Consider the following 144,179-nt stretch of genomic DNA (forward strand, 5'->3'; position numbering starts at 1 on the left):
CAGGCCCATTCCACCAGGGCCAAGGCTACTACAATGGTTTTTGCTCCTAGGCTACCTGTTCTAGACATCTGCCAGCCTGCAACGTCGACGTTGGTTCACACATTTACAAAGCCCTACTGCCTTGACAGCCAGGTCTGGCAGGGTTGCTTCGCCAACTCCCTTCTGTAGAGCTTTTTGAGTCCACTCCCCAGATGTCCACCTTTGGGAGGTATTGCTATCATACCTATTCTGAAGGTAAGGATTCTGTAGTTTATAAGTATCCGTCAGAAGAACAAGTTATATACCTTTGGTAACTCCCATTCTGGTGAATACTTTAACCACAGATTATACTGCCCTCCTTCCTCCCCTTCCTGTGCAGTGACTGTTTTACCATCTAAAAAGGTTTTAATATGACACTCTGCTACTTCACATCTGGGGTGGTAAGGAATCACCACAAATCTATACAGTGCCTCCGACCGGAGAGTGGGAGCATTACTGGAAGAATGCTCCAGATCCGCCTTGACCCGGGGATATTCTAAAGATGAGGAATCTGCGATTAGATGGAGTATTCATCAGAATGAGTGTTAGAAAAGGTAAGTAACTGGTTCTTCTAATCCTGGTATTGTGTCTCCTTTCTAGAGTGCCCATGAACCTATCTGGGACAAAAAGGTAGATAGAGAAATCCTCAACCCCAAGATGTGCTCCCCCTCATGGCGTTCTTAAAGTCTGAAACTAAGGCTACACTGCAACTCCACATTCAAAACCACTGCTTGCACTGCTCCACGTCAGCAGCCAAATCTGTGCCCGAAGTGTGTGATCTATTCCAGCTAATTTGTGTGCTTTGGGGGGGATCAACAAACTATTGTTTATACAGTCTTACATCCTTTGTACACTTGCTGCATTTAGTCTTGTGGTCACTGATGGTGCCGGACCCCGCTTACCAGCGGCACCAGAGACCTTCCTCTCAACAACACAGGACCTCCTCAGTTCCTCTGCATCAGCACTGTACCATTCTGGATCCGCTTCGGCAGCGAAGTATCTTCATAAAATGGTGGTACCAGTACTTGCTGGTCTACTGTGTGGTTTCTGCAGGCAGTGTGGTCTTTAGGATTATCTCTGTCAGAGACTCTCATACTTTGCTGGTCTCTTGAACATTTTACTTTCCTTCACCTTCAAAATAAGATTCTAACCAAGGCACTTCTCTAGTCGTCTCACTTTCGGTTCGCCTCGCCGTCCTTTGAGTGCGTGCAGCTGTTGGCACCTGATACTTGCTTTGCACCGTTTTTGGTCCTTTGGTTCTCTGTGGCGCAAACAACAACAGCCTTCCAACAACTCATAGTTTCTCAGTAAACATTTGGCATCTGCTGAAAATTCCTGAAATAATTCTGGGGCTTTCACTAAGCCTACTCAATCGGGAGAGCATCATTCTTTTTTTTTTGTGCGTTTTAAAAAAAAATTATTTTTATTAAACCAATTCGACAGTCAGACAGCATATATTCATTGGCAGGCGTCGTCAGTTACAATCGGCCACAAGTAATACATCTCAATACATGTTTCCAACGGAGTTTCATGTTGACTAGGGGGTTACATGAGCCTCATCCGCAGTCAGTCTGCTCGGTGGGGGACACACATCTCCTCTATAGTGGTTCCAAGCTCCCCACACTTTACTCCACTTTCCGGGACAACCCCTGGAGAGCATCATTCTTGACTCCTGTGACCTCCAATTGATTGGCGCACTAAATGGGTAACACCCGACAGGATGCCTCTCAACTATAAATCTCATTCAGTGCATCCAGGAATGGAATAAAAATAAAGTAGCAAAGGGTTTTGGGGAAGGCTTCAACTCTTCTTGCACGCCCCTTTTCTCATGGTGATGATACCAAGTAAATATTGAAAGGGGCATAGATCCCTCCTTTAGTGAGACAGGCCTTCACGCTCTTGGAGATTTTGTAGGATATGTTTGCGTACAATGGCAATATCCCTGGCATGGGCCACTAATATTAACATTTAACTAACAAAAATAAGTGACTATACTTTGCTGTGTATATACTGCAGTGAGATAGTAAGATAATTTGATTTTATATATTAAGAAAAAACTTTAACCTAGACCTGCCGTGCACTAACAAAACAAAGAGGCTAACTTTATCAAATACAAATATCTTCTATCCTCATTGCAGGGCGATTTTTTAAACTCTTGCTTGGGGGTGAAGAATATATCTCTAACCTAGGGGCAGGTGATCCTTTCTGTTACTCGAGAAATGTATGAAAATAGAAAGGGCATCATCTAGGAGTTTCACAAAGGAGTATTCCATGCCTCGCTTCGATGGTCATCACACACCCTCAAGCCGGCAAATGGCTCTTAAGGGAGTGTCCACCTTCTGCAATAAACTACTGAGACCTGGAATAAAAATCATGAGTACTACAGTACTAGCAATCCAACATTTAGTAAAGGAAAGGCAGAAAGCTGCACTTCCACTTAAAAAGGACTGCTCCTCTCCTCACACAGAGTCCATATCCAGATCCCTTCAAATTCTGAAGACAAACTGCAACCTGCCTCATACATTCCATGGCAACCGACCAGCATCCCTTACAGGTAACGTTTCTAAAAGCCTCCCTCCTAAAAAGTGCTGGATTGAGCATCCACTCATAAGTGGCCCAATGGAGGAAGAACCACAACCAGAGACAGTATGATATATTTAAATATTTAATAACGATGGTCATAAAGGATCAACAATACCAAACAGTTTCCACTTTTCCACTCCGCTTATATGAAGAACCTATTACGTAATAGGTTCTTCATTAAAGCTTTTCTCACCAGGGTCAGCAGTCGGATTTCCTCAGGAGGCGCAAATCATTTTCTTGCCAAGCTTTGAAACCATGTATGTGAAGGTCAATAAAGAATTCAATAAGCCCACGCGAAGATTCCTCATCCTTCTCAGGACTCTGCAGTGGAAAACATCCAGTTAGGAAAACATAAATTTTTTCCTTATCCCTCCATTAAATCATGCAACCTAATTTTATATTATTGCTGTGCTTTTCCTTTGCTCAATTTTTCATGCTTTTACCTCTGTTTGCACCAATTAAATTATTTCCCGCCCTTTTTGATGGGCCCTTCTTATCCACATATGTTTTGAGACAAGAGCTCCACCACAGAGTGTAACCACTATTTGTGATCCTCTAGGCAACGGCGGCTGAGTTTATCGGCCTTGGTGTTTAAAGATTCTTCCAGGTTCTGGGTAATCCCTGAGCCTGCAGCTACTTCCAGAGACATAGAGCCTCCTGGCACAGGACCCACAACCCCACTCCACCCTGTTTGTTGCAGTACCACATGGGACCCGGTTTGTCTGTGAGAACCGGTACCCGCTCCATCTCTGATGGTCATGATGAATGCGTTCAGTACCAATAGAATCACCAACAGCTCCAGCAGGTGGATTTGGTGGGGCGCTTCTTCTAGAGACCAGAGTGCTCTGATCTCCACCTCTCCCAGGTGGCCTTCCCAACCCAGCAAACATGCAATTGTCACAACTGTTACTTTGGGTGGGGTGGGAAGAGAGGTCTGCCACTGGTCAATTGTGGTTGGACAGCCACCACTGCAGGCCTTTTGCAGTCTCCTCTGATGGACTCCGATAGTTCCTGTGGAGTTGAGCCCACTGAGACCTCATATCCATCAAGCATGTTCCACAAGCAGGATGTAGGAAGCCAAGAGGCCCAGAAGCTTCAGAGCCACTCTCACTAAAGCCTAGGTCAAGGGTTGAAACATCGGGATCACTTCCTGAATGTCCTCGACTCGGTGAGGTGGAGGAAAAGCTCTGAAACACACCATGTCCTGGATGGCTCCAATGAAGGGAAGCCACTGTGAAGGAGTCAGGTGTGACTTCTGCATGTTGATGGAAAAACCCAGTGATGTCAACAGGTCTGCCGTCATCTGGAGGTAACTTACGACTGCTTGACGCAAGCCCATCTTCAGCTACCAGTCGTCGAGGTTAAGGAAGACTGGTATTCCCAATCACCGCAGATGGACTGAAACCACCACATACCCATTGTGAACACCTGAACGTGTACTGGTAAGACCAAAGAGGAGTACAGTGTTCTTGGTCTACTTGAAACGATGGGTAACTTCGGTGGAACTGCAGGACAGGGATGTGGAAATGAGCATCCTGCAGGTCCAACTCCATCATTCAGACTCCTGGATACAGGGCAGACAGAACTTGGGACATGGTGAGTATTTTGAACTTGTCCTTCAGAATAAAGGAAGAAATTCAGAGGGAGAAGATCTAAGATGGGGAGCAGGCCTCAGGCCTTCATCTTTCTAAGTCAACAGGAAATAATAGGAGAAAAAGCCAGTCCCGATCTCTGATGCATACACCCTCTCTATCGCTCTCTTCGCAAAGAGCCTGAACTTCCTCATGGAGTATGGACAAGTGGTCATCCAGCAGGCTTTGTGGTGTGGGAGGCAAATCCAGGGGTTGAGAGAGAAAAAAGAGGGGATAGACACGATCTGGACAGCCATTGGCCAGAAACAGATTCTATGTCAGCACTCGGAGGCTCAGATTATGCTTTTTCTTCCATTTATGTTTGCTGAACAGCCTTAGGAAAAACAAACACATGTTGTCTAAAGACAACAAATTTCAAGAGTCTATGCAATAGTTCAACAATGCAACCATAGTGTCAGTCCTATATATCTAACATCAAGGAAAAGCACTTCCTCTTTCTTCGCTGCTCAGCATCCAGATAAGTGCATTTCCTTCATATTGGATGGGATTGGCTAATTACCGCATGGGGTTTAATTACCACTGCTGTTTTTTAAGCCAGGTGTGTAAGCGTGGGGTTTTCCCAGTGGAACGCTCCCGCCGATGCAGTGTGTGCGTTAGACCCTAAGGGGTGGGTAACGGGAAACTTCAAGGTGTGGTGGGCCCTGGGCACCTTCACCGCAGGGCACGATGTGTCAGCAAGGTCCAGGGCCGTCCGTGTAAGTCTGTCTCACTGCAACGAGACGCACAGCTCATGAAAGGACAAGTGCAGCGTCACACGACCTCCAGAAGCCGCAGCTCTGATCGGGCATTTCTGTGACACGCAGTGACCGCCCAACCCCAGTAGGGGGAGAGGAGGGCACCCGTCTCAGCAAGGAGGCGCCCCTCCCTCCTAGCACTCTGCACATTCCTTTGTCAGCATCTTCTGGATAGTAATGCAATTCCTCCCCTTCATGCGCGCCCACAAGTACATACAGTCTTAAGTACTCTTCGCTCACAACATATTTTAGGCTCCTGTCAAGCGGTTTCTCCCACAGAGCTTTCCCCTCAGGGTACGTAGTAACTAGAGAGCCTTGTTAATCCTTTCCTACACACAGCTCATCAAGCATTGGTAAATTCAAGTCTGCCTGGGCCGGTTAGTTAGTATTGGGATTCTTTTTTGCAGTATATTCCTCCCGAGTACCTCTAATTCTCTTCTGATCACCATGGCAGCTGGGTCTGACAAATTCTGGGAGTCCGTTGAGGAGGAGCAAGAGCTTCTACCTATCCACGAGGAGCTAGTGGACACCATAGACATCACTGGAGAGAGCGGTCTACTCAGCCTTGGAATCACTGACTCAAGGAATTATTGAGTTGACGGTGAGACACTTGCTTACCCCAGACAGGGGAAGACCTGAGGCGTGAGCTTCCTACGGATAACAGGGGGTCCCTAAGGGTGAAAACAATGCTAGGCCTAATGTCAGTGTTACACAGACTGCTACCTCATTGGATCCCTTTAAAAGACTTAGTCAAGCCTTCCTAAGAAAAGGCGCATGGACAATCAGGACCCTCAGGAAGAATCCCAGCCTGGTTATACCACCAAAGACTATTTCTGCTCCCACCAAGGTACAGATGATAATACCGGGGAAGAGTCAGATAACCCTGATGGGGACTCGGACGACGAGCCAGCTCCTAGCAGACCCTGGCGACCGGAAGGTGGCGCCAAAAAACTCAGGTTGGAGAAGGGTGAAAAGGCCTCTGCGAGGATGTTGGGTTTCCTGAACCCGGAGGATATTTATCACCCCGCTCAGCGGACTGGGTTCCTGCATCCAAGGTGGCGAGCTAAGTGGCCAGCCATATTCAGATACCTATGGACCAGGAGGTCAGAGGACGTCTGAGGGCAAAGTGCCCCAGACCTTCCTTAGCAAATAATGTAGCTCATACCCCAGACATCAATGCCAGGATGGCAACATTTATTATGAAGTTCGTTAAAGACCCTAAGAAGGTCCTGCACTGTTCCTGGTGATCCTCCCAGGACAAGGTCTTGGATGTTCTGGGACCTCTGACCAAGATGGATATGGCTGAAGATGCCAAGGAGTCGGATCAGATGATCGACTTCACTATTTTGTCAGGTTGGGTTCAACGGACCGTATGGTTTTCTGACCCTGCTAACTATGCCTTATCAACAGAGCGCAGATGCTCCTTTGTTAATTAAGATTGATCCCAGATTGGGTTAGTTAACCACCATAGAAGCCGGCCTGGTAGCAAATGGAGGTCTCTTGAGAGAACCTTTCAACATGGAACTCGCGCTTCGTTAACACCTTTCCATCACTAGACAAAGCCCAGCAATCCATCAAAAAGGTGTTTGACCAACACATTTTTGGAGGAGCAGGAAGAGGTAGGGAAGCTACTCCGGCGCCGGGCCTCCTCCTCCTACCCCCAGAACTTTCAGACGCGATGCTCCATCCAGTGCAAAACAACAAGAAATTGAGGGTTTTACCCCTCGAGAGGTCGTGGCAGAGGACATGGTGGTAAAGGATCCTTCGGAGGGGCCAGCAACGCACCAGGTATCACTAACGGTAAGCGATATCCCTTCTTCCCTACAAGGGGTGGGGGCAAGGTTACAGTAGTTCAGTCGGAATTTGGCATCGATAGCAGGGCACACATGGGTACTTCAGACTGTGAAGGGCTTTCACAGAGTTTTTCTGCACCCCCAACAACACTCTCGTCATCACCCATTGGTCTTTTCACAAGAAGGAATAAGAGTAGTAAACCAAGAGATGTCAGAGCTCCTCGCAAAAGGGGCGATTACCCAAACGAACCTTCATCCCAGAAGTTTCTTGAGCAATATTTTCCTGGTAGAAAAGAAAGACTAGGGATTCAGACCAGTCATAAATCTTAAAGATTTCAATCGATGGGTGGTGTATCACCACTTCAAGATGGAGGGTATTCAACTTCTATGGGATATTCAGTTGCCCAACGACTGGTCGGTAAGGCTCGACTTCAAGGACACCTACCTCACCATTCCCATTTTTCCTCCGCAGACATTTCCTGTAGTTCAAGTGGAACACCACATTTTTTAGCTCACATACCTGCTGTTCTGTCTGTCATCTGCCCTTGGTGCTTCACCAAAGTACGACGACCGGCCATTGAATGACTTTGTGCACAGGGAGTTCGACTAAAAGTGTACCTGGACGACATACTCCTAAAGCACCAGAAAAAATCCACTTTAGTCTCACAACTTCAGATGACTCCAAATCTTTTGCGGGGACTAGGGTTCATAGTGAATGCTCAGAAGTCTGAATTTATTCCAGCTCGACAAATTATTTTCTTGGGATTTGAAGCTGACAGTGCAACAGTTCCCCCGCCTGCCCCATTGAAAGATAATTCTGATACGTTAGGAGCTGCGCAGATCACTGGATAAGGAGAAGGAGAACGTTTACCTTTGTCATCTGGCCAGGGTTGTAGGCCTCCTGTCCTCGTCAATCCAAGCAATCTTCCTGGGGCCATTGCATTATCGGGCCCTGGGACGCCTGAAGGCGCAGCATCTCCAGAGAGGTCTGTTCTATGCACAGGTCGTCTCTCTGTCGCCGAAGCATGGACAGAACTTCATTGGTGGATCGATCTGATGCAGGCCTGGAATGGCATAGCCATCTCTGGGTAAGCCCTGGACATGGTCCGATGCCAGTCAACAGGGTTGGGGCACACACTATGGTGAGGAGTCTAGCGGCAAATAAAGTTTCTTGTGCCATTCTTCTGAAGATGGACAACATCTTCACAGTGAGATATATAAAGCGCAGGGGCACCAAGTCCAAGGTACTGGCAAATTTAGCCAGGGACTTCTGGAACTATTGTCTAGAGCACAAGTTGTCAGTAACGACAGAGTATCTACCTGGGAGACTCAACCAGTCAACAGATTGGCAAGCCAGACATCTGAGGGATTACAGTGCTTGGAAAATGGATCCCTCTCTGTTTGGTGAATTATGTATCAGTGGGGTCCTTGCCACATGGATCTTTTTGCCTCGAGACTAAACCATCAACTACCCCGCTTTTTCAGTTGGCGTCCATATCCTCTGGCGTAGGTAACAGATGCTTTTCTCAAAGATTGGAGTCAGTTTCGCGGGTATGTCTTTCCTCCATTCTCAATAATCGACCTTATGTAGGTTTACTCCGGAAGGAGTGTCATTTACTATTTCGGGTCGTAAGAAGTCCAATACTAGGGTAGTTCGTTACCCTGCTTTTCCTGGTCATCCAAAGATGTGTGTGGTCTGCTGCCTGAGGGCCTATGAAGCCATGCCGGAGGAGTAAGGCTGCCAGGGGTGGTGCAACTATGCATTTCTCTCAAGAAGCCTTTCAAACCAGTCTATATACAACGACAATCGCCCTGTGTGTGAGATGGGTCTTGCAGGAAGCAGGTATTGATACGACCTCCTTAGGGGCCCACTTCACTAGGGGTGCTATGGCTTCTAAAGCATTCGCCTTAGATGGCCGCCTGGAGGACATTCTCAGAGCGGTTGATTGGTTGTCAGATTCTACTTTCAAACCAAACATTGGCATAGATTCACTGGTTGTTAACCAGCTTTAAACTAGCATAATCTGAGCCTCCAGGTCCTGACATTTCCTAGCTAACGTGAAGCAAAGTTTCAATTCTATTAAGGATACAGAGGTGAGGATTATGCCACCCAATTGGATGCAATCTACTACCCTCCCGGTATTCGGAGAAGTCTTCGGGTGGATGAATATGATTGGTTATGGTCATTATAAGAATCATCACAATGACCTCATATATTACTTTGATTTAAAATGTATTTGGTGCTTTATCTGCTATATGTTTTACTGGTTATAAAGATCTATGTTTGAGGTGGTACTGTGTCTTTTTACCGAATTGTTGTTTAGAACCTTACCAGGGATATTTTGTGTTTTTCCATAGGATCGAACCAGAAACAAGAATTCTGAGGGGAAAACGGAGTTCATGATGCCTCGCTGGAAGAAAGGGGAAGTGCTTTTCCTTGATGTTGGATATATAGGACTGACTCTATGGTTATGTTAAACTATCGCAAAGACTCTTAGGATTTGTAGTCTTTGAATGAAATATGTTTGTTTTTCATAAGGTAGCTGAGCAAAAATAAATTGAAGCGAAAGCATAATCCTCACCTCCATCTCCTCAATGGAATTGAAACTTTCCTTCAAGTTAGCTAGGAAATGTTATATTCTCCTCCATTCGTGGAGGTGAAAGGTGATGTAACCTTCGTGTGCCGCCAAGGGCACATTAAGGTAGTTTTGTGGTGGCTGCAGGAGGCGGGTTTGGGTAGCATTTGCCCCGAGGGCCAGACGCAGTCTATCTGTTCCCCGGTCTCTGCCCCAATAGAACAGAGAGGCCTATTGCTGCTGAGGTAGTATTGCTTCTGCCTCTGCTTCAATTCCCTGCTGAAGCCTCTAGGGCGGAGTTGCTGAAAGAACTTCCAAAAAGGCTGGGCTAGGCCTGGATTGCGAGCTGTGGCCTTACTCTTTTTAAAGCTTTCTGGGGGGGTTGCTCCAAACGGCCTAGAGCAGTCAAAGGGCTTGCCCATAAAGGACAGTTGAATGTCTGAGGAAAAGTCTGTGGAAAAATCTAGGCATGCCACCAAAGGACCAAGCTGTTTGCAACTGCCCTACCCAGTCAGTGATACCCAGGCCTGAGCCAATATAGTACTTTGCTGCACCCTGACCATCCAAAATCAAATGTTTGAAAGTTGGTCGGATTTCCTCTAGGACACCTGGCAAGATGTCCACCACTCTGCCCGACAACACATGCAAGTACCTGCCAGGGAGGCAGAAGGTATGTACAAAACGGAGGGTGAGGCTGGCCGGGGAGAACATTTGCTTGGTAAACATCTCTTGGGCAACTGGCAGACACTTATACCACTAGGCTTTATGGAGTAGGATAATGAAAGAAAATCTGGCTCTCCCGGAGTGGGCTGGTGCCACCTCACTACTTGCCTATTTACTGGAGGGCAAGATCCTGGTTTTACCCAGGTGCCCAACAGAATATCCATCAAGGCCTCATTAAATGGTAATAGGGGGTTTTGGTTGGTTTGCTCAGGGTTGAGGACCTCAGAAGAACGCTTGTTTTCACCTCAGTGTCAGATAGAGTGAGGTCCTAAGCCTTTTCCGCCATTCTGAGCACTGTGCGAAGCAGGCCGATTCTTCAGTTGCTATGCCTTGGGTCAGAGAGGAGAGGTCAATACCGGGATTCTGAAGGTCGCCTTTGTCATATTGGTCTCGGCCATCATTGTCTCCATCATCATAGTGGGGAACATACGTGTAAGATATTGATTGGGCATATTGTCAAGGTCTGGGCAGAAGGGGATGGGTCCCTGAATCTGATAAAACAATCTGTGCTGTTTCCGAAAGTTGGTACAGGTGCTGATACCTAAACCTGTGGCATTGGTTGTGGTACTGAGAGCGGCGTTGGTCGTTGTTCCTTGGTTGGCATCAGCCGTAGTTCCAGGGCCGTAGTCAGTAGAACTGAGCTCAAGGAAGGGGCTGTCCTCGAATTGAGGATGAGGGCCACAGTCAGTGTAGGGGATGGATCCGCTGGTGGTAATCCAATTGGAAGCCCCCTCAGATCCTTAGGGCCTGCAAAAACACCAAAGGGACCCTGAAAATGGTGTCTAAGGCCTATTTTGGTTCTTGGGCATGGCACCACCAATGACCTGAGGAATTTGGGGTGCATCAGGTCCAGCAGTGGAATTGGTTCAAACACAGAAGACAGAATCCAAAGCCTAGAGGTGCCTGGGGCATCACGCTATTCCAAGTAGTGTCAGGGGTGGGATGGAGGAGACCCCTTGCTAGATTCCTTATGGTTCTTAGCCTTCCTATACTTACCTGATCTCCGAGACCTTGATGATAATAGGCCATGAGAGCAGCCTCTAGAGCGCAAGGGTGTCCGTGTCCTCGACCCTGACTGCTACTTTGACTCGCGATGGCAAGTTCAACTTCACAGATAGCCTTGAGGTTCATTTTGGTGCAGCAATCGCAGGAGGCCAAGTCGTGTTTGGAGTTGATGCACCAATGAGACACTTCATGGATGTCAGTCACTGGCATCTAGCATCATGGCCTAAACCCTATTGTTTTAGGGGGAGACAATGTACACTGACGAGTTTTAGATGGGAACAAGTCTGTCCGAATGACAGAACTCAAAAGCTCGGTATACGCATCGGAAGGAGTAGAAAGAAAGGAACTGACAGCAGCTAGCAGAGGTGGTGCACATTTGGGGTTCCAGACGTTGCATCCGGAGCAGGACAGGTCTGAAGTAGAGCCGAGATAGGCACCTCCTTGAACAATACAGTGGAAGTTGCTTTCACTCTGGTAGAGTGACCCCATATACTTCTGGAGGTGCCTTTTTAGCAAGAGAAGATCACTCTTTATATAAAAAAACGTAATTCACGAGGACAGTCTCCTCCTCTGAACTCATTAGCCTTTCTTGCTGCTTACGTATTCAACAAAAAACTAATCATCAAATCGAAATTACTGCCCCATTAGTATCCATCCTATGCAGCATCGCCGTTTCCTCATTTTGCAAAGGGCGTGCCCACAGAAATGGGGTAACTACCTTCAGAAGGAAGGCATCTTAGTTCTGAAAACCCACTTGTCGGAGAAGAAGCATATGAATGAAGGACGGACACACAGCACCTACAATTCATCGACATGCCGAGCTGATATGATAGCCACCACGAACACAGTTTCAAATGCATTCAGAAGGAGAGTGGGCCCATTGTTCCACAGTGACGTAAATACTTTTTTGATTACAAATCCTAAACACCCTATATCATATGTCTCGAAATTAATTTGTTCATTAAGCAGTCATTCATAAGTATTCAATGAAACAAAGTAATCATTTATTAGGTACAGAATCATCTAAAAACTCAGCACAGCTCACATATCAGATCACCATTGTGTTGTCTGCTAAGACCTGGAAAGAACAATCAACGAAGGAAGGGTAAGAAGGCCTTCCGGGCCAGGCAAATCACCCACAGTTTGAGTAAACTGATATGTAATGCTTGCTCCTCCAGAGACCTCTTATCACCAACTCCTCTAGGTGGGCACCCCACCCTAAGGTGGAGACATCTGGCACCACTGCAGTCACTGCTGGTGGTGGACAAAAGGATTTTCCACAGGTCAGGTTCTCCTCTATGGACCCCCATTGGAGATCCACTGCGGTATTCCAGGAGGAGCCTGCCCGTCAGATCGCCCCCATGTTGTAAACGCTGCAGAAGAAGGTTGGTGCATAAGTGATCAACATTATGCAGGAAGTCAGCAGCTGGAGAACTTCCACAGCTGGTTTCTGATGATGATCATAATCATAGGCTGAAAGTCCCAGATCATCTGGGGAAGAGAGAAGACTGAGAGATGTAATGTCCAGATGTCCGCTCCACCAGTGACGGATGAGAAGATAAGAAGTCTGAATCCCCAGTTGCCGGCATTTAAATTGGTATGGACACATGGTTTTCTATAGATCTCTGCATATGTCACTTACATGTGTAGCCCCAAAAGGTGGACACAATTTAGGGGCAGTTTGTGTTCACAGAGAAAACTTGGGTGCACACTGTGTACCACCTTTTCACCCCCCACCAAACCTACTCCACTAAGCTTTTTAGGGTTATAGTCTACTCTATCTTTTTTGGATTATCTCTTTTTATGTAATTGTATTTTGTATGCTGTTCTCCTAGGTAGTTACACTACAATAAAGGCTGAAGTTGAAGTGTTCTAAATAAAGGTTTGAAATAAAAACGCTAGGAATCCCTGAAAATCAAAATGCAAACTAGAATTACTTACAGATTTCCATGGGCTGTGCAGTGTTCTTGCAATAGATACACAACAAAAAACAATGTCTCAACTGGAGAATATTTTGGAGGGGGAACCAATTTTGACCAAGTGAGATAAATCACATAAGAACCAAGGGACAAGAAGGGAGACCACAGTATAGATAGAGTAAAAAAGGTATTTATACAATTGTGCAAGTAGTTAGGGAAGCACTACAATACATTCACTTGTAAAAATGACCTAAGCACACAACGTAACCAACTGAACGTGCTGGTGAATAGTGAGCGACGCAGTGATACAGAAGTGTGAAAAACAGCATGAACGGCGCAAATGAAAAAAGGGGTACAAGGGTCAACAAACAAGATAAATATATACAGTAAAGTACAAGAAATTAATTGGGATGTTTTAGTTGACCACAGGAAGGCCTTAGTTCTAGGCTGTGTCGTCGACGGAGTTTCGACCTGGATGATTTCAGGTCATCATCAGGACTGAGGTCATAGATTTAAAGAGTAATGCTTCTAAAACCAAAGGAAAAGAGAAAGAGTCAAGAGAGGTCCAAAAGACAGCAGAAAATGCGAAAGAGGTGAGTTACGTGATGGGTCATACCTGATGCAAATCATGCAGGACTCGAGTAATAAAGTAGTTGAAGGGACACTGTGTGACTCAAGATTCTGTGAATAAAAAAGGGGGGGGTGGAGTTAGGGGTGTGTCAGGGGTGGGTGAGGTGAAGTACACCAGGATCCGAGGGGATAACAAGGTAATTACCAGGATCCAAGAGGGACAGTGCGAAGGGTGATCGTCCGACCTGAGCGCGGGGAGGATCGGTGGGGCACAAGGGCGGTTGCTGCAAAGGGAAAATCCATATTCAGGATTTGTGGCATGGGTAAAATTAGAAATTAAGAATATGAGGGCAGCCACAATTAAGGAAGAGACGCAAACCTTGTGAGGGTAGTCGTGTTCTCAATAGAAGGATGGTAGGACCAGGGTCGAGCAGAGTGGCCAATTCTAAAGGGAAGCAAAAAGCGTAAAATTAATTACTACTGCCGTAAGACTTGACCAAGTAACCACTAAAAAAGGGGGGGGGGGGGGGGGGGAGGGCCTGTATGGCAAACTTACTTGTTTCAAAATTCAGAACGACAGGTCCACGACGAGGGAGTGAAACTGGTTAGGGTAGTCCTATTTTCAATTGAAGGATGGTAGGGCCCATGTCGATCAGAATGGCCAATACTAAGGAAAGCAAAAAGGGGCGTAAAACTTAATTAATACAGCCGTCAGGCTTAACCAAATAACCGCTAACCAGGGGCCTATATGGGAAACTTACTTCTTACGAGGTCCAAACCGACTGGTACACGACGAGGGAGTAAATCCAGGGCCAGGGAACAAACCGCAAAGCCGTCGGAGAAAAACTTCCGATCAGTACTCCCAAACATCACTGACGAATAAGGAGACGAACCCGGAAATGGATAACGTGCCCACGTGACCACCGGAACGTAAAGGGAGAACTGGAAAGGTGAAGTGGAAGCGCGATGAGGTGCCCCGGGGGTGCCGGTGAGTGAAGGTGGGGAAAGAAGGGGAGAACAGGGAAATAGGTAAGGTACAGAGAGAACGGCGGATATTATATCAAATAGTTAATCCACCGGGGATTGGACAAATTATCTGAGGAGAACAATGCAGGTTCAATGAAAATTCAAAAAAAGATTCAAATAAACGGGATGTTCAATAGGCAAAATTAGAATCTTGTAGAACACATAGTAACAATCTCGATCTACGTAATGCTGGTATTACATGAATTGCATAAATGACATTAAACAATTCAACATCAGAGCAATTACAGAACAAATTGACAAAAAAATTGGTAAGGACGGAATAGAGGATAACAAAAAAAGTGTGGGAGTAGGAGGGGAAGGGGCGGGGGGGGGAAGGGGAAATGGGAAGGAACAAAGTCAATTAGTACAGAGACAAAAATTACAAACAGATGCAATCGAATATTTATGTGGCTGTAAGAACTGTATTCCATTCATCAAAAGTATTGAGCCCCTTTTCCACTGTGTTACAACGGGCAATCCATCTGCATTCGCATTTATTGAGGAGCAATTGTAAATTACCTCCTCTGAGAGGAAGTTTCGGGCAATCAATCACCTGCCAGATCAGATCGGTTTCAGCATGATTTTTTTCTTTGTAATGGCAGACCAACGGTGCTGTCTCAACACTACACCTGATGCGACTTTGATGTTGGAAAATGCGGGATTTTACCATCTGTGTGGTCTGGCCAATATATAGCAGGTCACATGGACAACGTATGGCATAGATGACATTTGTCGAACGGCAATTGGTTAGGTGACTGAGTTTATATGTGTGGCCATCACTAACAAACTCTTTAGTGTTGACTGTAAATTCACAAGCTACACATGATTGACATTTGTAGTGCCCAACAACTGGAGGGAGTCCCCACAGTGAGGTGACAGTTTGATTTTTCTTATCATTTTGTGGCCATGTGATGGCATGAACAAGTTTGTCAGCAAGATTATAACCCCTTTTGAAGGAGAACAAAGGTGGTTCTGTAAAGGGTGCGTGGAACCGAAGGAGAGGCCAATGTTTTTTAATCACGCTATTTACAAGGTTACTGGATGGACTGTATGTGGAAACAAAAGGGATGCGTGAGTTGGTGCGTCTGGGGGAGGGAGAGAGTAAAACCTCCCTATGGCAATACCAAGCCCTTTTGGAGGCACGCGTTACTATGCGTTTGGGATAGCCCCTATTGACCAGTTTTTTAGATAGAATGGCAGCTTCCTTGAAATAGTCCTTACGCCATTTACAAATTCTCCGAATGCGGAGGAATTGGCCGTAGGGTAATCCATCTCTGAGAGCCCTGGGATGGTAACTAGAGTACATCAGGAGGGTATTACGTTCGGTGGCTTTTCGATATAGGGCAGTGCCAATATTGCCATCTTCTGCATGTAGGGTGAGGTCAAGAAATGGTAAATCATTGGATCGTATATCTGAAGTAAATTTCAGATGTTGTTGGCAGTCGTTAAGCCAGTCTATGAAAAGCATGAGGTCAGCTTGTACGCCATTCCAGAGTAGAAGAATGTCATCAATGTAACGTCGCCAGAGATTAATCTGGTGCAGGAATGGATTAAGTGCAGAGAGAAATAAAGTAGTTTCAAGATGGTGGACTGAGGTCATAGATTTAAAGAGTAATGCTTCTAAAACCAAAGGAAAAGAGAAAGAGTCAAGAGAGGTCCAAAAGACAGCAGAAAATGCGAAAGAGGTGAGTTACGTGATGGGTCATACCTGATGCAAATCATGCAGGACTCGAGTAATAAAGTAGTTGAAGGGACACTGTGTGACTTAAGATTCTGTGAATAAAAAAGGGGGGGGGGTGGAGTTAGGGGTGTGTCAGGGGTGGGTGTCCTTGATGCCACCCGAAATTCTTGCTTTCGAAAGACTGGTACTACACGAGGTTAAAACACTTCGGTCTCGGCCAATATTTATTCCTTACAATCTATCGCTTAATGAAAAACATGCTTTGAATAATCTACAGGAGAACAAACAGATTGTCATAAAACCCGCTGACAAAGGCGGAGGAATAGTCATTATGGATGAACAAAACTATGATGTGGAGATTTTACGTCAAGTGCAGAACCGATCTCATTATTCACCTTTACCTGCTGATCCTCTTTCCGACATTCAAAAACGAATACAGTTGATCACCAAGCGATCACTTGGATTCTGCCATCATCTCTCAAAAAGAATATGCTTTTCTCAACAACCCACATCCACGGACTCCTGTCATTTACATATTACCCAAAGTCCATAAAAGCATCACCAACCCTCCAGGTCGACCAATAGTATCTGGTTGTGGTTCCATTTTGGAACCATTAGGCAAATATATTGATTCCTTCTTAAGAGAATTTGTCCATACCACCGACACCTTTGTAAGAGACAGTACCCACCTCATAAATATCATAGAGGACATTCCTTTTGACACCGATAAGGACCTCATGGTTGGTTTAGATATTGAGTCGTTGTACACCAACATTCCTCACATGGAAGGCCTCGCTGTCATTTCTACACTCCTTGACTCTCGCCCTAGACCAGTCGGTATCCCAACAGAATTCATTACTGGTTTACTGCACATTGCACTTACAGGCAATTATTTTCTGTACAAAGACACTTTTTATTTACAGATCAAGGGCGTAGCAATGGGTGCTTGCTTTGCACCGAATTTTGCCATTCTCTACGTCCACCATCTTGAAACTACTTTATTTCTCTCTGCACTTAATCCATTCCTGCACCAGATTAATCTCTGGCGACGTTACATTGATGACATTCTTCTACTCTGGAATGGCGTACAAGCTGACCTCATGCTTTTCATAGACTGGCTTAACGACTGCCAACAACATCTGAAATTTACTTCAGATATACGATCCAATGATTTACCATTTCTTGACCTCACCCTACATGCAGAAGATGGCAATATTGGCACTGCCCTATATCGAAAAGCCACCGAACGTAATACCCTCCTGATGTACTCTAGTTACCATCCCAGGGCTCTCAGAGATGGATTACCCTACGGCCAATTCCTCCGCATTCGGAGAAATTGTAAATTGCGTAAGGACTATTTCAAGGAAGCTGCCATTCTATCTAAAAAACTGGTCAATAGGGGCTATCCCAAACGCATAGTAACGCGTGCCTCCAAAAGGGCTTGGTATTGCCATAGGGAGGTTTTACTCTCTCCCTCCCCCAGACGCACCAACTCACGCATCCCTTTTGTTTCCACATACAGTCCATCCAGTAACCTTGTAAATAGCGTGATTAAAAAACATTGGCCTCTCCTTCGGTTCCACGCACCCTTTACAGAACCACCTTTGTTCTCCTTCAAAAGGGGTTATAATCTTGCTGACAAACTTGTTCATGCCATCACATGGCCACAAAATGATAAGAAAAATAAAACTGTCACCTCACTGTGGGGACTCCCTCCAGTTGTTGGGCACTACAAATGTCAATGTGTAGCTTGTGAATTTACAGTCAACACTAAAGAGTTTGTTAGTGATGGCCACACATATAAACTCAGTCACCTAACCAATTGCCGTTCGACAAATGTCATCTATGCCATACGTTGTCCATGTGACCTGCTATATATTGGCCAGACCACACAGATGGTAAAATCCCGCATTTTCCAACATCAAAGTCGCATCAGGTGTAGTGTTGAGACAGCACCGTTGGTCTGCCATTACAAAGAAAAAAATCATGCTGAAACCGATCTGATCTGGCAGGTGATTGATTGCCCGAAACTTCCTCTCAGAGGAGGTAATTTACAATTGCTCCTCAATAAATGCGAATGCAGATGGATTGCCCGTTGTAACACAGTGGAAAAGGGGCTCAATACTTTTGATGAATGGAATACAGTTCTTACAGCCACATAAATATTCGATTGCATCTGTTTGTAATTTTTGTCTCTGTACTAATTGACTTTGTTCCTTCCCATTTCCCCTTCCCCCCCCGCCCCTTCCCCTCCTACTCCCACACTTTTTTTGTTATCCTCTATTCCGTCCTTACCAATTTTTTGTCAATTTGTTCTGTAATTGCTCTGATGTTGAATTGTTTAATGTCATTTATGCAATTCATGTAATACCAGCATTACGTAGATCGAGATTGTTACTATGTGTTCTACAAGATTCTAATTTTGCCTATTGAACATCCCGTTTATTTGAATCTTTTTTTGAATTTTCATTGAACCTGCATTGTTCTCCTCAGATAATTTGTCCAATCCCCGGTGGATTAACTATTTGATATAATATCCGCCGTTCTCTCTGTACCTTACCTATTTCCCTGTTCTCCCCTTCTTTCCCCACCTTCACTCACCGGCACCCCCGGGGCACCTCATCGCGCTTCCACTTCACCTTTCCAGTTCTCCCTTTACGTTCCGGTGGTCACGTGGGCACGTTATCCATTTCCGGGTTCGTCTCCTTATTCGTCAGTGATGTTTGGGAGTACTGATCGGAAGTTTTTCTCCGACGGCTTTGCGGTTTGTTCCCTGGCCCTGGATTTACTCCCTCGTCGTGTACCAGTCGGTTTGGACCTCGTAAGAAGTAAGTTTCCCATATAGGCCCCTGGTTAGCGGTTATTTGGTTAAGCCTGACGGCTGTATTAATTAAGTTTTACGCCCCTTTTTGCTTTCCTTAGTATTGGCCATTCTGATCGACATGGGCCCTACCATCCTTCAATTGAAAATAGGACTACCCTAACCAGTTTCACTCCCTCGTCGTGGACCTGTCGTTCTGAATTTTGAAACAAGTAAGTTTGCCATACAGGCCCCCCCCCCCTTTTTAGTGGTTACTTGGTCAAGTCTTACGGCAGTAGTAATTAATTTTACGCTTTTTGCTTCCCTTTAGAATTGGCCACTCTGCTCGACCCTGGTCCTACCATCCTTCTATTGAGAACACGACTACCCTCACAAGGTTTGCGTCTCTTCCTTAATTGTGGCTGCTCTCATATTCTTAATTTCTAATTTTACCCCTGCCACAAATCCTGAATATTGATTTTCCCTTTGCAGCAACCGCCCTTGTGCCCCACCGATCCTCCCCGCGCTCAGGTCGGACGATCATCCTTCGCACTGTCCCTCTTGGATCCTGGTAATTACCTTGTTATCCCCTCGGATCCTGGTGTACTTCACCTCACCCACCCCTGACACACCCCTAACTCCACCCCCCCCCCCTTTTTTATTCACAGAATCTTGAGTCACACAGTGTCCCTTCAACTACTTTATTACTCGAGTCCTGCATGATTTGCATCAGGTATGACCCATCACGTAACTCACCTCTTTCGCATTTTCTGCTGTCTTTTGGACCTCTCTTGACTCTTTCTCTTTTCCTTTGGTTTTAGAAGCATTACTCTTTAAATCTATGACCTCAGTCCTGATGATGACCTGAAATCATCCAGGTCGAAACGCCGTCGACGACACAGCCTAGAACTAAGGCCTTCCTGTGGTCAACTAAAACATCCCAATTAATTTCTTGTACTTTACTGTATATATTTATCTTGTTTGTTGACCCTTGTACCCCTTTTTTCATTTGCGCCGTTCATGCTGTTTTTCACACTTCTGTATCACTGCGTCGCTCACTATTCACCAGCACGTTCAGTTGGTTACGTTGTGTGCTTAGGTCATTTTTACAAGTGAATGTATTGTAGTGCTTCCCTAACTACTTGCACAATTGTATAAATAACTTTTTTACTCTATCTATACTGTGGTCTCCCTTCTTGTCCCTTGGTTCTTATGTGATTTATCTCACTTGGTCAAAATTGGTTCCCCCTCCAAAATATTCTCCAGTTGAGACATTGTTTTTTGTTGTACATTGCGCCCGGTCTCTCCTGGGTTAACGGGTTATACTCCTGTGTATTGTTACTTGCAATAGATACAGCACTTACCAGTACTTCAACTCTGCAAAAACGTCCATTTAAAGTCCTATCCTGGAAGCTGGGGATTTTCAAAAATATAAAGAGTCATATTATACAATGCATGGTCATTAACAGGATATCCACCACCATTTGAGAGCAATTAAGTCCTAGAAAGAGAAATACATGCCTACAAAGGTATTCCACTGCATTACATTTAATTAAGACATTTCCTTGCAAAGAATATTAAAATACTCAGGCCTCGTTATGAGATTTCTGACATTTGGCTCTGTTAACTCCACACCCACTAACAAACTCTGGAGTCAAAAGGCATTTAAGGTGGAACCCTGAGGTTTGGTATTGTAAGTGTATTTGTAAAGTGCACTACTAACCGGGAGGGTATACTGCCGCCGAGCAGGTGTGTGTACCTAGCCCTTTCTATTGTAGATTTGCTGAAGAAATTATACCCTTGAATTACCAAGGGAATCTGTAACTCCAGATCTAATTAGCCTATTAATTATTCATTTTACCCTAGAGCAGTGATACTCAAAGTGCTGTCCTCCTGACCTTTACATGCGCCCCCCCCCCCCCCGATCAACAGCAGAACTGGACTGCTGTTTTCTCAACTCCGCACTAAAATTCAAAGATGTTAAAGAAACAGGGTAGCATGTATTTACAGGTTAACTGAAGTTAAAGAAAATAAGTAACTAAGGTGTCCTGCACCACTTAAATTTAGGAAAACCTTAATTGTTGAAGACATTTTGCAACAAACGTGTAAAAATATTATGAAGTCTTATTGAAATTAAAAAGTATATTTCAATAACATGCAGAAGTGTTTCACTTTAGTAAATAAGATTATATCAGTTCATTGTGAAGTATTTTTCTTAAAAGTGATAGTTTACAAACATGAATTTAGAAACATTCATGCCCCCCCCTACCCTGGCAACAATGCAAATGGTGAAGAGGCAAGCCAATTGTTATGTTACCTGATTAGAGGTCTATTATACATGGATAACATTATAGTTTACTAAATCAAACCCAAGAGAAGGATTTGTACAGTGCACATCCTAAAATCATCTATTTTGAGGTAGTCTGAAATGTTAGGTTACATTGATTTGTAGAGCACGACTAATCACCCGAGGGGTATCCAGGCGCTGGATCAGGTCTGAAGGTCTTCTGCAGGGTCATTAGTCGAAGAGTCAGTTCCTTCAGCTTGTTATGGAATTCCACAAGTGATGAGGCGGCCTGTAGGTGTAGAGGGAGGTCTTCCATTTTTTGGGTGCAAGGTATGAGAAGGCTAGCTCTCCTCTTCTACTTCTGCAGATGCAGGATGTGTGTGTGAGAGAGAGGGAGAGAGTGTGTATGTGTCTAGTGGGCTGGTGGCAGTGGAGGCGGGAGTTGAGGCATGCCAGTCCAATGTTGTGCAGTGCCTTGTATGTATGAGTGAGGAGTGTGAATTGTCAGAGCTTGTGTATGAGCAGCTAGTAGAGATCTGAGAAGGACGTGTGATGTGGGTGCACCAGGGGAGGTCCAGGAAAAGTCTGACAGCAGTGTTCTGGATGGTCTAAAGACAGTGGAGTGGGTGGCTGGGGATTTTGGCATAGTGTGTTGCAGTAGCCAAGTCTATTGGTGATTAGGGCTTGAGTGAAGGGGCGTCTGGTGCTCTTAGGAATCCATCTGAAGATTTTTTAAGGATGCATAGCATGTGGAAAAAGGAGGAGCTAACTGCATTCACCTGCTCGGCCATATTGAGTCTCATCAAGTATGATTGCTACGTTGCATGCATGGTTGGAGGGTGATGGGGTTGACTGAGCTCAGATGGCCACCAAGAGGAGTTCCATGGGGAGTTTTTGTTCACAAAGATCAACACTTCTGTCTTACCTGCTTCACGCAGTTGGTTTTTATCCATTCCACTACGTGGATCATGCATTTGGTGAAGTCAGATCTGGTTGTGGGGAATTTATCTAATATGGAGAGCATGAGCTGGGTGCCATCGGTGTGGTAGATAACTAAGATGCCATGAGATCTGATGACATCCAAGAGAGGTGTCATGTAAATGTTGAAGAGGGTGGGGATGAGGGAATATCCTTGGGGGACTCCACAGATCAGGTCCTTGGGCTCTGATGTTTGGGGCCATAATAATGAAGAACAAGTATTGGCATAGCCAATAGTTCTCGCCTTTGGGACTGAGGAAATACTGTAAGCAAAGATACACAAACCCAGTTAACCTTCTTTATTGTCCTGCATGTGTAAATATTTTAGTAATCGACTGATACGTTTTTATTGTTGTATGTTCCTCATTGTAATGATTTTTATTAATCAAAGTCATATATTTTAGATAAAGTCTCAGCCAGTGGCAATCATTTTTTGTCCACTGTGCTACTTCACACTGGGAGCAATCAAGTGCAAACATCTCTTAGTCAGGGTGTGTTTGTGTTCCCGTCCAGAAGGGATATGACCTGCTAGACTTATGATACCACAGCAAAATCAACAACTTTGGGAACGAGTGTAAGAGCAGGGCCAAGCCTGATTTGAATATGGCTTGCTCCCAGTCTGTAGTTGAACAGGTAGTAAAAATACCATGAGCTGGAACGCGGCATAGAGTAATCACTGGTGGCTAAGATTAATTCAGGAATGCCATCAATCACTTTTTTGTTCTTGTAGTTACATCTTAGTACTATTACACATAACGTATATTTCCTGAACGGCTAACATCCTATAATGGAATTTAATCAAGCACGTTAAATGGGCAGGTGTACGGGAGGAGGGGGCAGGTGTACAGGAGGAGGGGGCAGGTGTACAGGAGGAGGGGGCATCTTCGCCATCTTGTGCTGGGTTTGGAGTTCTGCCTTCCGAGAAGGGGGAGGCGAAACAAATCAATTTACAACTCAAAAGTGAAAGGCGGCAGAAATCTCCAGCTGGAAATCCCCTATCTGAGAGACATTGGGACCGAGGGGAAAAGACACTTGGAGACAGGACGGAAAGAGACGCCCCGGGGGTGTTGTGAATGGTCCACGGGGTGGAAGAGAGACACCTGTTGTTGTGCGAGATGGAGAAACAGACACCCGACGTAAAGGAAATGCAGTTCAAGTGGGCATGAGACCTCAGAACCAGGAAGAGACAGCCATGTTGGGGATGAGATGGGCACCAAAAGACTGAGATTCATTCTAATGTAGAGACACCGGGGTAGGCAGACAGACACCCCTTGAGGCAAGGCGACACGCAGCCCAAGTAGAGACAGCAAAGCTGCTTTGAAAACGACCATGAGGGAGAGATACTCACACCCAGAAATTAAGTTCCCCCCCAGTGCAGAGACTCACCCGCAGCAGCACTCAGCAGCAGAGACAGTTTGTAGACTGTGGAGGGATGCGCCATCTCGAGAGTGCTGAAGAGAGGACGAGAGACCGCCGCAGGGCGCAGGAGACGTGTTATCCCCTGCTTCCAAGTCAGGCTGCATCCGACGCTTGTCGTGTCAACACTGGCGATGTGTCTTGCGCTAGTGTCGGTCTCTTCCGTGTGCCCCGACTGTACGGTCGTCGCTCTCTGAGTCTGCTGCAAACTAAATATCCCACCTAAGGCAAAGATTACCCAGTGCGCTCCTAATGGGATCCAAAGACCCTCTATCCAGCCCTCCCTATCATGTATACGATAGGCTTTTGGGATTGACTCCTGAAACCACTGACATGGAAATGGGGCGACGTAGAGATACCAGGCATACGGCATACCTATTAATAGAGCTCGCAAAGAAAGCCAGCCCACTCGTGAAGGTAGCGGTGCCAGGCAATGGCGTCATGCTGCAGTGCCTGTCCACTCAGAGCACAGAAGCACTGCCACGAGACGCCTCTTGTTGCAAGCGTCACTTGTTGCTGTGCAAGTAATGCCGGAGAACTCAAGGCGGCGCAAGGTGTGCTTCAGGCTCAGAAACTGCAAAATCTAATCTTGATGGCTGCGGTGCCTCGAAAGTGGGAAGGAGGTGTGGAAATACCTTGACAGCAACGATTGACTGTGATTGTATTAAAGAGGGTGTGACACTGACTGCAGCCCTCATTTACTAAAGCTAGTCTTCTGGCCAGCACTATCTGTTTCCAATTAAGGCAAACACGAGACGCGGGCGAGATAATTGGAAACAGATGGCGCTGATGCTCGCGCCCGAGCACCCTAGACCAGGGGACAGAGAAGGCCGGACATGCACCCGCCTTGGACCAATTGCATGCTTTCTTAGAAAGACGCATGCAAAGGCCAATTGCGGGTGATAAAAAAAAAAGCACACGTACAAGCTTGTGTTTAGAGTTTAAAAGCACTTATTAAAAGCCTCGCAGAGCAGCGCATGCGCGCTGGCTCAGGCGAGACCTAAAAAGGAGGCAAAATTAAAAAAAACAACTGCCTAGGATCACACAATTCAATCTGGTCAAGTGGGGGAAGCCAGGTTTGATGACAGGTTTTCTATTTCACAATGTGCAATTCTGAATTTAGATATACATGCTTCCCTTATGACCACTTAACACCCCCCTTCACACCCTGACTGCCATTCAGCTGGCATCAACGTGTCCCTCTTCACATAACAGACCAAACTTTGTGACCCCTGGGAAAATATTTGTGAGTGCCCATGTTCTACAGTTTCACCTGGTGATTTTGGTTTCTTTCAGAAGCCATAATCTCCAGGTGAACCTAAACAAAACTACAATGTTCCCGTAGATTCATAATTCCGATTGCTGTGGTAATTGCCATAAGCAGCCCCATCACAATTAAGAGGCCAATCAAGTTATGGCCTACTTGGTGAACACACTGTGGAGGCCATACAAAAACCAAACACACTGTGGAGGCCATACAAAAAACATATCTATACTGAATTAAGATTCACAGTGGAGTGAGCCTCTACCTGAAAGAAGACTGCCCTTGTGCTAAGAACAATAGAGGAAAGTAATAGTTTGAGACACCAGCACTGTCATCTAATTGTACACTCTTATTGTTGGGGACATGGCTCTAAACACTTGCTTTTAGACAGTGCTTAATACCATTGTTTTTAGCACTTCTTAGTGCTGCAAATAACAGGTATTGCTATTGTCTAATCTAATGCTATAAACGAGAATGTATTAACATTGGACAAGGATGGAGATACCCTGGGCCTGGAGGAGGACAGGCTGTCAGGAGGTGAGGCCACCGCTGCTCCTGCTGACAAGGGATGGTAAGTGTGTGACCCTTGCAGGCACACTACAACCACCTCTGCACCAAGGAGAATCATGTGGTCAGCTAACGTAAGACCATGCTGGGAGACTGCCTTGCACTGAAAAGATAGACTTGCATGTTAAAAGAAGTATATGCTAGCACAAGCCAAATAGGGAGCCCGCACCTCATATCTGTGTAGAAACACCTAGCAGGACACTTGCTCACTCTTACTGGAGCCAAAAGCGTTAAATGCCTGTTGAAGTGATGCAAATAATTTATTTGCTGCAACCTGTTAAATTTACGAATGTGTCCAAAGGAAGATGAAATATTTGAATGACTTAGATAATTATTGCTGCTGGTTCTGTTAAACAATTTGAAAGGTATACGAATGAACCTTGTTTACCTTTTGTGCTTGTAAGGGTTAGTGAAAACTCATTCTTTGAATTTATAAGATGCTCACATATTTTAAAGTGAAGGTATTTACACAATGGTGTTTGCCATCTGAAAACACAAGTGAATGTATTGCACATGGTCACAAGAAATAGTACTGAAGCCCAAGAGAAAAGTGGATAATAGCTCTTCAACTCCAACACCTGATATGATCGCAATGAATCGTGGAACAGGAATCGGGGACTCTTGTTCTCCATGTATAAATGGGTAATCATTTGTGAGGGTTGGGTGAGATCTGACACCGGCATCGTGGGGGCTGGCGGTTAGGGGCACAAAGACCAATTTTCTAACTTGGCAAAACACGCAGCAATGGATTTCTGACGTTTACTGACTTATGTGGTAACTCACTCCAAGAATAGGGTGCATCATAGGATGTCACAAGACAGTTGAGACCATCATCAAAATAAAATCAATTATGCAAAACAGACTGATTATTGAAATAATCTGCTCAGTCAAATAAAGCTACATGGGAATCAATCCTGGAAAAACAGACTTGGAAAGATTGATGTATGGAGAGTACCACTTCCACAGGTTTCCAGACCACATAACTGATGTTAGGATTGTTTTATACCTGCAAAATAAAATTGCAAAACACAACTAAAACCCTTACTTAATACATGCTACTAGATTTCATTTGAAAACATTCTCCAGCAAGCCGAAAAAGAAAAACCCTGGCAATTGAATTGACAATGCAAAATAAACTGACTTTACAAATACATGCATCTAGAAGATGCATTTAAAAAAATGAAATTTTGTATCACTTTGCTCTGCTGAGCATGCACTGCTTTAGAGAGTTTCTTTTAAGTTATTATGGTAGCATACATTTATTACTTACATATAACTTGTGAATGTTTGCTCTCTCAAGGCCCCAAACAGCAAAGTCTGCTTTGCCAGGTTTAAAACTAGACTCAGACAGTAATGTCACTGTTCTATAGGCATTTGTATTATGAAGAAGTTGTATTGATGCATTCTCTAACAACTAATTTTAACAAAACAATGAATGTTCTTGCTCAACCGGGCCCACAACCTGTTCTACTCACAGAAATATATATATATATTCCTATCATGCCTAAGGATGCGATTGATATTTATCATGAAGTTGTCATAGAGGATATAAAAAAACTTCATTATCGCACTAGGCACAAAAAGCGGTACAAAAGTCAGCATGAAGTTGAATATTCTAAACTAATCAAGAAACTGAGTAACATGCATGAAATCATTATCACCAAATCAGATAAAGGCGGCAATGTGGTGATTTGGCCCCAGAAAGACTATATTTTAGAAGCCAAAAGACATTTACAAGATGTGGAGTGCTATGAGAAAACTTCCTTGAACAAATACAACGTGGCCAAACAGACTTTAAAGAAGGAGCTGATGTCTTGGAAAAGAGAAGGGGTCATCTCTATGGATGAATTTAAGTTTCTTAATATAGAACATCCAACAATGGCCAAGCTTTACTTTATTCCAAAAGTGCACAAAAAAATAATGCCAGTTCCTGGGAGACCGATTATATCGGCCATTAACAGCATAGGGGAAACAATAACGCAATATGTGGATTTTTTCTTACAAGATTATGTTAAAGCACTACTCTACTAAGCAAGACTCTTTGAGATTGGTCTGCGGGGGACGGTGCTCAAATGGTTTTCTTCCTTTTTGGCCGGCCGCCGGCAAACGATCTGGACATCATCTGACACCGCCGTAATGCCGCCTCCGGGAGTCGGGGTCCCTCAGGGCTCTATATTGAGCCCGACCCTTTTTAACATCTTTATGACCCCTTTGACGGCGGTGGCGGAGTCATTTGGTGCCCGGATCGTGTCGTATGCCGACGACACCAAGCTCCTCTTCTCTTGCGAGAGAGGGGCCGACTTTGACGGGGAGAGTATCCAGAATTGCCTTGGGGCTGTGTTCGCATGGTTCCTACTGAACAGCCTCAAGTGCAATTCCGACAAATCGGAGGTACTCTTCTTCGGGTGCGATACGGAGCCTAGCTGGCAGGCCTGGTGGCCCATCGACATGTTCCCTCCGTCCGGCTCTTCTCCCATGGCTAAAAACTTGGGGGTTAAGATGGACAAGGGGCTGACGATGAAAGCCCAGATCTTGGGGGTAACCGGTACTTGCTTCGGCCTGTTAAAAATGCTGCGGAGGTTCTTGCCTCTCTTGTCCGAGGAGCACAGGAGGCTGACGGTGCAGGCTCTGATAGGCTCCAGGCTGGATTATGCCAACATTCTTTACCTGGGCCTGCCAGAGTCTCTGCTACAAAGGCTTCAAGTTGCACAGAACGCGGCGGCCAGGGCCATCTTTGGCCTAAGTAGACGGGCCAGCGCCTCTGGGTTGTTGGTGACGTTACACTGGCTACCCATCCGCAAACGGATTGCCTTTAAGGCTCTGACCTTGGCCTACAAAGCGCTCCATGCTGTGGGAGCTAAACATCTCCAAAAGAGACTGACCTTTTACCATCCGACTCGCTCGTTGAGGTCAGAATCTCTACTTTTGGCGGCTGTTCCGCGTGTGAAGAGGGCTCGCCTTGGGGGCCGCTCTTTCAGTCTGTTGGCCCCACAGATGTGGAATGCACTACCGCTCCCTTTGCGGGGGGCGTCTACTCTCCTTGATTTTAGAAGAGGTCTCAAAACCTGGCTGTTTTCCCAATAGGTCTGCCAGTAGTCTTGCTTTCTTTTTGTTTATCTTTTAACCTCTTTTAGCTGTGTTGTGTTATTCTGAAATCTGTTCCCCTTACCTAAAAGCGCCAGGACACTCTTTTTGAGTAACCGTTGCGCTATACAAAAGAATAAATAACATAACATAACATAACACTACAGAGCTACATCAAGGATACAGGGGACTTTCTGTCTAAAATAGAAAATATCATATGGTCAGATGATTTGCTCTTTATCACATTAGACATAGAGTCCCTATACACTAGTATTGAACACTCCACAGGTTTAACTGCGACTAAATTCTTTCTGGACCAAAGACCAATTGAAATGTATCACCACAATAAGATGCTTTTAAATTTGATTTCCTGGTGTTTACATAATAATTACTTTATGTTTGGTAACGATTTGTATCTCCAGAAAAGAGGCGTGGCGATGGGGGCCTGCTTCTCTCCTAGCTATGCATGTTTGCATGTTGGCTGGTGGGAGGAGCAGGTCCTCAAACTTAGCCATGCTAAGGTGTTCAAGGAAAATGTTTTACATTGGATGAGATACATCGATGATATTTTTGTAATCTGGAAGGGTAGTGAAATGGAAGCTTCACATTTTATTGAAGAAATGAATATCAACTCTGCTAATCTTAAATCCACAGCTAATATAAACAGCAAAAGTGTTGACTTTTTGGATGTGAAGCATGGAGCATTAGCAACAACATTACATAGGAAAGAAACAGCAGGCAATCTGACTTTACATGCCAGCAGCTCACATCCTAAACATATGGTGGATAATATCCCATATGGGGAATCTTTGCGTTTAAAAAGGATTTGCAATAACTCTGAAGACTTCGATAGATGTACAAAAGAAGCATACAGGAGATTCATAGATTCATAGAGATTCATAGACAGAGGGTACAGTGATAAGATTTTAAAAACTGCCTTAAACAAAACCAAGGATAGACCTAGGGAATCTCTTTTCAATAAGAAAGCAGACCCGACACCTGATGACAATTCTGCCCCCAGGTTAATCACAGCTTTTAACAAACAAGAGAGGAACATCCGCGCCATTATGAAACGTCATTGGCCCATCATTCTTACGGATGGAGTATTATCCACTAGGTTACCATCTCAACCAACTGTCACATATAGGAAGGGTATTTCCATGCGAACCCAAATAGGGAAAGCCTGCCCAGAACTAACTACAGCCAAAAAATGGCTTTACCAAGTGCACTACCTGTAGGGCCTGCAAGTTCGGCATTAATACGACACATTATCTTTCCCCCTTCAGTCCAGACAAAATAGCCATTAGAGGTAATCTTACCTGTAAAACTGAGTTTGCGGTGTATGTCCTGACATGCACCTGTGGACTTAGGTATGTGGGCAGCACCAAGTTGCAGGTGCATGTCAGGATATTACAGCACCTACGTGCCATTGTTAACAATGACACTACATATCCAGTGGCCCGTCATTTTAAATCAATACACAAAAATGATCTCAGTTGTTTAAACTATTTTGTGGCAGCTGCAATTCCAAAACAACGCCGGGGCGGTGACCGTGAAAAGGCCCTGAGACAGTTGGAATCCAAACTTATCTTGGAATTAGATACTAAGTTTCCATCCGGCCTTAACAACACTGAGGATTTACATAATTTCCTATGAACCAGTATTTTTGAATGAATTTTTTATAGCTCCTTGCATTCGTTTCAGTAGTGTATATATATATTTTTTTTATATTCACTTTTATACTCTGTATATACATATTCCAATTCCGCTTTATTTGAGAAGAGGAAGAGTGGATAAATACTAGTGTTTATATGTAGTTTGTATATTTATAATTATCACACATGGTGGATTATGTATGTTATGACCCCAGGTGTCTATAGCATGGTCCAGTATTATGTGAAAATTCGACTTTTGCTGTTTTTAGATATACAGGCACATTTATGAATTTTTTATATTTTTCTTTATTTGCACAATCACACCATAGCGTAATTTGCACATACTATTTCGGTTTTAGGAGGCTTCTTGAAATCTAGAATTCAGTCCTATAACTATGTCAAAAGAATGGCCCCTTTCCGATCTTCAAAGTCCTATCGTAGAGCATTATTTTCTCTATAAGTTCACACCATTTTGGAGCATATCAGTCGACATTGTCAAGGGGGTTTTACAGATGTTGGAGATAGGCGTGATAACATGATTTGTAACAATAGTTGTATCATTAACATGAAATAGTCCTTTTAATGTTTTTAATATATTTATATATATTTATACATTTGCCTTGTTACAGATAAAAATTTGGATTCATGAAATATATCAATTTGCCATCTACTTCACCGCACAATGTCATGAGATTTAACTCGGGACTTTTATTGATGTGACTACACGCAATAACTGAACATGAAATCACAAGGACAACATACGTGTACAAATATGTCGTTCTGCATTGTCTCTACTACTGATATGTATTCCTATCAGGATTGGTATATTATCAAGGACATTTTCTAGAGACGGATTCAAAAGGGGAGATAAAATAACAAAATAACAAAAAAACAAAACGAAAAAACAACAAAAAAATATTTAGCCAATGTTATGATGGTTGTTGTTAAATTTATATATACACCTAAAACAATCACGTATAGCAACGCTTGAATATATGTTTATATTTCTTCTATGTCTATACTTGGTGTGTGGTCACATGGTTTTTTGCATCACTATTTAAAAATTATTGAGTTACCTTGCCTCGTTGATGTGAACAAGGGCGAGTGGCGCCCGAAACGCGTCTTCTAGAGAACTAACAGCTTCAATAAACATCTTGTTGCTTCCAATCGGTGGTTCGTGGTTCCTTGGTGTGGAGGTGGGTGTAACGGACGTTACTCACTAGCTGAGGACCAGGTGTGTTTGGATATATATATATATATATATATATATATATATATATATATATATATATATATATATAAATAATCTACTGGCTGTCGCCAGTAGATAGTTATAGTTAGGACCGTGTTTCCATAGGAAATCCGCAACATTCTATTTGGAATTACTTTGGCGCCGGTTGACGAATCCTCGCGAAATTTTCAAATTAGGTGGGGCGCTCCGCTCCGCTCCTACCCTGAAAGTCTCGGGGGGATTCGTCAAGCGGGGGCTGAGAAAAAAGGGGGGTCCCAAAACGCGTTTTCCCCATGCAATTTTCCATAGGGACCTTTAGTCCAAGGTACAGCCCGAACGGCTGAACAGAATTACTTGAAATGTGGCAAAGAGGTAGTCCTCAGGTCAGGCATGAGCCTTTTGCATATATGGTGTCAATCTGTTCAGTAGTTCCGGAGAAAATCAAAAGTAAAATCACATACATATCTGGGCGGAGCCTAACCACACATCTCATCGTGAGATCTGATTGGCTGTCAGTACTTCATCCAAGAAGTGTTGGCAGCCATCTTGGGACCAATATACATGATAGCACCTCATTAAAAAGCATTGCCGTTAATAGAAGGTTTTAAGACGTTAGTTACATTATAAATCATTTGTTGATGGTACCATACTCATTTTAGGAATTGTGGTGTGTTCTAAGGTGAAAAAGCCTTCTGCTGTGATATCACGAACCATGTTTGAGAGAAAACTATGTTCTCATACTTTTCCCACAGAGGTTTGGAAGGTGATCTATAAGCTAAACTGAGAGCATATTTTCTGTAAATTCACATTATCTTTCTCAGTCATGTAAGAATGAAGTCTGACATTCTCAGTAAAACATGTACATCCAACAAGGGCAGAGACTGTCAGTTGATTCCTTTGTGTTCTACTGCAGCTTCCCAGAGTGCTCTAAAGAACAACTAGAGCGCTAACAGTCTTACTTATGACGAAAGTATGGCACACCTGAAGCCATCTTGATTGGAATAAAGTGGTAACACTTAAAACATTTAATTTACAAAGGAACAAAATGAGGGGGTTCATTTTGCCATATAAATTATGATTAGTGCTGCAGAAAGAAAAACTAGGGCACATTTTGACTTCTGAAATCCTCTTTTATTTCATAAAAACATTCGGACATGCAGACTGAAACATGCTCTTTGAATACCAGCAGCAGACTTGCCTGGTGAGCAGTAGCTTTACTACAGTGATCTAATGAGCAACTAGAGTGCTAACATTCAGAATTTATGGAAAATGTGTGACACATCTGAATGCCTTCTTGATGGAATCAAAGTAAAAAACTGAAAGTATTTCCTACTGAGGAGACTGCAGTAAATGAGGAAATTAGGAAACTTCATAACAAATAAATCTCCCAAGATGGCCACCAGAGACAAAAGAGCCCAAATGTAGCCCAAATATCACCCAGATGTAGCCCAAGTATAGCCCAATGACAGAATGTCCCAGAGTGTTCTTAAGAACAACTAGAGCGCTAACAGTCTTACTTATGACAAAAGTATGGCACACCTGAAGCCATCTTGATTGGAATAAAGTGGTAACACTTAAAACATTTAATTTACAAAGGAACAAAATGAGGGGGTTCATTTTGCCATATAAATTATGATTAGTGCTGCAGAAAGAAAAACTAGGGCACATTTTGACTTCTGAAATCCTCTTTTATTTCATAAAAACATTCGGACATGCAGACTGAAACATGCTCTTTGAATACCAGCAGCAGACTTGCCTGGTGAGCAGTAGCTTTACTACAGTGATCTAATGAGCAACTAGAGTGCTAACATTCAGAATTTATGGAAAATGTGTGACACATCTGAATGCCTTCTTGATGGAATCAAAGTAAAAAACTGAAAGTATTTCCTACTGAGGAGACTGCAGTAAATGAGGAAATTAGGAAACTTCATAACAAATAAATCTCCCAAGATGGCCACCAGAGACAAAAGAGCCCAAATGTAGCCCAAATATCACCCAGATGTAGCCCAAGTATAGCCCAATGACAGAATGTCCCAGAGTGTTCTTAAGAACAACTAGAGCGCTAACAGTCTTACTTATGACAAAAGTATGGCACACCTGAAGCCATCTTGATTGGAATAAAGTGGTAACACTTAAAACATTTAATTTACAAAGGAACAAAATGAGAGGGTTCATTTTGCCATATAAATTATGATTAGTGCTGCAGAAAGAAAAACTAGGGCACATTTTGACTTCTGAAATCCTCTTTTATTTCATAAAAATATTCTGACATGCAGACTGAAACATGCACTTTTAATACCAGCAGCAGACTTTTGTGGTGAGCAGTAGCTTTACTACACTGATATAATGAGCAACTAGAGTGCTAACATTCAGAATTTATGGCAAATGTGTGACATATCTGAATACCTTCTTGATGGAATCAAAGTAAAAAACTGAAAGCATTTCCTACTGAGGAGACTGCAGTAAATGAGGAAATTAGGAAACTTCATGCGGGACGGGAGTGCAGCACAACAATCCATAGAAAGCAATAGGGAGGGGACAGGACCATGCACATGGACAACAGACAACAGAGGGGAAAGAGGCAATGGTAGCTAGCTGACCATACTGGACAGACAGGAGAGAAAGCTGCAGCATAACAGACCATAAAGGGCAGGAGGGACGGATCAGGGGCATTACAATGGAACCGACAAGCCAGGAGGGAGGGAATAGGGGTCTGCACATGGAAACAAGAGGGCTGGGGGCAAGGGGGCAGGGCAGGAGCAGCAAGATGACCATGGAGATCAGGCAGGATGGGCACTAGAAACAAGACACACCATGGAGAGCAACAGTGAGACTATGATGGCATACACACAGACCATGGAGGGAAGGTGGGAGGGGTCAGGAGCAGCTAGCTGACCACACAGGGAAGGTGGGAGGGGCCATGGCAGCACAGAAGACCATGCATGGCAAGCGGGAGGGTTAGTGGCAGCACAATGGCTATGATGGGCAAGAAGGAGGGTGCAGGGGCATGCACAAAGGACCATGGAGGATAGAAGGGAGGGTCAGGACCTGGGCACAGACAAGAGAGTTCAGGGGAAGGGGCCTCACAACAGACCGCGCGGGGCAGGCAGGAGGAGCAGTTGCAGCACAACAGACCAGGGAGGGCAGAAGGGTGTGGCAGTAAAATGGACCATGGAGGACAGGAGGAAGGGGATAGGGGCATGGCATGTGGACAGGCAGGGTGGAGGTGGCAGGGACAGGTTACAGTCATCTGACAATGCTAGGCAGGTGGTAGGGGAGTGGCAGCTCAATAGAACACTCAGAGTAGATAGGAGTAGCAGGTCCATGGAACATGGTGGTCAAAAAGGATGGAGCAGGGGCATGCACAAAGACATCGGAGGGCAGGGGGAAGGAGAATAGGGGCAGCAAGCAAAGCACAGAGGCTCAGCAGGAGGTCAATGATGGGCCATAGAATTGGGCAATGGAGGGCAGGATGAGTGGACTGGTACATCATGCTAAATGCAGGGCAGTGGCAGCACATCAGACCATGCATGGCAGGAGGGAGGAGGCTAGTCCATGGATTCAGACAACAGAGGATAGGGAGGAGGTGGATGGGGCAGCAACCTAACTGTTCATAGAAGGTGGGTATTAGGAACTTTATTGTTTTTAAAATGTGTGTCTGTGAGAACTACTTAAAATATGAACAAGTATGCAGCATAATCTCACTTTTATTCAGGAAGAAGAGGACGTTTGGGACTGTGACTCCGGGCTCACTTGGCAGAAACATCCCCTGACCCTCCACCCCCCATCGCAAAATGTAATGCCCGTGAAAAGGGTAGGTGGACGCAGTGTTATATAGAACATAGTCCTGAGAGCACGATTGAAAATGAAAACTAGATATAGTATATGGTATAAACTATGCACCAAAAAGTGTGATATAAGATGAACCGGGGCGTGAAATATAGTATGCAATACATTGTGCGCAATGACAGATTCATTGGAGAGCGCGAGATAGCACAGGCACTAGCGCTTGCTATGTGATATGCGCCTTGGAGTGTAATATGCACAGGGCAGTGTTGTGTAACCTAAGTAGTCTCTAAAGTTGAAATATAAAATATGTGCTGGGTAGTGTAACATTGCATATGCACTGTGACAAAGATATGGATCCCAGATTGTAATATGAATGGCATAGCGCTGTGCTTTATAACATAGGCATCGAGGAAGGCACGTTAGATGGGGCAATATAACCCGTGCGAAGGCAAGTGTGGCATGACATATTCACGGGGTGGTGTTACAGTGCACATGGGCTAGAGAGTGTCATAGCATACGCACTAGCTGGTGGAATATAACACAGAGGTGTGTGGCACTCGGCGGGCACTGGTGGGTGTAACACAGCATTGAGCTCAGCCAGGAGCACGCTGTGACTCTCAAGTGAGGTTTGTCTCCTTTCCAGAGAGTAAAATAAAAAGTATTACACATCCGGCGGTGGATGTGTGTTTTATTAACCGTGAGGGGGTTTCTTGCATAGTTTGGTCGAATTTTTGTCGAATCCCCTTTGAATGGCTTGGTGTGCATGTGTATTAAATGTGCCCGTCAATAGCTACCCATGTTTGTATAAATAAACGACAAGGGTGTCTACTTGGAGAGTACCCACCAGCGGGGGCGCCGGGATTAGGCACGGTAGGGTGTCAGACATGTCAGAGCTTCCCTAGCGGTGTGAATACATTCTACGTGGATTCATTGTATGCATAGTCGCCTTTTAATGAATATCACGCAAATCGTCATGGTGATAGGTACATACGGTTTGTCCAGCATGTCCTAGGTGTTTCTATAAATATATATATATTTTTTTAAATAAAAAACAAAGGCCGGCCCCGGGGGATGGGGTCCCCGGGGCTATAAGTGGCCTGAGGAGGGGGGCAACACAGCCCCCCTCCTAAAGAATAAAAAAATTTAAAAAAGGCCATGACCCGGGGGTTGGGGTCCCCGGGGCCGATTAAGGCCCTGGGAGGGCCAAATTAATATTTTTCAACAAAAAAAATTAGGGTGCAGGCCCTGGGGGATGGGGTCCCCAGGGCTAATAAATTAGAAAAAGAAAGGGGGCCACACAGCCCTCCTTCTTATAAATAAATAAATAAAAGACCGGCATCGCGCCGGAGGCCACGCCCCCTCCTTGCAGCACTCTGCAAACGCGTCCCCTGGCCAGTTGTAAGTTGAGGAATTAATTCCCCTTCAATACTGAGGGTCCCTGAGGGCCAACTAGCCCAACAGGTATCTCCAGTATGCGCCAGGGAGCTGCGTTGCAGACAGGTGTTCTGAGGCCACGCCCCTTTTTACACCTCCATGCAACGCAGCTCTGTGGCGCTTACTGGAGGTACCTAGTGGCTAGTTTGACCCTAGGGACCCTTAGGATTCAAGGGGACTTAATCTCTCAACTCAGAACGCCCACAGGCCCTGTGGCGCGTTTTTAAGTTGGGGAAATAATTCCCTTTCAATCCTGAGGGACCCTGGGGTCCAACTAGCCCACCAGGTGCTTCCAGTAAGCACCACTGCTCTGCGTTGCAGAGAGGTGGTGCAGGTCGTGCCACTTCTTACACCTCTCTGCAACGCAGCTCTGTGGCGCTTACTGGAGGTACCTAGTGGTCTAGTTGGACCCTAGGGACCCTCAGGATTCAAGGGGACTTAATCTCCCAACTTAAAACGGCTACAGGGCGTGTTTACACAGTGGGGAAGGGAGGGGACGGGGCATGAGGTGACGTGTTCAAACACGCCCTGTGGTGCGTTTTAAGAGGTAGTTTTAATCCCCTGCCCTATTATATACTAGGGGCTTACAGAGGAGGTCATGCTAATCACAGGGGGACCCCGACACATAGTGTGCCCTAGTGTATGTAGGTGTTTTCACTGTATTCTGAGTGTCTTTTAACATAGCACTGGCTCTAGGACTGGTTAGTCAGACTCAGTTACCACCAGTATCCGTCTGAAAAAGTTGAGGGTACAGGATGATTTTGCAACAAGGCATGTTTCTGCTCTTCTGTTTGTTCTTTCTGCACGTTATACTTCTTCCTGCACTTTTCTTCGTCTTTGAGGACTTCTGTTGCTTCTTTCTGCATTTCTTTTTTTCCTTTCCGTGCGTTTTTACTTCTTTCTTCACATGTCCTATCTCTGTAGGCATAGCTAGAAATTAGCATTTACAAAACCTATGAAATTCACTGAAAAAACATAGGTTTCAGGCACGTTATAGCTAGGAATTAGCATTTAAAAAACCTTAGAAATTCACTGAAAAAACCATAGGTTTCAGGGGCGTTATAGTTAGCTGGACTTTTCACTCGTACAAAACCATAGAAATTCCCCCGTTATAGTTAGTTCAGCTAACTATAACTCGCGCGCCCGCAATGCACTGCTGATGACGTCACATATTACATTACTCATGACATGGTCAGTGACATCACTCATGACATCATCCTTGTGATAGAGTGGCAGACCTCCTCTCCCCCTAATATAACCTTTGATACACACATTCATAAATAGAAATTAAAATTTTCAAAACAATGGACATACCAATACCAGTTACAACAACCTATTCAGTAATTGTAAGATCCACATCCACTCATTCACCAACAGTCCTATACAGTCACTCATACATGTACTCACTCATCATATGTACTCATACACCTATACATCGTGTTACACAACGCCACTCATCCATAAAGTTACTCACACACATAGTCACTCATGCTAATAAAGAATCAAACATCCGTTTAACCTGCATATACAGTTATACACACACACCACCACACTTACTTCTACAGAAACTTACACATACTTAGTCTTTTTAACAATCACTTATAGAAACACATACTTATTCATACAGGAACTCTTTCAATCTCTCACTCTCACATATACTCACTTATATACACCAATAGTCACATATACTAGTTTAAAACATATGTAGTTACTCATAGAGACACTATTGAGACAGTCATTCACTCACTAACACACCCATGCACACACTCATCCACCCATACAGTCCTGCACACATGCTGTCTTCAACACATACAAACAGTGAGTCACTCATTCATGCACCTATGCACTACGTAATACCCCCCACCGAACCATACAGACATCAGACACTTATACTGATACTCAAAAAACCAACTAATAACCTATAGAGACACTCATGTAGCTACTCACCAACCCATGCAGCCACTTATACACAAAGTGAGAGACTGATACAGATATTTACATAGTTAAACATTACTCACTAAGCCATGTATTCACTAAGATACACTTAATCAGTCAGTTATACAATCAATTTTTCAAAAGCAAATCATCCATTTAGACACTTGTATACCCATTTATTCTTCCATCGACCTTGAGATATACATATATAAAACATATGTAATTTTCAGAAAAACACACATTCACTGGATGATGTCATCAGTGATGTCATCAGAGATGTCATGAGTGATGTCACTGACCATGTCATGAGTGATGTAATATGTGACGTCATCAGCAGTGCATTGCGGGCGCGCGAGTTATAGTTAGCTGAACTAACTATAACGGGGGAATTTCTATGGTTTTGTACGAGTGAAAAGTCCAGCTAACTATAACGCCCCTGAAACCTATGGTTTTTTCAGTGAATATATATATATATATTTTTTTTGTTAAGCTGTAAATACACACACACACACATATTTATAGTGTGTCTGTTGGGAATGAAATTGGCATATTTATTGTACTTATATACCTCTAGTACAGTGCACTACATGTGCCCAGGGCCTGTAAATTAATGCTATGAGTGGGCCTGCAGCACTGACTGTGCAACCCACTTAAGTAACCCTTTAAACGTCTCAGGCATGCCATTGCAGAACCTGTTTGTGCAGTTTACATTGCCATTATGACCTGTCAAAATAAACCTTTTGATGAAAAGAGGTATAATGCACACCAAAAACGGTTTAAACAATAGTAGGCAAAGGTGCTCAAACTCAAAATATTTAGTGTGCAGCCTTAGCATATGCTCTGACCTAAAGCACAAATTGTAATTGAAAATCAAATGATGCATGGTCGCGCACTGATCCGAGATGCACAACCAAAAAGCAATGAACATGAACCAAAGTAATCCCTAGTAATCCAAATTTTATTAAACTTTTTCTATGTTTCCAAACTTCATACAGCAGCGTCATGATTTCAATTTTCAAGATGCTAGTGAAACACAGTCTGGGCTTCTTTCAACAGAGCTTAAATTACTGATGGATCTTCCTCTATATTGTACATTGCAGTTACTTCTGAAGAAAGGATAGCCGCTCAAAATGCATTAGGTATACCTGTATGGTCACTTGGGATAAGAATGTGAATTTCAACATGCTGTGGAGAAAATCCCGGACAGGCGTTTCACTAGCACTTTGTAGACTGAAATCATAACACCTCTGGATTCTTGTTTGTCGCTTTATAGGTGTGCATCCCAGATTGGCCTTTCAAAATAAACCTTTTGCCAGCCAGGCCTAAACTTTCATTTTTAATAAATATAAGATACCCCTAGGGTATGCCCCGGACAGCTCAAAGGGCAGGGTGCCATCTATTTCAAAAGCAGGACATGTACTTTCAAATTTTATGTCCTGGAAGTGAAAAACTCTTACATTCAGTTTTCACAACTGCAAGGCCTATATCTCCCATTGGATTACAATGCGATTACCTTATTACAGTTTATAAGTGTAATTTCCTAATGAGAGATATGACTGATTCAAGTTTGGTGTCAATGGAATCCTAATTTAAAATCCTACCTTATAGAAAAATCGGATTTTCAATTATTATTCTGAAAATGCCACTTCTAGAAAGTTTCCATTTTCTTGCCTTGTAGCCATTTGTTGCCTGCTGCCTGTCTCTGGTCACATGACTGGGTGTAGTTGGCCTTAGTGTATTCCTCCTGGACAACAACACAAAATGGGAGTTTCGGTGTGGCTGAGTGTGCGGGATGGGAGGGAGGAGCTGGGCCCTGCCTCACCTACACTTAAATAGGTTGTGTCCTGCCCGCACACAAAGCGCTGCATACTCTCTGTAGACAGGGCAGAGAAGGCAGGGCATCGGTGCACTTCAAAGGCAGGCCTCTAGCAGCACCCCCCACTTCAAAGGCACAACTGGGTATAAGAGAGGGACCTCAGACACCACCACTTCAGTACACTTCTGGACATGTGGATAATCTGCCAGGAAGAGGGACTGCGGTGCTGCTGAAGGATGCACTCTGCCGGACTCCTGCTTTGCTGTACTGACCTGCTGCCCTCTTGCCTAGGTCAGAAGTACTATACCTGCATCTCTTGAAATCAGAACCCAGAGTGACTCCAAGGGCTAGTTGGCTGGCCTACTGATCTGAAGTCTCAGGGCCATAACAGGCTTCCAAAATCCTGTGCTTGGACTCGGCCATCTGCGAGTCTACACTGCAAAGTGGTGCCACCCCAGTCCTGGACCCTTCGAAAGCGGGTCCAAAGTGCTTGCCAGCAGAACTGATGAATTTTCTCTACTGAACAACATCCCCTAGGAAAACAAATGCATCTCCTCGGCTGAGCGGCACATCCCAAGCAGAACTGATGCATCGTCACTTATGTGTAGATTGGACCTGTTGCAAAAGGCCCTCGCCTTAGCCCCACAAGTCCTCAAAAACTACACATCGACCCAATGGTGTGGCGGATCCACAGTCCAAGTCCACTCATCGACAGCTGCATTGACGATAACAATGCAGTACTCCACATCACAGCCTCACCGCTCCTCAGAACCGATGTATCGGCAACTACATGCCGCACCCCTGATTCCGAACTTCATATTGCAAGCCCAGTCGAAGAGACACTCGACGACGATGCAACAGGACCAGATACCACTGCTTCACTGAATCTCGGAACGGACGTATTGCTATGGCTGCACTGCGCATCTTCACCACAGATCCTGGTTGTGGAACGTTGGGTGGATTTTAGGGGGCCTAACTGGGTCTCTGTAGCTGGCCCGCAATCTACTGCGGGCAGCCTGAACTTTTGACTTTTTCTCGCTCTGGCGCGACCAGATCACCCAATAGCACTTTTTGGCACTATTTTTACTATAAACTTTGAAATTCAATATCTTCAGTTCTACTAATTGAATTTTTGTTGATTTGGTCTTGTTTTATTTATTAAACTAACCTCTATTTTTCTAACCTGGATTGGGATCCTTTTTGTGTGGTGTTTTCACAGTTTTACTCTTTGAAGTGTTGCACAAATACTTTACACACTGACTCTAAGTTCAGCCTGACTGCTCTGTGCCAAGCTACCAGCGGACTGAGCAGTTTTTTGAGGGGCTTGCTTGTGCCTTACTCTGACTAGGATTGTGGTTGCTGCTTGACCAGAGCTCACACCCCAGTCAACCAGTAGCCCAATTTCTAATTATATTATATATATATATATATATATATATATATATATATATATATATATATATATATATATATATATATATATATATATATTTATTGCCAGTTATAGTTCAGAGGCAAAGAGTTTTTTGTTTTGCTAATAACTTTGGCGCCATTTGATGAACATTCACGAAATATTAATTAAAAAGTGCCCTACTTGGTCTAGTTCTGCACAGGAAGTTTTAGGGTGATCCGTAAAGCAAGGACCCAGAAAAAGTTGGGGGGAGGTCCGAAAACGCACTATATTCCAAGGTAAGGAACCTATCACTAACGTGTCTCTTTCAGATCCATAAACTCCGCCATGGCCGGTCCCAAGCCAAGCTGTCAAAGGAGGAGGGTTAAACGTGCGGCTAGCTACTCCACCATGTAAAAAAGTCCTAGCTACAGAAACATCAACTAAAAGACATCCTACGCCTTAGGGAGAGAGCAATCCCCTTCACGGAGAGCTATGCCTCTGTGTTGAAAGCAAGAGATCCCTGGAAGACACAAAGCTGATCCACCTGCTATCGACCAAGACCATCACCATCAGGACATGGAACATGAGGACCATTTACTAGACAGGCAAGACAGCCCAAGTGGCAGCAGAGATGAAAAAATGCAACCTTGCCCTCTTTGGCATCAGTGAGACCAGATGAATACAGTCCAAACAGAAAAGACTAGTTCCAGGAGGAATGCTGCTGTACTCTGGACACAAGTAAAAGAGGGTACCACATACTCAGGAAGTAGCACTGATGCTAACATCAGCAGCCAACAGAGCCCTGATTGCATGGAAAGCCCACAGTCCCAGAATCCTCACAGCGACTTTCCACACAAAAGAAAAAGAGTATCATTATGAATGCTATCCAGTGCTATGCGCCATGGCGGCTAAGCACCTGCAAATGAAAGCAAAGAAGAGGAAAACCTATTTTATAACAGACTCCAGTCCATCCTGGAGAAATGCCTAGAGAGAGACCTCACTATACCGATGGGGGCACCTCAATGCCAAGACTGGAAGCAACAACACTGGATCTGAGGAACTCATGGTCAACCATGGCCTTGGTGACATGAACAACAATGGGGAAAGGTTTGCTGATCTCTGTGCCTTGAACAGTCTGGTGATAGCCAATAGAGTATTCCCACACAAAAGAGTACATAAGGCAACGTGGGTGTCACCAGACCATTCAACAGAAAATCAGACTAACCATGTATGCATTGCCAAGAAGTTCCTGAGGACCCTACAGGATGTGAGTGTGATGAGAAAAGCAGACGTGGTGTCAGACTGTTAGACCTGTCAGCCCTTTGGGTGGTCCCTCCTCATCATTATTTATTTTGTCCCACTTTTGCCTCAAACCCTGTTAGTATTTTTCCTTTTTGGGAACCACCAGACTTTTTAGTGTTGATGCAGGGTCAGGGAGCCATTTTCCCTACCCCTGGAACTTCTGTCTGAGGGCCTGAAACACAAAATGGTGGCCACCCATTGTCACCTGAGACATAGCTGGAACCTACTAGCACCTTCCAGAACATTCTAGAACCCTGTGACAGTGTGAGGCAGGTTTAGAATGTTGGGAAGCCAGCTCAGAGTTGGCAGTTGGAGTAGGCAGTTGGCACCTGACTAGTGAAGGGAGAGGACAGAGAAACAGAAGGAGGAAGGAGTGAGGCAGCAGGGGTGGAAACCAGTGCTTGGAGTGGGGTCCAGAAACCCACCCTTGATGCTAGTCCCTACTGACCGAGCCCAGCCTAGTGCCCTGTGTGGGATAAAGACCAGAAAATCATCTTAAGGACCTGAACAGCCGGAACAGGCCTTAAAGGAGAAGAACAGCAAGTTCCTGACCTGTTTGGTGGAATCCTCCTGGAGACCCGACGTCGAGAAGCCTGGAGACCTGGAGCCCGAGGTGGAGAAGCGGCGCTGACAGAAGGCAGACGTCGTACCCGGAGCCGCTAGAGGTCGAGTGAGGGCGCCGACGGAGGTCGTGGAGAGACACCGGAGGTCGAGTAGAAGTCACCTGAGGTCGAGGTGAGGCGTCGACGGGGGAGTGAAGTCCGCCCTCCGGAGTCGCCGGAAGCCAAGGTGAAGCGCGCAGGAGGTCGGGAGTGGAGATCGCACTCCGGAGTCGCCGGAACCCGAGGTGGAGCCGACGGAGGTCGGGAGTGGAGGTCGCACTCCGGAGACACCCGGAAGCGGGGAGACCGTGACCCTGTGACGCCGGAACACGACATCGAGCCAAGGCCGCCCAGCGACATCGATCCGGAGCCGCCTCACGGCACCGACCCGGCGTCAAGTAAAGCAGATCGACGCGACATCGAACCGAGGCCGCCCAGCGACATCGAACCGGAACCGCCAGACGGCATCGACACGGCGTCAAGTGAAACAGATCGACGCGACATCGAACCGGAGCCGTCCAGCGACGTCGACCCGGCGCCGAGCGGAGCCGATCATCGTGAAAAGGGCAGTAAGTGGTAGAAAGGGCATCTGAGTCCCTGTGGAGCCCTAAAAGACCATTCTAGGGGCTAGAGGGGTGTTAGAACCAGCCTGGGAGTGCCATGGGAGAACTGAGACTGGTGTAGTGACTTCTGTGAGGGGTTGTGTATTGTGGGGGAGCCAGATCCATAGGTTACCCTTATTCTACCTCAGTTCAGGCCCAGCCTTGACCAATCTAGGTGGGACACCCCCCATGTCATCTAAATGACCACAAGCTGTACTTGGGCATAGTAAAACCAGACTACCTCATAAATGTGATCTGATTTGCAATTGTGTTTGATTGCTTATATTATTTATTGAAGGCGTTTTATTTATGGTCTGACTGTATTTATTCCTGCATAGTATTTATTGTCTGACAGTATTTAATTGCCCTCTGTATTTATTGCACCTATATTTATTCCGTGTTTATTTATGACCTGATCCTATTTATTGAAACCCCACTGTGGTAATATTTATTTGACCTGCTCTTTTGAGGAAAATCTTATTGTATTGTATTGTATTTATTTTCATAAAACCTGCAACTAAGAGAAAAAGATAAAGACAAGCTACTTTCTTTCATAATTTTTACGGTGTAGTGTCGTTTTTGGAACGGATGAACGCATGGTTATTGTGAGGGTGTGACGTACGCTTAGCACGGTGCCTGACCCCGACCGCTCGAGCCAAGCTACCGTTGTGCTTGGGAACCTGGTGACTGCTAACCCGGTTGCCCGGTTTCCAACACAGACTATCCCCTTGTAGTGGCCTGACTAAAGCTGAAGAAAGTATGGATGGAACCGACAAACAAACGCCCGCGATATAACACCACCCTGCTCAAAGATCCACAGAAATTGAGTAAATACTCAGTCACCCTCAGTAACAAATTTCAATTCCTGCAAGTACTAGAGGACAACAGAGACCCAGTAGAAAGTCAGTGTCAGAAGGTCGAAGAAACAGAGAAATCAACCTGCCAGGTGGTACTAGGGCCCAAGAAACAATAGGATAAAGAATGGATCTCCACAAGGCTCTCTCCAAAATCCAAGCGAGAAGGGAAAAGAAACACCAGTCGAACAATAGCAGAAAAAGTGAGCAAGAAAAGTGAAAGCTCAAGGCAAATACACCAAAACCAACAAGAAAACAAAGCGAAGCTTAAGAGCAGACAAGCAAAGATTCACCAATGGTCTTGCCACAGAAGCCCAGGAAGCAGCAACCCATGGAAGCTTAACAGAACTCTACAACATAACACAGAAACTCTCCGGCAGATACAGCAAGCCAGAAAGACCTGTTAAAGAAAGCTGGGAAGACAATCATGGGTAAACGATGACTGGAGCGCTTTGAAGAACAGCTGTACCAGCCAGTGCTGCAGTCTCCACCAGACATACAACCAGGTGACAATGATTTGCTAATCGACTACTGAAGACCAACCAAGGAAGAAATTCGGCAAGCCATCAAACATCTGAGAAATGGGAAGGCAGTAGGATCTGATAACATTCCTGCTGTGGCACTTAAGGCAGATATAAAAACATCAGCAGACATGTTCTGCCCCATGTTTGGAAGAATCTGTGAAGAAGAAAATGTGCCATCAGAATGGAAGGAGAAATATCACATCGAGATCCCCCAGAAAGGTGACCTGAGTATTTGTACAAACTACATAGGGATAAATCTTCTATCAACCCCAGGCAAAGTGTTCTACAGAGTCATCATAAACTGAATGAAGGAATAAGTCGACATTCAGTTGCGAGACCAACAAGCTGGCTTCCACAAAGGTAGATCTTTTACGGACCAGACTGCAACACCGTGCATCGTCATTGAGCAAGTCGATGGATTAGAACACCTCTTTTTTATCAATTTAATAGACTATGATACAACATTAGATTGCATAAACAGAGATGCTTTGGACACTCCACCACCACTACGGTGTGGTAGATAAACTCGTAAGAATTATTAGGAACTCTTAGGAGGGAATGACAAGATAATCCATGGAGACTCACAGAAGCCTTTGAAGTAAGGACCGAGTCTGCCAGTATTGTTTGCTCTCCCCTTTTCTTTTCCTCCTGGTCACAAACTGGATCATGAAGATATCCACAGCAAGGAGAAGAAAAAGGGTCCAGTGGACACTTTGGACGCTGATGACCTGGGCTTTGTAGATGACTTGGTCCTACTCTCCCATACCCATCTGGCGATGCAAGAGAAGACCGACAATGTGGAAGTCACATCAGCAAAACTTGACCAACATCCACAGGGGATATACCAAAATCCTGAAGGCTAACACGCCCCAAATCAACGGCAGTCACTCTTGCAGGCAATGCACTGGAAGAGATTTAGGCCTTCACCTACTTGGGCAGTGTCATAGACGAGCAGGTCGGTACAGACGCCGACGTCAAGGAAAGAACTGGCAAAGCAATGTTTGCCTTCATTCAGATAAAAAAAAAGACTGATGCTCCAAGGACCGACTGCAGCAAACCAAGATCAGGCTTTTTAACACAAACTTAGAATCTGTCCTTTTGTGTGGAGCAGAAACTTGAAGGACAACAGTGACCACCAACAACAAAGTCCAGACCTTCATCAACACCTGTCTAAGAAAAATTCTCCAAATCTGCTGGCCAAACACCATCAGCAACCATGACCTATGGCAACAGACTTTCCAACTCCCTGCTCAGGAAGAAATCGCTGAGGCCTCGAGCCTGACTGCATGGAGATGGGCTACACACCTGGAGTCAGATTGAAAGAAATGCCCAGAACAGGTCGCTGGAGAGGTCCTGGTTGAGGGCCTGTACCTCAGGAGGGGTAGTAGGCATAAATAAGTACTGAACCATGCTTCATGAGGAGAGTTACCATCAACAGGAAAATTATGTCCTTTCAGTCACAAATTAAGGCCAGTGTTAGGAAGTCCTACGTGATATGTAGCAGGCACAGAAACAAAAACAAAAAAATTGCTATCCAATGACTTGCATGAGAAAAAGCCTGTATATTTCACTTCTATTTCCAATATTCAAGATATATCCATTCCTGATGACATTTAAAAATTCAGCAGTACTTCAAAAAATTTAAATACTACAAAATGTAGACGTCTGCACATTTCGGATGATTACTAAAACACAAAGACATTCTTTAACTTGTCTCAGAAATTACATGTGCGACACCACATTCCATCACATCAAGATGCTCTCCACACATCAGTCCACAATAAGAAAACTTGAGGACATTATACTTTTTCAAAACACTATCATTACAGTTTGTGCAACTAAATGATGTCGTACTGTAGTCTAATCCAGCAGAAGTTAACCGTATTACAGATTACATACCAGGGGCCAGATGTACAACCGTTTTTTGCAGTCGCAAATGGGAAATCAGCCCATTTGTGATCGCAAAAAAGTGTGGTGGTATGTACGAGTTTGCGAGTCACTATTAGGAAGGAGAGTACCAAGGGTGTCCGATCCGAATAGCAAGTCAGAATGGTATGTCCCATTGTTTTATGAGCGCATTTGTGGTTGCAAAACTCAGTTTACCTCCTAATTCAAGTAGGTGCAAAGCCACTCGCAAACTGGAAGGCCACCATCCCTGTGTTTGCAGGCCATTCCAAATGGGTCACAAATTCCGACCTGCCTCATTAATATTAATAAGGAAGGCACCTTGCGACCATTTTGCGAGTTTCAAATTGTGAGTCGCAACTTGTGACTTGTGAAATGAAATGGTCGTACATCTTGCCCTAAATACACTGATGCACTTTCTGAGGCCAATATTGTCCAGAGGCTATCTTCACTCAGAATGAAGCCGAAAATGCTTTCATTGACTTCGCCAATTAAAAAATGGATATTCTGGAATTCAAGAAAAAAAACTGAAATACCTAATCAGATTTGCATTTACTGTTGAAGAACACATTGTAAGAAGCAAGTTAAAATGATTGATCTTGAGAAAACAGAAAATAAAGAAAAATAGCATGGAGGAATTTTAGTCTTTCTATTTATGGCAGAAAGATACAAATTTAGCAAATATCAGATAATCTGCAATTACCGTTTTGGAATACTAGACCATAGCTTCATGCCCCCAAGTGGAATTCAAAACAATTTGGAAATGCAGCCACTACAGCAATTTAATTTAGATGAAGCAATTTATTTAGATGAAAGCATTTTAATTTAAAATGCCTATCCTTTTCAAACCATTTTTAGAATGCAACCACAATCGGAAAAAATCAGCTACATGCATTAGCATGTGCACTCAAAGGAAACGTTGTTTTGTTTCTTTTAGATATTATCAAAAACAAACATTCTTGGGATACAACGCAATATAGAGGAATCTTTAGTGGTCTTAGTCAATGGAGTACCTACAAACGACATTTGGCAACGATTATAAAGCATACAAAAAGTTTAAGAATCAATACATTACCTTCAGAAAAACAACATACTATAAAGATTTAGACATTGCTAACTTAATCTCTTCAACAAACTTATTGTTTGGGAAAGAAAATGAAACTGGACAATTTGAACCCATTGAGGAAGAAGCTGAACAAATATATGAACATTATAGTATACAATATATAACACATCAGAAGTATTGGGAAGTCCCAATGACTAGGGGGGTAAGAGAGGCAGGATTGTGTAGAGTATATCCTCCCATATAAACTATATGCACAAAAAATACTCTAACAGATCTATGGAGATCTAGTAAAATAAGGGAATAGGGGAAGAGAAATGAGAATTCAAGGTTGTGCCTAATACAACCGTGGTCGTGGGGAAACTAAGTCTTTCTTTAAGTTACCCTCACACACCCTAGTGGTGTCATGCTTCATCATCGGGTCACCCAGACCCCTAGAAGTCCGGGTGGGCTCGACCACAGTGTTGGGAGTGCTTTTAATATGTTCTACGACAGAGGGAGTTAACTAGATAAAAATACCTAAGACAGATCCCCAGTATCCCTTTATTCTTGGGTCTGTCCGGGTAATTAAAATACTTAAAAAATGGGTCTTTTAGGAGTGTTATGGTCCTATGACCCTAGTGCCGACATGTTTCAGTCCGAAAAGGGGCCAAAAAATGGTCCAGGACTTTCTTCAGGGCAAAAAAAGTAACTCCCCTATGTGAGTGTAATTAACACGTTATGGGGTGTCCCTATCCTGTCAGTATAGTGAGGGCAGAGTAGCTGCTCCACGTGGTTAAATTAACAGTGGATGTGTGTAAACTGCCAGGCTCCATCTGTAAGGGAAGAAGTAGAGACAGACAACATATAAAAGTACCAGCGGTCAAGTTGCCGCTTATTTCATTTCTCTTAGAGCGGTACAGTGTTTACCGCCCGTGAACATGCGTGGATCCTCGTGTGCATGCTCACGTGAGGAGGAGTGTCCTCCTATCATGCCACTCATAATGACTGCAACATATCGTGACAGACATACTGTGAGTGTGGCGAGATGATTCGCATTCTAGCGATAACAGAGTGATGTCTGTTCTTTTGAAAATAGCGTGCACACAGTGTCTCCAGGTACTAGTGCATATTAAAAACCATGTATGTTCCTGGCGATACCAAGAACTATGCTACGAGTGGGCAGGTAAATAAGTGACTGACAAAAAAACAAAAAAACATACTACACATACATACAACACATTCATACGTGATATATGTACAGTTATACTTTACCCAAATTGGGAAGGTAGATTGAATCTCTCAGGACCAGGGGCCAGATGGGGCTGTCCTGGGGGAACCGTGAATGAAAAGTGTGTCACGCGGTAAATTGGAAAAAATGACAGCAGGTCGTTCCGCATTGGTGGGGTTGATACACAGTGAGTGGGACATCGTGTGGGTAAAAGTACTTACTCCGTTAAGATCAACCGCCCTGCCCGCTACCTGTTTGGTTCTAGTCCTCGGCTTTCGCAAGGTGGTAAAGCCTGGGACGGGTAAATATAACGGGGAAGGCGCGCCGGAATCGGAGGTTGATTGAAAAACACGCCCCTTAGTTACAGGAAGTGACGTCAGACGTCACGGCGTGTGGGGTGGATGGGAGTTGTAGTTAATAATGGAATGGATGGCTGAACTGAAGGTGAGCGATCTACGCTGGGTAAAGGTGAATTTGTGCCCCGGAGAGGGTCAAAAGGGAATCAAAAAAGGGGGGAGGACACGAGTGCAAGTCTGGGCGCTCAAAAGGTGGAAGTTGATCTTAGCTGGGTGTGTAACCCAGAGGGAATTAAAAAAGGGGGGGGGGGGGTTTTGAGTGCCAGTCTGGGCGCTCGTGTGTAGTGAGCAGCGAATGGGACATAGGTTAAATAGAACCAGATATTTAAAAAACGCCGCTGATAAAACGTAAATAGCCAGCAATGCCCAGACGTGAAGACTAAAAAATTGGTAATAGTCATTAGTTCGTTTATCGATAGTAGTCTGCGTATGGTTCGACATTGGTGTATAATTAGAATACAGAGGTTGAGAGGCGGGGGACGAATGGTTGGTTCAAAAATGCCCATTATTAATCTAGTGAAAGACATCTTGCTTGAGTGCTGAAGTGACTCTATGATAGAATATGTTGTCATACTGGTGACAACCAAAACCCATCCAGCATCTAAGTGGTTTAGAAGCGGGGATGTACAATGTCAGTAGTGTGAATAAGTGGTTCAGACGGAGTGTCTGTTGCTCAATGTCAACAGGTGGAGGATCCGAGGGGTTGATTTATTTATTAAGTTGACTCCACGGTATAGAGTCATTTAATCCTGTTTCATGTGTTCCCAGACGATACACCCACCGTTGTTCTCTCTCTAGGAGTCTTTTCTGTAGGTTCCTGGTGTCCTTGATCTTCTCAATGACTGTCCATCGTATATCAGTGTCTTTATGATGTTTCTCGACAAAGTGTGTGGTGAGTCTAGTAGCTGTGACCATGCGTCTGATGGTACTTCTATGCTCGCATATCCGAATTTTTATTTTTCGGCTGGTCATGCCTATGTAGGTCAAGTCACATGGACATTTTATGAGGTAGATGACCCCTTCAGAGTTGCAGTTGGTATGAGATCGTTGCTCCCAGGGGGTGTTGAGGCCGAGTTCAAGTGTTTTGCTAGCTCTAGTGAATTCACAAGCTACACAGGACCCGCAAGGGTAATGTCCAGTCACTGGGGGCGTATCCCATAGTGTTGTTTGAACGTGACCCACACTTCCATAAGAGTCTGTATGGATCAGGGTATCTCTCAGACTACGGTTCTTTTTAAAGGAGAACATGGGTTTGTTCAATGAAAGTTTGTTGGAGGTGAGAATGGACCACCTTTTATTTATGATCTTTTTAACATCGTTAGAGGACGAGTTGAAAGTGGTAACACAGATCATATTTTGAGGTTGTTGTCTTTCTTGAGTCTCGAGCAGGGCCTCTCTGGGAGTATTCCGTGCTCTTTTATTAGCCTGTTCGATTATTTTTGTTGGATAGTTCCTTTGTTTCAGTTTGTTAGTGAGTGTCTTTGCCTCTTTTTTGTAGTCTCGAATTTCAGAACAATTTCTACGTATGCGTAGGAATTGTCCTACCGGGAGATTTTCCCTGAGAGATCGCGGATGGGCACTGTCGAATCTCAACAGGCTGTTCCTGTCAGTCGGTTTCGTATATAGCGAGCTACACAGAGTGCCATCTTTAGCAATAATGTTGATGTCCAAAAACGGGATGGTTTCTCTGTCACGACCACGGTTGTATTAGGCACAACCTTGAATTCTCATTTCTCTTCCCCATTCCCTTATTTTACTAGATCTCCATAGATCTGTTAGAGTATTTTTTGTGCATATAGTTTATATGGGAGGATATACTCTACACAATCCTGCCTCTCTTACCCCCCTAGTCATTGGGACTTCCCAATACTTCTGATGTGTTATAGATTATTGAGCAGCGCACAGCTGTGGGTTTAATATCCATTCTCCTGAGATCACAACCGGCTTTCTCAGTGATTTGTATAGGAAATAGCACAGCACCTCCGTCTCCTTCACTAGTTTTTATACCACCACCTTAATACTCACACTGTGAATCAACATACATACACCACACCCCTGCCATGGCTGAACAACTAGGGATTGGTTATACAGACGAGATGGCGTCTGCCATTTTAGCAGGACCATCATTACTTCCAGATACCAACATTGGACAGAGCCTCTCCCAAGCACAGAATTGGGACGAATTAAAAGAACTAAAACGCTGTCAAATGAGGACCCTCCTGCACGGAGCGATCATGACAGAATATCTCCGTGGGAATATAGCGCCAACAGGCTTGTTGGTCACGAATGCACCCAGAATCTTTCTGGATGACCCTCTTTTTAAAAAAGAGTGGTCACTCATTGCATGGCGCTGTTCGAGGGATTGGCTTATCCTAATAATTAACACTGCCAAGCGCATATCAGATGCAATACTAATTAAGATCAAAACCAGCGAAGATCACCTCATTACAGAAATTAAACTATCACTGTATAAAAAGAAGCTTGAAGAAGTGAACAAAGATCATTGAACACAAGGAATATCTCATGCAAAAAAAGATTTCCAAATTACAAAAAGACCTAAAAAAATTCAGCCATGAGAAGGTATACCCTTACATAAAGGATGATTATAAAGGAGAGGACAATTCAGACTCAGGTTCCTCACGCAATGACCGGTCGGGATCTTCTGATTCCGAACAGGACAGTTGGTCTAGTGATGGCTCATACAAAAACTGGCAGAACAAACCGAGAAGACCGCGACGCGGGAACTTCAATCAAAGATTTGGTCACCCCCAAATGTACCCCTGGTCTGGCCCATTTGGTCCAGTCCCATTTCAAGGACCGCCTCAGTTTCCAATGGGTCCTTACTTCCAGCCCGAATTTAACCAGCATTTTTTAGGACAGGGTGGAAGAAGGGGGAAACGAGGAAGACGTGGCAACAGGAGAGTACAGTGGGAGGAGGACAGGCCAGGACCGAACACAAGGAGCAACTCCAGAGACCAACCACAACCGGGGACAAGCACAATGAGGGATTAGTAGTTAACTTAACAGACATAACCCTCACCGCAGATGAGATGTCAGTCTTGGAGAAAGGCCTCGGATTTGTTCCAACTACCCACCTAGACAAATTCCAGTTACGCTGTGAACTTGGGGAATTTTTTAGGAAGATTAGACTCAAGGTCTTCTTCCAAGACAAGGAAGAAGTCATTAGCGATGGGGAATACACTGATCTAAGACCCAAATCAACCTTTTACCCACCTTCAAACATGATGCCACCAGAAGTACTGGCTTTTGAAGAAGCAGTTGTCAAAGAAATAGAGGAACTACAACCCAGAGCTGATTCTTTCAATAACCTGAGCAACAAAGAACGTCTGGCTTTGACTAAATTGCAAAATCGCACAGAAATAATAATAAAACCCGCAGACAAAGGGGGTGCCACAGTCATCCAAAGTTCGATGGCATACAAGACCGCATGCCTCACCTTGCTGGCTGACACTAAATTCTACAAGAAAATCAACAGAGATCCCACAAACAGACTAAAGACAACTATATCGGCTCTGACATCAGATGCACTTGGGAAGGGGTGGATCACTAAAAAAGAACACGCATTTTTGAACCAAGAGGAACCTAGAATTCCGCTATTTTACACAATTCCTAAGATCCACAAGGGTAAGGTACCTCCCCCAGGGAGACCCATAGTATCAGGAATTGGCTCGATTTTGGAACCTCTATCCCAGTATACCGACTGGTTCCTACGCCCCCTGGTCAAACAGATAACGTCATATATACAGGACACAAAACATCTCCTGAATCTCCTGACCAACATCGAGTATGACCCAACAAATTGCTTCCTAGTGAGTCTAGATGTGGAAGCACTTTATACAAGTATACCCCAGACCGAAAGCATTGGAGTCATTGAACAACTTCTGGAGAATGAGGAATGGCAATGGACTGCACCAAAAGAATGGATCATTACATTAATGAGATTAGCATTAACGGAAAATTTCTTCAGGTTCGAATCTCAGTTGTACTGGCAAATCCATGGAACTTCTATGGGAAGCACCTTTGCTCCTAGTATAGCATGTCTATACATGAGCCATTTTGTAAACCAACATATTTGGAATGCTAACCCATACACTATTAACATCTGTAAGTGGTATCGCTATATCGATGACATTCTTATGGTATGGCGAGGCGATACCCAGAGCCTTTCTAACTTCAGCCTGTGGATCAATGATCTTAACCCTCATTTACGATTCACCGTCAACAAAGACAGAGAAACCATCCCGTTTTTGGACATCAACATTATTGCTAAAGATGGCACTCTGTGTAGCTCGCTATATACGAAACCGACTGACAGGAACAGCCTGTTGAGATTCGACAGTGCCCATCCGCGATCTCTCAGGGAAAATCTCCCGGTAGGACAATTCCTACGCATACGTAGAAATTGTTCTGAAATTCGAGACTACAAAAAAGAGGCAAAGACACTCACTAACAAACTGAAACAAAGGAACTATCCAACAAAAATAATCGAACAGGCTAATAAAAGAGCACGGAATACTCCCAGAGAGGCCCTGCTCGAGACTCAAGAAAGACAACAACCTCAAAATATGATCTGTGTTACCACTTTCAACTCGTCCTCTAACGATGTTAAAAAGATCATAAATAAAAGGTGGTCCATTCTCACCTCCAACAAACTTTCATTGAACAAACCCATGTTCTCCTTTAAAAAGAACCGTAGTCTGAGAGATACCCTGATCCATACAGACTCTTATGGAAGTGTGGGTCACGTTCAAACAACACTATGGGATACGCCCCCAGTGACTGGACATTACCCTTGCGGGTCCTGTGTAGCTTGTGAATTCACTAGAGCTAGCAAAACACTTGAACTCGGCCTCAACACCCCCTGGGAGCAACGATCTCATACCAACTGCAACTCTGAAGGGGTCATCTACCTCATAAAATGTCCATGTGACTTGACCCACATAGGCATGACCAGCCGAAAAATAAAAATTCGGATATGCGAGCATAGAAGTACCATCAGACGCATGGTCACAGCTACTAGACTCACCACACACTTTGTCGAGAAACATCATAAAGACACTGATATACGATGGACAGTCATTGAGAAGATCAAGGACACCAGGAACCTACAGAAAAGACTCCTAGAGAGAGAACAACGGTGGGTGTATCGTCTGGGAACACATGAAACAGGATTAAATGACTCTATACCGTGGAGTCAACTTAATAAATAAATCAACCCCTCGGATCCTCCACCTGTTGACATGGAGCAACAGACACTCCGTCTGAACCACTTATTCACACTACTGACATTGTACATCCCCGCTTCTAAACCACTTAGATGCTGGATGGGTTTTGGTTGTCACCAGTATGACAACATATTCTATCATAGAGTCACTTCAGCACTCAAGCAAGATGTCTTTCACTAGATTAATAATGGGCATTTTTGAACCAACCATTCGTCCCCCGCCTCTCAACCTCTGTATTCTAATTATACACCAATGTCGAACCATACGCAGACTACTATCGATAAACGAACTAATGACTATTACCAATTTTTTAGTCTTCACGTCTGGGCATTGCTGGCTATTTACGTTTTATCAGCGGCGTTTTTTAAATATCTGGTTCTATTTAACCTATGTCCCATTCGCTGCTCACTACACACGAGCGCCCAGACTGGCACTCAAACCCCCCCCCCCCTTTTTTAATTCCCTCTGGGTTACACACCCAGCTAAAAATCCGGAAGCGGATAGTCTTTAAATCTCTCACCCTGGCACACAAAGCCTTGTACAGATCGGGAGCAAAATATCTCCAGGATAGGTTGTCTTTTTACCGTCCGGCCAGATCGCTCAGGTCGGAAGCCTTGTTTTTTGCTGTAGTGCCCCGCGCGAAGAGAGTTCGCATCGGCGGCCGCTCCTTCAAATGTTTAGCGCCTCAGCTGTGGAATAAATTGCCTGTGGCCCTGCGTAGCACTCCAAACTTGTTGGCTTTTAGGAAGGGGCTTAAAACCTGGCTTTTCACTTCTTAGTTTCAGGTTCTTTTAGGTTTCCTCTTCTGTATCTTTCTGTTTATTTTCGTTGTTGTGTTCTATGATTAGTGTGCATTCTAAAGCGTCGGGACACTCTTTGGAGTAGCTGTACGCTATACAAAAACCTGCATAACATAACATAACATAACATAACAAGATCAACTTCCACCTTTTGAGCGCCCAGACTTGCACTCGTGTCCTCCCCCCTTTTTTGATTCCCTTTTGACCCTCTCCGGGGCACAAATTCACCTTTACCCAGCGTAGATCGCTCACCTTCAGTTCAGCCATCCATTCCATTATTAACTACAACTCCCATCCACCCCACACGCCGTGACGTCTGACGTCACTTCCTGTAACTAAGGGGCGTGTTTTTCAATCAACCTCCGATTCCGGCGCGCCTTCCCCGTTATATTTACCCGTCCCAGGCTTTACCACCTTGCGAAAGCCGAGGACCAGAACCAAACAGGTAGCGGGCAGGGCGGTTGATCTTAACGGAGTAAGTACTTTTACCCACACGATGTCCCACTCACTGTGTATCAACCCCACCAATGCGGAACGACCTGCTGTCATTTTTTCCAATTTACCGCGTGACACACTTTTCATTCACGGTTCCCCCAGGACAGCCCCATCTGGCCCCTGGTCCTGAGAGATTCAATCTACCTTCCCAATTTGGGTAAAGTATAACTGTACATATATCACGTATGAATGTGTTGTATGTATGTGTAGTATGTTTTTTTGTTTTTTTGTCAGTCACTTATTTACCTGCCCACTCGTAGCATAGTTCTTGGTATCGCCAGGAACATACATGGTTTTTAATATGCACTAGTACCTGGAGACACTGTGTGCACGCTATTTTCAAAAGAACAGACATCACTCTGTTATCGCTAGAATGCGAATCATCTCGCCACACTCACAGTATGTCTGTCACGATATGTTGCAGTCATTATGAGTGGCATGATAGGAGGACACTCCTCCTCACGTGAGCATGCACACGAGGATCCACGCATGTTCACGGGCGGTAAACACTGTACCGCTCTAAGAGAAATGAAATAAGCGGCAACTTGACCGCTGGTACTTTTATATGTTGTCTGTCTCTACTTCTTCCCTTACAGATGGAGCCTGGCAGTTTACACACATCCACTGTTAATTTAACCACGTGGAGCAGCTACTCTGCCCTCACTATACTGACAGGATAGGGACACCCCATAACGTGTTAATTACACTCACATAGGGGAGTTACTTTTTTTGCCCTGAAGAAAGTCCTGGACCATTTTTTGGCCCCTTTTCGGACTGAAACATGTCGGCACTAGGGTCATAGGACCATAACACTCCTAAAAGACCCATTTTTTAAGTATTTTAATTACCCGGACAGACCCAAGAATAAAGGGATACTGGGGATCTGTCTTAGGTATTTTTATCTAGTTAACTCCCTCTGTCGTAGAACATATTAAAAGCACTCCCAACACTGTGGTCGAGCCCACCCGGACTTCTAGGGGTCTGGGTGACCCGATGATGAAGCATGACACCACTAGGGTGTGTGAGGGTAACTTAAAGAAAGACTTAGTTTCCCCACGACCACGGTTGTATTAGGCACAACCTTGAATTCTCATTTCTCTTCCCCTATTCCCTTATTTTACTAGATCTCCATAGATCTGTTAGAGTATTTTTTGTGCATATACATTATAGTATACACCCACTACACTAAAACAATCTGTGGTGCTTTAGAACCTTATAAGAAGAGGGAAGCTAGAGGAGAGTCAATTAGGATCTGGGAAAAAAACTTTAGAAACCAGGTGTTATCCACATTTATTCTCCACTGGGAAAGGTGGACGATAAGATGATCCTCCTGTCCAAATTTTGGCAGCAGATTACTGAGCAACAAGATGATATTCAGAGGATCCATGCTTTCGTCAAGGTACTCCTTACATTTTCACACTACTGTATGAAAGTGAACTTTCCGTCACTACTTATGCTGTTGCGCATGCTATGTGAACTCGAACTGAGTTTACAAATACAACACAGAATTGTGTCAAAAAGGTGCACGACAAAGATGAAAATCTGAAATTTTAATTGAACGATATTATAGCATGTCAGCAAGCGACAAATTAATATTGGTTTAGAAGACATGGAGAATTAAAATGTATGCTCAGAAATTTAGGACCACCTACTTAGTTTATTACTTTAAGCTGTGCTGAATACGCATGGGATGGACTTGTATCGATTTCTACTAGAAGCACATGCTAATATTGTAGACATTGATACCAAAACACCCTTGGATCCTGCACATGTTTACAGATTTTTCAACCACAAATTCCAAGCAATGCTTCAGTACATAACCAACAAAAAGAAAGATCAGTTGGAGAGGTACTTGATTTCTTTTGGAGAAAAGATTATCAAGCAAGAGATGCAACACCCAGGTTTGGATACGACCGATTGTGTTCCACAGTTTATTGAACATTATTTTACTTGCGACATCCCTAGGAAAGAATAAAATCTGAAACTCTTTGACCAAGTGTCACGCTATCAATCACAAGTGTGGTAAATGTTAAGAAAATATTGGAACAAATCCAAACATTAGTCTAAATGTCGCATTGGATTTCCCACACCATTTCTACATAAAGGAAAAGTAAACAATTTCATGTCATCTGTAAGACATGTAGTTACTGGGAAATAATCAAAGAATACTTACAATCTTAAGAAATCACTATGGTTCACAATGAATCAACAACGTCTTTCCTTTAATTCTACATATGTGGGATGCTAACATGGATATATAATTTGTTGCAGATACTCTACTGCGGTTGCACGTTATGTTACTTTGTATATTACAAAAGCTGAAAAGACAGCTATGAATGAAGCATGGGGAGTAATATCTGCTGAGCAATCTTTAATTAAAGATTGTATCGATTTAGCTTCCAATGCTATCTCACCATGAGATCAGGAGTTATGAGGCATGTGACCGTCTGAGTTCATCAAGCTTATACGGTAAATCAAGGGCAATAATGTGGCTTAGTTTAGGATTGTCATCATCACGCTGTAGAGGTTTGATGAGCCTACCTGAAATTGAATACCTTGCACATTTTGATCCCATTAACAAAGACATTTTTAAAACATAGGTTGGACATATATTACTCAAGTGCTCTATGACGTTGCTCAGTTTTACACATCAAAATAATATGGCACAAAATATCAATGCTGGAAATTTTGAGTTCAAGGAACCAATGGATGTTTTATACCTCATTTTAAACCTATTCTTATTAATCATCGCAAACTCAGTTGTGACACACGAGAAAAGAAAGTATTCTACTATCTAGTACTACAACTATTTAAACCATGGAGAAGAGGAAGAGATTATAGGCCCATTTGATTACTATGAATTTTATAGACATTTTTATATAAACCTAGTGTCTATAAAAATGAGATCGTAGTGCCTCAACTTCAGACAATTTCAATTCACGACATACTTAGAAATGCTAGAAAAAGAAATAGAGGTTAATAAGATTAATCCAGAAATTCAACACAATTCTCCATCACTTAACAGTCCTTCCACTTCCATGACTCGTGACCCACTTGGACAACTAATAATTGATAATGAAACTATAATTGCGATGGAGGTTAAGCATGCAATGGATGCAGTCAAAAAGTATTTTAAACATTTGGATTACTTCGTATCACATTTAAATTCAGAACTACAGATATACCAATAAATCAAGCAGTCAATGACATGGGCTTCTACATGAAAATAGATTATGTCAATGTACTACTTTGAACCTACATTACTATATGTGAGCGGCCAAGCTGAACCTGGTAAAAGGTCTTATGAAAGTAATAACTGCTTATGTGCTTTAAGCTATAACTTCAAATGTATCTTGTGTAGTTACTGCTCCAACTGGATTAGCAGCACATAACAAACAAATTACTTTACATCGTCTTTTGTTACTGCCTGTGGAGCACGATAAATTGTAAACCTTGAACTTGAATACTGATATATCTGAAAATCTTGGAAGAGTTCCAAAAAAGTGTGAAGTTGTAATCATAGATGAAGGCAGCGTGGTTTCAAACTTAATGTTGGTATTGGTTAATCTGCGGATGCAGTAAGTACTCTGAATATGGTATGAAGCCCACTTTGGAGGAAAACATCATTGTTAAAGGAGATTTATTATAACACCCGTAAAAGTGAACACATTTTCAAAAACACCTTTTCAGAAAGAAATACAGAAATCTTTGTTAAGAGTAGGAAATGTCACCTTTTGGTTATATTTTAAATATAGAGAGCTAACACCGAATATCAGGCAAGCTAATAGTGAACAATATGCGAAGATATTCGATTGGCATTGTGATTGATGATTCTAAGGGAATGAAATACAAGTACATTGTTTGCTAATCTTCATTCACCGGCTGAAGTAGTGCAGTATCTTCTTTCACAATCACAACTAGTAGTTAATTGCCAATTCTTGCACAATGTGCACAAATAATAAAATGCTGGAAAAAGAAGATATTTTACATCTCCCTTGTAAAGATAAGGTAGAGTGTCACAGACTGAACATATCTATTAGCCAAAGTTTAGCTATAAAGTACAGAAAAATCTGTGTCACCTACAGCGGAATTGAAGAAAGATTTAAATCAGTGTAAACATTTTTATCTTGTTTTACGCAATTTACATGTATAGGAAGGACTCATAAATGACGTCCGCAAAAAAAGATTTGGAATTTATTCTAGTAAAATTTGACATTTAAAAAAGATATCTTTTATGCAGGAGATTCACTGGACAGCTTGGAGGGGGCGGCCTTTCTGGATTCCGTTACTTTACCTACATTGACTACGGAGCAAGCTGACCACTTAGATGGGGAAATCCGGCAGGAGGAGGTCATAGCAGCTATATCTCGTCTCAAACTGGGGAAGGTGCCCGGTCCAGACGGCTTCTCCGCGACTTTTTATAAGACGTATTGCGTCATGCTTGCCCCGATCCTTACCCGGTTGTTTAACTCCTTTGCCACGCAAGGGGCGATTCACAGGGATCTCTTGGAAGCCTCTATAGCGGTGAATCCCAAACCTGGGAAGGATGGATCCCGTTGTGGATCGTACCGCCCAATCTCCCTCCTTAACATAGACCTCAAATTATACACAGGGATTCTGGCAGCCCGTCTTGGTCCTTATATGGCTGGCCTCATTGATCCGGATGAAGCTGGGTTCATCCCGGAACGACAAACGGCAGACAACACCAAAAGAGTTCTGCACCTCATAGAGAAAGCTACTCGGGTGGCAGGCGAGTACATGCTGTTGGCCATTGACGCCGAAAAGGCATTCGACCGAGTACATTGGCCATATTTGGAACAGGTGTTGGAGAAGGTCGGGATGGGGGAACGGTTTCGCACGTACATATTTAATTGCTATAAATTTCCCACTGCGATGGTTAGCGTGAATGGCCACACTTCCTCCCGATTCCATATTGAAAGAGGCACGAGACAGGGGTGTCCTTTATCCCCCCCCTTCTTTTCGCCCTCTATATGGAGCCCTTAGCTCAAAGAATGCGGCAAAACCCGGAAGTGCGGGGGATTAAATTCGGGGGGTTTACCCACACTATTAGCTTATATGCAGACGACGTGCTGATATCGCTCACCGAGCCGAGATCTGCGTTGCCGCCGTGTATGGCAGAATTGGATGCCTTTGCCCGAGTTGCGGGATTCAAGGTGAACACTGATAAGTCTATTGCCCTCAATCTGTCTTTGTCAGGAACTACACGGGATTATTTACAGTCAGTGGGCAACAGACACGATCCCCTACTTGGGGATTCAGTTGGCTTCCTCTCTTCCAGCGGTAGTGGAGGTCAACTATACTATTGTGCGCAGGAAAATCCGCCGGGAACTGGGCCGATGGAAACACTACCCCCTGTCATGGCTGGGTAGAGTGGCGGCGGTAAAAATGACCATTCTGCAGCAAATTCTCCATCTCTTCCGCACCATACCTTTGCGACCGCCAGCCGACTGGATTCGCCGGACCCAATCCGAGCTAGCCCAATTCATTTGGAACGGCCAGAAACCACGCATGAGACGGGCCTTGGTAGTGCTCACTCCAGAATTCGGGGGACTGGGCGTCCCGGATCTTCAGCTCTACTTCCAGGCGGCACAGTTACGTTATCTGGTGGAGTGAAGTAGGTGGGAATCCGAAAAACACTGGCTGTTCCAAGATCAGGCGGTGGCGGCCCGCCCCTTGCAGGACATACCGTTCCTGCGTAGGCCTCACAGACCTCCTAATCTATATGCCTCATACATCACTCGAGTCCCCTTAGAGGTGTGGGATGCCACTAACGCTAAACAAGACCTCACAACCTTTCCATCCGCGTTAACGCCACTGATAGACAACCCCGACTTTGTCCCGGGGATGGATAAGGCGGCTTTCTCAAACTGGGAAACAGCAGGGTGCCGGTTTTTGTATCACGTCTATGGCCCGGAAGGGGTTCACTCGTTTACTCAAATGAAGCAGGAGTATGGGTTTCAGGAGGCAGAGAGACATCGGTACTTTCAGGTGAGGCACTGGGCGCTCCAACCACAGATCCACACCGGGGCAGACAGGAGATTTTCCTCCTATGAAAGATGGCTTCTCACGCGTACGTCCGATCGGAAACTCATATCGGACCTTTATAAGACACTACAGTTGTTACATGCACACAATTACAACCCCAGCAGAGAAAGGTGGGAACGGGAGTTGGGTAGAGTTCTAACGCACAAAGAATGGGAAGAAATATACTATAGAGCCAGGCATTCAGCATATCACATGGGGCTCACGGAGACACTCACAAAGATAGCGACATACTGGTACTATACCCCGGACCGCTTACACGACATGGACCATACCCGAGAAGCGACGTGCTCGCGCGGATGTGGCCAAGTGGGCAGCCTAGTGTATCTACTCTGGGAGTGCGCACACATTCAACCATACTGGACACAGGTGTTGGATGAGGTGGATAAGCACTTCGAGACGGAGATACCACGCTTTCCGGCATACGTCCTATTGGGTCTTCCTAATCCCTTGACCTACCCATTGAAATCCCGTAGAGGGCGGCAGATCGCCATAGCATTTGGGTCTGCGACACAAAACATTTTAACACATTGGCACACACCCAGCCTTCACAGGCTGGTTATATCGCCTGTGGTATGTTTTGGGGATGGAGAAGCTGGCGCTCACCATGGCAGGGGAGGGAACTAAATACGGGGAGCTATGGCGACCATTTCTGTCGATGTTGGCCACTGAATTCCGTGAAGTCACATGCCCCAGATATTTAAGGCTGCTACGCCTCGCGGAGGTGGATCAGGCTGGGGGTTAGAGGCATGGTCAGGGGGCCCATATATAGCTTAGAGGGGAGACGCGGGCGGTGCGGGGGGGGGGGGAGGATGTTTTATTGTTTATTTTTGTATATTATTGCACTGCGGGCTATGTACAGTTGAGACATATATACAGTCACCACCCTCGGTGGTATTCATATCGCATCACATGTCCACAGCTGTTTGTATGTGGTGGTGTCTCTTGGGTTTGTAAATTTAATAAAAATATTTAAACCATAAAAAAGATATCTTGATATGCAGCAATATTCTTATCAAAGATTTATATATTACAACAGAATTGTTCCTCTTTATTTGGCTTCTCCGGATACAATACACAAATCACAAGGACTCAGCTTAGATTATGCAATAATTAACATCAGTTCTAAAGTACTGAATGAGGCAATGCCATATGTTGCTCTTTTGTGGAAAAAAAAAATGATCAGGACTATATATTATTGATTTTGATTACAAGAATTAATGTAGCTTATTATACAATATATATAATATAATCAGGGCGCTCGGTTTTATGGTATTTATTTTTTTATAATTTCTGTCTGTATTTATCCATATTTATTTTGTCGCGAGCAAAAAAAAAGATGTAGCTAGTATTTATTCACATTTATTTAAAAAGGCAATGCGTGCTTGGTTGTTATAGGTTTAGATAGATTTATGCAGATGGGTAACTGCTTTTAACAAAAAGATCCTTTTGTTACTTGCTGTTAATAAATTGCAAACCTTCTAATATAAGACAGTGAGCTACAGAGGGCCTTGTAAGCCTCGCTGTCTTATGTAACGCATCCTATGCATTGATTTACACACCCTCCTCCCTCCCCCCCATCGTGTTTGTCAGTCCGGGCTGAGACAGTTTCCCTGACACACGCACAGCAGCACCTGAGTACTTCACAGGTCTTTAAAAGACCATTTACTTGCTCAGGAGGCTTTGTTGCTACTTCACCCCTTAGAGCCCCTGCATCTTCACTCTGCGGATTCGATTGCTGGGAGAATTAGTCTCCCCCCCCCCCTCACCCCCCAAACGAAATTTCACTCTAGTTGCGCCTCTGTTTCAGTGTCACTGAAGGATATGTTGGTCTGAGACCCCCATAGAGAAACCGAGGCGAGAGAAGGCGACACTGCAGAATGAAACTGAATTAAAGAAACACTTGTTAACAAACAGAGATCGGTGGAGCACTACATATCGAACATAGGAAGGGGGAACTCGAGTAAAACAAATATTAGTTAAACGGTGCACACCACACTTGGTGTGCCACACTAACTTGTGACCCAGAGAGCTGACAATCTTTTCTATCGCAATAGCAAATAATATTATTAAATCAGGCTGTAACAAGTAAAAAAATAAATTAAAAAAAAATACTGAAAATTATTTTCCAGACATTACACCGTTTGAAAAACATTTTATCCTGTTGAAACCCTTTTACTGTTTACATACATGTACGTTTAAAGTAGCTCTAAAGTGCTACTGAAGTTCTTTTTGTCATTAGTGCTGAACTAATAATTCAGGTCTCCAATAGATGTTCTAAAACTCGAGGATAACAGAACATGAGTATTGTGTTGTCATATTTTTGCAGGTAGCAAACTAACAAGCAAACTAACAGGCGTGCTGCTGAGAATCACTTCTCCTTATTTTACTCCTACGTGCACTTGCGATAGCCGTATCCTACACCAAGCCCTTCTTACTGAAAGATGAGACTTAGTAGGTAATCTTCCCCGCCCCTTTCATCCTTTATCTCCTGTAATCAACGGACTGAAAGTGCAACAGGTGCCCCATTTTTAGCACTTCAAGGTAACTGTGTGGCCTCCCCTATAAGTTATAGAGGAGGCCACACAGAGTGCATCCCACCGCACCTCTGCTCCAAGCCAGGATACTTAAACCAAAGGAAACCTAATGGCCCCTTAACATTGACCTTTGTATTGACTCGGCTGAAATCCGATAAGCCCTCTCCCCCGCCTGGGCTCAGACAGACCGGTCTTCTCCTCGAAGACTACAACAAAGTTAAAAAAAATTATTGGCATTTTTCCGTTTTTACATATAAATGCAGACAAAGGAAAAATATTTTTGCGTCTGTATTTATATGTAAAAATCCGTTTAAACGGAAAACCGGGAGCCTTAAATATAATATTTATATATAATATAATAATTATACATATAATATAATAATTATACAGCGTATTAATATAATATATTATATAATATAAAAAATGCAAGCATTCATGTTCCAAAGAAGCACTAGTATAACAAGCTTCTATTATATATAAATATTACATAGCTTATAATTAAATTTAAATTATATTTACTTAAATTATATATAACAATTATAAGTTTATATATAATGAATTAATAAGCTGTATATTTATTATCATGAACAAGCTATGTAATGTTCATGATACTAAGATGTACTCTGAATAATAGAAACATCTATAAGTGCATTTCTAACTTTACTGCTTCTCAAATGTCTATTGCAGTCAAGACTTTTACTTGTACTGCTATTATTCTTCATCATGGAGAGACAGCAGCATCATGACGCTATACCATAAAGAACAGAGTTTGGACACAATATGATAACAGTTTTACTTTTAAGCACAGACTGCCAAAAATGGACAAGAAAGTTACATCTTTATTTTACATCCAAACTTCTAAAAGATATTACCATTTGAATAAACCTACAATGCAGTTTGAGAGTTGTATTTAAAGAAATCAGGACAGATGTCATTACCTGGCCTCACAAGGTTGATAACATTTTCAATAATCTACTGTAAATATAGGTGTGTTCTATAGTTTACCATATATTATGTTATGTAGAGAGACTTTATAACAGTTGGACATGTACAGCATATATTTGTTTTTCAAATCCCTTTAGATTTGTTTTTCCTGTGTTTCATGATGACTACTTCCATATGATCATCTTGAACTTTCAATGTTCTGATGACAAACTAGTGTAACAGGAATGTATTATCAAACAATGCGAAAACAATGCATTTTCTAATATTTAGCATGGCATGCATATTATTTTGTGTCTCCGTACTACATGGTGCAGTACTTCACTTTCCGTGACTCTAGAACATCACCATCCACTGTGCTATAGGATACATCAATAAATTATATCACACCTCACTCAACTCAAACATGGGGCACTAAAGTGTATGACATTCAACTCCTCTATACGCCACTCCACTGTACAGCCCTTCACTGTAACACACTTTATAAAACTCCAGTATCTTATGAAACACTCCAGGTTGCTTCATTCCACTCCTCAACAATCTACTCACTCCAGTACAGATAACAGTATATCCAAAATTAATACCCTCAACACTTAACTGAACTACAGACTACTTAACAACAATCGAGTTAACACTTCACTGTATTACACTGTACTCTACAGCATGCCACAGCTTTTAATGTAACCACACATATTTAACTTACCTTTCATCAGTATATTTGAGTCAATAACTTTTTTCATACCTGAAAAAAATGTTTTTATGATTAACACAAGCTCTTTATAAATAGAAAAAAATTGTTTGTTCTTAAAATAACGTATTTCTTTTATGATTTTTTTCTATAATTTGTTTGCATTTTTAGGAGGGGAACAGGTCAATGTAACCAACAAAAGAAACAAAATAACAGTATGGACAAGGAGAAGAAAGGAGAGACAAAAAACCTAAGTATGCAGCGTGGGGGCCGGGGGGAGGTCCACTTACGAGCTATCTCTAGTTCCTGATGGATATTTATGTATTTCTCCCCAGCAACATTAACAGTCTTGCATTACAGAAAATATTTAGTAGTGCTTGCATACTGATCCACTAGGAGGTCATCTGGCACAGCGGTACCAGGCGCAGGTTTGGAGGGTACAGAAGATTAAGTGGATGCTAGTGGGCTGCATACAACGCTCCAGAGGTTAAGGGTGTTATAGGGACAGTAGCTGTGACCACTGCTGATGTTGCGGCAGCCTCCTAAAAATCTATCCCACACCTACTCTGAGCACGTGCAAATTGTGCAGAGTGGATGGCCTCCAGATGCTTTCTCATGCCAGAACTTCCGAATGAACATTGCTGGTGTGTACCGTGCGAGATTACTTTCTGGCACAAATTGCATGTGACCAGCTTGGCATTCACTTTTTTCTCCCCCGGTGAAATAGAGAATAACTGCCATACCACTTACTCCATCTGCCTACGGTGCTCGTGCTCTTCTTGCAGGATAACCTGCTCTCCTCCGGTTGCAGTCCACAATGTTCTCTCAGCCATACTGATCTACATAGGTACAGCAATGAGGCCTCTAAAACCAAGGGTTTTCAAAGACCAAAAAAAAATGCACCTTCCCCTTATAGGCTCACACTGTAAATGTTACAAAACGGGTGGCTCCTTCCTATTACCTGTGATTGCAAATGTTTTCAATCAATGAAAAAGGTTTTCTACAACCACACTGATACCCAGGAGGTACCGGCGAACTACACGAAAAATAAATAATGGTCATAAAGTTTACATTAGCATAAACTAGGTATACTGTTAAAACAGCCTTTGTGTATAGGGGAGTTAATATTGCAGCCCAAAAGTCGGGGGCCTTTTTGAAAACCGGCGCTGGAATCCCGTTTGGCCCGGGGGCTCCGTCATTCTTCATGTTCTTAATGACCATTTGAGGGTTTAGCTGGGCTGTTACTACACTGTGTGTGACCGCCGGTGATCTATTACCCTTGGACCGGTTGCAATGGCTGGCTTTCGTACCTTCTGGCGTGATGTCTGGTTGCCAGTCTGGGCCATCCCCTCCACGGTCCCATCTGACCTATCTTTATGTGCGGGGGTAATTGTGTAAAGCTGTTTGATATAGATCAGCTAGTCCTTTTCTGCTACTCCGTTCTCTCTTGAGATTCCTCTGCTGCTCCACACCAACTGAGATCTATCTTCGAAGAGCCACATATGCTCTGGCACACCAACCTGAATAAAGCAATCAAGGCATTGAACATAGTGGAAGAGAGCATATCGAGGTCGGAAATTCAAATGATCACCTGGAAAAGAGCTATAAATAAACAAGTGGGCGAAATTTTATTCGACCTCGATTGTAAATCCCTCCGTTCAAGTCCACACCTAGACCCGCTGAATAGCTTCTATTTGGCAGGCGAAGCCCAGGTTTACCTAAGTGACGCTCTCACTCCATCAACCCGAAGTAAAATATTGTCCATGAGATTAATCACTCTAGGAATTGTGGACTTCGATCCGGCATGGGCCCGAAGGGGAGATGCCACAAACTGCAGACTCTGCCCATATAAGAAGGAATCGTGGCTGCACCTCTTATGCTGCTGCCCGAATCTCAACGACGATTGAAGGCGACTACTGCGTCCAATCTGTACCATCTATGGAATAAAATCCTGTAGCGAAGTGGCAGCTATGTGCTTTTCCAAGTCTAGCACAATGGCCCTAGCAAGACTGGGGAAATTGATCTACTACAGCATCAGGATCACCTTAAAAACAGCAAATGAACAAAACAAAACTCTGGAGCAATGCATTACAAACCCATGGAACGACGACGAGGTGGTCTCGAATCTGCATTGACGCTTTTCCGCACTTCTAGCACCTCCCTTAGGACAGAGCCAGACAGTAATACGGACCCAAGGTCAATGGGCACCTGCCACAGTTGCACAATGTTATCCATCCTTGTAGAACAATGTGGGCTTTTGAATTGCCATAAAGCCATACCTCTACATCCACCAACCCTGGGGAATGCGGATTGTGGTGGAACTGGGGATGGGCAGCAAATTCCTTTTACCAAATTTTTTTAATGTTTTCTACTCACTGTTTTAGCTGTAACATGTCCATTGCTTTTACTGTAATGATTTTAATTAATTGTACAGTGAACAATAAATACAGACTATATATATATATATATATATATATATATTCACTGAAAAAACCATAGGTTTCACACATGTTATAGTTAGCGAAAATTTTACTGATAAAAAACCAGTGAAATTGCCCCGTTATAGTTAGTGCTGGCAACTATAACTCACGCGACCGCAATCCTCTGCTGATGCTAATACTGTATTTAGACACTTATTTGCCCATGTCTTCTTCCATACATTTTTAGCTATACATATATTACAAATATTTTTTTTTCATAAAGACACATATGTCATCAGCAGAAGATTGCGGTCGCGTGAGTTATAGTTGCCAGCACTAACTATAACGGGGCAATTTCACTGGTTTTTTATCAGTAAAATTTCCGCTAACTATAACATGTGTGAAACCTATGGTTTTTTCAGTGAATTTGCAAGGTTTTTTAAATGCTAATTCCTAACTATAACGTGTGTGAAACCTATGGTTTTTTCAGTGAATTTGCAAGGTTTTTTAAATGCTAATCTGTAACTATATCGTTTTTGAAACCTTTGGTTTTTTCAGAGAATTTGTATGGTTTTTTATATGCTAAGTTATGTATTTTTAATTAAAGATATTTTTTTTTATTTAAATAAAATTACTTTATATTCATTTATATATTATCTTTTTTTTTTTTATAAATTATTTTTTTTAAAAATTCAATTTGGATATTTTTTTTTATTTAATTTTTTTAATTATTTTATGTCCACTTTTTTTTTTTTTATAAATTCTTGGGGTGCGCGCTCTGTGCGCGCACCTAGTACTATTTTATGAATTCCGGCGTACGTTATTTACGTACGCAAATATACTTAATGGTGCGCGCTGGGAGCGCGCACCCAGTACGTATGCGTACGTACGTACGCATGCGTCCTACGCCCTCGACGCGGTTTACTTCCGCATACGCTAAAATTATGCGCAATAACGGTCGCGTATACGCGTGTTCAACGTATGCGCGCTAAGTACGCGTATATGACGTATGCACCTTCGCGTTTACGCGTTCGTGCATACGTCATCGCGGAGTGCGCGCACGGAGCTTGCGCAGTGCGCGCACCTCGGGTTTATACATAATAAAACAATATTTCTTATTGGTTATCATTACTTTCAGTTTCTAATTGTATCAATACCACACCCAATCCCCTCATGGCAAGTCATGTGATCAAGAATCTTCACTTTTGATTGGTTTGAAGTACTTTCTGTTCCAGATTCTTCCCAAACCACACCTACTCCCCTCATTATTAGTTCTGATTCCTTTGGAGAAGGAGCTATTCTGTTGTTGAGAGACAATGGCTGAACAGCAACCTACTTCAGACAGTGAGCAGGACACTCTTGAGAGGCAGAGGAACAGGAAGCAGAAAGACAGCTTTATATGGCAGTTTTTCACTTTTCCAGAGAATGAGAAAAAGGTAAATGCACCGAAAGTTACATGTGTACTTTGTAAAAAAGTCTTATCTCGTGGGAATCCTAACAAGAAATATTCTTTTAGCATTCACACTATGTTGAGACATGTTTACAAAATGCATCCAGTATCTTATCGTCGAGCTTCTGGAGAATACCCTCCACCTGCTCAGCCGACGACATCAGCAGCAGCTCAGCCGAGCACATCTTCGCGATGGTGCCTTCACCTGTTTCTTTACCTCTTGTTGGTCCACCTTGTTTGGCGAGGTTGTCTACACGGTGCACTGATTGCGGTTCTCTTATTTCTGTGGGGGAGACCAGTCTTGATCTCCTTCAGAGAAAATTTGATGCGCATACGTGCACTAGGCCATAGATGTTTTTTTCTTTTTTTGCGTTTTTCTCTTCCTGTTTCCCTCCATTAACTCAAGGGCTCTTTTAAGAGCCACTTATAAACTTAATCAAACAAATTTTGTTTTTAGAATTTTTTTTTGAAATTTTTTTGAGGTGCGCGCACCCTGCGCGCACCCATGTTTTTTTAAATTTCTTTTTTTTTTTGAGAGACTACAATTAAAAATTGAAAATGTGATTGTACAGAAGTACAAACCTCAAAACCCCACTCGCTTAAATGCGTTTTTTTTTAATTTTGTTTTATTACGTTTTTTTTCGGGTGCGCGCTGGGTGCGCGCACTCGGCGATATTTTTTTACAAAATATTAACCTTTTTTTTTGCCCTACAAGGTCCTACTTTAACCCCCTTACAATGCCTACTGGGTCTATTTCTACCCACTCTGCCCCCTTTTCAAGTTCTCCCCCTTTGTTTTTCACCCCCTCTTTATGCGATTGACAAAATGGCGGCCGCCGCTTCCTGATTTCCACCGATTCGAATGTTTACTAAGATCTAACAACCAATCAGAATTGCGCTCGCGCACGGCGAGGTGCGCGCACCCAGCGCGCACTCTGCGCGCTTATATATATATATATTGATTTAAAGGCTATTTTCTCAGAATCTACTGAACAGATTTACACCAGACCTACAAAAGGCACTTCCTTGACCTGGGGACTACCTCTCTGCCAAATTTCTAGTAATTCTGTTCAGCCGTTCGGGCTGTAGCTCTGTCTAAAAGTCCTATGGAAAAATGCATGGGAAAAACGCGTTTTGGGACCCCCCTTTTATCTCAGTCCCCGCTTGACGAATCCCCCCGAGACTTTCAGGGTAGGAGCGGAGCGTAGCGCCCCACCTATTTTGAGAAATTCGCGAACATTCGTCGACCGGCGCCAAAGTTATTCAAAATAGAATGTTGCGGATTTCCTATGGAAACGTGGTCCTAACTATAACTACCTACTGGCGACCGCCAGTAGGTAATATATATATATATATATATATATATATATATATATATATCACTTGCTCTTTTATTTCAAAGAATCCGTGCACTCAAATGAAGGGAAATCTCGCCTTTATTCAAGCAATTCCATGATTTTTGAAGGGAAATCTCGTCTTTATTCAAGCAATTCCAAGAGGCGTGTTTCGGCACTTGCTGCCTCTGTCAATCTTACTAGTTTTAAATAATCACCATTTTAATCGCCATATTTAAGTTCATCCCTCTCCATAAACAGAGAAAAACTCTGTTCATATGTGTGTGTATGTGTGTGTGTATATATATATATATATATATTCACTTAAAAAACCATAGGTTTCACACATGTTATAGTAAGAATTAGCATTTAAAAAACCTTGCAAATTCACTGAAAAAAACATAGGTTTCACACACGTTATAGTTAGGAATTAGCATTTAAAAAACCTTGCAAATTCACTGAAAAAACCATAGGTTTCACACATGTTATAGTTAGCTGGACATTTCACTCGTAAAAAACCAATGAAATTCCCCCGTTATAGTTAGTTTAGCTAACTATAACTCGCGCACCCGCAATCCACTGTTGATGATGTCACATATTACATCACTCATGACATGGTCAGTGACATCACTCATGACATCACTGATGACGTCATCCATGTGATAAATTACCACATCTTCTCACACCCTAATATAACCTTTGATACACCGACTCAAAATGTAAGCGTTCCATTGACAAAACCATACATACTGCAATACCAATAACTACATACCCACTTATTAACTCTTAGGTCGACATACACCTGCACTCATTCACCTGTACAGTCACTCATACTTACAGTCACTCCATACAAAACTATCATATGCTTTTATACACCTATATAGACACTCACACACTACCAATCATCCATAGAGGTACTCTCACACCTACTCAGTCATGCAAATAATCACACTCCCATTTACTCACCTATGCGGTTATACACACTCAAGTTCACTTACTCATAAAAATGGTATCACATTCTCACACTCTTATAGAATCATTGATACAAGCACACACTCATCCATACAGTCACTCTCACAATCACACACTCTCACATCTACCCACTTATATACTCTTACACGCATATATACTGCCTTTCACATATGTAGTTAGTCACAAATGTACCACTGAGATATACATTCAATCCCTAACACACCCATACATACACTCACTCAACCATACAGTCCATCACAGATGCACTCTTAAAACCATGCACCCATAGAATCACCCACTCACACATCTATGCATAGAGTCACACACACCCTACCCACACAAACACTCAGGAACCCATACAGATACTGAGACTAGCAATCAATAACTCATATAGACACTTATATAGGTATTCACAAAACCATGCCGCCACTTATACACCAACATACAGACACATACAGACATTTACACAGTTTAGTCACTAGTCTGCAGTAAGATACATTTAATGACTCACTTATAGAGTCAGTTACGCACCACAGAAAATCATCCATTTACACACTTGTACACCCACTCATTCTTCAACAGGCCTTTCCCTATATATATTAAACATATTAAAATTGTTCAGAAACACATACTCAATCGATGACGTCATCAGTGATGTCATTTGAGATGTCATGAGTGATGTCATGAGTGATGTCACTGACCATGTCATGAGTGATGTAATATGTGACGTCATCAGCAGTGGATTGCGGGCGCGCGAGGTATAGTTAGCTGAACCAACTATAACGGGGGAATTTCATTGGTTTTTTACGAGTGAAATGTCCAGCTAACTATAACATGTGTGAAACCTATGGTTTTTTCAGTGAATTTGCAAGGTTTTTTAAATGCTAATTCCTAACTATAACGTGTGTGAAACCTATGGTTTAAGTGAATTTGCAAGGTTTTTTAAATGCTAATTTATGAATGTATTATTATATTTTTAAAATATTTATTTTACAATAAGCTACCTATATATATAGTCATAGATTAACTTTATCCTGTAATATGGAATGGCTCAGTTTTTTTTTTTAATTTGGATAGAGTTGAACAGCATAGTTAATATCTTCTATAAACTTATAAACACTTTAAAAAGTTTGTTTTTTTAAGGGTTTTTGTCCGTGCGCACGTACGTGCTCCGTGTGTGCATGCGTACGTGCTCCACGTGCGCATACGTACGTCGTGCGTGCTCCGAACACGCGTGCTCCGTACGGCAAGTCATGTGATTTGGAAACAACTCTTTTCATTGGTTTATAGTATTTTCAGGTCATGTGATTAAGAAACAACACTTTTCATTGGTTTATAGTAGTTTCAGTTCCAGAAACTTCCAACACCACACCCACTCCCCTCATTATTACTTCTGATTCCCTGGGAGAAGGAGCTGAGCAGCTTTTCCAGTACTCCAGTACTTGAGAATGGCAGAGCAGCAGTCATCTTCTGGGAGTGAGCAGGAGACCCTTGTGAGACAGAGGAAACAGAAAGACTCTTTTATATGGCAATTTTTTACATTTCCACAGGGGCAGAAGACGGTGAATGCTCCAAAAGTCGCCTGCACTCTTTGTGATCGTGTCTTATCAAGAGGAGAACCTAAAAAGAAATACTCTTTTAGTATCTTTACTATGATCAGGCACGTTAGAGATGTACATCCTGTGGCTTATGCTCGAGCTGCTAGAGAAAATCCTCCAGCAGCTCAGCCGAGCACATCCGCAGCAGCTCAGCAGAGCACATCATCGGCAGCTCAGCCGAGCACTTCATATTCGGCGGCAGCTTCACCTGCTTCTGTTCCTCTGGATATACACCCTCTGTTTAAGAGGGTGCATATACGGTGCAATGCTCTTCTCTCTTATGGGGACACCAGCATTCCCCTAATAGAGAGCAAGATACAGCAGCACACGTGCGGCACCCTATCATTTTTGCCATTTTTCTGTTCCTCTGTCCCTCTATTAACACAACGGCTCTTTTTAGAGCCACCTAACATCTAAACACTTAAATCTGAATTTTAATTCACATTTTTTTTTCCGCCGTGCGCGCACCGTGCACCTCGCGAATTAAAAAAAAAAAAAAATGTTTTTTTCACCCTTCATAGTCCTTCAGGGACCCCCTGACAAAAGCTAGGGGGTCAGGAACTCTGTACCCTGCCCCCTTTTCACGTTCTCCACCTTTCTTTTTCACTGTCACACACAAAATGGCGGACAACACTTCCTGATTTCGACCGATTCGAATGTTGACTGACATGTAACCACCAATCAGAATTACGCTCGCGCACGGCACCGTGCGCGCACGGTGCGCGGCTATAGATATTTATGTGCTTTTAACTGCAATTTTCTCAGGAACTACTGAACAGATTGACACCATATATGCAAAAGGCACCATCCCTGACCTGAGGACTACCTCTTTGCCAAATTTCAAGTAATTCTGTTCAGCCGTTCGGTCTGTACCTTCGACTAAAGGTCCTATGGGAAAACGCGTTTTGGGACCCCCCTTTTTTCTCAGCCCCCGCTTGACGAATCACCCCGAGACTTTCAGGGTAGGAGCTGAGCGGAGCGCCCCATTAGTTTTGAAAATTTCGCGAGGCTCCGTCAACCGGCGCCAAAGTTATTCAAAATAGAATGTTGCGGTTTTCCTATGGAAACAGGGTCCTAACTATAACTACCTACTGGCGACCGCCAGTAGGTAATATATATTTTTTTTTAGTATTTTTTTTTTTAGTTAACCTGTAAATACACACACACATATTTATAGTGTGTCTGTTGGGAATGAAATTGGCATATTTATTGTACTAATATAGCTCTGTTACAGTGCACTACATGTGCCCAGGGCCTGTAAATTAATGCTATGAGTGGGCCTGCAGCACTGACTGTGCAACCCACTTAAGTAGCCCTTTAAACGTCTCAGGCCTGCCATTGCAGAACCTGTTTGTGCAGTTTACATTGCCATTACGACCTGTCAAAATAAACCTTTTGAAGAAAAGAGGTAGAATGCACGCCAAAAACTGTTTAAACAATAGTAGGCAAAGGTGCTCAAACTCAAAATATTTAGTGTGCAGCCTTAGCCAAAGTTATTCAAAATAGTATTTTCAGATTTCCTATGGAAACACGCTCCTAACTATAACTATCTACTGACGACCGCCAGTAGATATATATATATATATATATATATATATATATACACACACACATATATATATATACATACATGAGAGAGAGAGCGCGAGCTAGAAGGGTATACACAATTTTTTTTTTTTTACACAGAGTTGTAAGACAAAAACCTACATCAGGCTTTCCAATCCTGCTAGGTGCCAAAGTGTCCAGCAAGTATCGTCCAGCCAAAACATGACCAAATCAACATCTTCACACTCAAAACTGGACACAGGCAAGTGGATAAAACCTCTTTAGGTCACGCCTGGGTAGCACGCATCCGCAGGCTTCGAGACCTGCGGTATTCACTTTGTGGGCTTTGAACATGCTCAGTGCTTTTCATTGGTTGTTTGGTCTGCCTTTCGAAATTCTTTTGGTTTTGTTGGTTAATAGTTTACATATGTCCCGCCTCTTGGCTGTTTTACTCACACCCTGGAGACTACCCCTGCTACATGGAGCCTTTCACTATAGGCCATATGTTTAGTTTCGGTGCACTACTTTTTCTTTCCGCTCTCTCCTTGGCGCTCGCATAATGTTCCTCTGACTTCGTGGTCCAAGTTGTTTACACAATTCACTTTCCCCAGTTTCATTTGAACAGTTCGCTGTAAGCACACCACCTGTGTGCTGTCGCTCATGTATGCTCCACTCTCAAAGTTGACACTTCAAAACTGCGAGCTTGGCAGGCAGCGGGCTGAGAAGTGAGCAAATACAGAGGGCGTGCCGCATTATTGCCCCTCCATACTACCATCCTGCTGGCTCTCGTGCACACACACCCTTATCCTTAGTTAATGCCTGCTTTGGGACTAGAGCATCTACTAAGTTTAGAAGAGAGGCAGCAGTATGGGGCAGCAGGTACTTCTCTTTCTTTTCTGCTTGTTTGTATTGTGTCACAGCACAATCATTGGCTACAATGGCCACCTCAGCTGCCAAGATATTACTAGTTTTAGTTTTTGGGCAGTTTTCTTCATCCCTGCCCTCTTTCCACTCAGTTGTTTTTAAACCCACCCCACCCAATCTCTGTAATATTAAAAATCACGTTTTCAGACCATTTTCTTCATCCCCGCTCTCCTCCCACTAGCTGCTATTTTTACACCCTGCCGCCCACAGATCTCCATTATTTTTAACACTCCCTCCCCCCAACTCACTTTTTGCTCAAAACCTACTCCAAGCCCTCCTTAGCCCACCCTCCAAAACGGTATTGGCTTTGCCAAAGCTTTTTTTTAAACTAATTTCCAACAGTCCTCATTGGAAATCTTGCAGATTGTGCTCGCGGAAATGCTTGTGCACAGGCTTAGTTTTCCCCTCAATGGTTCGCAGCTGTAAAACTCTCACTGCTTAGACAGGTATTTTAGAAGACGCGTATGTCAAAAAGAAAGCTAAGCACAGTTTGCCCTGCTGTGTTGTGCATGTTGCGTGAGCTTCTCTGAATGCAGCATATGTGCACAATTGCAGTTGCCCTTTCTTAGCCCCTTGAGAGCTGTTTGGAGGCTACACAGCCCTACATCAGTATTTGCCATCTGTCCCAAAAACAAAGATGAAGGCAAACTGGTACTCGTGGCTGCTTAAGGACGAGCAGCCTCTTAGTATGAGTGATACAGAGCAATGTGAGCACAGGCATTCCTGTGGGTTGTACAAAATGTTTCCAGATTGGGAGCCAGCGAGCGCTTAGTTGGGATGCCTGGACATCAAGCCGCACAATGTCTGCATGCTTAACTCCCCCCATTTAATGCTTAAGATTAGACAGATTGTTCTAGCATGAAGCTATAGAGCTGCCCCTGAAGAGTTTTATGACACCTAAATTGCCAGGACCTGTTGATGTTAATATTCTTGACTTGCAAATGAACCTAGGTTGAAAAGTGTGTTTTTTTCTCAGTGATTTGTCTTGATACAGCTCAGCTGCAAAACAGGAGGATGGAGTGTTTCAATTAAAAGGAGGGTCATATTCCTACTTCGCATTTCACAAAGCTCTGGACGCCGCTGGTTTGTTGGCAGGAAACTGGGTGCATGGTTACTTGCTTTAAAGGAGGCTCGTGCTTGTTTCTACAGGCTTTTAACTATCCCTGGAGTCATCAATACATTCGAAGGCAAGAAGTTTGAAATATATAAATACATTAGTGACCTGTACTATAGAAGCTTTATATAGTAATATCTCACAATAAAGGCCTCTCCAAGTCTTGGGAAAAACCCTTACCCCCCGAGACAACGTAGATAATGTGCCAACTGATTTTATTTTGCAGTGTACAAGGACAGTACGAACGGAAAACCTTTTGATGTATAACAATATCTACAAAAAAGGAAAGAGACCAGCATGATTTTTGCTCCCAATATAGCAAATGTACATGTTGCTGATTTTGAGGGTGGATATATCTTCGATGTAAATCAGCCCTTTAAAAAATCAGATCCATTACTGAAATCCATGTATAGATTTTAGCGTGTGTATTGAAGGAACTAGACAAAGAGGTCGAAAACTGTGGAATATGGCTTAACAGCCAAATCAATCAATCACTCTTTGTACTTGTAAAGTGCGCTACTTACCAATGAGGGTCTCAAGGCGCTCAGGGAAGGGGGTGTGCTGCTACTGTTCGAAGAGCCAGGTCTTGAGGAGTCTTCTGAAGGCGAGTAGGTCTTGGGTCTGCCGTATGTGGGTAGGGAGGGTGTTCCAGGTCTTGGCGGCGAGGTAGGAGAAGGATCTGCCGCCGGAGGTCGTTCGTCGGATGCGGGGGACGGCGGCGAGGCTGGCGGAGCGGAGCTGGCGGGTGGGGGTATGGAAGCTGAGTCTGCTGTTCAGGTAGGCTGGTCCGGCGTTGTGGAGTGCTTTGTGTGCGTGGTTGAGGAGCTTGAAGGTGATCATCTTGTCGACGGGGAGCCAGTGTAGGTCTCTCAGGTGGGTGGTGATGTGGCTGCGGCAGGGGACGTTGACGATCAGTCGGGCGGAGGCGTTTTGGATGCCTGGTAGTTGTCGTAGGTATTTGGCTGAGATTCCTGCGTAGAGCGCGTTGCCGTAGTCCAGTCTGCTGCTGACGAGGGCCTGTGTCACCGTTCTTCTTGTTTCTGTCGGGATCCACTTGTAGATCCTGCGGAGCATGTGGAGGGTGTTGTAGCAGGAGGAGGAGACCGCGTTGACCTGTTTAGACATGGAGAGGGAGGAGTCGAGGATGAATCCGAGGTTGCGTGCATGGTCGGTGGGTGTTGGTGCTGTTCCCAGTGTGGTTGGCCACCAGGAGTCGTCCCAGGCTGAGGGGGTGGGTCCGAGGATGAGGACCTCCGTCTTGTCCGAGTTCAGCATCAGACGGCTGCTCCTCATCCAGTCGGCGACAGCTTTCATTCCCTCGTGGAGGTTGGTTTTGGCGGTGTGTGGGTCCTTGGTGCGGGAGAGGATGAGCTGGGTGTCGTCGGCGTAGGAGATGATTTTGAGGTCGTGATGGCAGGCCACTTGTGCGAGGGGGGCCATGTAGACGTTGAACAGCGTCGGGCTGAGGGATGAGCCTTGGGGGACGCCGCAGATGTCGGTGGCGTCGGATCGGAAGGGTGGGAGGCGGACGCTCTGGGTTCTGCCGTAGAGGAAGGACCTGGTCCAGGCAAGGGCCTTCTCTTGGATTCCGGCTTCTAGGAAGCGTGTCTTTAGAGTGCGATGGCAGACCGTGTCGAAGGCGGCTGACAGGTCCAGGAGGAGGAGGGCTGATGTTTCGCCATTGTCTAGTTGGCGCCTGATGTCGTCTGTGGCGGCGAGGAGGGCTGTCTCGTGCTGCAGTTACGTCTGAATCCGGACTGGGATGGGTCCAAGATGTTGTTGTCTTCCAGGTGGCGGGCCAATTGTATGTTGACGATTTTCTCGATGACCTTTGCCAGGAACGGGAGTAGGGAGACGGGCCGGAAGTTCTTGAGGTCCTTGAGGTCCGCTTTGGGCTTCTTGAGGAGGGCGTTGATTTCGGCGTGCTTCCAGCTTTCCGGGAATGTCACTGTTTCGAAGGAGATGTTGATAACCTTCCTTAGTTGGGGTGCGATGGCTGCGTCTGCTTTGTTGAATACGTGGTGTGGACACGGGTCTGAGGGAGATCCTGAGTGGATGGAGTTCATGACCTTGCGTGTCTCGTCGTAGTCTACGTTGGACCAGGAGGTCAGGCGGTTGGCGCTGCTGGTGGTGGTGTTCACAGGAGAGGTGGAGTCTGGCGTAGTTGGGGCGGTTGTGCTGAAGCTGTCATGGATGTCAGCGATCTTGCAGTGGAAGAAGATGGCTAGTGAGTCGCACAGTTCTTGTGAGGGCGGGATGTCGTTGGCGCTGGGGTTGGAGAGTTCCTTTACGATGCTGAAGAGCTCTTTGCTGTTGTGTGCGTTGTTATCCAAGCGGTCTTTGAAGGAGGATCTCTTGGCTAATCTGATGAGGTGGTGATGTCTGCGCGTGGCGTCCTTGTGGGCTGCGTGGTTGTCCGGTGTGCATTCGTGGAGCCATATCTTCTCCAGTTTCCGGCATGCGCGTTTGGAGGTCTTGAGCTCGTCGGTGAACCAGGTGGCTATCTTGCTGGCGTGGCTGTTGGGGGGTTTCTTGAGCGGGGCGAGGGTGTTGGCGCAGTCGTCGATCCACTGTCTGAGGTTGCGGGCTGCGGCTTCTGGGTTGGTGGGGTCGGTGGATGGGTTCTGGGCGAGGGTGGTGATCAGCTGGTCTTCGGTGACTTTGCTCCAGCAGCGGCGAGGCAGCTGTTGGGTGCAGTGGTGTGTGGTTGGTTTCTTGAAGGTGAAATGGATGCAGCGGTGGTCGGTCCAGTGGAGTTCAGTGGTGTGGTCGAAGGCGACGTGGGGGCCTGTGGAGAAGACGGGGTCCTACATGTGGCCGGCAGCGTGGGTGGGTGCGGTGATGAGTTGTCTGAGGGAGGTTGGCGAGGTTGTCGATCAGGGTGGCGGAGTTGGCGTCGTTCTCGAGGTGGAAGTTCAGGTCCCCGAGGAGGATGTAGCCCGTGGAGGCGAGTGCGTGGGTGCTGGCGAGGCCAGCGATGGAGTCGCTGAACTGAGCCCGGGGGGTCTGGAGATGAGTGTTCCTTTGAGGGTGGTGTTGGGGTCGGTGTGGATCCGAAAGTGCAGGTGTTCGGCGGTGTTGAGGGTGTCGTCTGCGTCTGCCTTGAGGGTGGAATTGTGGACGATGGCTATTCCTCCTTCGATTCCGTTGGCGCGATCCCTGCGGGTGATCTTGCAGCCGTCCGGGATGGCTATGGCGGGTGCCGAGGAGTCGTTCCACCATATCTCGGTCAGGAAGGCTACGTCTGGGGCGAAGGTTATTGAGCAGATCCCAGAGCTCGACGGCGTGTTTGCGTGCGGAGCGGGTGTTGAGGAGTATGCAGCGGAGGTGGTTGGGTCCAGTCCTTGGTGGTTTGGTGGTTCTGTCGCAGGTGAAGCTGCAGGTGCGGCAGGAGAAGGGTCCGTGGTTCCGTTTCGGGGCTGCCTGAAAGCAGGTGTGGTTTTGGCCGGCGTTGAGTGCGGAGGGTGCTGGCGTTGTTGTGGATTCTGATGTCGTGGCGTTTGCGGGGTCCAGGGGTTCTGGCGCTGGGCGCGGTCCGGGCGCAGACGGGCTTGCCTTAGGCACGCCTTCGACGCACCAGCAGCGCACCCGCTGTGCATGACCACTGCGCGGCTGCTCATGGTCTGCATAAAAGCGTTGATGGGAGGGAGGAGCAGCTGGGTGGCGGGAGCGAAGCGGGCGGCGAATGGGCTGTCAGGGGGGCGGGGCTGCAGGGAGGCAGCGGCGGGAAGAGTGTGGCGAAGGTGACTGGCTCAACAGCGGCTAGGACCGGGGGCAGGCAGAGGCAGCAAGCAGGCAGGCCAAGTCAGCTGGCAGCAGGAGACCAGGGTGAGCAGGCGGCAGCGGTGTGGGGGCGACGTAACCTGTAGGCAGGGTCAGAGGTCGCAAGGGACTCACGTCTGAGCATACCCTGCCAACTTATGGCGAACAAAGCGGTACTTGACTGGGTGTGAGTGTTTTAATTGGTTCTGATGCTCTGTCCATCACCACCCCCTTTTGTACCTCTTTGTTCGCCATAAGTTGGCAGGGTATGCTCAGACGTGAGTCCCTTGCTCACTTTGCCACTGGATTCAAGCAAGCCTGGCTGAAGACGGCTGAAATGCCAGAAACCGGTCCTAGGAAGCTTGTTTCCGGTCCAGGGAAGGCATGGCTTGGCAGTTCGGGCTGGACTGTTCCCATGAGGCACAGGGTCAGACTGATTTGCATATGGCCATGTCTGAACTGGGGTGGCAGAGTGGGCTAAAGAACGGTGATGGATCAAACCCAGATCTGTTGACTGGGTGTGAGTGTTTGATTGGTTCTGATGCTCTGTCCATCACCACCCACTTTTGTACCTCTTTGTTCGCCATAAGTTGGCAGGGTATGCTCAGACGTGAGTCCCTTGCTCACTTTGCCACTGGATTCAAGCAAGCCTGGCTGAAGACGGCTGAAATGCCAGAAACCGGTCCTAGGAAGCTTGTTTCCGGTCCAGGGAAGGCATGGCTTGGCAGTTCGGGCTGGACTGTTCCCATGAGGCACAGGGTCAGACTGATTTGCATATGGCCATGTCTGAACTGGGGTGGCAGAGTGGGCTAAAGAACGGTGATGGATCAAACCCAGATCTGTTGACTGGGTGTGAGTGTTTGATTGGTTCTGATGCTCTGTCCATCACCACCCCCTTTTGCACTATAATCACGAGCAATAAAATAACAAATCTGAAAAACTTGGAACCACTAAATCCAAGTAATACAAAATATTTTCAAAAAACCCTTTTTAGCTTTAGAGAAGAAAGATTAATAAGAGATCATCTAGTACACAGCTACACACGAGTAACCCCCACCTCAAACCAGTACAGAAATATGGGGATTTTCTGAAATAAAGGGAAATTATAAATGTGACGTGTAGTATATGTCAACTTTGCTATTGGGATTGAATCATTTAACTTCCACAATGTGCATAATCAGTTTGGCCCCATTTTGCTGTGAGAGAGTTTAATAAGGACCACCACAATTCTGAAGAAACTTTATTTTGGGTCAAAGAAAGTGTGTTATTGATGTTAGTAATGCTCATCAAAAGTTAATATTGTCAATAACCCAATACTGGGAAAAAAAAGGCTCTGAGGAATGACTGACCTGAGCAATAATAGAAAGTTAATTCTCTCAACTTGTGCCAACTCTATAAAACAGCGTAAGGAAAGTTGTACCGCTCAGACACATGTGCAATAGAAAATATATATAGCGCTTTCCAGACTGAAAGGGTTAGTGACATTTGGCATGCAAACTATTTAAGGTAAGAGTGGCACCGTGCCACTCTTTTAGCATAAGTAACATGGGAAGGTGCAGATGCCATCGGAGGAAAATGAAGACAAGGAAAGGGATTATATTACTAAAGAGCATAAACAAAAAAAGAGTAGGAATGCTTTTATTAAAACCGGATTTCTCTAGCAGTGGAACCTTCCCGTTAGAGGAAATCGGGACATTTGCACTTGTGCCAGAGATGATCCGTAATTCTGGATAAGGATCGAGTCTGCCTCCTACAGTAAGGAAATCGCTAAGTCAAGGTGCGACTAAAAATTTAAATATGTTGATTAAACTAACGAGAAAGTTACTTACCTCTCGTAAGGCATTATCTGGTAGAGACCGGATCTAGCCGCGGATTTCTTACTTTAGAATGCTCCCCCAGGCGCGAGACAGGATCCGGAATTTTATACACAGTACGTCCATGCATCGGAAGAGGAAGTCACGTGACTTTGTATTGACGTTATCTCACGATGTGATGACTGAATCCATATAACCCCCTGCCAACGCGCTGACGTCCGTTTCTTCCGTGACCGTTTTCAGCACTCAAAACATGGAGCCACATGTAGAAACTGCTATTGAAAAATAAACACTTTGGTGTCAAGGAATCACTGAAATCCTAATTCAGTATGCGAATTGTCACAATGAAATAATTGGGAGCGAAGGAGACTCAGCCTCAAATAATCACCGAGTATTGAATTCAGAATGGGAAGTCTCAGACCAAAATCACTGACACTAAAGAGGACTCCGTTTGCAGGGAGGGTCGCGAGGAATCTGCAGCTAGATCCCGTCACTACCAGATAAGGAAGGTGAGTAACGGGCTCATCTGATAGAAACATCTAACCACAGATTCCTTTCTTTAGAATCAAATACCAAAGCACACTCTCCCAGGTGGAGGCTCTGCGAACTGAGACCACTAAAGCGCACCGAATTATAACAAAACTGGCCCAGAACAGAGAAAAGGACCGGACCTGCATAGTAATGTAGGTGAGCAATAATAAGCTCTATGAGAAACACACTGGTGGAAGAACCACAAATACATAAAGTCACAAGACATTAAAAAGCAAGAGGATAAAATTATCCATGTTAGCATGACAACTACGGTAGGGGTCAAGTAACGAGAATAGCAAACTATTCGCACCCTAAAGTAGGGTTGAACCCATGCATGCTCACTGCATAAGCCCTGCGGAGGAACTGCAGTAAGAAAGGTCATAAAGACATAGAAAGCATGGAAAAAATGTTACTCCTGAAGAATGAAAAATTGCTTAAATGACCCTAAAAAGAGCTATTGGAACGTATATCAGCAGCGATTTCATTAGCTGAAAAACACAAATCAGCAGGGCAGGCATTGGAGGAATACCTGTGTGCCATACGAAGTTTTATCTGAGCCAAACCTGCTCTGAAGCAGAGAGAGAGCGGTCCATCTCCCATGGGAAGCATAACACAAGCATTTACAATGCAATGGTCTCGGCATTGTTAAAGTTAGAGCTATTGGCATTGCTCATGACATTATTTTTGTTTATGTTTTTAAAACATTTAAAGAAACGGCATGGTTATTTACAATGTCAATAGCTTAATCTCTCTCAAATGCGAGACCTATTGCATTTGCACCCACACAGAGCCACATACAAAGCCACCCACACACACACACACAGAGCCACCTACGCTAGCCGAGACCTTAAAAGGGCCACAGTCAACTCTTCCGAAATGCAACTTCACATACACGTAATAAAAATGTCCCACGCCGCTACTTACTACCCAATTGGTGTATGTGTAAACCATATAAAGAACGCTGGGACCTCATGGCGCTATAGAACTTCATTGCCACCCAGAGCCCGGAAAAGGATGAGCGGCTGAGAGGCCCCGTCAGGATTTCAACTCCCGGTGGATGCATTCGCCCACTGAGCTCCGTGCCCCCGGCGTAGATGAAGGCCCGTGCAAGGTTCCCATAGGCACTTGCAGGGGTCCCATTGACCCCGCATAGGGTTCCTAAAGGCAGGTGGGTTCCGAGCATTAATACTGTGCTCCGGGCCTGAGCCGCGGCTATTTTGGAATGGAAAAAAACACTTGATTTTGCCACAGATGTACTGTATAGTAAAAGAGCACAGAAACACCTAGCACGTTACAGAGTTATTCAGAAGAAGAGATTTCACAAAGAAGAGTGAAATTCATTATTTAAAAACAACTATACAGCTTTATTCCTAAAAAGAAAAGGCCCGGCCCATGAGTGACCGCCACCCCCAGAATGTTTTGGATCAGAGCACTGGAGGTGCTTCACGAATAGAAACTTGTCTGCATCAGATGGGCGGTGGCAGGAGGCAAAGAATACGTTCTCGCTCCTCGAACTGTGAGGAGACACACAAAATAACTATATAGGCCATACAGACCAGCCTCGGACCTGCCGAGAAGCTGCAGAACGGACAGAGTAGCACCAAGCTGGGAAGGGAACGAGGATTGAGTTTTTATTGCTGTCAGTACAAGAACGCCTTTCGCATACAAAAAAAAAATACAATAATTACAAGAAATATCAAATTAATTGTTCATGCACAATCAAAATCTATTAATACTAAACTACTGGTTAACAGATCGGGGGAAATAGCTAATATTTTAACAGCACAAAATAAGTATCCAGCTTTACATTCACATTTTTAAAGGTTACCTTTATGTTTAAATATTAACAGTTTATGTTTCTCCGTTTAGGGCGTCGCTCGTAGGTAAAAATGAGATCTAGTTTGTTTCGGAATGCAGCAGATGTGTCGCTGCGCTTGATGCTTGGAAGCGGAAGTACTCTTATGAACGAGCAGTTTGAGGCGATTTCCTACCACCACCACCCACACTCGCCCCTAGCCTCCCCCCGCAAAAATACAAAAACACACACCCCAGGCGTGGGTGCAGGCACTGGAACGGTGAAGAAATTGCGTTTGAATACCGACGTTGTGATCCCGGGTCTTCATTTCGCTGAAGACGTGGTGTAATCTTGTGCAGTACAGAATATACAGCTGTCATTTTATCCACGTGGAGCAAACTCACAGCCAGTGGATGGAGGTTCACCTTTTTTTCTACATTTAATTTACACTTATTTGACGAGAGCTCCTTTCCAAGCTGTCTCCCATTTGCTGTCTTGTTCTAGTGAACACTATAGCTACGGATCATCAGTCGACACAAAATAGTAAAAAAAAAAAAAAAAGTATTTTAAAGAAACCATAAACTCTGACACGGTGCACAAGCATCCAGTATGTGCAACTCCCTTAATCCAGCCCCCCCACCCCCAACACTGCATTCTGGCCATTGTAGTCAAAGAGAAACGGCAACTCCAGGTACCGCTAAGTAAAGGATTTCATAAAAAAAAAAGCTGTCTGTAAAGAAAGTGATTGGATGGCTGAGAACTCGACACTAGGCGAGCAGACGATACTGACACATTCAGGGGCCATCACGCATATATTCAACAGAAAAGCCACCTCGATGTGTAAAGCGCTGCACTGCCCCACACCTGCGGCTTTTAGGTGCTTTAATTAACTGAAAACTCAACTAGCGGCTGCACAGAAAATACCTGGAATTTTGAGGGGGTACTTCAATTCGCCGTTCAAAAAAAAAAAAAAAAAAACACGCGAGAGCGCGAAAGTCACTAAGCGAGAACCACGGTTACCTGATGAAAGTTGACGAGCAGACTTGTGCTTTCCCCTCTCTAGTGTTGTGGCCCGTCCTTCCTCCGGTGCATCCGCCCTACCCACCCACGCTACCAGCCGGTACTTTCAGGTAGGGTGTCCGGAGCGGTCTCCGACAGCACGCTCCTTCCCTCCTATGGGCGTGACTTAGCATGTTTCTTCTGAATGTGGCATGTCCAAACAAGCACCATTTGCCTCTCTACAACCCCCGACTTGCCTTTCTCCGAGGCGAAGCAGAAATGCCTCGGAGAAAGGCAGCGGCGCTTTTGGATTCGGGGGCGTGTTCTCCTCTTGCCATTGGCTGGAGGAGATAATTAGAAAAGTAGCAAAAAACACGCCCCCGAATCCGAAAAGGACGGGGCCTGTTCGGAGAGACAAACCTCTTCTCCAATGGCTGGCCAGCATTCAAGAGGCCAGCCAATGGAGAAGAGGGGAGAAGAGGGGCGGGTTCAAGCCCCTCTTCTCCAAGTCATTAAATCCCGCGAGCGAGACTGCGCAAGCGCAGCCTTCGCTAGCCGAGAACTAAAAAACTATTAAAAAAGAGTCGCAGACCACATAACATGAAGAAACGCAGGAAGGACCCATCTAGATATTGACTTGTGACCAAACGTCAAACAAAGGCTCCTACAGTGGATGACAGTCCACCAAACCATCAGACCAGACAATAGCAACTAGTGGGATAGAACCAGTAATAACACTAGGAATTGTAGTAGAAACAATACAAATGCTGCTAGGATATCTGGAAAGATATACAGTGACATAGAAGAAATATATACCCATCTATGTATTGACAGAAGAAAAATATAACAGATAAGGGAAAGCTGAAAAATCAGCCAAACAATACTGACATAACTGTATGGAACCATAGTGGCATCATACAATGTAGGGAAGCAACAGCCATCCAAAACATCTGCGTAATGCAAATTGTCTGGGACACCATCATCAAGCAATAGAGCATAAGTTCAATAAGATATAAAGCATAAAAAAGAACCTTGATAGCCTAGCGAAAACCAAGATGAGTACATGGTCTACATACAAATAGAGACCCATCTTCAGAAGAAAAATAAAAAAAATACTGAAACTGGGAAAATTTAAAGGATAACATAATAAAAGAATCCGACTAATCTGTAAAAGGAACATCCAATATGTATATGTCATTCAGGGAGCACACCGATGGTACTATATGGGAAAACCTGCTGAGGACACATGTAGTATTTCAAAGACCGTAATGCTGCACTAATGGAAGAGAAGATATTTCTCCCACAACTTTCCAGCCACCTAGACTCAGCGCTTGGTGGAACTAGAGGGAGGACCATTTGGGTCCGCAGAGGCGGTAGCTGCTTGCACAACCAGACCTTATGTGCAGGGATGTTTTAAGAGGCAGGCAAGACCGCCAGGGGCGTGCGATGCCTATGGGATACATCACGGTCTTCTGGCATTCCAGTTACCGGCCTAGCCCAGGCTCCTAAAAGACATTGTGTAGAGACTCATTATAAGGGAGTAAAGGCTCCACTCTTCTCTCCCCCTGGTGAAAAACATTCACTAAATAGTCCGTGGATTGTTTAATCAAGAGAAGCTGCCAATCCAAGACTACAGCAGCTCTCTCTAACACTTTCGCATAAGAGGAGCTCACCTCTGTAGCCATACCAGGTGGAGAAAGTAAATACGAAATTGAAGAGGACTCACTGAGATCTGTCAACTAATTCCCTTCGACAGCATTAGTCCACAGGAGTTTGCTCGCTTACATTCTCCTCTTCACCCTGAACACTGCCCATGCCCGTAGGAATGTCAGTGGTAGGTTCTCTGGGGAGAAAGAGAGGTGCCTGAAGCAAGCAGCTCTAGCGGCAGTGTATCAGACGCAGTCCGGTGCCACTGCAGCATCGTATGCATGTCGGGAACAGAAACGGGCTCAGCACCGACTGGCACTGTGGACGTCATTGGTTGACCGGACCTTCGCGGAAAGGTGGTAGCCTCGAAGGGCTGCTCACTGGTGACAGTACAAATCCGAAAAAGGATCAGGAGGGCATAACTGATCCCGAGGGGGAACCCGTCGGCGCCGATTCAGTTAAGGCACACCCGCCACCTTGAGACTAGAGAGTGCACCAGAGGGAGGCGTAGGCCCAAAACTTTATTCAGGGAATCCGAATAATCCTGCATTTGGAACATAGTTGCCCTGGCTTCTGGAAAAACAGGGAGGCGTGAGGTAGACTTGTGTAAAGTCTCAGCAACCGGAGCTCATGGGAAGTGGCGTCGGAGATGCCCGACTGTCGCGTCAGTTTTAGTTTCAGCTTCAGGAACCCTTTGGACGTAGACTGTGGAGAACTCTCACAGGAATGGCTCCTCGAACGAATTCTGGATTCCGAGGGTGACCAACGATGATGCGGGCCCTTCGCTAGCCCCGCCACCTAGATTTTCATACAATGCTCACTCGATGCTTTTTAGGTCTCTCCTAGCTATTGTTAGGTCTCGCCTAGCTATTGCGTTTACGCGATCGCTATGCGAGACTCTAGTAAGAGGGGCATTTCAAAGTGCTCCCAAAAGTGGATTGCATGGCGAGCAAGCGCACAATCACGTGCATCGTGCCGCCATGCAATCCGTTTGGGGAAGCGCTTCAGCCCACTGGCGCCCTCGGCATCATACTTCAAAGGGTCTGCTCCCCCGCCTGGAATGCGCTCCCCCGCTCCCGCCAAGTGCGCGCGCCACGCTCCACCGCGTCTCGCCGCGACAAATTTGCTTTCACTTTCGCGCGGCAGGTGCTCGCTCGCGTCCGGAGCACTTTAGAAGCCGGGCTTGTCTTGTTTTCTTCGTAATACGCATTTGTTCTCTACCCTGCTCCCCTCCTTTTCCTAGGCCTCTGTCTCTCTTACGACCCCATTCCCTTTCGCTTATGTCTGTATTTACTGCTCTCTCTCTCTCTTCGCTTATGTCTGTATTTACTGCTCTCTCTCTCTCTTCACTTATGTCTGAATTTACTGCTCTTTGTCTCTCCCGCTCTCCCCATTCTATCCTGCTCTCTCTCACGAGCCTTCCATCATTTCCTATCTCTAACCTGTGGTCCCCGTCTACCTCGCGCCCTCTCCCCTCTTTGTGCCCGCTCCCTTTCTCGCGTCGCCACCTCTTCCATCATTGTACCTCGCTGTCCCTGTCTAACCTGCAGTCCCCGTCTACCTCGCGCCCTCTCCCCTCTTTGTGCCCGCTCCGTCGCCACCTCTTCCATCATTGTACCTCGCTGTCCCTGTCTTTCTCGCACCCCCTCCCTTCCAGATCTCTGTGTCGCTGTGTCTCCTTCCCTGTCAGGCCTCTTCTTTCCTCCCGGTGTCTGACATTTGAGGGTCGCTAATGAGCGCCTCCGCAGTCCGGCTCTCACTGATCCCTCGGAGGCTGCCGGGGGTATGTAATAATAAATTTAGCTACGTGTTGCGTAAGAGCCTAAAAGGCTTTCTGCTGCTACTGTGCTGCTCTGCGGCCATTAATATTATATCAGGGCCGGTGCTGTTGCTGTAGTGCAGTTTCATTAAAAATGTGATCTGTAGCTTTAAACATGCAGCTTTCCATGCAGAATTATGCCAAGTAATTCTTGGTCTGCAAACTCGTAATTGCGTACAGAGATTCCCGTCGGTACTGGAAATTCGGAACGCCTGGAACGGCTGCATATAGTTCCTCAATACTTTGTCCATTTCTACTAGTTGTGTTTCATCAGCTTTTAAGAGTAGCGTTCGGGCCACTCCCCCCCCCCCCCCCCCCCTCTTATCTAGTCTCCTTCTAGGCCACTTTTTCCATTTTGCTTGGGCATTTGATCCTCGTCTTTTGGCTGCCTCTTTCCCTTCTTAATAATTATACTATAATATAATACTTGGATTTGTATAGCGCCGCTAATAACCCGTGAGGGTCTGTAGGCGCTGTCCGTAGGCAGGGGGAAGTGATTTGCCCAGAATCACAGGATGTTGAGCACACAACGAGACTTAAACCTGGATCTCTCAGCGCCCAAGTCGGCTGCACTGGCCGTTAAGCCACACCCTCCCCCTTCTGAACGTAGCATTTGGACCACTTTTTTGTCATGGACTCGACTCTGGAACACGTCCAGGGCTGGACTGGTAATTTAAAACAGCCCTGTCAAAAAGTATAAATTTAGACCCCATGTGCACCAAGTGAGTAACCCCCAGCACATTGCTCAGTAGGATTTTATGTAGGATAATTTTGGAAAAGTGAAACCAAAAGGTGCATGTTAACTGCTCAATTTTTCAATTATATTTGCCACTTTTACTGACTGCTCCGAAAGGGATTCAAATAAAGATTCCAGTACATTAGTGTTTACCACAGTACCGCGAAGCGGTATTTCTACACAGCTTCTAATCATGCATGCCATGTGCCTGGTGAGAAAAAGGACCTATTTGTTGGTACAGTTATGAGAGGTTTTCTTTTAATGCTTCCATTCAAAAGTCTTTGAAGCTCATCTAACAAGCATTGAAAATGCAACAGGTCTCGCATTTACACGAGGAAGCTATTGGCATTGTAAATGACAATGCCTTTTATTTTATGTTTTAAAAACCAAAACATAAATAAAAGGCATTGTCATTTACAATGCCAATAGCTCAAACTCCCGTAAATGCTAGACCTATTGCATTGCAAATGCTTGTTCTACTGATGACGACGGCAGGAACCACACTCCTCGGAGTCGTGATGTTCTCCAAGGCACAACATACATATGGTGTGCGGATCTGTGGGACATTTGTCTGCCACAAGTTCCACAGGGTTTAAACCCCGAAGACACCGTAAAAAACGCAAGCTGCTCTCTCAACACACAGTTGCGATGGGCCAACAACGGCCCGCTAACAGGTCGAGAACGTGTTGCAAGCGCGGAAAATGAGGAACTGATGTCAGCACGGGCGTTATATGGACTCTGTCTTCGTCACATTGCAGGATGACGTCCATACGGAGTCGCACAACTCCCTCTTCCGACGCATGGACATGCTCTGAGAAAAAAAATCAAAATCCATCCCACGTCTGGAGGGAGGATTCTAAAATAAGGAATCTGCGGCTAGATGTCTCTATCAGATACATTCTTACTTTGAAACATGTTGATGAAACTAATATATTCTATCTGTAGATTGACGACGATCCATAAGCACAAAAGAACAGGAGCCATATGTTTATCCATAACCCAAACAGATGTAACACGAGGGACACAACTATAACCTTTAAATTAGTGCCCGGTGAAACGTCAAGGGAGAATGCGGAGACTGATTTAAATAATAAGAGGTGATTATCTAGAAATACTGTTGACAAAACCATACCAAAGACCCAGGACTCCCATTGGTAAGAAAACACTATTCAGAGACACCCTATATTTAGCCAAAGAGTCATAGCCCAAAAAAATGTAGCAAAAGGAATGAAGTTACTATGGTGTGAAATGATTGTGATGACAAACTATAACAAGAGACGCTCTATATAGTCACAACCCAATGAAATGTATATTAAGGCATGATGTTTCAAGTTGGGGAATAATGATTAAATTAAAGATGGAATGAACAGATTTCCTAGAAACTAAGGGCCCGAATAGGACTTAGGAGGTCTCACTGCCAGCCCGCCGTGGCAGCAGTCCAGACATCGCTGCCAAGCTGTCAGCATCCTGGCCACCGTATTACGAGTCTCCAGCGGGGCTGGCGGTGTGTGGGCAGAGTAGTCATGGCAGCGTCACACTTCATTTCTGGAAATGAGCCAGAAGCCAATGCCGGCCATACTGAGGTGCATCCAGCCAGTCGGACACACTGTTTCTTTGCATTTTGTTGTGCATGTGAAACATTGCGTGCACCCGACCTGAAAGAATTGGAGTGAACTACATGAGCACCAGCTACATTACACATGAGCATATCCGCCCTCAAGCTATTACTTCAGCTCATTATCTGCCTTTCCACCGACCCCCGCATGGCGGTGTTTCTGCCAGAAACAGGTTGGCAGAAAGGCAGGTCATGATTGGGCTGGCAGTGAGCTGCAAAAGACTGCCTTCATGGGCCGCCTCTGCAGCCGCGGTAGAAGAAAAGTTGGCAGTGGAGGCAGTCTTGAGGCGGTGTTCGTGCTCAATTTCTGATCAATCATTCAGGCGTTTGTAGAGTGCAACTACTAACCCATAAGGGTCTCAAGGCCCGGGGGGGGGTGGGGGGAGGTTTGCAGGTTCCAGTCCATCAAGGAGGGGGTCTGTCGAAGAGCCAGGTTTTGAGGTTTCTTGCGAAGATGGGGAGCACTGTTGTCTGTGTGAGGTGGAGAAGAAGGGCGTTCCAGGCTCTGGCCGCGAGGAAGGAGAAGGAGCGGCCTCCCGATCTGGTCTTTCCGGTGTGGGGGACCACAGCGTAGGAGAGCTGGGCTGATCGTAGGGTCCTTTGGGGTGCATGGAATTTGAGTCTGCTGTTCAGGTATGTTGGTCCGGTGTCGTGGAGGGCCTTGTGTGCGTGGGTGAGCATCTTGAAGGTGACTCTAGCTTCGACGGGGGGGGGGGGGGGGGGGGGGGAATCAGGAGGTCGGACCACCAAGGAAGCGGGTAGGAAGACCACTGAAAAAAAACAGCGGGCCTCATCCCGCCATCATTGTAATCAGGACCTAAGAATTTAGAAAATATTGTATAGATAGCTACGTTATAAGCAGTGTGTTTGAGGGTGTATCACTATAGCATCTGAACACTAAACTCTACATAGAAATGTTTAGATAGCTATGATTTGAGTACGATGCTTCAAGATGTTTTATTATAGTGTCTGAACACTAAATTACAGAGGGGAATCATTAAATAACGTTTGAGCGAGATACAATGGATGAATATAAGAAAGAAGAAATATTTGGTTTCTACGCACCATTGACTACTGGAATGTTGCTTTGTCAAGAAAGAAGATGTACAAGAAGGTGTTACATGTACATAATGTCTTTAATCCTGATGAAGTCTAGAAGTGTTTAAGTTGAAACTATGGATTCCTTGTCGATACCTACATATAAAAAGAAGGCTATAAGAGAAGATACAATTTTTTTATGTGATGTGGATACTGCAATACAAGATGTACTCCATGTATTATGGATGACTCGCTCTTCTAAGTTCTTTTTTAATTATTATTTAAGGATGAGTGTCGAGTCTGCTTGGTTAGGCATATAATGTTTTTAGAAGTGAGATGCATCTAATTTCTGATGAATTTGTGTTATTTGTTTTTTATTACTTTAAATATTTTGTAAAAAAAATATGAAATAGAGAGATTTAATGTGAATTCTTTTGAGGACCACTAATATTGAAAGAACAAAAATAAAAAATACCTTCAAAGATGTAATTTGTAGTTCGTGGATGTCGGAACATAGCCAGAAGCCCAACTGCAAGCCGCCACTTGTGTTGGGGTGAAACAAGAGACCAGACATGCCAGAAGCAGATTCGACATGCAGGACAAGGAACTGAATGAAGCTTGGCATCAACATCAGACTGTTGTTTTCCAAAGTAGGACATGGTTCCTAGGACATTGTCAAAGTCTGGAACAGCTTCTGCCAACCAGAGGCTTGTCCCACAACCATAAGGAATGTCAAGAGGAAGACGAGTCCTCTGTTCTACATGTCCTAAGCTTGGAATGGGAAGATTACCTCAGGAATGAAGCTCCTCATCTATACCTATCCCAAGCATGGGCTCAAACGAGGCACCAACTTCATCATTTGTGAGGCCTCCAGAAGTGAAAGAAGATTCCTCGTATCCATAAAGTTATCAAAAGCAAGAAGCAAGGAAGCAGACACTGGAAAGGTGCTCAGGATCAAAAATAAGAGGGCATGACTTGTGGATGCCCGGAGAGGAAGTTTAAGAGCAACATCTATGAAGGTCTTACCTACCCCTAAAGCACAGCAAACAAAAGTTGTTTAAAGAAATTTTAATGGAGAGTGGTTCTAAATCAGCATCAAAGGATGAGGTGGGAAAAAAAAGAACTGAGCGCAAGGGTGGCACCATTTATGGCTGCATTACGTCACACTGCGGAAGCGCTGGAGATGAGTGGAGCTCTGGTACCACCAATTGGAGAGCTTTTCTACATTTAGTCTGGCACCTGAGATGTCTGCAGCTAGAAATATCTAACAGGATATACGTTCCTCCTGTCAGTGTTACTATTTACAACCAATTTCTTTAGATAGGGGTTCTGGTTTGGATCCATATGCGACTATAAGCATCATCTCTTATCTGCATTTTATTGCAGGATCCATTTGGGGGTCGATGATCTGTAACTTCAGCAACCACCTAATCCTCGGTTTGTCTTTTGCCAGGAAAGCAAGGCTGTTAGTGGCTTCTCATTCAACTTGGGTGTTCAGGTTTTTGTGATTCATCATAGATCATGATGACTGGACTGGAACCTGCCCACACCACGTCTGGTACACTATCTTTTACTTGTGAAACAATATTGCACACTGGCAGCACGAAACCTGCACTTGCACACTGGCAGCACGAAAGCTGAACAGCTTCAGTGTTGGCTGCCTCTATCTTGAAGGATTCACTGGTGGCAATATGAGATACCCATAGCATGGTGCACTGGTGCATATGTAACTCGGGGAAGTGAGGGCAGATTGATGCTTCTCAATTTCTTATAGGTTTAAAACTACCCAACCTTGTATTCCCATTGTTCTATGGCGCAACTCTCTTAGGTCCATGGAAGTCATAAAGGAGCCTCCCTTTGTGCCTTTGGTGAAGGCTACTTAACAAATTTTGCTACTCACCTGGTTGTTTTTGAAGGCGTGACATGGACCCACCATACTTTGAGTAGGTACCCTTGTTTACGTTTTCTTCCTGAGCGTCTTATGTTTTGTCATTTGATTATGTGCCCTTAAAATAATTTCAAAAGCGTGTTTGCCTGTGAGCCACTTGGTTCTAGAGAAGTTTACGACTGTCATCCAGGTCAGAATAGCTACCATCTGTGTAGTCTACCTAAAGAATAGGTGGGCTGTCTACTAAACATTGATCTAGTCATAATATTTGCAAACAGAATTGTCAGAGCACTCCACAATTGCGGCTAATGCTGAAAGGTACTCTCCCTCATTGTGATTTGGAGTGAAAGAGCAGAATAAGATCTTAGAATCCATCTGTTTCTGCACCTCATCCTTTGTCATCTTAGAAGAAACATCTCCTTATCCATTCATTATCCCTACAGACATCTGAAGTGAGTAAAGCCCTTCCCACACTAGACTGTGGCTGTGTAAAGTAAGAAGGTAAACCAGTTGACTCCTCCTACCACCCTGCTTCCCAGTCCACTGCAGGTTGTCCCGTTTGCGTGGGGAGCAGGTGGCAATTAGGAGCATAGGGTTAGCAGTCCAGCTGCTCAACCCTTCATAAAGCAATGACTACCACGACGCACATCGGCCGCGTGATCAAGCGAGGTACTCTTCACCTCTTTTAGACGCCGTGAAGCTGTTTTATGGTCTTAGTGTTTTACAGGAATTTAAATTAATTTTAAAACTGAATCCCTTGCGGTCTTCGCACACTCGCACTTTCACTCACTCTCACCTCCTATTTTCCACTTCCTCCAGCCGGCAACCTCCTCCTGCCCCGCTTCCTGGTTCACCGCGGGTTGTCGCGTTAGCGTGGAGGGAGCAGGTGGTAATAAGAAGCAGCATCACCGGGTTGGATATGAGGGGGCAGGGCATAGGGTTAGCAGTCTAGCTGCTCAACCCTTCAAAGGCAAGCCCGTCTGCGCCAGCCTGGATGGGACCAGGAGCGAGACGCCCTGCCCATTTTACTATAGGTAGATGGAATGGAAATACTTAGGGCATATATGCGTTTACCTATAGCACTATGCCCCTAAGTATCTCCATTCCATCAGAGGTACGGTACGTGAAAATTGTCTTCATTCTTTAAGCTCTTCCAAAACAATTAATTCCTGACCATATTGTTCGTTTATACTTAACCATCGCTTAAAGTTCAATCTATAGATAAGGAACATGCTCTTTATAGAATGTTCCTTTTGAACTGTAGATCTTTGCCAAAACATGCAACGGAAATCTCCAAGCTCTTAAAGGATGAGCTCCCTGATGCATTATTCTTAACAGAAACCTGGCTTACTAATGACTCTGATCCAGTTCTCGCACAAACTCTTCATCACAACAGACCCACTACCCAACTGTGAGAACTTCACGTTCTCAATCAGCTTTTCTCCTACACAAACATTTTCAGGACCATTGATTTATCGCCCCCCTGGAACACCGGGAAAGTTTCTCAAAACGTTTAGCAAAACGGTTTCCAACGTAGCTAGTTCTTCCTCCAATTTTAAGGTTTTGGGAGACCTCAACTTGCACCTAGACCACTCCAATTACTGTCAGCTCGGAATTAGTTGAAAACCTTTCAGCGCTCCAGTTCAATCAAAAAGTGTCTGGAGGTACTCACATTAAAGGCCATCTCCTGGACCCAATCTTCACCAACATTGAGGAGCTCTTAGTAGGGGCTCCAACGCAACTTCCATGGTCCGATCACTTTTTGATCCCCCTCTCTTGGGCCACTTCGGGGCCATCGACCTTACTTAACAGGACTACCACCCAGGAACGTCCTTGGTCCAAACTTCCCCTTGAAACAGTGGATATCAGCTCTGGATACCACTACACCCTCAAAAAATTCAAATCTGACTGAACAAATGGATCGAGTTCTCGCTAGATCAGGCTCTCCCTGAACAATCATGCCTAAAAAAAGCAATGTCTAAGATTTCGCCATGGTACACTCCGAAGCTCCGCAAACTTAAACAAGCATGCAAAAAGTTAGAAAGAAAAAAGAGAAAAGACTATGCAGCATGGAACTGTACCATGATAAAAGCATTGTAAAAACAAAAAGCAACAATCTGGACCCAGAGACCTTGGGGAATTATCGGCCCATTTCCCTCCTCCCAGTAATTAACAAAATCTTGGAGAAACAGGTCAACTCAGTGTTATAGGAGTTTCTAGAATCAAATAACTTGCTTCACCCTTCACAGACGGGTTTCCGGCACCTACATGGGGCAGAGACAGCACTCCTTGCGGTGGCTGAAGAGTCCAGGAGGATCTTGTAACAGGGTGGCGTAGCAGCTATCATTCTCCTGGATCTCAGCGCCGCATTGGACAATGTCAACCATGATATCTTGATTCACAGACTTAGGAGATTGGGAGTGTCAGGGGGTGTCGTTACTTGGCTACAACCTTTCTTAGAAGATAGATCTTTTTAGGTCTTTGAAGGAGAAGCTGTGTCCAAGCGTATGGCCCTTAGCTGCGGTGTGCCTCAAGGATCCTCCCTGAGCCCCATGTTATTCAGTTATTCAATATATACATGAGGCAGCTGGCTGAGATAGTCCAACCATTTGGTATTAAAATTATCACATACGCCAATGATACACAACTTGTGATGGCCTTAAATCGCCCAGAAAACTCATCTGCAAGTTTAGGTCCTTGCTTAGAGGAGGTTGCCAAATGGATTGAGCCCTCATGTTTAAAATTGAATGGAGACAAGATGTAGCTCATGCTCCTAGGCAACTTCCCAACTTCTAACACAGGGTTACTGTGGCCAAACTGTTTTGTCTCTGCCCCACCACCAAAGAATCAGATTAAAAGTCTGGGCATGTGGCTGGATCGCTCCATAACTTTTGGATACCAAACAGCCAAACTGTCTGCAACTGTCAAGAATTCCTGTCATGCGAGGGGAAGAAAACGGTAACCAGCGAAAACGGACTACATCTCCCAGGATGCTTAGCGGTTGAGAGGTTATGTAAACAGGAGAGCTGTTACATAACTCAAGGAAAACACGCCCTTATGTAAACAGGAGAGCTGTTACATAACTCAAGGAAAACACGCCCTTATGTAAACAGGAGAGCTGTTACATAACTCAAGGAAAACACGCCCTTATGTAAACAGGAGAGCTGTTACATAACTCAAGGAAAACACGCCCTATAAAGGGAGGAACCGGGAGGTACAACGCTGTCGGATATTGTGTTTACACCGACGTACCTGCTTCGTGAAGAGCAGTGTTCCGGAGTGGTGCTCCAGTAAGGCAAGAACGGAGGTAGGTCGAGTCGTTACTCCCTGGGCCGTGTCTGGCCCCATCGTCACCTGTGAAGGACCCGGAAGCTCTACCGGTCAACCATTGAGCTTCGCTTCTTGACTCGGCTGAGTCAAAGCGCAGTGGCGCTTTTGCTGGTTGGAGTCGTAACTCCCAGCCCGACCAGAGATACAGGGACTGCCAGCTGTAACGCACACCAGGAGGTGTTTGCCGCGTTACAGACTCGGAAGTCCACAGGATCGATCGAGCGGCTGCTCTCGGTTCAGTCTTATTGATTTTTGATTGGGGTATCGGTGACGCATCACCAGGAGGTGACTCCGCGTCCCGGTGCAGTCTGAGGAAGAGGTTGAGCGGCTGCTCCCTTCAGGTAGAGACCCCGGCTGGGTGTTTCCCTGACTCCTTGATTCTCCCCAACACTCTTCGTACCCCTCACAGCCTACCGATTGGCATTGTCGGCCATTTAATTTCTGCCCTCTGTTGGCATACGCCGGGATCGGCGTATATGCAGAGGACGGTTAGGACCATCCGTGCGGTGGGCTGGTAACGTACTTAGCCTGGAGGATTCCAGTGACTATAACTTTTGTTTATTCTTTGTATTATTTTTGCCTTCATTAAAATAACTAACCCTTCACAAGTGGTTGCGTCCTCATTATCGTGTCTGTTAAACGATCCTGAGACGTTCAGGGCGTTACAGCAACATGCTATGGCATCATGAGGATGCTTTGGAAAGTTCTTACCCTCCTCCAATTTCTGGCAAGAAGGATAATGGTCCAGGCACTGATTATCTCACGTATGGACTACGGAAATGCACTTTTATCTGGGAGCTCCTAAAGCCACCACAACCAGATTATAGATCATTCCGAATTGTGCAGCCCGTTTGCTACTGGGTCTCCCTTATCGGCAACTGACCAAACCTGCTTTGAAAACTCTACACTGGCTACCAATATCAGAAAGAATCAAATTCAAGGCACTCTGTATTACCCATAAGTCTTTCCGGGGTAAGGGACCGGTGATCAATCTATGATCAGCCCCTACCACCCTAACAGAAGCTTCCGCTCAGCGAACATGTTGCTCGCAACAGTGCCAAAAATAAAGAGAGCAAGAAGCGGCAGCCACTCTTTCTCCTATAATGCGGCTAGGCTGTGGAATGCCCTTACATACGTCAGGAAACTAACCACTTGTCTTTCAGGAAATTACTTAAAACCTGGCTTTTCAAAATCACTGCTCAGTAAAGCCGTTATCTAATTTTGTGTCCGCAAACAGCGCTGGGATGCCTCAGGGTAGCTACGCGCTCTATAAATGTTTATTTCATTTCATTGGTTAAGTTGTAAAGGGAAGACTACTTTTAGCAATAAACGGAAATGAGTCGTGTGCACATCCTGTCTTTGTGTAACTTTACAAGATGTTCTTCCAAGCACAAAATTTGTAAATCAATAAAATACTAACAGAAGCAATGACAACAAAGAAAGCCACTTTTCAAGACAACTTGAAGTGGACAAGGAAGGAGGGGCTCAAATGGTGGCACCAAAAGTCTTAGCACAACTTTAATACTGGACAATGCTTATTTAGTAAATAGACTGATAAATGTACTGTGACTAGTAGGCGATGGCTAGCATTTGCAAGTGTAATAAATAACATACAATGCCTTGCACAGTAGCATTTGTCATAGCGTTTCCCCAGTACTGGGCAAAATGCTCCCATCTCGCTGCATAGCGTGGCCACTTGGGTAGGTTTCCTAAACTCCTCCGGTATTTGCATGGACTCATCAAAAAGCTGAAAATAATTGTAAGAAAGTGCCTCTGTATATACTGTTCCCAAATAGGTACAGTATGCACAGATTCCACAGTCCCCAGAGGTTTGGCAGAGGCTAAAGTTAGATATAACGTTACTCTCTAAAGTGGTAGCTTGGTCGAGCAGTAAGGCAGTATCAGAGGACAGTGTAAAGCATTTGTTGCACACACTCAGTCAGCAAATGGTCTCACACACTCAACACTGAACTCTAGGCCAATGGTTTTGTATAAAAATATATGGTTGTTTTATTTTAGAACCGACAATAGATTTCAAAATATACTTTCTCTGAATGAGAGGCTTTAGATAAATACTTTCAATATTTAATAGGCTTTTGAATGCAATAGACAGTTGCTGCAATAGGCAACACAATTTCAAACACAATAATACATTGAGCTCAATGGGAATTTCTAGTTAAATGCAATTAGTTACTTTAAGGATTACTTTTCTAACCACAGGGCTGGATCCTGGATTCAGTCTTGGGACATTTCCTGTAAACAATTGAGTAAAAGCGTTTTGGTTACGGTAGTGATTTTTAAGCAATATTTTGGTATTTTAAAAGTTGACAAACTTTTTCTCATAGAATCACCAATGTTATCCTATGGGAGGAAATTCACTTAGCAGGTACGTGTTACTTTTTCTAACTCCGTGTTGGATCCTGAACAGTTGAAAGCATACATTTTTGTTATACAGGCGATTTTTAATGAATATTTGTAAGTTTGCAAAATCGACACTTAGAAGAAATTTCACAGAAAAACAGTCAATGGTTTCCTATGGAAGAAAATTCAAGTTGCAGGTAAAGTATGTTCTCGTTACTTTCGTAATCCAGTGCTGGGCTCCTAGGTTCAGCACTGGGACATCTATCTAAAACAGGTAAGCAATTACGTTTTCACAGTTGGTGCGATTTTTAAAGAATATTTGTAGTTTGCAAAAATCGACACTTGGAAGAAATTTCACAGAAAAACAGTCAATGGTTTCCTATGGCAGAAAATTGGGTTAGCGGCAAGTATGGTTGTAATTACTTTTCAGGGTCAGTGCTGTGCACCAAGATCCAGCACTGGGATCTCTCGTGATAGCAGGGGAGTATTTTAGTTTTCGTTACTCGGTTGATTTTAGGTGAATATTTTAAAGTTTAGAAACTCCACACTTAGAAGAATTTCCAAGTGAAACCAGTCAATGTTACCCTATGGAAGAAAAGAGTGTTATCGGCTTTTGGGTAAGTACTCAACTGGCAGAGTTAAGGTTCTGGGCATAGACTCAGGGGTCTCCCAGGGTCAGGTAAGTACAGTTGTTAAACCCTCAGCGGCACAGGGGCAGCCGGGTGCAGAGTGAGTTAGGCCCAATGTTATCCTATGGGAGGCAGGGGGGCATTGGTTGGTGGTTGCTGGCTAGCAGGCCACGCGGCTGTGGGAGCTGGGCTCCTGGTCACTTGCTCAGGGCAAATGGGGAAGTGGAGTAGAGATTGCACTGCCAGGAGCACTCGGGCGGCTGGGTGCAGGGTGCTTTTGAGCAGCAATGGATTGCAATGGAGAAGCTCAAAAACAAACAAAGGCTGCAAGCTCGGGAACGAAGATTCTTCAGGTGTGACCACCACTTCAAGAGGTAAGTTGGGTAGTTGGAGGATGGGTAGGCACCCAGGAGTTGGGCACATGGGGCCGCAGGGCACCGGGTGCAGGGGTGCCTTTTGGTGTCGGGAAATCTTACCCTCTGCTGGTCGCGGTTGGAGGGGTCCCTGGTTCAGAGGCTGCAGGCATCGTCCGGAGCGTCGAGGTGGGTCCTTGGGTGCTGGATTCGGGGTCACAGTCACCGGGGGGACGTCCTCGGGGTCTTTGTCCACTCCAGCACAGGCCAGGCTTGGCGGGTGCAGAGTGTGCAGGGTTCACGGTTCCTGGCTGATGCCAGGGGTCAGTTACTTGCTTTGAGCAGTACCACTGCTCGTGGGAGTCCCAGTTGCTTACAGTCATAAGGTAGGCAGGTCCTCCGGGGTTTTGTGGGGTTGCTGGCCACGGGAGATGCCGGGGTTTAGCAGGAGCAGGTTCGAGGGTCGACAGGCCGGTAGGGCTGGGGCCAAAGCAGTTGGTGTCTTCCTCCTTGTTAGCAGCTGCACGACAGGTCTTCTGGTCTCTTGATGATCTTTGCTGTTTCGGAATCTGGATCTAAGGAAGGAAGGTTCAGGGTGCCCCTAAATACTAAATTTAGGGGCATTACAGGTAGGTAAAGGGAAGGGACCACTGGGTTCCTGCCCTGGGGTGGGTACACCCCCTATCCTGCCACTCTCCTGTGGGAGGGGGGCAGTAGCCTAGCCCTGATTGGGCAGGGCTTCCCATCATCAAGGAGATGTGCTTCACCTCGCCTCCCCCACCTGAGGAGTGGGGTTGGCAGAGGCTGGCACACCCCCCTGTCCTTCCTTGGAGTTTCCGCCCAGTATTTCCGCCAGAGTGGGGGTCAGAACCGGTAGGGGCCAGTTGCTGAGTACAGCAAGTGGCCTAGAAAAGCTCACAAAGGCGGCATGCCTTTGAAGCTTCCCCTGCCCATCCTGGGGGAGGAGACCTAGCACCTCGCCCAGGATGTGCATTGTTGCAGGCCCATGAGAGCGGATGGCTCTTTACCCAGGGGTCCAGCAACATGTCTGCTGTGTGGCAGCCTAGGCAGGCCCTCAGACAAGACGTGGATTGTAGGTTAGGTTCAGGGGGCATCTCTAAGATGCCCTCTGTCGTGCATTGTACATTAAATCCCACACTGGCATCAGTGTGGGTTTAATGTGCTGAGATGTTTGATACCAAACTTCTTAGTCTTCAGTGTAGCCATCATGGTGCTGTGGAGTTCGTGTTGACGATCTCCCAGCACCATATACTCTTAAATGGCAGCACTGCACTTACAGTGCCCAGGAATGGACCTGGGTACTGTAGGGGCACAGGGCTCATGCACCTGTACCCTCACCACTGGCATAGGGCAGCTAGAGGGGTGGCTGATGTATGCCAGGGTAGTGTGTGTTGTGGTCATGGCACACAGGGATGTGTGCCATGTCGACTCTGTTTTGTTCTGTACCCAGACACTCAGCCTGCAAGGGCAGTGTGTGTGTGTGTCAGGGTACTGGGCCTCTAAGGGTGGCACAATAAGTGCTGCAGCCCTTAGGGGCCTTCCCTGGTCACAAGGCCCTGGGTACCTAGTGTACCATTTACCAGGGGCTGACATGTGGCCAGAGTTTGCCAATTTGGGTTTAGGTTTCAGCATAGATTTAGGGAAGGAACATAGGCCCTGTGTACCTGATTGGCAGGAGCCCAGGGCACACTCAGTCAAAGTACATTCAGCAATTCAGCAAAAAGTGGGGGCATACCATGCAAGAAAGATGGCACTCTCTCACAATAACCAAATTCAAAGATTTCAGGTGCCAGATTGCAAGCCTGAGACACATGGGATTTGGGTGCAGGAGACCACCCTAGTGTTACAAGAGTAGGACTGGGGGCAGCAGTAGCATACCTAGTGAGGACGCAAGCTCATCTTTAAAAATAGAGAGATAGTTTCATAACTTCGTAACGCTCTTTCTGGTGGATACTCAAACCTCAGATTCCTCCCCTTATGAATATCCTCAGGGGTGAGACTGGAGCCAGAAAATTCAAAGCAGTCTCCTGCATGCCAACAGATGGCACCATGCAACTTCTCTTCAATAGCATTCCACTCTGGAAGAGACGAATGGAGCCACATATAGGCACCACCCACGACCATTGATGCCAGTTTCTCTCATTAATCTGTCTACACCCTCAAATGCGGATCAACTGACCAAGTGAAAAACGGATTCCTCAACTGGGATCTTTTTAGGTGGAAGAGACCATACCACAGAACGGAGTGTCAGGAATCGCAGGCCGACGCGCCTACCTCGCGTGTAAACTACGTTTCCCAGCAGCCTCGGGGACCCGGAAGTAGACGGCCTTATAACGACGTCCCCCACAGCCGGAGGTGTGCGTTATTCGACTTCTTGGAGGAAGCACAGCGTACGCAGCCGAGGAGCGGAGCTGCGTACGTCCACGAAGAGAACCCGGTTTCCCAAGCACCTGGCAGACGAACGCCCGCCTGAGGCGTAGGGCCATCGACCAGCGACTGCAGCGATACACCCGGAGCAGGTAGGAAGCTTTCCCTGGCTCCCTTTTCCCGTATTCGAGCGCTCGTACCCCGCAGGAGGACGAGCGAACAGAACCCTTCGTCCGCGTTAGACGGAGTTAACCTTGAGGCACCATAGGAGGTGCGGAATTACCGGAGTCACCGTTCGAGGGTGCTCCACACCCCCAAAGACACCCCCCCATTTCCCGGAGGAGGGGAGACCCATCATTTAGCGTGCTCGGCTGAGCATAGGGACACCGGCTGTTCCTGGACATCCAACAGAGCAGGTAGGGGGAAAGGCTTTTACCCCCACAGGCTGGACTCGTGGTGAAGTTAACCAACGAGTACCGGTGTTACGTACTGGGGCAAGACTCACAGCGTGTTGATCCTCACAGTGGTGAAGGAGCGCTAACACTTTGAGAACGCCGGCGGCGGTGTTTACACCGTGGAAGCCAAGAGAGAGGTTCTTGGGACACACTGGGTATCAGGGTGTGGATGACAATCCCTTGGTCTGAAGGAAGACTGAGTTTAAGGCCATTACGTTGCACGACTGTTGCTGAGTGGTGGTTGCTGCAAGACCCGGAATGGGTCTGGGTACTGGAGTGTTATGATTTGGCGGTCCTGAGAGAGGCATCTCAGAGATCGCGGGGAAGGATTCCCACCACACATGGTAAATACTTTTCCTAGTGAGACCTAAATGAGAGTAGAGATCAAGAATGTTGTTCCTTTTGTCTTTCAGGTTCTATTCCCTGCTGTCCCTTCCCCCCTTCCTGTTTTCCCTCGCCTGATCGCCTTTGGACTCCGTAACCCTGAGGAGCCCCATAGTCCTAACAGAATAACGCACCCACGATACGTGCTCCTCCCGGTCCGGGGTATACGACATGGCCACCTTGGAGGACGTAGTGCAGGCACTGGCCTTGGTCCAGCAGGAACTAGTGGCATCGCGAACCGAGACGGCAGCTTTGAACCGAGACGGCAGCTTTGAGGGACAGGGTAGACAGATTGACCCGTAACCCCTTTGATGCGTCCCCAGGGGGCGGCCCGCAGGTTCAGGTGACGGTGCCACCGCCCATTCCCCTAGCCAGCCCGGAACGGTACTCCGGAGATCCACAAAAGATACAAGTCTTCTTGACTCAGATCATGCTACATTTCTCGTGTAAGCCCTCATCTTTTCCCACCAATCACTCACGGGTGGCGTTTGCCATTTCATACCTGGTAGGGGACGCTGCGTCATGGGCGGTCCCGTTGGTCAGAAACAATGATGTGGTTCTGTACGACTGGGACGCGTTCAGGGCGGCTTTTGAAGTGGTGTTCGATCGACGAACCACCACGTTCAGTACCGACAGAGAATTGCTCTCCTTGAGGCAAGGTAAGGGCGACTTGGTTACCTACCTCACCTCGTTTAACAGGTTGGTGGCGGAGGCGGCATGGCCCGAAGAGAAGCGGATGTCCCTGTTCTATCAGGGTTTGAGTGACGATCTCAAAGACCTGGTGGCTCAGATTGACCCACAGCCTACCACGTGCACCGCTATGATGAATCTAGTGTTGCGCCTGGATGGACGCATGGTGGAAAGAGGGGGAGATAGATACAGAGGGGTAGGGTCCACCTACAGGTCTGCCCGGAGAGAACAGGCTCCTCTGGCCGCCGACAGCGAACCGATGGAGGTGGGAGCAGTGAGAGCCCCACTGTCCAAAACCGAAAGGGAAAGCCGCCGCACCCTAGGCCTTTGTATGTATTGTGGGAAACGAGGGCATTTCGTGCGCGAATGTCCGGCGAAACCTAAGGCCACCCACCTGTCATACAGGGGAAAGAGGGCGGCAGTGTCTACCTTGAGTAGAGAAACCAGCAGTCAGGAGAGAGGCCCGTTGGGAACCTCGGGGGACACGGAGTGGAGAATTCCTTCGTTGACCACGACTCGTTCCACGGACACCGAAGCCCATATAGTGCTGCAAGCAGGACTAGAAGTCGGGCAGCAGGTACACCAGGTCCTAGTAATGTTGGACTCGGGGGGCCACTGGCAACTTTATAGATCAGGGGTTGGTCCGCACCTTAGCAATAGGGGTAGTCCCCCGGGAATCCCCGGAAGAAGTGCTGGCCGTAGATGGTCAGCCCTTGAATTCTGGTCGCATCACGCTCCATACCGAAAGCCTTACGATGTCCCTAAGGGATGGGTCCAACCACCATATAGAAGTCATCGAATTGAACATCATAGAGGCTCCACAATATGAGATTATCTTAGGAATGCCGTGGTTCTGTTGCCACAACCCGACGATAGATTGGAAGGCCCGGACGGTCCGGTTTCTTTCGCCGGGTTGTGCGAAACGATGTCTTCAAGAGCATCAAGCGATAGCTCTCGCCTTGACATACCCCTTTTGTGTCGCTACGGCGGCAGAAAAAGAGGTAGAATTACCTGCGGAGTATGCAGGTTATGAGGACGTTTTCAATAAGATACAGGCGGAACGTCTTCCCCCACATAGGTCCTATGATTGTCGGATCGACCTGGTGGAGGGAGCGGTCATCCCCACGTGTAGGGTTTATGCACTGTCTGAGCCGGAAACACGCCATCTGAGGGAGTACTTAGACCACTACCTGGCACTGGGGTTTATCCGGCCATCCCGCTCCCCCACAGCATCACCCCTGTTTTTCATAGCAAAGGCCAACGGAGAGCTGAGAGCGTGTTGCGACTACAGGAGTCTGAACAAAAACACCGTCAGGAATCGGTATCCGCTGCCACTTATCAGTGTCCTGTTGGATCAAGTGCGTAAGGCAGTCATATACACCCGGCTTGACCTACGAGGGGCCTATCATTTGGTAAGGGTCAGACAGGGGGATGAGTGGAAGACGGCGTTCAAGACCCGTTTTGGGCTCTATGAATACCTGGTGATGCCGTTCGGGCTCTGTAATGCACCGGCGGCATTCCAGTTTTTCCTGAACGAAGTCATGTGAGAGTATATGGACATCTTTGTAGTCGTCTACATTGATGACATTTTAATCTACTCCACCACAGAAGAGGAACACACCAGACACGTAGGGTTGATTTTGGAGAAACTAAGGGAGAACAAGTTGTACTGTAAGCTCAGCAAGTGCGAGTTTGGGGTGAACACTGTGGAGTTCTTGGGAGTAATTCTGAGTCCGAATGGGTTAAATATGTCGGAAAGAAAGGTGAAGGCGATCCGCGAATGGCCCATTCCAGGAACAGTTCGGGACGTTCAGAGCTTTCTGGGATTCGCGAACTATTATCGCCGATTCATACAAGAGTTCTCCCAGATCGCAGTGCCCATCACTCGCCTGCTTCGTAAAGGAGTGCTGTTTGTGTGGACAAAGGAAGCCACCAAGGCTTTTGAGCACCTCAAGATAGCTTTCACCTCGGCCCCCATACTCCGGCACCCTCAAACGGACATTCCGTTCATCGTGGAAGCAGGTGCTTCGGAAGAGGCCATAGGGGCCGTACTGTCCCAACGAGACAAGATCACAGGGAGACTGCACCCGGTAGCCTTTCTTTCAAAGAAGCTGGATAAGGCCGAATTGAACTATACTATTGCAGAAAAAGAACTGCTGTCAATAAAGAAGGCCTTTCAAGAATGGCGTCACTATTTGTGGGGGGCGCAACATACAGTGACGGTTTATTCGGACCACCGGAATCTTCAGTTCATGAAGACGGCCAGGCATTTGACACCCAGGCAAATGCGGTGGACTCTCTTCTTCGAGGAATACGACTTCCTAAACACTTTTAGGCCCGGCTCCGAGAATCGGAAGGCCGATGCGCTGTCTCGACAGTCCATGGAGGAGGACCATCTCTCCCCAGCGCCTGTGGCTATCATTAACCCGTCCAAAGTCATCTGTGTGTTGAGGGCTGACCAATTCATGGAAGAAGTGTGGATCAGCCGGTCCGTGGGCGAATGGAGGAAGTGGGCTCAGGGTGACACAGTGCGACTCCTGAAGAAGGGACTCCCCTTTCATCGAAACAGACTGTTCCTGCCAACACGCAAACTGCAACAACAGGCGTTCCAATGGTCACGTGTCGCCAGTGGCCGGTCATCCAGGAATCAGGAAAACGTTGGAGGCCATGACACGGCATTTCTGGTGGGACACCATGTCCCAGGACATACACCAGTGGGTAATGCACTGCGAAGTATGCGCTCGAACCAAAGGAGACAGGAGCCGAAAGAAAGGGAAACTGCTCCCTCTACCCACTCCCAAACAGCCATGGAGGAACGTCAGCCTAGACTTTGTCACCGGTCTCCCCATGGATCAGGGGTGCTCGGCTATCCTAGTGGTGGTGGATAGTTTGACCAAGATGGGCCATTTTATCCCATGCAAAAACCTCCCTACGGCAGGACAGACCGCCCAGCTGTTGTTGACTCATGTGGTGAGATTCCACGGACTGCCGGCAGTGATCGTCTCGGACCGGGGCCCCCAATTTATAGCAAGTTTCTGGAAGACTTGGTGTAAAGCGCTGCAGGTGGAGTCGGCCACATCTACCAGCTTTCATCCACAGACCGACGGCCAGACGGAGCGTCTAAATCAGACTTTAAAACAGTTTCTGAGGTGCTATGTGTCGGAGGCACAAGGCTCCTGGGTATCCTGGCTTTGGTTGGCGGAGCTGTCTTACAACAACGCCCTGCACAGTTCGACGGGTATGTCCCCGTTCATGGCGAACTTCGGGTTCAACGCCAAGACGCTCCCGGTTGACATACCAACAGAGGTGCACGATCATCCTTCTGTGCAGGTGCATGTCCGCGCCCTAAGACGGCTGCATCGGAAGACACAACATGCTCTACAAGCAGCCAAGCAGTCCTATAAAAGATGGGAAGATAGGAAGAGGATGGATGGTCCGCAGTACGCTGTAGGTGACAGAGTCTGGCTGTCCACCAAGAATATCAGGTTCAAGCTTCGCAGCATTTTTCACCCAAGATTCATCGGGCCCTATACAGTGGTACGACAAGTCAATCCTGTGGCGTATCGACTCCGGCTGCCGGGCTCTCTCAGGATCCACCCAGTTTTTCATTGTAGCCTATTGAAACCGGCGGTGACCGCCAGGAGGAGAGCCCCGCCACCTATTTGTGGAGAACACGGCTTGGAATACGAAGTCCGGAGCATCCTTGACGCGAAGTATCGCCATGGCAAGTTATGGTTCTTGATCGCGTGGAAGGGGTACACGGCGGAGGACGATTCCTGGGAACCGGCGGAGGCGGTGCACGCGCCGCTCGCGGTGAGGAGATTCTATGGCAGGCATCCGGAGAAGCCAGGTGCTAGGAGGCGCTTGGGAGGAGGGCCTTCTGTCAGGAATCGCAGGCCGACGCGCCTACCTCGCGTGTAAACTACGTTTCCCAGCAGCCTCGGGGACCCGGAAGTAGACGGCCTTATAACGACGTCCCCCACAGCCGGAGGTGTGCGTTATTCGACTTCTTGGAGGAAGCACAGCGTTCGCAGCCGAGGAGCGGAGCTGCGTACGTCCACGAAGAGAACCCGGTTTCCCGAGCACCTGGCAGACGAACGCCCGCCTGAGGCGTAGGGCCATCGACCAGCGACTGCAGCGATACACCCGGAGCAGGTAGGAAGCTTTCCCTGGCTCCCTTTTCCCGTATTCGAGCGCTCGTACCCCGCAGGAGGACGAGCGAACAGAACCCTCCGTCCGCGTTAGGCGGAGTTAACCTTGAGGCACCATAGGAGGTGCGGAATTACCGGAGTCACCGTTCGAGGGTGCTCCACACCCCCAAAGACACCCCCCCATTTCCCGGAGGAGGGGAGACCCATCATTTAGCGTGCTCGGCTGAGCATAGGGACACCGGCTGTTCCTGGACATCCAACAGAGCAGGTAGGGGGAAAGGCTTTTACCCCCACAGGCTGGACTCGTGGTGAAGTTAACCAACGAGTACCGGTGTTACGTACTGGGGCAAGACTCACAGCGTGTTGATCCTCACAGTGGTGAAGTAGCGCTAACACTTTGAGAACGCCGGCGGCGGTGTTTACACCGTGGAAGCCAAGAGAGAGGTTCTTGGGACACACTGGGTATCAGGGTGTGGATGACAATCCCTTGGTCTGAAGGAAGACTGAGTTTAAGGCCATTACGTTGCACGACTGTTGCTGAGTGGTGGTTGCTGCAAGACCTGGAATGGGTCTGGGTACTGGAGTGTTATGATTTGGCGGTCCTGAGAGAGGCATCTCAGAGATCGCGGGGAAGGATTCCCACCACACATGGTAAATACTTTTCCTAGTGAGACCTAAATGAGAGTAGAGATCAAGAATAGCTCATATCTGAATGTTGTTCCTTTTGTCTTTCAGGTTCTATTCCCTGCTGTCCCTTCCCCCCTTCCTGTTTTCCCTCGCCTGATCGCCTTTGGACTCCGTAACCCTCAGGTTGGAGTCCGGGGATATCGGGAGGTGGACCCCTGTTACGTCGCCCGGTCCCTGAGGAGCCCCATAGTCCTAACACGGAGAGCCGGTTGGCCAGTGATGAATCTGCAGATAGAGTATCCACCACAAACTGTATTACCAAAGGTAACTTGTTCTTCTGATGGATACTTAAAACTATATATTTCATTACTTTGTGAGTAATTACCAAAGAAGTACCTCCCAGGGTTAAGGAATTGTGGTATGGCAATGGCTTAGACTAAAACAGACTGCAGGACCTAGCGAGCAAAATGCCCATCTCTACGGACCGAACTGTTCGAGGCAGTAGTGCTTTGTGAACGTGTGCATCAATACCCATGTAGCTGCTAGACAGATATCCAGACAGTCACTTTGTTTGCCAACACAGTGGTAGCGGCTTTGGCTCTGGTGGAGTGAGCTCGTAGTCCTTCTAGAGGCTGGTTTGTAACCAATACATGGCAGATTTTAATGTTGAGGACTATTCAACGGGAGATGATCTCTTGCCCTTCTTCTCCCAAGAGAACCCAACAAATAAATGATTGTCCACTCAGTGTGCTTTGAGAAGATCAGTGTGAAAGTTGAGTTCTTGCCTGGGTTCAGACAATGGAGTCTCTAATACTCTTTCGAGGGATGAAGAGCAAAGAATGTCCGAAAAGTGAAAAGGATCGAAAAGGCATCACCACATTCAGTAGGAATGCAGCTCTAGTCCTTAACACCAGCGTATCAAGGAAAAATGTGGTTTAAGGAAGCTTGACTGAAGAGGCCTGAAGATCATTCACCGGCAAGATTTTATCGCCACAAAGACTGTTTTTAAGGTGAGTAGGTAAAATGAACAGCTACCCATTGGCTCAAAAGGTGTACACATCAGAAAGAATTTGTGACTGAATTTGTGTCTCACTGAGTAATTACAAAGGGTGTTGGCAGAAACATATGTTGCAAACCTTTTAGAAGATGAATCAAAACCGTTTATTTGAACAAGGCTAAAACAGCAGACAGGTAAGCTCCAACTGTGCCCATAGCAAGGCCTTGCTGGGCCAAAAACAATGCAACACCACATCTGACAGTTTTGCTTGCAACAGGTATAACTGGCAGGTACCATATCACCCCATAAACTCAATGCCCTGCATATACAGATTTCGTGGAAGGGCACCAGACTGAGTTTGTATGCCCTGGCATTCAAAAATCTCGCTAGGTGGTGCATCACTAAAGAAATCCCCTGATGATCCAGTCAGTCCCAGAACTGTAGAGCCTCATTGGAGCTATTGCCAACTATGCCCACAGATTGGGTTCCTGGTCCCCAGACGTGATTGCAAAGTTATACCAGTCTATATGTATATCCAAGGTCTTATACAGTAGCAAGGTTTGGGGGGTACACATCGACTAACAAGGTACAGCTCGCTCAAAACAAGTTTCTGAAACGAATTCTGAAGGTCCCACAGGGTACACCCTCTTTCCCCGTACATAAAGAACTTGGAGTCAATTACATAATTGATTTGGTGGCAGTGACGCCCGTGTTTTGTTGGGTGAAGATATGGTCTAGGGAAGATACAGAGTTTAACCGCTTGATTATTTTAGACTGTTTATCACTAGATCATTCCCTTAAAATCCCCTGGCTACGGTATATAAAGGAGTCCTTTATGGCTGTAGGCAGGGTAGACACTTTTCTTAAACGCAATGCAGTGAGGCCTCAGGAAATGAGTATAGTAAAGGAACTGTTCTTTAAACATGCCGCTGCTTACCGCGAACATATCAAGCTTATGAAACCAGCTGTGAGAGGGCATGTTTTGCTATAATCAGTGCAGGGTATGGAAAAATACCTCTCTACCCTCACAAGCACTTCTAATACATTTTTAGTAACCAGTTTTAGATTCAATCAGCTTCATCATCTCCTGGCACCCCCCTCGGATTTCTTCCCTGCAAAAGCAAGGGCCCTGTGGCTGCGACACTAGGTTTCCACAGGATACCTTACACTTTGTCGTCTTATGTAAATATTTCAGCTACCCCGGAGACTGCTACTTAGGCCCCTTTTTAAAAGCCATGAAATTTAGAAAAGCCTGTGTTGCACTGATGTATTTGCAGCTTTTGCCCAATGACCATACTCATTTTGCAGGCACACATTTCCTGAAGGCTGCTTGTAGATCAAGAAACTCACGGCGCGACTGACTGCTGCTTGGAACTTGCAACTTTGCACAATATTTTTTATGGATTAGACCTGTAATTAAGTTTTTTATAGTATGTTTTTCATCTTTTATGGTTGTGACTACTTCCGAATAAAGGTTTCTTTATTATTATTTAGTCGAAGCACGACTTTATCCGGATGGACAGACAGTTAAGGAGGTTTTGAAGATAGAGCCTGAAGCTCACTAACTCTGCTAGCAGAGGTGATGGCAATAAAGAAAGCAGTTTTAACAGTTAGAAGCTTAAGATGGCAATTGTGAAGAAGTTCGAAGGGAGCGCACAGAAGAAAAGTCAAGACTAAATTCAAATCCACTGGGGCATCATGAAAGGGGACAGAGGAAACAAGTGAGTAAGTCTCTTAAAGAATCTATTTACAATAGGAGACTTGAAGTCAGGCTGATCTGAAAGAGATAGCTACAAGATAACTCTAAAGGGTGCCCAAAGCAGGGCCCTGCTGGACCAAAGAAAGTATGTTGAAGAGAACCTCTGAAAGAGGGGCAGAAAGGGCAACTGCAGCTTTGCTGTGCACCATGACAAACGTGTTCCATCTACAGGCGAATACCGATTTAGTGGAGGGACGCCCGGCTGCTAAGAGATAACACAGACTTCAGGTGGAAGGTCGAAAGCTGTCAACTGCAGCCACTCAGTGTCCATGGAAGGAGGTGGAGGCTGGACAGGTTCAGGTGAAGAATCATCCCATGCGGCTCCCTAAAGGGCAATCAGATCGGAGGATCTATGGCCATGCTCAGAAGGTCTGAAAACCAGACACTTTGTGCCTAATCCGGAGCCACACGCACGACTTGAGCCCGGTTGTGCTTGCTCGTCTTGAGCACTCTGGGCAGAAGGGGTATAGGTGGAAAGGCGTAGAGGAGGCCGAAGCTTCACTTGCGACAAAAAGCTTCGCCGATGAGCACCGCCTTGGAAACTCCAACGCGCAATACTGCTGACATTGCGCGTTGTCTTCGGTGGCAAACAAATCTAACCAAGGCTCTCTCCACCGCTGAAAGAGACCATGTGCCACCTCCTGAAAGACGCCATTCGTGATCAACAAGGCACCGACAGCTTAGTTTGTCCGCTCTTGCATTCAGAGAATTCGCCAGGTGTTGAACCACCAGGGTTATGCCCTGATGTTCCAGCCATGTCCAGAAGCGAAGACCCTCCTGACAAGGGTCACGACCCCACCCCACCCTGTTTGTTGCAGTACCACAAGGTGGTGATGTTGTCCGTAAACAACTGCACCACTTTCCCTTTGAGAGAGTGAAGGAATGCCTTCAGTGCCAGTCTGATCACCCAGAGACCAGACGCCTCTGATCTCCACCTCTGCCAGGTGGCTACCCCATCCCAGAAGCAATACATCTGTCAAAACAGATCTGGTTGGGGAAGGGAGAGGGATCTGCCTCTGACCCAATTTTGGTTCATTAGCCACCACTGCAGTTGTTGTGCAGTTCTCTCCGAGATCTGGATGTAGTCGGAAAGATTACCCTGATGCTGCACCCACTGGAACTTCATGTCCCAGTGCAGAGCCCGCATATGCCACTGATGAATGGGAGTGTCTGAGAGGGAGTCAGGTGTGACTGTATGACTTCGGCATGTTAATACTGAATCTCAGCGAGTGCAGGAGGTACGCTGTAGCCAGGAGGTGGGAGACGACAGTCTGGGGCAAGCTCACCTTAAACAGCCAATCGTCGAGATAGGGCAAGAATGGTACTCCTGATCTGCGCAGATGAGCAGCGACCACCGCCATCACCTTTGTGAACACCTGAGGGGCACTGATAAGGCCAAAGGGGAGCACGGTAAACTGAAAGTGCTTGTGGCCCACAGTGAACTGTAAGTAACGTCTGTGGGAAGGCAGGACAGGGATATGAAAATAAGCGTCCTGCAAGTCCAACGCTACCATCCAGTCTCCTGGGTCGAGGGCAGAAAGGACTTAGGCCAAAGCGTGCACCTTGAATTTCTCCTTCCGGAGGAAGAAGTTTAGGATCCGGAGGTCTAAGATAGGAGGTAGGCCTATGTCCTTCTTGGGCACCAGAAAACAGTGGGACAACAACAATGTCCTACTTCTGGCACAGGGACCCCCCTCTATGGCCCCCTTGGCAAAGAGAGCCGCAACTTCTTCGTGGTTAAGAGGCAAATGATCCTGACATTCTGTGGTAGTAGGATTGCATGGCGGGAGGGGTAGTCTCGAAGGGGAGGGAGTAGCCCCTTCAGACGATATGCAGAACCCCCCTATCCGACGAGCTGGAGTTGCCAGCGGAGGATGTGATGGCAAATCCTGCCTCCGACTGGCTGTTGATGGGCTTGAAACATAGGACAAGGAATGTTTGGAGGCAGTGTCGGGAGGTGTAGGGACCAACGAGAACGCTGTGTCCCACGTACCCAGCGACCCAGAGGTTGGACAGCTTGCATGTCTCAGTGGCTGGGCAGGAAGTGGCTGGGTGCCCTTTCCGTAGCCACGAAAGGCAGATTAAGGTGGAGGGGACGTAGCCGTGAGGCCCAAGGATCTAGCCATAGCTCGAGAATGATGGAAGCGCTCAAGAACTGAGACTGCCTTGTCACCGAAAAGGCAAATGTCATCAAAGGGCATGTCCATAAAAGTAGATTGGCCATCCCCCGAAAAGCCAGAAGTCCTCAACCATTCTGCCCACTGAGTCAGTGGTGTCCAGTCCACAACGTATGGTGAATTTATCTGCGTCCCTCCCATCCGCAACTGCCTGGGAGAGAATGGCCCGGGCCTCCTCCAGGCACAGAGGCAGCACCTGCACAACCGTATCCCAGATGGTATGGGAGTATTGGCCCAAAAAGCAAGCGTGTGGGGTTGGGGGGTGTTGCGCGAGGAAAGCTGGGTCGCCCAGAGCGGGTGGTGGGCGATTTCCCTGTCTACAGGAGCCCCTATTCTGGGAGTGCCCAGGAGAACATTGGTGAGGGCTTCATTGAAGGGCAAAAGGGGTTCTGAAGTGGTAACCACAGGCTGAAGTACCTGTCAGGAGGTTAGGCCTGACTGCCACTGAAGGGAGCTCGAGGCCAGGGACCTTGGCCGCCCTTCTCACCACTATGGCAGAGGAAGCTCCCTCCTTCATAGCCACGGTAGGGGGGAAAGCAAGTCAGTGTCCGGGAAGTGTTTAAACCACTGGCCTCCCCCAAGTGCATTCGCCAGTCCATGGGTTCTTCAAGCTGGTCAGTTAAAGTGGCCAGCTGCCCCTCCCATTCCTCTTCCCCACCTTCTGGCACAAAATCCACACCAGGGAGGAACACTGGGACAAAAGTCCCTTCGGGTGTCAGAACAGACGTCGATCTGGCTCCATGTCCACGTCGGGAGCGAGGATGGGGATCGACGCAGACTGGGGTAACGGTCAAGGTCCGGAGCGTAATCGCCAGGGCCGACGTCAGGGGAAAGTCATGTAAGATTGACCAGGGTCAACGGATCCAAAGTCGGGGCTGAAGCCATTGGCGTCGAAGGCCTAGGGCCCGCAACCAACTCTATGGGCCCGAAGGCGCACCAGCAGAGCCAGGCTGCCCAAAAATGAGGTACAGGTCCTCATAAAACTTTTGAATCCTGGCAGGAGACACTCTGACTCCCGGAAAGCAAGGGGGCTCCCGGGACAGAGTACGTGCATCGCGCTGCCTACCAACGGGGTAAAGTCATAGAACACCTGTGCTTCCCTGACCTCGCCGACGACTTGGAATGCGAAGAGGAGTGCAGGCTTCACGACTACTCTTGGGACCTTTCTCTCGAACGAGAATGGGAGGGATGCGGAGCCAAGCACCAGGCCTCAAACAGCTTTCAGGACCGGGACCGCTCCCGCAAAGCCTTTGGATTCATGGACCGGCACGGAGCACGACTTCTGTCGTGATCCAGTGACCAGGGGCACACGAGGTGCGGATCCATCACTGTAATCATCCACTGGAAGGAGCCGCTTTGCTTGCAGCCGGTCCTACACTGGGACATCCGCGATGCACCAGAGATCCAAGATTTGTAAAAGAAGTCGACAACAGGTGAGCCAGAAAATGGCTAAAGGGAATCTCTCTCCGGATCTGCGCTTCGGCTAGCGCAGGAAAAGAAAGAACTGTTGTCAACACGCATGGGCGGCGTCTATATATGTCCCGCGACATAATTCCGGCGCCCGCGACACCGACATGGAGCCGACCAATACTACCTACAGACACGCAGGGGTACTGCTGTTGAAAAAGCTTCGGGATAATTCTAAGGTAAGGAATCTACAAATAATGGTCTCTATCAGATACAGTCTTTCTTCTTTGGAATATTGTAACCCTTAATGCCTTTTAAAAAAACATCCTCAAACACAAGCTTCCTTTTCTTATGTGGAATTGGTGTCAAGGTAGAATGTCATAAAAATATATTATCAGTATGGAGGCCAATATAAATGGTGCACTGACTTATTTTAGCCTATTCACCCTTCTCTTGGCAAAGTTGTGGTGTACTGGGAGTCTAGAGGGCCTTAAGTTTCAGTTCTCTCTATAGAGGTCTACATGTATAGACCATTAGTATGATGTATATGGTTGTGTGATGCAGTTTATTGTTCTATGATCCTCACAGCTTAGCCTGAATGGCTTCCATCTAGAACAACACTTATGAATTAGTCCCACAAAGGTCTGCTCCAGATAGAAGAGGTGTCGCTTTGGCTTCATAGGCCCTGAGAATGGAACTCGGCAAAGAGCCCCAATAGGGGTGATACAACCTCTACAATACAGAGGCAGTTTCGTTCAATTTTAGCAGTTTGTTTTAGCCATTTGTTGAATGTAACATAGCCAAATATTCTACCACCCACCTCAGCTTACAAGTGACCGTTTTCTAAAACAAATCTGATTAGTTTCAAAAGAAATCAGTTTTTGGAGAATCTTTAGCTTACATTTTTGCTTCTATAACTTGAAAAGCAACACTCCTATACCGAAGGCTTTTGGTTCATGTTTTTGTATGAATTTTTTATGTCTGTAAATAATGTAAACAAATCTAATCAAAATCAAATAATTCCAATTTAAGGAGTTCCGATGCATTGTTTCCCAGAATAATGTCACCAACTCTACAAATCCCCCTTAACCCGCAATTCTTAAAATGTTTTTTTTTTTCAAGGAGCCGTATACACGTAAATAGAAAATCAAATTCTGATGTCTTTGGGTAAGTGAAAAACTGGTTTATGCAAGAAAAATACAATTACCTTGTAAAAGGCTTTGAACTGAATTCTTTGGGCAATAGGGAGGCCCTCTGGGCAGGGGATTGTTTCTGGTGATTTGCATTCCTTGTGCATTTTGTGTAGCAATGATTAGATACACATGGGTGTAGAATACTGGCTCAATATGGGTGTGAGAGTACCTGCTAGATGATTGCCAGCAGATAACAGAAAGAGTTCCAAGAGATGAGCAATCATTGAGTGGAGGTAGAAGAAGCATGTCCTTACCATAGAATGTATCTGTTGTGTTAGCCTAAGGTCCAAGTCCATCTGGATGGCCAGTTTATTTTTGTCACCTTCAACCGCTCGGGTCTTGACCCCATGAGTTCCAGCCAGGGGAAATGGTGTGGTACTCTATTGGTGTCAGAAAACGATTTATTTCAAGGTTCTACCTCACATTCTTGGACATATTGAAGAAAACACAAATATACACATTTGCACTGTTAAACATTCACAAAGGTTTATGAATGTAATACCAGTTAAATCACAAAATAATAAAGATCATACATGCTTATCATTTCTCCCAGGTACGCGCTCCCCAACATCAAGCACGTTCAAATCCCTCCAATGGAAATATTTGGCTTGTGCCTAGTCACCCTGTAATATTCTACAATTCATACAAATATAAGTCGACCCACAAAAATAATACCCAAATGATAGTTACATGAGTGGGTAAGGTGTACCCTGGTGCAATTAGTTAAACCCTCACTTCCTCTTTTGTGCATTAAAGAATAGGTTTGAACATATAACATTTTCTTTCTGATAATCTATCTGCAATATAGGAATGCAAATGCCAGTGCAACTTTCAATTCTGTAGTGTGCCAAGAAAATATGAGTGCTGGCTTCAGAACACTCAAGTGAGAAGAATGCTCTCCTGTAAGTGAGAACCACCAAATGCTGCCTTAAGGGCAGAGAAAGAACCAGTGGATTTTACAAAAAGGATATTTATCCAAATAAGTCAGCATATTGGACCAACTTTATCTATACGAGTCGTCCGAAAGGATGCCAACCTAATGTTAGAAAATATAGTGAGAAGCTGCATCAGCCTATATTCGGATAGTATTTTCATATTTTATTTATATTTTATTCATTAGTTTAGAGAGCATACAATTACCCGAAGGTGTCATGGCGCCAAGAATTAAGCATCTCTGCACTGCAGATTGTTGAAATAAGTAGGTTTTTATGAGATTGGCACAATTTTTGTAGGTTGAGTTCAGGAGTTCAGAAGGTATCTAAGTGGGGAGATTGTTCCATGCCTGAGCGGTTACTAATGAAAAAGCTTGTCCGCCAAGTCTTGCAGCTAGTGCGGCGTACAGGATAGAAAGCCTTATAGCATAAGCATCGGGCCTTAAAACAGCTTTCTTCTGTATTGGGAGACTATTAAGTTTTCAGAGATGAACGCTCAGTACCAATCTTGCTGTGGCCTACTGAATTAGCTGCATTCTGTGCATCAAGTAAGATAGAAGACGGAAACCAGCGCAGTGCAGCAATCCAGTCTGCCAACAATCACCGCTTGTATCAGTAACGGCCTAGATGTTTGTGGAATAAAAGGAAGAATCTCTTCTAGTACCTTCATGACCAGCAAGCTGGTGGTCATAAGTTTCCGCACATGAGGTTCAAAAGATATTCTGTCATCAAACACGACTCCCAAATTACGAACAATGGCTGTCAGGATGAAACAAGCCCTTAGCAAATGGGGCCACCAAGAGGGAGACCAGCAGGAAAAGCTGCCAAACACCAAGATTTCAGTTTTGAAGGAACTTAAATGGAGGGTTGGCCTTTATTTTGCTACCTACCTCAATGACACAGCATTTGAAATGGACCTATAGGGAGCCGAGACACCCTTCCATCCATATTATGATCTGAGCATCATCTGCATAGCCACAGAACTGAAGAAATCAGTTCAGCCAGTGGAGCAACATAAATATGAAAAAGTGTTGGGCTAAGAGCAGACCCCTGTGGGAACAAACACTAGGTCTAATTTGTAGTGCTTGAACTTCAATTTTCATTAGAGTTTATATGTGTGAATATATTTACTATTTTTATGTAGGCTACACAGTATTCTACAAATTGTCTTTATATCAAGATACAGGACATATTCTGGAACAGAAATTGCAGTCTTCACTACTGATAAATATAATCAGTCAATATACTCCAAAACTACACACATCTATTGCTGCAAGTAGAGACAGTGGGGTTTCAGACCATCTGCAAACATGTCTATACATCATCCTTTACTGCATGAGGCATAGCAAGCTTGCCCTGATTTGGTCAAAGATGGGGGTGATAAAGATAAGGTCCACTATCTGTGAGACTCTTAAGCAGACTCTGATGCAGTTGAACATAAAGGGGAACAGGCAATTTAATGTAAGACATGCAGCACGGCACTCCAGCCTGTCAAGATGAGCTTCTCAGATGAGCTTTTCAGCTAAGGGTGTGGGAGCTGCCCATTTCAATGATCATTTGTAACCATTATGGATGGAAAGGTACCACACAGGAAGATTCTGGGGAGCCAAATCACAACAAAAGGCTGTTATATAATTATAGATATGCTCTCCTGGAAAGAAAATGAGTTTATGAGACATCTATTAACTTGAGCCCTGTTTAACACATCTCTTTTCAACTGTGTAGGAAAATAATCTGTTACCTGAGCGGATGGCGCCTTGAAGGGACTGCTACCGCACTCCAGAGGCGATGACCCACTTACTAATTATGGAATCCCTAGAAGCAGCACTCATTTGAAACAGATCAACATAAGTTGATAGTACATAATTGAAGGTCTTTCTTAGCTAAGTCTAAATGTCTCAATACAATAATCAGATAATGGACCAAAGGGCTGCTATACACACTGACAACAACTCTTCTGGCATGCAAGTGCTTAGCACTAAAGCACCCTGCCTCTATCATAAAATACACTACCTCCGTAAAAGGGTTTGTCCTTGAATTCACAGGGTATGAAGGGCTAAGCCCGCAGCGGCTGGCTTTTATGGAAGAAATCCCCTGCTCTCTGCTGAGTTGAAAGAGGGCAACTTTCATAAACTACCCTAATTAGTAAATCCCCATGACAGTGTGCATGGCCACCTCTGACCTCTAGAGACCTCCTTGCTTCATACTTGTTTTAATCTGTTCACAGCCCTTTCCATTACTGGTAAAGACCAAAACTCAAAGAAGCTAAAACAACCAAAGGATCAACAATGTTTCACTGAAAACTCGTGTTGTGGTAAGTCACCATGGGATCATCTGGTTGATAAGCATTTAAAAAGCTGGCTAATTGCTTATAAGTTTAGGCTGCTTTCATGAAATGATGTTCTTAACAAGCTGAGAGCATTCAAAAATATAGGACTTCATGCTAACTTGGCTTCAAGCAAGCAAGTATCCCATGGTATATCCCAGAGCCAGTGTCATTGCTTACTTGGGTAACTTAACACCAAGTCTGTAAGCAAGAAACCTTTGCTAGAATGATCCCCGAGCTTACATAGAAGCATGTCCATATTTGCTTGTCAAAATATACATTATATATGGTGTAATTCAGTAAATAATGGCAAATGCCAGCCTTCTACAAGTCAGTTGGGAAAAGAGTGAACGAGTGATGGAGACTGCTGTGTTGACACACATTGTGTTAAGATATGCTCCTTTGTTTTGTTCATGACGTGAAACTAAAATTAAGTTGTGCTGTTTTTGTTGAGGTTGGGAAGTGTGTGTCTGTATTTGATGTCAAGACCAATGTTACTAAAACGCGGTCTGTGACTAGGGACAGTGCAGAACTAGAATCTGACATGTTACCACAAAAAGGTCCCTTAGGAACCTTTGAGACAGATCTAAATTTACATACATCTAAATTTATATCTCACAAAATATTACCTATGCTAAAGAATGTTCTTGTTAGACATTAAGATCGGTACTTTTAGAGCATTTGTTGATAATGCAGAAGTGCAAATCTGAGCCTCCATTTGGGAATATGTACATATCGATCTAGAAATATAGTTATCAGTATTGTGCAGGCAACCACTGATGCAGTGTCTGCTGGGGCCAGTCCCCTCAACATTTGCCTACTAGACCAAAGTGCAGCAGGAAAGGGTGTGAAGCTCCTGAAAACACTGAACTATACTCATTCGTGCGAGCAAGTGAGAGCTAATTTGGTAAGAGGGACCACCACCAGTCCATCAGCCGCAGCAGGTAGGATGCCCAGTGACGAGCTTCTTGGATGGATTTAAAGAGTCAACGCATTGGCCTACGCTGTAGTGTATACCTCTCCACCCACCCCTCTGGAGGATCTGCTGCAAGGCCTCGCCATTGGAGACCTATGCGGATTATTGCCGAAATGTTTTGCAGACTCTATCCTCAAAATGCAGATATACTCAACCTTAAGTCGTTTATCTAGGACTGTAGGATGCTAGTCAGTAATCTAAACTGTGTGTCGAGTTAAATCTCGGGTGGTCTTTGGGACCTACGGCACTCCAGTTGGAAAACCAAATCACCTGCTTTGTACATCAACTCTCAAGTAACCAGGTCAGTACATCGTGGAATGAAATTATTTTCAGTTAAAACAGATTAAAACGCGACTGGAGGGAATATTTGTTTTTAAAGAGAAACTGGAAAAAAGCCACCAGATGATTTTTCTGTACTTGTATGGCGTCGGTGACCCCTGGCCTCAGAATAGTACATGTGCGGCCTCTATATTGCAAGCACATTTCTGAGATCCATGCTCCCGCTAGGGTCCACATGGGGCACAGTAAGCCACTTAATAGGCCCTTTTGACCATCTCCAAGTTCCTGCGACTCACTGTATTGCCCCGGACCGAATTCCTGTCCTCTTTGGAGCCCGGCTCACTCCATGACTTCAGCTCGTTGTCTACTGTACAGGGCCGGCAGGTTTATATATGAACTGTGAGCAGGGTGTCTGTCAATGGCAGGAGGCACCACCATGAGATCTTCCCCTTCACTGAGTGAAGGATGGAGCTTTGCTTTCTGGAAGCCAAGGTACCAATATTGTGGCAACACAGATCACTGTGCGTATGTGTACTACTGGAGTCGATGGGTTCTCAAAGCATTGCATCCATCAGTTGACTTCTTAGTTTCACATTGTGATCATCTCAAAAGTATACCTTTCCGAGCTGAAACCCCAATACAGGATACAAACTACATAATGAACATGTTCAACAAAAATGCACAAGACAAGAAGCCAGTGTTGGTGAAGCAAATACATTAATTCAGAAATTCTGTTTGCATATGAGCTCTTGAGAGTGCAGCTCAGAAACGTGAAGAGGCAGCCACTGCTGTTTCCTAGTGATCTGAGAGAGTAATAGCAACCGCAGGTGTATGGACCTGTTCTGACCCTGTATACCAAAGTAGGACATGGTCATTATACAGCCCCAGAATCACCAAATTCAACCTCATTCCAACTGCCTCCATGCCAAAATGAAACTTCAAACATATACTGCAGAAACCAGGCTGGACACTTGGCAAAATCAACTATACACACCACTGCCACCCTATTTAATGAAACAAAGCAGTATTCTCACTCTTCTCAAGGAGGAAGATACGTTCAAGGGAGCGTGCTGTCACTCTGCTTGCCTTAAACTGTTTGAGGGCAGAGTCCAATTTTTCTCCAGAGAGGCGAGAGCAGTCGCTTGGAAACCTTCAGAGAAGCCCGTAGACATTCATGTGTGGCACCGAACAGCCACACTAGTGCCCACTGTTTAATCGAAACAGAAGGTTGCTCCGGAACAGCAAGTAAAAATTGTGCCAAAGGGTCCCAAACAGCAAAAGAGTAGTGACCTAGAAGGCAGTGGACATTCACTGACCTCAAGACAAGGCTCACGGAGGAGAAAATTCATTTCCCAAAAAGGTCTTTGCCTTTAGATTCATGATCATGCAGAGGAGAAGGAAAAGCATGGTCATTTACTTTGCTTGTGGATGCCTTTACTACCTAACTATATGGTGTCAGATGTAGTGTAAAAAAGGTTAGGCTGCCTGATTTTGGGGGGGAGGCGGAGATGATCAACGGTCTACCTTTTAGCAGGCGAATGCAAACATTGTTTCAATCACATACCCAAAAGAATATCCGTGTAGGCCTCGTTAAATGGTAACAGAGGCTCTGTAGATGCCCGACCTGTTTGAAGTACCTCAGTCAACACAATAGTCTTCACCTCCATAAGGTGGAGCTGTAAGTCAAGAACTTTAGCCACCCTTGTATAACAACTACAAAGAAGGTGCAGGACCATTGAAACCCACAGAATGCCAATTGGCTGTGTGCTGGTTGGAGCCACGCAGGCACATCCTTCTCCAAAGCCAGAGTCGATGTGAAGTGAACTGGTACAAGGGATGGCGCCAGAACCTCCTTCAGCACCAGACCTCATGAGGCACAGATGGCTCTGAGGGTGGACGCGCCAGAGCACTTCTGATTGGAGGCCCCTGCAGTTTTTTGGGGCCTTAAGACACATCAGAGGGAGCCGGTAAACTGACGAAAAAGCACAGCATGCCCTCTAAGGCGGCCTCTACTTGCAGTGACGTCAACAGACCAGAGAATCCGGGGTGCACCAAGACTAGACTCTGGGAGATCAGGAGGCATGCTGATGCCCTTGCCTCCTCGCTTGAGTCGGAGAGTGATGGGAAAGCGCTGATTTCCGCTCAAACTTCTGTTTTTTGGACGCATCCAAGACATCGACCGCAATAATCATCTGCTGCTGGAACAAGTTTAAGACCAGGTGTTCCTTTCAAATTTGACTGGTCACGTCAAGGATGTAAAATGTAGCCAACAGTCCTGAATGGACTTTGCATTCATCTGGGTGCAGTCATTGCAAGCTCCTAAGTTGTGCTCAGACCCCAGGCACCATAAGCATACTTTGTGATGGTCTGTCACAGATATCACTATGTGATAGTACCTACACGGCTTGAACGCCATCTTCTTAGAGGGGGGAGCGGCAATTTCCCTTGCACACTGGTAAACCTTGAAAAATCTGAGGTGTGATGGACCAAGGAGACGGTCCAGATCTGTGTCACAGAAAGAAAGGCACTGAGTTCAGCATGCATGAGTGGTGCTCATATGCGCACACCACCTACCAGAGTGCCGGAGTACTGCATTAAAGGTTCAAAATCCAGTCTAATGCCTGGTGAATATTCAGCAATCTGCAGTTAGAAGTACATATCAGACAATAAGTTACTTCTCAGAGCAAATTCAAGGAACAGGTAGAAAGATGGGAATTTAAAACAGGAAAGAAGGAAGAATGGACAGCAGGAATAACCGAGAGAAGGGAGGAAATAAATGCTATTGCTCTATAGGCACTCAAAACGCACCACCACAATTTTGTACACAGCAAAAAAAGAGCGAAAGCTGATAAGCACGTATTTTATAAATCTTTGAAAACATTGGAAAACACACTACAATTCACAGCAAATAGAAACTCATAATAGCAAAGTCAAAGCTGAACTGACTTAGCCTCACAAATAACTGGTCCAAAAGTTGAAGTTTTAGACAGATACAGGGTAAAAGACTAGCTATTGCTTAACCTCGTCACCGCATAGAAGGGGGTAGAGGTTCAGTTCACGTTAGGAATGATTTAGTTACCACATTAAGTCCTTAAGTTATAAAAGGCTTTAGGGAGCGGTATTGTGTACAGAGATTCATCCAAGGGCCTGGAGCAATCACATGTTCAGAGTACCAAATGGGGAACTTGGAGTCAGGGTCTAGTCATATGTCTACACTGCAATATCCACGTCATGGAGACCAATTGATCAGTCCTGGTCCAGGGGACGCTTAAAGAGTTAAAAAAAAAAAAAAAAACAGTAAGAAATAAGTGTCCCAAACAGACATTTAATGATCCAGGTTTCTACACACAGCCCTAAAACATCTACCTCAATGGTCCTCAGGTTCTGTGACCAATGTTTTCGTCTACATTCCAGCCAGCTAGGCCTCATGTTTCCAGTGCTGAAAGCTGCTTCAAAACTATGCGCAAACCCCCTCCAGGCAGAGCATGACTTCTTCTTCTAGACAAACAGCTCCTTGGGATAGAACAGCAGAGTACTGCTTTCCCTCCTCACAGAACATGTAACAGTAACAGATCTTCCTGCAAAAGGAATGACTGCCAGTCCGGCGCGATGTCACTACTTTTCACGACTTGCCACACCAGGCGCACGGAGTCAAAAAGACAACTAGGGCTCTGAGTGGAAAAACCCTTGACACTAGAACCAATGTGCAGGGGAGCGGGGGGTGTTTAGGATGGGTGGTCAGAAGGGAATCTGCGGCTAGATCATGTTAAGGCGTTACCGAAGGTAAGTAACTTGTCCATCTCATACAAAATCTTACCTTTGAACGATACCCGAGCAATGCCATCCCCGGAGGGACTGCGGAAAGGTTTAGACCAGGAAGTCCTGCAAGACAGAACGACCAAACAGGCTTTCTCTGTGAACCTGGGAATCCAGGCAATAGTGCCTGGCAAACGTGTGGAGATACACGCACATGGCTGCTTGGCAGATATCTGAAGTACGAGTTACTTACCTTCGGTAACGATGTATCTAGTAGAGACGATTCTAGCCGCAGATTCCTTCACGTAGAATTATCCCCAGGCGTGAGACTGGATCCGGAAACTTTTTTTGCCACAGCATCCCTGCGCGCCGGGGGCGGGGCGACATCACGTGACTCCGCCCAGGCGTCGTCATAGTACGTGACGTCAGCGAGGTCACATAAGACCCGCCCCGGCGTGCCTACGTCAGTTTTCTTTGGAGAACTTTTCCGCACCACAATGCGGAACCACCAGATAAACTGTGGAAGCATGGGAACAGTGTGCGAAGAGCAGCAAAAATTGGAAAGAAACGGTGACTAACAACACCACCAGAGTAGTGCCAACATCGCAGAACCCAATGTCAGGGAAAGAAGAAAGAAGAACAAGCAGAAACCTGCGCAGTCACCCTGCCAGCACACAGACAACCTCCCATACCGCTGCCCCGGAGGCAAAGAACATGCGTAAAAGTCATGGCACACGTAGGAACCCCCCCCATCCTGAGCAAGGAATGAGACCAGTCCCAAGACAGACAGGGACAACAAACCTCCAAGTCACCCCAACCTAGAGGGCAACCACCCACAAGGGACAAGGGCGGGACAAGGGCAAGACAAGGCCAGATGACCCTTAATCAGAGGATAGCAATGGAAGGAAGGGAGGGGTGGGAGGACAGGGATAGAAAGCAATCCCCCCCCCCCCAAACCTGGAGTAGCCAGAGCAGCAGGGCACCGGAGCACCGGAACCCCATCCTCCAAAGGAGGAATGACCCGCCCCCAGAAGGAGCCACCCGTCAAGAACAAGGAAGGCACTCACAGGAGACACAGCCCCCCACCGGGAGGTGAGTACCAAAGACCAACCCAAGGGTCCTCGCAGAAAACGGGAGGAAGGGCGGGCCGTGAAGGAATCTGCGGCTAGAATCGTCTCTACCAGATACATCGTTACCGAAGGTAAGTAACTCGTACATCTGAGAGAGACTACTAGCCGCAGATTCCTTCACGTAGAATAGATACCCTAGTCATATCCCCTGGGAAGGAGGGTCTGCGAAAGGACCCCACCAGCCAATGCAGAACAGAGGGCCCCACAGAGGACCAGATCTGTGGACCAGGCAGAACCTCGCCCCTGCTAGGCCAAGGGAACCCCCTCAAGCGTAACCCCACCGACCCCAAGGGGATGTAGGAGGGAAAGAAGGCTGAAGAGGCTCGCACACTCCCAGCAGAGGAACCAAGGGCAAGGACTGAGAGGCCGAAGCACCCCACTCCCCCACAAGGCAACATAGCCTCCGCCCAATGCCAAGACAGGAAAAGCAGAAGAAGAAGCCTAGAGGGCCCAAGGAAAAGAGGGTAAAGAAGGCAAACCCACTCCAGATGGAGAGCTGCCTGCCAGCCAGAACAGCGCCAGCAGCCAAAGCTGGCCAGAAGAACAGCCCGAGGCCCCAGGAAGGCCGAGAGACGACGCCTGGCAAGGAAGAACACAGGATCATTTCAGACCTCAGGACAGGAGCAGGGAAAGGAGGAGATGCCCGGGCACACCACTACCAGTGGCCGCGCACAGGACCTCAGGAAGCAAAAGCAACCTACCTAAACGCCATGAAGAACAGGCACCCGAAGGCGATCAGAACCCTCTAGCAGAGCGCAAGCTATATGACAGCTACCACTACCCCACATAGGGTATGTTAAGTCCCAAGATATGGGATCCCTCTTTGGAAGAACTTCCGCAGCAGAGGAAAAACAAAAGAGCCACAGGGAAAAAAACAACCCCGCTGAAGGCGTGATAAGCAACCCAAGCAAAGCAGAAGGCCCAATCTCAGGGCCACGTCCGCGTAACAACTCTTGCAGAACCCACACACAATCAACACAAGGGCCGTCCAGCAGCCAACAATGCCAAAGTCCCAAGAAAGGATGTAAACGGCCAGAAAACACACTCCACAGCCAGAACGCCCGGCCTAGGAAGGCCCAGAATCAAACCAACTCAGAAGTCACTGAGGAGGGGACGGAGGAGAAGGAGGAGGACAGAGCCCCGCCAAGAGGAGTCGGATGGCGGAGTTGGCCGGGGCATTGAACAGGCTGCCATCAAACTGAAGGTCGATGAGTCGCTCCCGAATATTCTCAGGGAATACTCCGTCCCGAAGCCAAGTATGGCGCCGTAGAGCGACTGAGGAAGCCATGGCCCAGCCCAGCACCTCAGATGTCCAGAGCAGAACGGAGAATAAACGCCGCAAGCTCCCGGCCATCCAATGCATGATGCCGTAAGTCCACCTGACCAGACTCCTGGGACGCTGCAGATCCCAGAGACTCAGCCTAGTCCCACAAACAGGAGGAGGCCCTAGCCAGCACACACAAGGTGTTAAGGCCACGCTGGTCGAGGCGAACATGTTGCGCCCCCAAGAGTCCAGCCAGCGGGCCTCTCGGGACGGCGGAGTCAACAATGCTGGCAGGTAGGGAAAAGCCATCCGCAAAAGGGGACTGGCGGCTGAGGGGTGAAGGGAAAGACACGCCGGGTCATACGGCACCGGGAGGTGCCGGTGCAGAAGATGCTGAGGCACCAGGTCCCCTGAGGCAGGACGCCTCCAAGCCCCCGTCAAGGAAGAAAGGAGCGAACCTTCAAAGGGAAGTCAGACTTCCCTCCCACCAGAGCCCTGGTGGAGGACCTCCAATAGATGGTCCGCCGGAAGGTGAGCCACAGAGTCACCCATGCGCAGGACGCCCACAGCCGTGGACACCACGTGAGCGAAGGCCGCACCCGCCTACGTAGGGCCCCGCAGCGGGCAAAACAGCTCCTCCATGGGCAACAGCTGCAAACTAAGGCGGCCGTCCCTGAGGCCAAGCGGGACGGGCAAGGACCAGACCTGGAAGTCAGAAGGAGCCGAAGTATGAGGGACCTGCCGCTCTTCCGACGAACACCTCTGCCTCAGGAAGGGCAGGGTGCCGCCCTTCGATGCCGGTGAGAAAGACACCACACGGCGACCAGTCTCCGGGGAAGACGACACCAATATACAAGCCTGCCTCCGGAGAAGAAGGAGCGTCCGAAGACGAATCCGCGGCACTACGCCTGCGCGGAGCCGTAGAGTCCGCTGCTTGAGGGAGGACGTCGGCACCATCCAGCATCACCGGACAAGGTACCTCCAAGTCACCCCGCACCGGAGACCGGAGTAGAGCTGGAGCCGCACCGGCTCCGGGGCGGGGCGCTGGAATGACGCCGACCCGACCCCCGCCGAGGCAGCCCCCTGCGTGGGGGAACGAGACGGGCCAGCCGTGGCCCAGAATGAGGCGAAGATCGCTTGGCAACCCATGTGGCGGCGCCAGGGACGATTCAACCTCCGACTCACCCTCCAACGAAGCAGCCGCCTGGGTGGAGGGACGAGGGGTCCTCCCTCGGCCTCGACCCGGAGCAGGACGAGGAGGGTCCACCGACCCCTGTGGCTCCGCACAGTCCAGCTGCTGCCGGCGCCGTAGCGGCGTCACCTCGGCCTTAGACAGGGCCACCTTGTCAAAGGACCGAGAGGGGCTGGGGGATGCGACCCGAGCCCCGGCGACCTCCCGCAACACCACAGGGACCCCCGCAGGAGTTTGTGGCGAGGCAGAGATGCCGTGGCCTGAAAGAGGTGACCCAGAGGAGCTGCACCCCAACAGCACCACATCATCCAAGCCTGGATCTGAACCAGTCGGTGCCGGGGCCACCGGCAGTGCCGCGTAGGGCGAGGAATCCGCCGACGCCCCAGGAGGGGAAGGAGACGCCAGCGAGGCCTGCAAGGCCGCCTCTTATGTCTCCATTTGGACTCTCGATGCCCCAACTCCAGGAAACGGTGGATAGGATGACACGCGGGGCCGCATCACCCGCGGAGAGTCCACGCCCCGGTAGGCCGGAAACCAGCCCCCGGGGATAAACTGCAACACTTACCCCCCGGGGATAAACTGCAACACTTACCCACCGGGGAGCGACGCTCACGTGACATCGGAGAAGGGCGAAGATGACGACCACGGCCGTATCTGAAGCCATCCGCCGAAGCAGACCGAGGGGGGAGGACGTCGACCTGGAGAGACTCGCAGAGAGAAGTTTCATCCAGCGCTCCCGCCGCGACTTCGGCTTCAACTGTTGGCACGCCGCACAATCTGTGGTGCCATGATCCTCCCCCAAACACCACATACAAATGAGGTGAGGGTCCGTCGCTGATATAAGACACCCACAAAATGTGCAAGTTTTAAAGCCCGAAGGCATTCGCACACTGTTCCGTTCCAAAAGGAAATTGAAGAAAAAGGGCCCTAAACAGGCCCGTAGCAAGGATTGGATCCGCGTTACACACGGAAAAGAAAAAAAACTGACATAGGCACGTCGGGGCGGGTCTTATGTGACCTCGCTGACGTCATGTACGCGGATGACGCCTGGGCGGAGTCGCGTGATGTCGCTCCGGCGCGCATGAATGCTGTGGCAAAAAAAAGTTTCTGTATCCAGTCTCACGCCTGGGGATAATTCTACGTGAAGGAATCTGCGGCTAGTAGTCACTATCAGATACAGGAACACGACGGAGGGCCGTGGTGGTCGCTTTTGCCCTGGTGGAATGTGCTCCAAGCCCTTCAGGAGGATCCTTCTTCACTAAGGCCTAACAAATTTTGATGTAGAGGATAACCCAGTGGGATATAGTCCTCTTTTGGACAGCACGCCCTTTCTTTGCACCCACTTACCCTATAAATAGTTGGTCAACCACCCGCGACTCTTTGGTTCAATTGAGGTAGAACAATAAAGCTCTTTTTATGTCCAGGCGATGGAGATGCTACTCTTCCTTGGAAGGGTGCAGAAGTACATAGAAAGTGGGTAGAGTCAGAGCATTTCAATCAATCAATCAGAGCATTTGTAAAGTGCACTACTCACCCGTGAGGGTCTCAAGGCGCTGGGGGGGGGGGGGAAGTAGGAGGGGTGTTGCTACTGCTCGAATAGCCAGGTCTTGAGTAGCTTCCTGAAGGTTAGTAGGTCCTGGGTCTGCTGTAGGAGGATGGGGAGGGTGTTCCAGGTCTTGGCGGCGAGGTGGGAGAACAATCTGCCGCCCGTGGTCGTTCATCAGATGTGGGGGACGATGGCGAGATCGGCGGAGCGGAGCTGGCAGTTCGGGGTGTAGAAGGTGAGTCATCTGTTGAGGTATGCCGGTCCGGTGTTGGAGTGCCTTGGGGGCGTGGGTGAGGAGCTTGAAGGTGATCCTCTTGTTGAACAGATGCCAGTGATGTGGCTGTGGCAAGGGATGTCTAGGATCAAGCGTGCAGAGGAGTTCTGTATGCGTTGTTGCTTCAGGAGTTTGGCCGAGGCTCCTGCGTAGAAGGCGTTACCGTAGTCCAACCTGCTGCTGACGAGGGCCTGGGTGACCGTTGTTCTTGTTTCGGTGGAGATCCACCTGTAGATCCTGCGGAGCATGCGGAGGGTGTTGAAGTAGAGTAACAGACTGTCCCATGTGGAAGGGGGTCACCAACTTAGGTAGAAAAGATGCCAGAAAGACCATCAGGTAAGGAGCCTGTGATGACAGTGCCTGCAGTTCACTCACCCTCCTGGCAGAGGTTATTGCCACTAGGAAAGCTGTTTTGATGGTGAGCAGCAGTAGAGGGCATTTGTGTAGTGGCTCAAACGGTGCACACATCAGAAAGGTGAGAATCAATTTAAGGTTCCACTGTGACATGATAATGGGTGAAGGGTGAAACAAGTGGGTTAACCACTTCAAGAATCACTGCACCAGAGGGGATTTGAAAAGAGAAGGCTGATCAGACAGCCAAAATACAGAGGAAAGGGCCGAAAGATAGCCCTTCAAGGTTCCCATAGCAGAGCCCTGCTGGGCCAAGAAAAGTATGAACAGGAGGATATCAGATAAAGATGCAGATAGAGGGTTGATAGACCGTTCTGTACAAAATGTACACAATTTGGACCATCGACATGCGAATACCGACTTTGTGGAGGGAGAATAACCTATAGCTTAACAATAAGAGAGAGAGGGAGTTTATTAGGAGCCACTCTTAGTCCCCCAGGGCTAGTATATGTAATCAAAAGAAGAGTGTGTCCGTCAAGACTGAAAAAAGTGCAAAGGTGTTGAAAAAAAGTGAATCACTGTGTTTAAAAGAACCCTCACTCACCAACCTAGTTGGTGACATGCTTCATCATTGGGTTCCCATCGGAGAGACCGAATGTCTCCCCGGTGTGCTGCGACGCCTGATTAACAGCGGAGCTGGTTCTTTGTGTAGAGACAGCCACAGCGGTATACGCTCGCTAAGGCGCACCCTAACCAGTGGTGTCTAGAACCGCTGACACATACGGTTTAAAGACAGGCCTTCAGGATTTCTGAAAGCTTTAAGTATACCGCCGTGGTTGTCCACAATTAGGTCCTGACGAATGCTTTGTGTACTACAATCAGAAGCAGAAACATGTTGACCACTTTACACTTGAACTAGGACGTAGCTGGTCTAATTGTCACCAGAGTTCACACGTCCACCTCACCTTTTTAACCGTGTCCAGTTTACCACTATTAAAGTACGTTATTGGTTAAAATTGTGACACCTTTTTAACCCAGCACTTTCACATATTGCACTGTCTCTACACAAAGAACCAGCTCCGCTGTAAATCAGGCGTCGCAGCACACCGGGGAGACATTCGGTCTCTCCGGTGGGAACCCAATGATGAAGCATGTCACCAACTAGGTTGGTGAGTGAGGGTTCTTTTAAACACAGTGATTCACTTTTTTTCAACACCTTTGCACTTTTTTCAGCTAGAATAACCTCTCAGACTTTGGGAGGAAGGTCGAAAGCTGTCAGCTGTCGCTGCTCAATCTCCACGCACGGAGGCTGAGAGTGGACAGGTTCTGGTGGAGAACCCTCCCCACCTGCTGCAACAGGAGATCTTCCTGACGGGGCAGCCTGATCGGAGGATCGATGCCCATTGCCAGAAGATCGGGATACCAGACTCTTCTTGCCCAGTCCAGAGCAACAAGAATGACATGTGCCTGGTCGCTCCTGATCTTCTTAAGCACTCTGGATAGGAGTGGTATGGGCAGAAAGGAGTACAGGAGGCCGGAGCTCCACTCGTGACTAAAAGCGTCGCAGAGCGAGAGCCGCATTGGAAACTAGCATGCAAAACTGCTGACATTGCACGTTCTCTACGGAGGCGAACAGATCTAACCAAGGATCCACCCACTGTTGAAAGATTCCTTGCGCTACCTCCGTACGGAGACACCACTCGTGATCCGCTAGGCACCTTTGGCTTAGTTCGTCCGCTCTTGCATTCAGAGAACCGGCCAGATGCTGAACCGCTAGGGAAATGCCCTGCTGTTCCAGCCATGTCCAGTGATGCAAGGCCTTTTGACGAACGAGTAACTTACCTTCGGTAACGATGTATCTGGTAGAGACACAGTCTAGCCGCAGATTCCTTAACTTAGAATATCCCCAAGCGTCAGACTGAATTTGGAAAAAAATGTCCCAGTGCGCGCCAGGGGACGGCGTTGCCCGGCTCAGTCCTGACGTCGTCCACGGAAGTGACATCTATGGAGCCAAACAAGTCCCCCCCCCCCACCCCCGGCACACTGGCATCAGTTTTCTACTGTGAAACTTTTTCGCACCACCACGCGGAGTCACTACAGAAACTGTGCGAGTATGGGAACAGTGTGCCAAAAAAGATAAAAAATCCTGGAAACAACAATGACAAGAAATAGAAGGATGAGAAACATCACCATGTTGATGAAACTAAGGGCATGACAAACAAAGGACAGTTTGCAACCACACGATGTAACTGTATGACAGCCTGTAACCACAGGATGTAACTGTAAAGGACAACAAGACGGAAGCAGCATGACTTATGGCAAGGACCACAAGTGTGCAACAAGTGAATGTACACCACACCCTCCATAATGACCTATTGGCTGTAGCATAGTCAAATAAATCCCTAACCCAATTGAGTGCAGCACAGACAAGGAGACCCCAAAGTAATGGGGAGAAACAGGATAGGGCAGAGGGAGCATAGAATAACATGAGAATCCCCACGGTGGAAGAACCAGGGTGGAGGAGCATGGAAGAGGACCTAACCTAACCACCCAAGAACGAGAATGGGTGGAGAGTTAACGTGCGAAAACAGGATGATACATCCTGCCCCGGAGGGAGGTGAACTACAGCACCCTTCAGGAAGACCAAGGCCACCTGTGAGGAGGCAAGTGGGTAGAACCCAACCTGGAAAGGTCCTTGCAGAACGGGGAGTATGGGCGTGCTTTAAGGAATCTGCGGCTAGTCTGTCTCTCTACAAGATACATCATTACCGAAGTAGATCATTCATCTGATAGAGACATCTAGCCGCAGATTTCTTAACTTAGAATAGATACCAAAGCTTTACCCCATTGGAGAAGGGTCTGCCACTAGAACAAGGTGGGGACAGAAATGTCATTGCAGCTGACACCAGACCCATGAAGCTCAGAAATGGCAGTGTGGCTGGCACCAGACCCATGAGCTCTGGGTGGAAGCATGAGCAAGGGAAGCCAGGTACCATAATCTGTCAGAGGACGGTACGAGCCCACTTTCACCCAGACAGGGACGAAACGATATCACAGAACCAGAATGGTCAGTGCATAATGACAGAATGCCACAAACTTTTGCAAAAGGAAGTGAAACTGAGTATAGGATCCCACGATACGCAAGAGACAAAGTCCCAGAGAAGGAACTAACCAGTATGACAGTCAGAACATACAACGTGAGCGTGCACAACAGCGGATGCCCAAAAATGACATGTCAGGGGCAGATATCATGCTGAGACTTACAAACTACGACTACCAGGAGATACATGGATGTGGATTATAAGAATACACTTAAGCAGACATTGTGTACCGTGAGAACCACACCACACAAATGCACAAGCTCAATGAGACGTAACAGCAACAGCATGTGTGCGTCGACAGAGAAAAAAGGGCACATCACCATGTAGTCAACCAGCCAACCGTATCCACAGGTTCAATGACCAAAGGACACCGGCAAGCCGGACACACACAAGGCTATCTCTCATTTGAGAGAGAGAGAGGGGGAATCTGGGACAATCCCCAGAAACCACAGCAGGGAAAAACCTGTATGCTTGCCCTCTCGTCTGTGTAAACCTCATGACATAGATAGAGCATATAGAAATATATGAAAGAGTTATGAAAATGACAACCACGGGTATACTCGATGAGCAGCCCTTGAGAATAGGAGGTCGCCCAACGGCACCAATGTGAAACATAGCATGACATACAATGTCCATCCACTAAAAGGGCTGACACCAAACCCCGATCGGGGAAGGAAAGTCTGAGCTTCCGCGATACAGGCAAGGATACTAACCACCACATTAATGAAGAAGAAGTCAGTAACACCCAGACAAGAGTGTCAGAAAAAGTATATATACAGAGACTGGATGATGTCAGAGATCATCCGGAGACAGAATACGTCCACTGAAAATCGCAGCAGAGGCCAGGAGGAGAAACACCTGAGGCGTGTGAGGCAACGAACAGAAGAACTAGAACCCCAGCCGGGATAGGGCAGAGGGCAGCAAAGGGCATAAGTCAACACGCAGCAGAGACTTGTCTGGCGAAGACTCCACTGCCCATAGGAAAAACCCCAGACAGGGTGTGAGCCAAGCGAAAAGCCCAAGCCCTTCCCAACACCAGGGAAGAAGACAATACTACAGGAAGAGAAGACATCCAAGACAGTGGTGCAGGGAATAATACCAAGGCCCCCCGTGACAGCACACATACCCAGTGTGGATCCACATGTGGTGCCCTCCTAGAACGCAGAAAAAAACTGTTCCGGAACGGAACAAGCTGCCCACATGGGCACGTACTCAAGCCGAAGACAGCCAATGTTGCCAGGGACATAATGAATGCTGAAAGAGTAGCCAAGGCAAGACAGGAGGTCCTGAAACCCCGTGGGGCGAACCGGATATGGCAGAACCCTAACAATACACCAGAGCAGGCTGCATCCACAGACGCAGGAGTGTGCTACGGAACAACCATAGGCTGCAACACAGAAGCTCCAGGAGAGGGTCACGCCAGTCCGTGGGTCTCCTCAGAGGAGGCGTCCTACCACAGCAGGAAGACAAAGTGAGAAGCCTACAGTATAACTCCATAGGAAAAGTCCCCAGAGGGACAGAAAATATATGAGGAAGACTGCACGGGAGCCTCAAAAACATCCTGGCAAGGAAGATCAGCTACATAATAGCAAACTGAATACCCCACATAGTGTACGTCACATCCCTATAAAAGGGACACCTCTTGAGACAAGCTCATAGGCAGAGGCCACAAAAGAAATTTATAAACCGCTGGCCCAGCTGTACCAAAGGAAGGGAAAAACACGGCTGATCAGCCATACAACCCGTCTTGGAAATAACGTCTTAAACCCAAAAACGGAACCCAGAAAAGCAGTGACAATACTGCATACGAAATCAAAAGTCCACCTTGAGGACAAAAAACCATGGGAGTCATGGGAACCTGGACGTTAACTGGACTGATGAGCCGGCATGTCCGTCAAACAGGTTGACCCCATCGAAGGGCAGATCCCGGAGTCACTCCCGAACATTCTTCGGGAAACTGCCATCGCGTAGCCAGGCATGACGACGCAGAGCAACTGACCTGGCCATAGCGCGACCCACGAGTCAGTGGTGTCCATGGCCGACCGGATGGAAAACTACCATGTCACGGCCATCTCGAATAAGCCTGTCCAGGTCAGCAGGAGGGCCCTCCGGAAAAGAGGAAAGGAGTTGCTCAACTGAGTTCCAAAAGGCAAAAGTAGCCCGAGCAAACACGCAGGACGTTTTCAGGGACCGAAGACCCGAGCTGGTGGACGCAAAGACACACGACTAACCACCTAGACTCCCGAGTGGGAGTAAGCAACGAGAGGAAGGTAGCACTGCCTGGACCACAAGTCCTTGAGCCCTAGAATGGAGGGACAAACAGGCAGGGTCACCTGGAGCCGGGCGATGTGCAATAGCACGACCCACGGGGTCCCCCGATGAGGGCCTGGCCCAAGACCCAAGAAGGACATCAAGTAATGACCTGCCAAAAGGCAACAAGGGCTCCATGTCCACTGTGCCCTGGCAGAGAAGATACAACAAAGGATCCGAAGGCAGGGAGACAGAGGGCGGTTGCATCTGCAAGATATATGCAGCCCTGCGAACCACCCTTGCAAACGCTGCGTTAGCCTCCGTGGCTATCCGAGGCTGGGACAGCAAGTCATCAGTAGGGGGCAGCTGCAGCCTAATCCGTCCACCACACAACAGAGGTTCCGCAGAATGACGAGCCGGCTAGTGCCCCATGGACACCTGCTCCGTGGAGCAGTGAAACAACCCTAGGGGTGAAGAATCCTCTGGGGTCACCTCGTCTACCAGAGGAACAGCAGAGGACGGAATCGGCATCAACCGACGTTAAAACTGCATCGGATCGACATCGACAATCCCCGAAGAGGACTCGTCTGGCTGGCGTCGACTACCTCCACCGAGGTGGGAATCTGCGGGGAGGAACGACGTTGACTCGGAGTCGTGCTGCGTGCTGCAGCCGCATCCAGCGATAATGCAGGAAGCCCCACAGGGCTGTGCGAAGATGCCGCAGGAGGGCCAGACGTCAGAGTGGGATGCCCCTCCGGGCAGTGTCCCGACAACTCCGGAACCAGAATCAAGGCATTCGGACCGCGCCGAGGGTGAACACCCGACCCCCAATGTGGGGCCTGAAGGCGTGCAAGGGATAGGGGGTGATAGCTCATCAGGATAGGGGAAGACTGGAACCCCTGATCTCTGCAGATAAGCTGCGACCACCGCCATCACCTTTGTGAACACCCGCAGGGCACTGGTGAGGCCAAAGGGAAGCACTGCAAACTGAAAGTGCTCCTGGCCCACTGTAAACCGCAGGTAACAACGATGGACAGGCAGGACGGGAATGTGGAAATGTATGTGGAACGTGGAAATAGGCGTCCTGCAAGTCCAACACTACCATCCAGTCTCCTGGGTCTAGGGCAGACAGTACCTGAGCCAGAGTGAGCATCTTGAATTTCTCGTTCTTGAGGAAGTAGTTGAGGGGACAGAGGTCGAGGATAGAATGGAGGCCTCTGGCCTTCTTTGGAACCAGGAAATAGCTAGAATAGCAACCACTTTGCCACTGGATTCAAGATAGCCTGGCTGATGAGGGCTATGAACCTGAAACCGGTCCCAGGATGCTAGTTTCCGGTCCAGGGAAGACATGGTTTGGCAGTTCTGGCTGGACTGTTCCCATGAGGCACAGGGTCAGACTGATTTGCAAATGGCCATGTCTGAACTGGGGTGGTGAAGTGAACTAAAGAATGATGATGGATTAAAACAAGATCAGTTGACTGGGGGTGAGTGTTTGGTTTGCTCAAACGCTCAGTTCATCATCCCCTTTGGTATCGCTTTGTTCGCCCTAAGTTGGCAGGGTATGCCCAGACGTGGGTCCCTTGCTCACTTTGCCACTGGATTCAAGATAGCCTGGCTGATGAGGGTTATGAACCTGAAACCGATCCCAGGATGCTTGTTTCCGGTCCAGGGAAGACATGGCTTGGCAGTTCCGGCTGAACTGTTCCCATGAGGCACAGGGTCAGACTGATTTGCATATGGCCATGTCTGAACTGGGGTGGTGGAGTGAGCTAAAGAATGATAATGGATTAAACCCAGATCAGTTGACTGGGGGTGAGTGTTTGGTTTGCTCAAACGCTCTGTTCATCATTCCCTTTGGTATCGCTTTAGAATAGCAACCACAGCCTATTTCTGGCCCGGGAACCCTCCCTTGGCCAGAAGAGCCATGAGTTCCTCGCGGAGTAGCGCCAGATGGGCATGAGTTGGAGGCATAGAGGGAGGGGTAATCTTGAAGGGGAGGGAGTATCCCCTTTGGACTATCTGCAACACCCACCTGTTCGAGGTGAAGTTGCTCCAGTGGTGGAGGTGATGTCATATCCTGCCACCCACTGGACGCTCATGACTCCGAAGGACCGGACAAGGAAGGTTTTGCAGTGCAGGAGGGGTTGGTGGCTTGGCTCGACTTCTGGCCTCCTGACCGTCAAAGGCAGGATGAAACACTGCCACGGCCCCACAGAGGTTGCTGAATGTGCGGAAGCTGCTGGCTGGAATATGGTTGACACGGTTGGAAGCTCCTTCTGTACCCACGAAAGGAGCAAACAGCAGGCACAGGCTAGAGGGTAGTATTGAGGCCCAAGGATTTTCCCATAGCAAATCCTTGAAGAGCTCAAGCGCTGCATCAGCCTCGTCTCCGAAGAGACGTAAGCCATCAATAGGCATGTCCATGAGGTTTGCTCGGACATCCACCGAAAAGCCAGACTTCCTTAGTCAGACGTGGCACCTGATGGCCAGCGTCAAAGAAATCACTCTGCCGAGCGAGTCAGTCATGTCCAAGCTACAGCGAATGGCGAACTTCGCTTCGTCTCTCCCGTCTGATATTGCTGGGGAGAGAAGGATCCGGTCCTTCTCCGAGACACTAGGCAGCACCTACGCAAACATATCCCATATAGAATGGGAGGAATGGCCCAAAAGGCATGCGGTGTTCACAGACCACAATGCGAGGGTGGTGGAAGAGAACATTTCCAAAGGTCTCCAGCCGTTTGGATTCCCTGTCCAGAGAGGCGAAATGGAACGCGCCACGGGAAGCCAGGACCACCAAGCTTTGGGGGTGGGATGGGCAGTGAGAAAAACTGGGTTGCCCGGTGCAGGACGATGGCGGTGGGCAACTGTTCTACCCACAAGAGCCCCTGTGCTGGGTTTGGACCAAGTGCCCAGAAGAACGTCCGTTAAGGCCTTGTTAAAAGGCAGCAAGGGTTTCTATCATGAGACACTAGGCTGCCGGACCACCTTCAAGCCATTACTCTAGAGCGCCACTGTAGGAAGCTGCAGGTCCAGGAACTAAGCACCACCATAGCAAACGACACTCCCTCCTCCTTAGCCAGGTTAGGGGGAGACAGCATGCCAGAATCTGGGGAGGTATCCAGGCCACCGGCATCACCCAGTCCATGTCCTGGGGCTGCGGGATTTGTAAGGGAACCTGCTCCCCCTCCCAATCTTCTGAATCCGATCCCAAACCTTCAGAAAGGGGCTGGTTAGACATTATGAAGCCGTACCGCTCAGTCGGCGCCAGCCTCGGTGGTCGCCAGACCTGCTCCGTATCATCTGGAATGAACATGGGGCCTGAGACGTCGGCCGTAGCACCAGTGAAGGTCACTGTGGAGGTGCGACCGGCACTGGTCTACACCCAGAAATGGTTCCAAGAGGAGGCCGTGGCACTGGGGCAGGAGCCAAAGGCGCAGGACCCACGGGATCTCCTTCACCTGTAAGGGAGTTTCCTATGTGGCCTGATGGACATCTGCATACGGTCTGGATTTCACCAATGTCGAGGCCAGTTTGTCACTATTAGCATTTTTAATGTAGAACTTTCTGGTATTACCTCTGTTCCGAGTGAGAAGGTACAGCCTGTTGGAAAGCTTCTCATGCAGCGAAACAGACATCTCAGTTAGGGTGGAGAAACATGCTTGTCTGGCCAATGTAGGGGCGATCGGGGTGAGAAAGGTTGCTTCCTGACCACGTATGGAAGGAGCTGGAGAGGCAGAAAAGCGTAGGCAAGTATCACTGACCAGTTTATCCATAGTGCTTTGCCCATGGACTGCAAATGTGGAAAAATGAAGGTGAAGCTTTGGCATTGTGCAATTTAATTTGTGACAAAGAGGTCTATTTGTGGAAACCCTCACCTTTGGAAGTAAGGGAGTAGGACTTGTAAGTTGAGTTCCCACTCATGGACTTGTTGGTGCATCTGGCTGAGCAGGTCGGCAAAGTCGTTCTCTTTCCTGGAGGTATTTTGCTGAAAAATGTATTTGAGGGTGAACTCCAAATGTTTGCGTCAGTGCTGCTAGCTATGGTGAGCGAGTGCCCCTGTCCCAGCAAATACATGTAGGTCATATTGTTGGTCTTGATTATAACTACCATGCCCCAAATGTTTAGAAAGAAAGCTTTGAGGATAAGCTGAATAGTAAAGAAGCCTAGCCTTGTAATGGATACATGTGTAATCTAGCAAGGGGAACTACAACTTTGCCATCACACCCAAGAAGGTGCATGTTCTGACTCAGATAATGATTTGACTGTAAAAAGGGAGCTTAGTGGATCAGGGTGAGCCTCGCCAGCGTTTAGAATTGGCCCAAAGAAAGGTGGACTTTGTAGAGTAGAGAGGTGGGATTTGGTCTTATTTATTGGAAATCCCAATTTGCAAAGGAGGGAAATGACTGCTTGATTGTGTGCCTAGCATTGCTGTCTCCTTGCACTCTTGAGCAGTCAATCATCTAAGTAGGCGAGAACGTAATTCTCTCCTAAGGTGGGCAGCAATCACGGATAGACATTTTGTGAACACCCTTGGAACAGTGGGGACCCCAAAAGGAAGTACCTTGAACTGGCAATGTCCACTTACCATGTAGCGAAAGTAGCGTTGATGAGCCTGATGCTTGGGTATGTGGAAGTAAGCGTCCTTCAGATTCAGATAACATAAGCCATTAAGACCTGGCTATTCGATGAATAGTGCTCCAGCTCGCTTCTCGATTGTTAGCGCCAACACACCGTTTGGTATTTGTGTGCTGTATACATTTATAACAGAACATAACATTGAGGGCTGTCATGAATTTGCCTTGTAGCGGGAGAATATCCTGGAAGAGTGGTCGAATGGGCATGTTCCAACAGGATGCATCAGGCCCGAGATCGAGAATCAGTCTTCTCTTTTCAGGAATTAAAAACTACATAGTACACCCCGTTGCCTAGGTGTTGTAAATGTACTCACTCTATAGCCCCCCTTGAGAAGGAGCACTTGAACCGCTTCTGAGAGTATTTACATAAAACAAGAGGTGCACCACAGATAATTGGCAGACAAGAAAGTCCTTTGTCGTTAATTAATTTTCTTCAACAGTCATACCTTATAAACATTTTATTTTTCAATTTAAATAATAATTTCAAAAAACATGAGCAGACAGTTCGTATGACTTTACAAAACAGACCAGCCGACGCGTTTCGTTCTGAAACAGGACTTCTTCAGGGCACTAGAATCGTATCGTCAGATATAGAGGGACGAGTCCTCATGAATTTCTTCTAGTTCTTAAGTTGAGTAACGTTGGGAGACGTTTGGGAACAAAATGTCATTTAACAAAATAGGAAAACGCTTCTGAGAGTAGACTGAGGTGTTCCGCATTTGGGTGTTTCAGGAGGGTGGAATGTTTGGTGGGACTAAAAGGAGTTCTAAACATTAACAGCACTGTATTATATTTATAACCCTGAGGTATAACAATCTCTTCCCAATGCGAAAGAAATCCCTGAAGTCTTCCCCCAATAGGTAGTGTGCGAGAATATGAGGCAAGTCAGTGTTTTGTGGCAGAAGCTCCTTTATTGGGACTACCTCTGCCTTTACATCTTGTAGAATTGCCTCTGTATGACCTGCAAGATTCCTCCCTACCTGATTTCTGGTGGTAACACTGCTGCTGTTGGTGCATTTGTGGGTGTTAAAGGGAAGTGGATTTTGCTGGGTCCCTGTATTGTTGCCTCCAAAAAGAGCTCCTGGTGATCTCTACCTTTTATATATATTTTTTTTTACCATTTGCTCTATTTGGACCAAAATAGTGTTC

General features: G+C 46.2%; 1 long non-coding RNA gene across 1 annotated transcript; it reads right to left on the minus strand.

The window, feature by feature from the left end:
* Positions 1-2,702: 2,702 nt before the first annotated feature.
* LOC146799647 (uncharacterized) lies at positions 2,703-119,401 on the minus strand. The gene is made up of 4 exons (XR_014969302.1): positions 119,274-119,401; positions 67,134-67,172; positions 20,445-20,493; positions 2,703-2,922 (listed from the first exon to the last, which is right to left on the minus strand). It is a non-coding gene; the product is annotated as an uncharacterized LOC146799647 (long non-coding RNA).
* Positions 119,402-144,179: the final 24,778 nt, after the last annotated feature.

The sequence above is a fragment of the Triturus cristatus genome, chromosome 9 (assembly GCF_964204655.1).
Source record: "Triturus cristatus chromosome 9, aTriCri1.1, whole genome shotgun sequence".
Taxonomy (NCBI): Eukaryota; Metazoa; Chordata; class Amphibia; order Caudata; family Salamandridae; genus Triturus; species Triturus cristatus.